Below are 144179 nucleotides of genomic sequence, written 5' to 3'. Positions count from 1 at the left end.
AGTTATTTTGTTGATTCGTATAGCGCTAAACAAAATTTCAAATCTCCAGGCGTTATCAAAAAATTTATGTAATCTCACCAACACTTGTCTAGTAAAACAGTGATCCATATTTGATTCTTTCATTTTAGCATTCGTAGTCCAAAAGCTATAAACTTATTTCTGTAACAATTTTCATGGAAAGCTTTTGAAGAAAGACGCCGTTTGGAAAGATTTTCTGTTCGAGAATACTCATTATCTCTTGTCTCTTTATGATTTAAGACCTTTCAAAATTCAGGACATTGTGCACGAAATGGTCGGTTCGGAAAACGAATGAATGTTGAATTTTCTCCCAAATCTACATTTCCCAACCCCATTCGACGAATTTTCTAATATACTACTAGCCGATACGAAAACCCATCTCTTTCAAGATGCGATCAAACCCTTTTCGAGAGCAAGACTCGATCCGAATCCTTCACCAATAATTTTAATAGAAACCTCTGCTCACTAACGCGAAGCATCTCGAAGCACTCAAGCGGATGAGTTCGTTCTTCTGCTTCATTAGTTTTTCAACTCTTGCATCTTTGTGACTCGAAACCAACAGCACTGTATCGAGTAAGATATCGAGGAATTATACGGCAGTGGAACATGAACTCTGCTGCCATATTCACCAGGAGGAAGCAGGTGAAAGATAGAAGTGCATCTGAGTATCCGATAGGAGGAGAATGGATTGATATCTTAATGTGCTTACGGCTGTGCTCTGTTAAACCCGGCGACTTGCTTTCTATTCCTATATTCCAAACTAGGAAAACAGAAAAATAAACCTTTCGATTGAATACTAAATTTGGGACATTATAGTAAGTCAGCCGATCTACTTGGGTTATGTTATAGATTCACATAGGTATAATAAGGGATTCCGGGCTCGGCTTGACTTAATTTCAAGTCAAGCTCAAATCAAGTAATAGGTTTTCATTCTCAAGTCAACTCAAGTATTTATTTATCAAGTACTTCATTCATATCAAGCTGCTCGATTTTTAGCAGTTTTATTGTGTAGTGTCACATCAATAATAAAATGATGGAATGAAAAGGAACTTTGCAAAAACACTTTTATTTATTAAACTTATTGTATAAAAAAATTGTTTGATATCAAGTCAAGCAATAAATATCTAAAATCAAGTCAAGCTCAAGTATGTAATTGTTTAGATTGCCGAAATATATGCCATGCGACGCGTGCATATCAAGCTCAAGTAATATCAAGTAGCTTGATATCAAGTCAAGCTCAAGTATGTAATAATGTAAGTTTCGATGAAACTCTAGGTATAATCCATAGATCAATAAAACTGTAGAGGTCTTATTGAAATGAAAAATAAAGAGAGAAAAAAGAATTTGTCGAAAAATTATTATCATGGTTTTCTTTTGTTTTGTTCTTTAGTTCTGATGGTGAACATAAAAATTACCACAGGAAAAACATTGGTCTAGATATTGCGAAAAATAGAAAAAAAAAATTCATTTCACAAACACAGACCTGATGTTCGTGCCAGTCCTTCCAATCAGGTTTTGAAGTAAATTAGGGAGTTTGCTTGGAAACATCTTGGGAAGTTATGTATTTGTTTCGAAGTTTTATGTTGAATCTGTCAGTTTATTACAAGAGTGGCCTGTTTTCTGGTTGTTTACGGACGCTGTCACCATAAGAAACTTTGTATTTTAATCTTCTAACGTGCTGCTCCAATAACTTCACTGTGTTTGCAATTTTCAGGGTGGTTCCACACAAACACAACATCTTTTATTGTGGCCAAATTTAGTATCAGATAAAATAATGCTTTACGTCGGGTCTGGATGTGATAACATTTAGAACTTTCCTTTTCGTTCGTTCAAGTAGCTTTTGTTTTATTTGTCTGGTAGTGAATGACTCGCAGATTACACAGAAAGGAAAGTTAGTAGCGTTATCAACTCATTTTATGGATTTCCTCGGGAAATGCTGAGTTAAATACACTTGAGACTCAACACTTTATATACCGACAACTAACTAAATCAAATGTGAAATGAAACAATTGTGATTTTTTGTTTTGAAGTATCATTCTTCATTTCAATAACACTACACATCATTGCAGTTGAAGATCATTATCTTTGAACAAACTTCCATTATTTATCTTCATTAAATTCCTCTCTGATGAATATTTCGCAGCAAATAAAAATAAAATGTGAAAAGAAATAAAGTAATAAGTCAAAATCATCATTAGCTGTAGTGATAATCAACCTTGTACTTCTACGTTCGTGTCAAATCTCACTTCAATGTTATATTCATCAACCGAGGCAAATGAGAAACTGTTGGTTTGTGCTAGTGGATTTATAACAACATGTTTATTACTGAAGGTACGATGGGAATTCTTCAAGAAATATTCGTTTATTGTGTTATACAATTGTACGTCATTAGGGATTCTTCAAATGGTGAAAACTTTATTAATTCGATACTGAATGCAGTTGTTTCATTCTCTGCAGCTGATATAAATGATGACATTATGGTTGGAACCATGAATTACAATGTCAGGAGGGTTTTAAAAACGATCATATTCATTAGTGAATTGGTAACTTCAAATAGGTAGTTTGCAGTGATAGCTTTTTAATAGATAGTTGATGTTGGACTCTTGTTTGTTCAAATATAATATGAAAAAAGTGGATGAATAATATTAGTTTCCATCACAAATAATGTTTCAAAATCTATAAATTTTTGGAATGGTGAGAATTTTATATCAATCAGAAATAATTTCGTTAAAATCTTTCGTCATTTTTCTTATTGAATTGCCAATTCATCAGAGTGACATTGGAATATTCAATGTGCTGTTGCATTTTCGTCCAACAATTCATTCGATTTCAGTAGTTTGGTTCCTGGTAAATGTTGTGACAGCTATTGTATACATGACATGTAATATGAAACCAAAAATTACTACTGTGTCGTATACCCTCGGGGTTTCAGGAAATACTTTTCAGAAAAGATAGGTATAACATACTACAACTGTCACTCAATGAAGTGAAGACCAACACGAAGACGATTCATACAATATCTTGTTACATTGTTTGACAAAATAGTGGATGTTGGGTACAATACGCATTTCAATAAAACTCCAGACAGAAAAGAATCGTTTGTGTTGAATAAAGGAGGATGACACGTACTTCGGCGTTCTTTAGGATTGGAATTGAATTTCATATATATAAAAAACATTTCGGACACAAGGTTTAATAATGTCTGATATTTATCACAGCTTGGAACTGTTGAAATTGAAAGTATTTTGTAATCGGTAAAATATTTTTTTTTATTTCGCTCGTTAAAATTAAAGTTAATATGGATTTGAACAAGCGTAAAAAAATCTCCTAACTCTACATTAGTGCTTTCCTAATTTGTTTATATATTTGTATAAGTAAATAATTTCTCCTATCCGCAAATAAACTACTACTACTAAAATAAAGGGAATTATACGCCTAAAAACTACTGGGCGATCGTCCATTCAGGTGCCTATTGCGTCCTCGGAGACCACATTATAACATAGAGGTATATGTGATCACTAAGGGCGCTATTAGTGCATGAATGACGAGCGATCAAAATCTTCAACATTCATGTCAGTACTTTTCCTTTTTTTATTTAATTTCCTAACGAATTCTTCAAAATTTCCTATGTATTGCGAAAAGTTTGGTTCGTCATTAAAATTTGGAAAGATGTCCTGATGAATTTGTCTCTGAGAAGTCTGGATGTCTCATTAACTCTGAAAATTAATTTTGCCGTCGAGGAGAAAATTGTTCTTATCTCCAGAATGATAAACATGCGTTCAACAGATAATTTCACGGATTATTTTCGATGCTCCCGACAAGACAGAAGACTATTTTCATGCTCCCGTCAGAATCCAGAATGAAAGGAAAGGAATTTCAATTAAAATACCATCTTCGAGAAATCCAGAGAATTCGGAATAAGTCAAACACTTCTATTATACAGTTTCAAATAACTAACCTCTGGGCCAATCCGGCAGTTTTTCTGTTTAGCGTCAGAGTTTAAAATAAACAAGGAAGTGAGGAACTTCTGCTTCAGACTCATTTCACCATTTTCAGAATCCATCTGCTGTGTTTCAGTCATTCTGGAAAGATTCAATTCACGTCTGGGTTGCACTGAAATTAGATAAATCTTTTTACTTACTCTTCCCATCCAACACAATCTCGAAAGGATCAGATGAATTATCTCCTGATGATGGCGTTTCATTCAGTTCTATTTACAAGAAGTAGTTTGTATATTTTAACTTCTTTCACCTCAGTTTGATATCGAAAATGTAACAACAATTTTCTCAACAGAAACACACATTTCTTCAAGTTGTTCAATATCTTGTGAATCCATAACAAAAAAAGAATAAAAATAACCAAACACCATAATTTCCAAGTGCTTACGCGACCTCCTTCCATATTTTATTGGTCGATTAAGTTGCACGATAAATTTGAAAAGTCTTAAAATAGATAACTTCGTAGACTACATATAATTGGTTCTTTATTGGTTGAAAATTATCTTGGGTTGAATGTTGAATTATAGACTTAAATTGCGGTTGATTCCGTGAGAATTACTGCAGGTGTCTAGGTGGTGCATCATTTTGGAGGAATTGAGATCGATAAGGTATAATTTAAGTGTTACATTCAAATTTACGGAGAAAGAATAAGAATCGTAATTTAATAACTTAGTTCTTTACCAGACCTGGAAACTGAAATAGAGCAATTTAGAGTGAAATATGAGAGCAGGTTCGGTAAATATTTATGAATGAATTTGCCGCCTTTGTGAATGATTTTATATTCACTTGCTGAAGTGTATTCATATGAGAGTATATTTTTATATGATAACTTAATTAGATTGAATTGCTGTGAGAACTATCTACACCCCATAAAGAAGCATTTAGTGCTGAAAAATCCAGTGAGTCCATCATTAAAGTAATAAATTTTCTCATATTTCAAATTGATGAGTTGATGATACTTTAACGGTCCATTTTGAATTAATGAAGTGATATGTTCCTTCATTCCTTCAAGTATCTAGTTGGTCTTGAGCTTTTTGTTGAGTGGAAAAAATTGCGGAGATGGTATAATTGCATGAATTTGCTAAGAGCAATATTCTAGTTAGCTTCACTGCTATTAGGAACATAATAGTTTCATAAATCAACTAATTTTAATATTCAAGTAATCTAGTTTATGACCAGAAAGATATGAAATTCTGCCCACTATTCGTATTTCCGACTAGATATAAAAATATTGTACAGTTCAGTCACTGAAATTCAAGTAGATTCACAGTTATGCATAATCGATTTATTGTGGTTCAAGGCTTGAGAGAATATTTAACGGCATTTTGGTGCCTGGATGGTTTAAACTGACTATTGACCACAAAATATACTCTATTCTAAGTTCTGTGGATTGATTTCATTTTTTTACTGAAAACATAGAGTAATGAACATAGATAGAGGTAGTATACGCAATTTTTACATGTACCCAACATGGTTAGATTACGTTGTCGGATTGTGATATATTTTCAAATCCACAATTTTACTATATCATTATGAATGTATATTATATTGAATGAAATATATTTATTTGAGTGATTCCCGATTAAATATGCAAATTTGAATATTTCGAATTCGATATTTTCCCTAATGGTCTAATTTATAATAAGCAGAATATTTATTATTTTCTGTATTTACCTGCTGAAATCCAAGGTTTGGCAACTTTTGCTCTCCTAGTGTCATCGGCTTTTTCACGTTGTTTGGCGCGCTTGAAGTTTAATTTCAGAATTTCTGATATGTTTAGGTATTTATTGCAATATATTTTGAGTTAATATGAAACGTTGATTCACTATGGGACATAAGTGCGTTCTTTGTGGATAAACTCATGAATTGAGTGACATATCGTATCACTGATATATTTTCATTTCCGCGCGCTTTATGTCAAATTTGATAATTCATGATGGGGACAAAATTTGCTTACTGAAAATGACATATGCTGCCTTTATCTATGTTTATTTATTCTGAGGATCTAGATGAAAATTGACACTTTCAAGACTTCTTGTTGATCACGTCATCAGAACCATGGAAAATACCAGAAGAATATCGTTAGAAAATCATAACCAACAATTCCTTGACCACAAAATCAATGGAGTATTGATCTGAAATAACAATTTCAAGCTTCGTGCAATTTCGTGTTGATAACATCATCAGAAATATAAAAAATATAAGAATCGAGAAAAAAAAATTATATATAAATATCAAGTTTTATCATCAGAGTAATACAAAATTCAAGCCGAATATCAAATAAAAAATTAAAGAAACACAGAATTGTTGCTTTTATAAGCGCTTGTTCATTCATGCGCCAATTGCACCCTAGAATATTCCTATATACAGTTTTGTGGCCTCCAAGAGCACGATTGTCGTATAAATGAACAAGGGCTTAAAAGCTCCAGTCTCGTTAGTGATTTCCTTATTATTTTTCTAGGTGGAAATCGGTCTGAAATTAGCAAAATCCCAGAAATATTCTCAATATCAATGAGCTGCTATTCAAGCATCTCGGAAATATATAAAGCATTCGATCTCTATAATTGCCTCAAAAGTTCTGATCACCGGTATCTGATGAGATCAATCTAACATGAAAGCCAGATACCTCCACCAGGATTCTTCAAGACCTCTCACATGCAATGGCAGTTGAAAAATATCGCGTACAAAATAATTTACTCAACATTCACGATAATGAATGCCTTCACCTCAATACCAGAGATACCATTCGTAATGGGCCGCCAACTTTTCCGTTTAAAACTTCAGTTTAGTGATTAAAAACCTCGGGATGAGTGTACAGCGTCATGCAATTAATCCAACAAAACAGTTGCATAGTTTGCTAATGAGAGGGGTCAATGATTTCAAGGTATCCTGCCGTAAAATGACACATGACGAGGAAGTGTTCTACGTGAGACTACTTTTTGCCAGACTGCAGCAACGGGCTGTCTTTTCCACCTTTGCACGTTTAATTACGCTGAAGTCCAAACCAGTTTAATTAATAGTTCATTTTAAAATTGTGTATTTCGATCTGACTGGCTGGAATTCAATTAAATTTCTTCTTGGTGCCAAAAAAGCACCCGTTGATTGTTGCTCTCTTCAGCTAATTCTAATTAGTGAGTAAGGTGTAATCAGACTGCTTTGGATATGGATTTAATACGTAATTACAATCGGAGTCAAGATTTGATTTCGTTCTGGATCGAAAGAGCTGCATCTATCTCATGCCTGAATCGGCGGAAATTTGTTTCTCATAAAATACATTGTTGTATGCGAATAATTATAGAATGGGCTTTTATTCCAACACGAATGCGAAATTCGAAAACGAACGACGAAGGAGCGAGTGTTCGAACGCATGAGTGTTGATTGCCTTCTGCAACGGGTATTAGATTATATTTTCTCTACTTCAGTCAAGTTTTGTGAAATATTGTCGAAATTCAATGAAAAATTCGGATTATACATCCTAGTGACTTTTATATTGTATCTTGGCAGTTGTGGCGACTGTTAGAAAAATTGACAAATTACGTAATTTGACTTTGAATCGTACGATTTGAATTTTGAAATAATTTATATTTACTCATTGAATTCGTGAATTATGTCTGACGAAATCAATTTAACACCACCAGAATTAAGAGAAATTGCAAATAATGTTGCAAATCATTCCATCATATCCAAATTATATTATATTGACAATTGACGTGTGTTGGAATTTGATAGGATCGTAAGTCAGTGTAAACAACCTCAAAACGAAAAATATAACTGAACACAATGCTGTAGTGAGTTCATTACAGCACTGTTTTAGTACTGAAATGAACTCATTAAGATACTGAAATAGAGAAAAACTTTTCCAACACGAAGTTGAATTTCCTATAACAATTATGAGTAGAAAGCTTGTTGGTTAATTTTACAACCAAAATGGCATAAAAGAGTAAGGAATACTGAAGTCCAAACCCGTTTAATTAATAGTTCATTTTAAAATTGTGTATTTCGATCTGACTGGCTGGAATTCAATTAAATTTCTTCTTGGTGCCAAAAAAGCACCCGTTGATTGTTGCTCTCTTCAGCTAATTAGTGAGTAAGGTGTAATCAGACTGCTTTGGATATGGATTTAATACGTAATTACAATCGGAGTCAAGATTTGATTTCGTTCTGGATCGAAAGAGCTGCTTCTATCTCATGCCTGAATCGGCGGAAATTTGTTTCTCATAAAATACATTGTTGTATACGAATAATTATAGACTGATGAGGTAGAATTATTCAATATTTACGCTTCGAGGTGGAAGATTACATGCTTGCGACATCTAATCGTATTGTGTACAAGTACGTGTACTTGGAAGGTGAAGTTAATTATGGTTAAAAAATACCGGAAGTAGTCTATAAAAATAAATACCTAAACCTCTTTTTCAATCTGCAATACTTGGTTTTATGGCAGGTTGATATTTTTTTGTTATAATTATTTGATGACTTTACCTAACTAGGTAAATTTGGTTCTTGATGCTACCACTTTCTTCATTGTTTGAAAATGGAAAATTGTTGAAAATATCTTCATTTAATTGGCGCTGAACACTATACAGAATATTTTAATTCAAAAAGAAATTAATAGAAGTGAATTTTGACGATTTCCATTTTGAAAATACAAAAATGTTATAGCTTTTGCCGAGGCCTTTGCAAAACATATAGTACTAAAAGAGATTTCAATTCGTTGATTATATGTCTAGTTTCTGATTAATGATTCTCATCAAATTCGATTCCCTGATCTTCAGTCTTTAAAAATCACTGATAGGGTTCTATTGTCAAACAAAACAAAAGTTTTCTATTGGAAAGTGGTGTTTTTTGCAAGAGTTTGAAATATTGGAAGGAAACTCATACACTATCAGTGATCATCAAGATTCTATTTTTAAAATTCAGAATTAAATTGAATTTAAAATTCAAATTTAATTGAAAAAATTGTCTGCTATGCCGTGATATATTATTATTCATCAAACTTGAACAAAGAATCAAATCAAAAATGGAATATTTTTTCGAAAAACTATAAACAACATCAAATTCAACTTTATGATACAATAACAATTGCGCTGATTCGTCTCAACCCTTATTTTAAAATTTAAATAGTGAATGTGTTCGAATAACTTATTATTATGCTATCACCGTACCACATTGATTCGGTTCCTCAAAGTCTCTCACGATTTGTCACATCTGTTGATATCGAACTCAATCGATAATAATTGAAACATTCTCTCAGGATAAAGCTCAAAGCGAACTCTATCAGAATTTCTTCAACTCAAGACCTTAGTAGCAATATATTCGATTCTTTAATCTAATTAGCTAGGACTTATAGATGAAAGGGAGCTAATTAAGTTAGAGAGAAACTAAGAGCAGAGAGCGGCAAAATCTTTCTGATTCAGCGACTCATAAAGGCTGCCTTTCAGACCCGTGATTTATAAAGGGATCACAAAAAGCTAAAGATGTCAGGAGCTGTTGTTCATTGAGTCTCAAAAGGATTCCGGTCAGATATTTTAATTCGGAAAATAATTTCAGGAAGATGAGTTTTGCTTTCTAATGAACTGACAACACTCATCAGAATAATCGCTTTAATCAATTTATTCAATATTCCTATTGTTTCATTATACCTCTTTCACCTTATATGAATTTTTATAAAACTTAGACCATTACTATCACTTAATTTATAAACCAATAAGAATTTTCTCTGATCAATGATAAAACCAATTGAACTTGACTAAATTTTTAATATTCAACTCCTTCTATTCTATTCTATTCTCTTGTCGACTTAGCTGGAGTTTCTCATTCAGCAAATGCATTCATTGTATCACCATCCATAAAAACGAATGAGCGATGACTCTCTGCAAGTTTCGATACATCATCTGAAATCCAATACCGACAGCAGATCGTTTTTTCATTCAAAGAATTTTCAACCAGTCTCCGCAGTTATATATTCTTCAACCTGTTTTTATCTGGGAGAAACCTTATTCTGCTCTGAAACTCTAGGACGTCCATGTCTTGAGAATCCGACACTTCATACGTTCAGGCAAACAAAAGATAAAAGGCAAACAGCCTGCAAGAGGAAGATGACAATACACTGTTACATATAGATTTACCTTTACTGGCACATATGTGGTTCGTGCAAAATATCACTTCTCAAGTATGCAAGTTCCGCTTCTTTGATAACACAAAACATGACTAGGGTATATAAGATATTGTAAGAATGTGCCTACTTCATCATTCACAATAGCTTACTATTTTCAATTCTCCTAACAATATGATATTCGTTTGTATCTCATTTTAAGTCCCATCAAAATTTAATAATAATAGTTCAGGTGCCAGGTTGTTTGAGGTGGAAAGTAAATGCAAAGTATATATTATATTTATATAGGCGAATGTAGAGTTTTAGAGCTCGTGGCCCTTGGTTTAATTTGGGAAGAGGGTAACAACCAATTTTTTTCGGAAACTCCGCTTCAAACGCAAAAGTATATTCTTAAATAAACAAGTTGCAGAATGGGCTTTTCTACCAACACGAATGCGAAATTCGAAAACGAGCGACGAAGGAGCGAGTGTTCGAACGCATGAGTGTTGATTGCCTTCTGCAACGGGTATTAGATTATATTTTCTCTATTTCAGTCAAGTTTTGTGAAATATTGTCAAAATTCAATGAAAAATTCGGATTATACATCCTAGTGACTTTTATATTGTATCTTGGCAGTTGTTGCGATTGTTGAGAAAATTGACAGATTACGGAATTTGAATCGTACGTTTTGAATTTTGAAATAATTTATATTTACTCATTGAATTCGTGAATTATGTCTGACGAAATCAATTTAACACCACCAGAATTAAGAGAAATTGCAAATAATGTTGCAAATTATTCCATCATATCTAAATTATTATATATTGACAATTGACGTGTATTGGAATTTGATAGGATCGTAAGTCAGTGTAAACAACCTCAAAACGAAAAATATAACTGAAAACAATGCTGTAGTGAGTTCATTACAGCACTGTTTTTAGTACTGAAATGAACTCATTAAGATACTGAAATAGAGAATAGTTATTTATAATACAAGTGCAGAAGGCATTGATATTCTTCCACGAGTTCAAAATTCAAAAACGAGCCACGAAGTGGCGAGTTTTGGAATGAACGAGTGGTAGAATGAGCCTTCTGTACGAGTATTATACATTATTTTTTCTAATTCATTGCATTTTTATTGAAATTAATGAAATATTTCCTTGAATATCATTTAGTGATTTTTGCATTGAAAAATGTTGGTTGGCAGAACTGATTTCTTTAAGGCAAATTGATGAATTGACAGATAAAGCCGTTGCGCAAAGTTCGGAGTACCAACATATAATAATGAAAGATAACCATGAAAACTGTGCGTTTCTGATATATTCTCGCACGATTTTGTTCTACAAGATGTGGAAGAATGAACGGAATAATCATAGAATTAGAGAAAAACTTTTCTAACACGAAGTTGAATTTCCTATAACAATTATGAGTAGAAAGCTTGTCGGTTAATTTTACAACCAAAATGGCATATAAGAGTAAGGAATACAGGAATAAATTATCGCATCATCTCATTAGTGGGATTAGTTTCTTATAAATATTGAATTTAGGGTCTCTTAGAGCTTACAATGCAATTCCATTTAATTTGGGTTCCAATTCAAGTACAAACTTGGAATATCCAGGCCACTTCCGAAAACTTGGAATCAATCCATATGATCTAGAGCTAATAACTAAAGTTTAGTCGTTCTATCATTTAATCTAGTCTGTCGCATCTGCGCGGTACCAATCTCATTAGCAGGCAACAACATGTTCTGCTGGCACTGAATCATGAGTAAATTAATTGCATTTCATTCCTTTATCAAGTTATCCACAAATCACGAACAGCATATCTGGCTTGATTTGATTCTAATTGCTATTGATAAGGCTGAATAGGTATGGAGTCTCCACTCGCAAATTTATTACTGAATGGAATTATTGCAATTATCCAACGTCTACGTCTGATCGTATTAGGCTATGCAAATCACACATCTTGAGATGAATATGTTCGTGAGAGGTGTTTGTTTGTGGCTGAATGATGAATGTATACCACCCGAATTCATTTCATGCAATAGATGGTTCATATTAGGCCAATTGAAAAGTCTCCGGTCTGATGCACAGATGGCGTTGCTAGTATTAAATCCATATGATTTTTAGTTAGTACCAACCTTCAAACTATACGTGTCAAAATTTGACAGCAGTCCTACCATTAGTTAGTGAATTCAGCTACTTTTGTTATTTGAAAAAAGAAGGGAAAACATAATTTCGCGTGCTGATCAAATATTGCTTTTTGAAGGGAAAAAATATAGTTGAAGCAAAATCTTGGCTTGATGAAGAGTTTCCGGGGTCTATACCAGGAAGATCGAGTACCATTGATTGGTATGCTAAGTTTGAACGTGATGAAATGAGCACCAAAGACGACGAAAACAGTTTACGCCTAAAAGAGACAGTCACCGACTAAAAAATCAAAAAAGTTCACAAAATAATTTTGAATGACCGTAAAGTGAAGTTGATCGAGATAGCAGACATTGTGAAGATATCATCTGAACATGTACATTTTATCATTCACGAATATTTGTACATGAGAAAGCTGTGTGCGAAATGGATGCCGCGCGAGCTCACAATCGATCGGAAGCAACAACGTGTTAATGGTTCTGAGCAGTGTTCGAAGCTGTTTAAGTGCAATAAACCTGAATTTTTGCGTCGATATGTGACAATGGATGAAACATGGCTCCATCATTTCACTCCGGAGTCCATAGGACGGTCTGCTGAGTGGATTGCACATGATGAATCCAATCCAAAGCGAGGAAAAACACAACAGTCAGCTGTCAAGGTTATGGCATCAGTATTCTGGGATGCGCAAGATATAGTATTCATTAATTACCTCCAAAAGGGCCAGACCATCAACAGCGATTATTATATAGCGTTATTGGATCGTTTAAAGGATGAAATCGTTAAAAACGGCCTCATTTGAAAAAAAGGGGCTGTTTCAGCAAGACAATGCGTCGTGTCTCAAATCAATGAAAACAATGGCAAAATGACATGAATTGGGCTTCGAATTGCTTCTGCATCCAGTATCCACCGTATTCTACAGATTTGGGCCCCAGCGACTTTTTTCTGTTCTCAGACCTCAAAGAATACTTGCTGGAAAGAAATTCAGAGCCCTAATTTGAAGTGAAAGACAAATCGTACTACAAAAATGTTAACGAAAAGTTGGAATATCGCTATTAATCGAAGGCAACTATGTTGAATAATAAAATCTAATTTTGCCAAAAAAATGTGTATGGTAGACCGTGGACTTTTCAAAGGAGTTTCATTTCGAATATTAAAATCGTTCAATTTCAAAACGCTTTTACAACAAACTCTTCGAACTGCCAAAGGCCACATTCAAAACGAAAATATTCAATTTAATAGCTTGAACAAGCCAGGAAAGGAACGTATACTTCTAATTAATTGTACACGGTGTAACTGGCCTCTTTGGCGGTATAGAACAGTAAGAATTGCGTGAAATGCTCAGCTGTGAAAAGATACCTTATTGCATCCTCATCGTGGTCATTAGGAAGTAATTAGCGATCGAAAAACTCTAGGAGGCGAGTGAAAGGTACGAAAGGACCTACTTAAGTGATGAATGCTCACCAGCAGAGTAGCTTAATTGGCTATTATTCGGCGGTAAGCAAATATGGCAGTCAACAAAAACTGATTCTGGCTTCAATTGCTAGAAAAGGCTCTAATTAGTAGACGATGAAAGTATAGTCTGAAATTCACGATGTCACGATGACTAATACATTTTTGAGATGAAACATACACTTGGGAATAAATATAATTGTTTATGTTTTAAATATATGTATTTATTTTATCTTAATAAATAAATAAACGAAGAGATCCAATGCATTTACATAAAATATTTCGCTTTTTCTCTGACCGTGTAGTTTATAATTGATGATATCGAAATAAATTTCACAAAATAGTATATTTTTCCCCCTATTGATATCTCAAACGACCCCAAATTTTTTTTTAATATATGCTATACAGGGTGAGCCAAAATGTGTACCAAGATTTCTGGGGATGATAGTACTTTGAAAAATAAGTATAGCTTGATGAATGAACTTATGGCCCAAAATGCATATTAAGGGAGATATATCCTTCCGAAGTTGATAAAATTAAAAAAATTCTCCAAATAACTTCTAAACGGTGAATGCCACCAGATTGAAATGTCGTGCATAAATGTATGTTGTTAAAACATTTTTTTTGTTACACTGATTTCTGATATTATTATAAAGGGTGTTTTAAGAGGGTAAGTCGTGAGTTTTTTGGAACAACTTCTATGGTTATCTATGAATCTCGCGATGAATGAATCTGCTGACATCATGTGACTACAAAAACTCAAATATGTACTATCACCCCCAGAAAGCTCGGTACACATTTTTGACTCACCCTGTATATTGTCGAACTGGCATTATTTCTGCTTCTTCATGAGAATAAAAAAGTTAGTGTACAAATTAATTTTCATTATTTCTCAATTTCAAATCCAATTCTAAAGTCAACCGAAGTGATTCACTCGAAAAATACACAAAAAACATTCGCATACTGTATTTAATTTATTTTATACTATCCAGTTTATGCCATGAGTTCCTCAATAAATAATAATATGCTGAAGATTCTACGATCCCAGAATTAAAAGAAATCACCCGCCCCATTTTCTCTGCAGTTTTTCCTTCCCATTTCTACCTCTTTTGACGGTTTCAGAAAGCATGAAACATTCAATTCCACGGAGTTCATGATTTCCCTGCTTAAATACCGTCGTGAAACGGTGAGAAATTCCGTATTTTTGCACCTTCAAGAACGTTGGTTTTAAAGGATTTCCGGACATGGCTTGTTTCTTTTGTCGAAATCCGTGTTGACAATTTTTGTTTGCATTTTATCTTGCTTCTATTCATCAGTCTTGTATACATATTTGTCTACCTGGATCCGGCGTCAGGATCCGAAGTAATCTTTTTTCTTCGTCGTCGGAGAATGATACAATATTACGTACAAGAGATTGAATAGAATGAGATCTTAGTGCATTCGAGTGGACACAACACTATAATATAAATAAGGTATAGGTAACAACTAGTTCCGACTCGAACAATTTCCTCTGATCCTCAGATAATTGAGAAATTATTTCTTTGTAGGAACATATACAGGGGCTTAGGTTAGGTAAGATTAGGTATTTCTTGGTAGGAACTACATACAGGTGGTTACCAAATAATTATGAAAGTTTATTTCATTAGAATCAAATATCGTTGAAACTGAATTCCTCAAAATTTTGCCGCCAAAAAACAATCATTTTGATTTTGACATGAGGCCGAGGTTTAAGAGTTTTGCCACTAGAACGCGAGCCCTTCTTTTTTTCGGCATTATAAAATACTTCAGGGAAGGAGTCGTTGTAAAAGATTATGCATTTTGTATTTTGTCAATGTTAAAATATGTTAGTGATATTGTTGAGATTTTGCGTGTTGGTATCTACATACGAAATTTTACGAATTGAAATTCACATAATTCACGAATTTAATGCGCTATTATAAATTATTCCAAAATTCGAAACGTACGATTCAAATTCAAATACCGTAATCTGTCACACCAACTCTGCCAAGATACAATACAAAAGTCACTAAGATGTATAATCTGAATTTTTCATTGAATTTTCGACAATAATTCACAAAACTTGAGTGAAATAGAGGAAATATCGTCTAATACTCATTACAGAAGGCAATTTCAACACTCATGGAGCCCATTCTTCAACCTTTTTTAAAATACACTATTCAAAGTCGAAAAGTTCTCCGCAAACCCTCATTATCCTCATAAAATCAAAAACAATGATATTCAGCCAATATTCAAATTTTCATAGAAGCAGCCATATGTTACAAGATAACACAATTTCCTTGTTTCTCTCGACTATCTTCCAATAATAAATAATAAGGTTCCTCGACTTTTCGTAGCGATCTTACTGCTGATAAATATACAGCGCGGGCTCAAAAAACTAATGAAATCGAAAAGACCCTGCACACATCTTTGATGTGGCGAGGTTTACTATAGACACATTAAAATTTGTTTGGCGTTTGGATCTGGCTGGGTGGTCCAAGCCGCCTGCATCTTCCACTACTATATCACGACTATAGCGTTTTCTAATAGACATGTTTGTTGTTTCAGCTAATCGACGCAAGTTACCGAAGTAGTCCTTCTTTCCAGACCTCGGCTGTGATAGTGCTGTGCTCTGTACTTCTTGGACTTTTTGTCTTCATCGTCGTCATTGTTGTGTGGAAGTGAGTATCTCTTAATTAACATGTGGTGGAAGAGTGGTTGTTCTGAAAGCTTAGAGTCATGCTGGGCACCGTTATACTCTACGCAATTAGATCTAGTAGCTTCGATGGATCGTCGAAGATCAGATCGAATGAAAGAAACGCTCGAATAATTGAGATATAATCCATTATTTAGAACAACGTGATTTGATCACGTGTGCGTTTCACGGTTAACTGTTACGTGAAAATGTGAAATGTTATAATAACTGGTTTCATACTATGTCAGAAAAAGAATCGGGCATTGGTCAAGTGAACACAAAAGATACATTTATAATTATTTATTGTATCGACTTCAAAATAGGTCTCTCGTAAAGTGTTTCAAAAACATGTTAAGGAATGGACTTCAATACTCCTAAAGAATTTACGACAAAACTAGAATCACGAAGAAATTTAGAACTTTTCTATTGAATGCTATAATAGACAAGAATACATCCCCAGATCAAATAGAAACACATTGCTCGTATAACAACGAAGAAATTTTAAAATCAAATATCAATGAAATTAAATTCCTCAAAATTTCACCGCTGAAAAACGATCATTTTGGTTTTGTCGACATGAGGCAGAGGTGAAGTTTTGCTACTAGAATTCGAGTCGTTCTTATGTTTTTTTGGCATTATAAATTCCTTCTGGAAAGGAGTCGTTGTAAAAAATTATTCATTTTGAATTTTGTCAAAGTTTAATAAGTGACAAAAAGGGCATGTCAAATAAATGAATTACAAATGAAGCTCAAACTACGCGTTACTGTTTAAAGCACAATTATTATGACATCCTAGTCACTATAAGAATCATTCTGAACAGGCTTTTAATATAACATTATAAAGTCGTCATAGTTTCCAATAATCGTTATACCGTGGGTATAAAGGGTGTAAAAGAAAATATTTTCAATTTTTTTTTGCGATGTATTGGTAGTCAGAATTAACAATTATTTTCATATATAAAGGGTGTTCTAAAACAAAAATATAGACCAAAGTTACACTTTTTCCATGTAACACCCTATATATGAATTCAAAAATGGAATGGCAAGCTCAAATAATGATGAGTTTCTTCAGATAACTTCATAGCTTTAATGCAATGGCAGAAGATTCAAAATTAGTTTTTTTTTATTGGTAATTAATGAAGAAACCAATTGCGCCGCCTATTCACTAAATGTTTTTTCGAGCAGGCATATTAGCTACTTCCATACAGAAAAGACAATTTTAATTCTTTATTATACAGAGCAATCATATATCATATTCAAAACTTACAAATATTGGCCAAAAAGTTCCTTAATTCCGTTATTCTTAATTCAAAGCCATACCCAGTATTTGGATATATTGTTGAATGTTAAAATTAATTTGGAAACTTTCTTTATTACGTTTTCCTACATCTAAATTATATATTTTTCAGGGGTTGCGTTTTGAAACAAGAAAGTGTTTGGCCATTATTTGTAGTCAATGTTTGAATATTAATTATGATGACTCTGTATAATATATTTTTTCTGTGTAGGAGAAGGCAATATGTCTTCTCGAAAAACATTGTCCTATCGGCGGCGTAACTGGTTTCTTCCTTAATTACTCTAAGATATAGAGTGATTCGAAGAAACTCATCATTATTGGAGCTTGCCATTCCATTTTTGAATTCATATACAGGGTGTTGCACCAAAAAAAAAATAACTTTGATCTATATCTTTGTTTCTGTATCCGACCCAAAGAAATTTGGATAAGGGTCAAAATCACCTGAAAATCAACTTTGAATGATATTGTATGATATATCGTTGAATTCAGCGTTAAAAGTTATTTGGAAAAGTGTCATAAAATATACAGGTCCGTATTGAAAAAAATTAGGTTGAGGGTGGCCCAGAGAGCACGAAACGTTAGATACGAAATCTGATTACGTCAAATTGAGAACAATTTAATGTCGAATAAAAAATTCCTGTAACATTTTTTGATAATTGGAAATAAAGTGGGAAAAAAAGAAAAATCAAAATGACAGAATTTACTTTTCTTATGATATCTCAATAACCGGCCCTGATAATCTCGATTTGTTTGAAATGCTTGATAATGCTTCTATGCCTGCAACTTTTTCCCCATTTGACCGACCTTCTAACTCTTATGGTTTAAAAGTTACCAATACAATCCCATTGAAAAAGTGGCCAGCCTGTATATGAAAATAATTTCAAATTGTGTTTCTGACTACCGAACAAGATTTTCAATGTATCTCTATTTACACCCTTAAAATGAAATTCGCGTCTGTGGTATACACTCAGGTTTACATATTTTATGACAAAATGACAATTTAAAAATAAGCAACCTTTTTAAAAGTTTTTCAATATTTCAACCTGTGAAGTAGTAAATTACAGTAAATTCCCGATATTGCCTCATATATTGTGTCAACGGTGAGTTTTTCTATCCGAGTACCTTTTTTTGTTGCTTCAATTAATATAGTCCGTGTTAAATATTGCTCCCTCGCGCCAACTCGATATATACGTGTCCTCTAAACCCACACGGGATTCTCGGGTCGAAATTTGACCCCACAACGGCCAAGTTCACCGGAATTCGTCCGGAAAATCGATGACGGAAAAAGAATGGAGGAATCGCTGGATGTAACCGAAGTGGAGGCGGCAACTTTTGCGGAAAACGGAAACAGTGGAAATGACAGCCCACTTAGGAAGCGGAAAACTCCCGAGTAGATATCACAAGAATATAAACGCTGATTGGCCCTGAAGAGTGCAAGCTCGGGTAAGAGACGAATTTATCTCGCATTGAGTAATTTGGGTCAGTAATTTCGTTTCGTGCTACTGCACCGACCATCAGCCTAACTTTCCCAAATCGAGGACACTTCGCGAAAATTTGGCAAGGGACTTTTTCCAGGAAACAAGGTGCTCTAAAGTCGTCGTCTCCGCTATGAAGTTCTTTCCCTATAAACGAACTGCACTGAGTCATGAGCTCTGTCGTTCTCATTACAAGCATTTCATACATAATAACGATTTAGCGAATACGTTTGTTAATGGATAAAACATTTTTGATCTTCACATCACAGAACATCCTTGAGTGAAAATTATTGCATTGTTCAACTTAATTTGGATCGATGACTAAGTCCAATCAGTTTGGCGAATTTTACTTGAAATTTTTGAAATAAATTTAATATTTCTCGATATTGTAAACCGAACAATGCTCTGGAAAGGTATTTTATGGTCAACAGATAATCCGATTATTGAAACAAGATTTATTACATTTAACACATTTCTCAAGAGATGCATCGAAGTAGATAATTTGATATTTGCCCAAAAATATTCAAAATCATATCAGTAGAATACGCATTTTAAAATTTTTTGGGCGTTGCAAAAATTACAAAAATTACAGACTCAATTGATTTGAGAAAATGGTATGAAATTTAAAAAAAGACAGATGATTCGATTAGAGTATAGAAGACAGTTGTTTTAAACTTCTTCTTCAGGAATAAGAAACTTGAGAAATGAAAATACCCTGATTTTGATAAGAATCTGTTTCATTGTTATGAATACTTTATTAGGGTCTATGGTCTATTAGTTTTCATTCATAGTCGTTTTATTCATTATTATCAATAATAGATAAACCTTTGGTTCCTTTGAAAAAAAAATAAATATAACATATCTGAAATGTTCACAGTTTACGTGGAATGTATAGAATTCAAAAATCGAATAAAAGATATACGTACTTCCCTTCACCGATCAGAGCTTTTTTCGGAAACTACGTGAGATATTTGCGTTGAGTTTGGTACAAAAATCTGTTGTGATACCGCATTTATTTTCCAAGCTGAGATTCCAATCCATGAAATCTTAAGGCAAAAAATTAAGCAATCAAATTTCGAAAAATTTATATCTAGATATAGAAATTGACTACTCAAAATTATCTAATTTCGATAGTGCAATGAATATAATCTGTTTCACCAAAATGACCTAGATACATTATTTTCGGAATTATGTTTACAATATTTCCCTACAGCTTCTTCTTCTTCTTCTCGTGCCGTATCCTCATTGGACGTTGGCGATTACTATGGCCCATCTGATCTTATTTGCTGCTTATATCTTTATATTATAATTTCATTCATCGATATCTTTAATTCATGGCGCTGTGCCAGTAATCTCGCCTCCGCAGGTTCGATTACGAAGAGATTGAATGTTTTTTTTTTCTTTCGAAGAAAATAAACCATTCTGTAGAAATTGCCTTACCTATGTTTTTTTTTTGTAGGTATATTAAAAATTTGATAAATTTGTCTGTAAATTTCTGCTAATTTCGATATATACATTCACTTCAATGAACAAAAGATTATCAAAATTCTCGAATTGATATCCTCACAATGTGCTCAAGTTATATCAATGTATATTTGAAAGATTTTTCAAAGTAATTTGAACTCGTAGTCCTCTAGCGGAACCCCACTATCTTCTATGTTTTTTAGGCATAAATGTTCTTGAGAATGGAATATATACCTGTGTATATATAGAGATATTACCAAAATGAGATTTTTTTTCATTTCCTCTCTGTCCACCTAATTAGAATTAAATTTTCAAATAAAAAGTCGGGCCTATTTGATTATGCTCAATTATTTCTCAGCTCCTAATGATGTGAACGAAAATGAATTCATCGCCTCCTTCGGTAATTATTTTGGTCGCATAATTTATTCATCGGAAGTCGCCATTGGTGAGAGTACCACCCTTCTTCGAACGCCATTGGTTGCCCAATGGCCGGAAGTCGAGATAAAGTGGAGTGAAGAACAATAGGCCCGACTCTGAAAAACTCGAATCGAGTGTGGTACAATTTTCAGCTCTGGGAGTTATCGAAATCAGATGAAATCGATAATTCAAGACATTGTCTTGAGCAAAGAGCAAATTGCGTTCAATGACTCACTTTTTGGCAGATGATAGATAATAATAATATTCACACTATTCATGCTTTCAGCTGTTGTATTCACCAATTTTTTTTTCTAGTGTTAAATACTTGCATGTCCTCAATAAAGCAATATAATTCTTGAAAATAAAATTCCTTGCAAAGTAATAAATCTGATAAATATATGTAATTGAAGTTGTCTTATTCGATTCCATAATTATTCTCATTCTTGTATTCTATATTTTCTGTCATTTTTCGATGGAACAATCGTATTTTAGGTGAATGGTCCAAATGAAGACTGTTGTCGTAATTCAAAGATCAATTTGTATTCTCATTGATCAGTTGTAAAATAATTATTTCTCTAATTCTGTGGTTATTCCGTTCATTCTTCCACATCTTGTAGAACAAAACCGTGCGAGAATATATCAGAAACGCACAGTTTTCATGGTTATATTTTATTATTCTATGTTGGTACTCCGAACTTTCCGCCACGGCTTTATCTGTCAATTCATCAATTTGCCTTACAAAAATCAGTTCTGCCAACCAACATTTTTCAATGCAAAAATCACTAAAATATATTTATGGAAATATTTCACTAATTTCAATGGAAATGCAATGAATTAGAGAAAATAATGTATAATACTCGTACAGAAGGCTCATTCTACCACTCGTTCATTCCAAAACTCGCCACTACGTGGCTCGTTTTTGAATTTTGAACTCGTGGAAGAATATCAATGCCTTCTGCACTTGTATTATAAATAACTATTCTCTATTTTAGTATCGTAATAAGTCTGGTGGAGTTAAATCGATTTCGTCGGACATCATTCACGAATTCAATGCGTAATTATAAATTATTTCAAAATTCTAAACGCACGATTCAAATTCAAATTCCGTAATCTGTCAATTTTCGTAACAGTCACACCAAATGCCAAGATACAATACAAAAATCACTAGGATGTGTTATCTGAATTTTTCATTAAATTTCGATAGTATCTCAAAAATCTTGACTAAAATAGAGAAAATATCGCCTAATACTCGTTGCAGAAGGCAATTCCAACACTCAAGCGTTCAAAAACCCGCTCCTTCGTCATTTGTGTTGGAATAGAATCCCATTCTGCAACTTGTTTTAGAATCAATTTTTAAATACAGAAGAAATAACAGAGTCCCTAAAATTGTACCCTGCAGAACCCCACAGCCTTCTTGGTTTTTTTCAATTATAATGTTTTCAGAATGGAATATATATATATATAGAAATTCTACCAAAATAAGGCCACGCTCGATAAGAATAAACCGTATAAGGGCCCGCCATTAACCTTACACCCTGTCTAATGACTTCCTGAAGGAGTAATGGATATCTAGATGTAATGAGTGCCGGCGACCGACGCCGCGTGCTTGATTAATTATTACCATCTTTGCCGACGCCGGGCGTCGCAGCACGCCCTTTCATATCACTTTCTCGCGGCCTCCATCCATTAATGCGCCTCGTCATTTCGCGTGCGCTTGCTGCAGCAGGATATCCTTTATGAAAGCTTCCATTTGGCCCCGTGAATTTTTTCCGGGATTTTTTTTATTGTTTTCTAGGCTCTCGACTGCTTGCAGAACGTCATGCGAGGAAGAATTACGAATATTCTCCCATTAAATGTCGAATTCGCGAGGTCTTTTCGAAAGAAAAAAACAACAAGTATTGGGCGTCAAGTGTGCATGCAATGTATTGCGTACTACACAGTTTTTCATCAGGTTTTTTGATTGTTTATGCATTGTCCAGATTTCGTGATATTCTTTTTCATTTTTATGGCAGTGTTTGAAATAATGTTATCACAAACATTCTTTAAATATATCTGAACCTTTGATTTAATCTCAATATAAATTAATTATATTATATAATTTTCTATATTTCAGTTTTGTAATGTACTAAAGTACTAAAAACAGTGTTGTAATGACCTCATTACAGCATTGTTTTCAGTTATATTTTTCGTTTTGTGGTTGTCTACACTGACTACCGATCTTATCAAATTTCAACACACCTCAATTGTCAATATGATATAATTTAGATATATGTAGTGAAATGATTTGCAACATTATTCACAATTTCTCTTAATTCTGGTGGTGTTAAATCGATTTCGTCAGACATAATTCACGAATTTAATGCGTAATTATAAATTATTTGAAAATTTGAAACGTACGATTCAAACTAAAGGAGAAACTCAATTTTTATTCACCATTTTGCACATTTGTAGGTGTATGTTCTCGAATAGCTTCAAGAATTCCAATTTTAAGGGCTGGAATCGATTTTTCACGTGGCCCCAAAAAAAAGTCTATAGTCGTTAAATCACGAGATCTTGGTGGCTAAATGTAATGACTTTTTTTTGAACTAACATGGCCAAGAAAGTGCTTCATGACGACCCAATAGTCATTTTTATGTAGTTTTGGAAACTGTGACCGCAAAATTTTAACCATTTTTCTAGCAAATTTTAACAATTCCAATGCGTTGTTGAAGAGTGTATCCTTTCATTCTGAGTAATGGCGTAGTTTTTACTTGTTTTAATGTATTATTCGGGAAATTAGTCTCGTCATGCGCCTCTAGTATCTCTGATATTATTGTGAAAAATTGTGAAACGTCAAGTCAAGGGTTTTATTCAATCTTCTTCTATTAATATCTCTGATATTAGTAGAAATAACATTTAATAGTTATTTATGCTACAAGTGCAAAAAGTGAATTTTCAATTTCACGTCGAGTGCAATAAACAATTTTTGCACGAGTTGCATACAACATTTTTTCTACGTTCACGCAAAAAATGATTTATTGAGGTGCGGCACTAGGTGTAGAAAAATGAAAAGCGCAACTTGAATACTTTATTATTGATATCGATTTGCATTGAAACAGGAACTAATACGTTACGAACAATTTAACTCAAACTTCATTTTTACCCTCAATGTTGAAAGTGAATGATTAATTGGTGACAGCACGTTGAAGTAGAATGACAGATGAGTGCAATAAAAACTTTATTGCACTAGTGCAATAAAGAACTTCTTTTTCCACTAAATATAGTTCAATAAAGTTTTGCTTTTTGCATGAATGTAGAAAAAACATTTTATCAACATTTTTCTATAATGATCCATGTTGAGATGTTTTAATTTTTATTTTCATTATGATATAACAGGGATCATTAAAGATAAAATTTGAAAAAATTTTCAGAATGATATTTTTTAATACTCAAAACAGTCGTTGTATTATAAAATCGAAGATACTTCCGATCCTCCCATGCAACAGCCGCCACAATGACTGAAAGACTTGTATTACACCAGAAATGCCACCAAACCGCTATTTTCACCGGAGCAGGGCTCGCATTACCTTGTCGTCTGCGAAACTGATACCCTCCACCTTTTTTTCGTTGTTGTTCTGTCCCTTCCCTGGGAATTTCCGAATATCTCAGCAGGGTGGAATTCAGATACGTAGAGGTTCGACTATATCACTCTTGGGGTGGAGGTGTGATATTAACTGATGGTTGAATATTCAATTTCCCTATTGAAATTGTGTATTCATGGGAGTCTGTCAGCATTCAACATTCGGCGGATGAAAGGATTTAGAACGAAGACGGAGTCATTGAATGAACGTCAAATTCCGGGCCATTTTTCCTGAAGAGGTTAAAATCCAATGTGGCATTGCTGTTTTTCAATTTGGAATAATCCTGCGAAGTCATTTTCAATATTATTGTGGCATTGGAAGTTTGGTATGCTCATTATTACCTATATCAGGAATAAAGAGTAGTAATTTATATTAGTCATTAGTTGCAATGTACCTTTAACGCTTCATCTCGACAAAGTATAATAATATGTGTTTTTCAACGGAAAGTTTTGGAATAGTTTTGATTTGTTTGATTTCATATGTTTTTGGGGTGCTGAATCCGAATCTGAGGTTTGCCACCGAAATTTCTTGACGGAACATCGAGAAAAATGCAAGAAAAGGTAATTTTTTGCATATAATTCGGAAAATATGCATTTTCTCTATTTCAGTATCGTAATAAGTTCATTACAGTACTAAAAACAGTGCTCTAATGAACTCATTACAGAATTGTTTTCAGTTATATTTTTCGTTTTGTGGTTGTCTACACTGACTTCTGATCCTATCAAATTTCAACTCACGTCAATTGTCAATATGATATAATTTGGATATAGTGAAATGATTTGCAACATTATTCGCAATTTCTCTTAATTCTGGTGGTGTTAAATCGATTTCGTCAGACATAATTCACGAATTTAATGCGTAATTATAAATTATTTCAAAATTCGAAACGTACGATTCAAATTCATATTCCGTAATCTGTCGATTTTCGTAACAGTCACACCAACTGCCAAGATACAATACAAAAGTCACCAAGATGTATAATCTGAATTTTTCATCGAATTTCGACAATATTTCACAAAACTTGACTGAAATAGAGAAAATATCGTCTAAGACGCGTTGCAGAAGGCAATTCCAACTCTGATACGTTCGAAAACTCGCTCCTTCGCCACTCGTTTTCGAATTTCGCATTCGTTTTGGAATAGAATCCCATTCTGCAACTTCTTTTAGAATATACTATCAAAATCTGAGTAAGTAGAAAAGATTTCCAGAATATTTCCAATCAATCCAAATTAATATGTGATATTTTCTGTAATTCTAGACAGAAATATCACGAAGGATTTCCGTTGTCACACGAAAAATAAAAGTCTCAAAAGATGATTTTAAATTTTAATCCTATTGGTGTTAGATTTCCTAAAATCCGCATTTTCGTCTAATCTTCTTCGATCTGTCGCCAAGGCGAGTGTCAAAGTGTCAGGTGGAGGTGATTATTAAGTTAAAGCCTTAATAAGATCGGTCAGCTGTGAATCTTTCAGCCAATGTTTTAATTTCTTTCTTCGCATTGGGACGTCGGTCGTTTAGATGCGATAAGATTTAAAATACCCGTGAGAAGCCACGGGAGGCTCGAAATAAATCTCGGCCAGGCTTTTTAATCCAGGCGTACAACGACTCCAGTTAGCGGATCAGAATTATGGCCCGCACTATCCTGGAAGATTCATGCACTCCTTCCAGGCTTAATTGCGGTACGGAATAGCTCAAAACTTTCCCAATTTGAATATTTATACACCTCGCTTACAATTTCGAAGATTAGCGGCTTTGGAAATAATTACATCTGATGGGAATTCCTCTTTTTCGATCCCTATTTATGACACTCTTGATCTACAAATAACGTAGCTGAAATACAAAAAAATTAAAACTAGTTTTTGCGATTAATAAGCCATTTTCGTAATGAGTTCATTACAGTACTAAAAACAGTGCAATTTCTTTTAATTCTGGTGGTGTTAAATCGATTTCGTCAGATATAATTCACGAATTTAATGCGTAATTATAAATTATTTCAAAATTCGAAACGTACGATTCAAATTCATATTCCGTATTCTGTCAATTTTCGTAACAGTCACACCAATGGCCAAGATGCATTACAAAAGTCACTAGGATGTATAATCGGAATTTTTCATTGAATTTTGACAATATTTCACAAAACTTGACTGAAATAGAGAAAATACGTCTAATACTCGTTGTAGAAGGTAATTCCAAAACTTATGCTTTCGCATTCGTTTTGGATTAGAAGCACATCCTGCAACTTAGAATATACTATTAAAATCTGAGTAAGTAGTAAAGAATTCCAGAATATTCCAGAATCTGTCAATTTTCGTAACAATCACACCAACTGCCAAGATACAATACAAAAGTCACCAGGACGTTATAATCTGAAATTTTTATTGAAACAAAGAACTCATTCAGAAAAAATCGAATTTTCATTGATTCTCTCTCAAACCCAAATCACGATACAATCTTATCCCGGAAATTTTTTAACGAAGTAATCTATCCCAGTATCTTCATTTGAATCGTGAATTATGAACGCTGTCATACGTGGGTGGTTTGGACACATGGGAATATATCTATCCGCTATGTTATATTCTTTGTTAGGAATCATTTCATAATGTATATCGCCTTCGGCTATTAAGGCACGAAAATTCTACGTGAAGGCCAGAGGCAATACCGAAAAATATAAATCTTTCAGTCAAATGTCTTAATAAGAAAAATTGTGCCTTCGGATTTGATTATTGTTGACTTAGACTCGAGAATATATCTTGAGGAAATGTTGTAATAGTCTCGGTTTTGTTTGGCGTGATGTACCGATTCGAAGGAAAGAAGGGAAGACTTTTATCCTTGAAATCTCATAAAGACAAAATTGTAAAAGAAAAGCAACATTTATTCAACACAGATATAGATAAATAGTTACTGCAAATTATAAAAAATTCATAAATTCCTCTCAACCTGAGAGTAAGATCAAAAACTCCTTCTGTAAAATCGAATTCAAAATATTCTCCACTCGATTACTTACATTTTCTAAAGCTCCTACTACGAGTACTTGTTCCATAGTTTCCTTGCAACCAGCTTACATCATCAGAAATCCAACAACCTGTTCAATCCTCGATGGGATAGAGATATCATGACTGAATTTATCTGATCGAATTTCTACTGCTAATTCATTTCCTTCCACCTTCACACAATAGCATTTCCTGCCTAGCCAGTCTGACTTCCAAACGCCATCATTAGAGTATATCAGATTGGAAACAATCAGCCGCAATAGTTTGTTCTATTCTATTTCGTCGAATTACTTGCTCTATAGCGGAAGTCACGAATGCATCGAACAAAAGATGAATTGGAAAGAAATCAGGGAAAGTTCAAGCACTACTTAATAACTGGGTTTTGGAATCGTTCTCTGATTTAGAATCGTGACGAATCAATAAATTTTTGCAGGGTCATCAAAATAAACAGTACTTCCGATTCTTTTTTATCCAAAGAAGTGAAAAATGCAAATGATTTGATGGAAGCTCATCTTCTGGTTTCAATCGAGCTTCAAAGAAGACTGCTCATTACATTCTTTTGCCTGCATTCTCACATTCTAAAGTAAAAACATAATCAAATATGACAAAAATTACCCTTGAGCGATATATTTCATTTGTTGTCCAGTACAGAGAACTCTTATTTTCATTAATTATCCTGTTACATAGTGCCAAAAAATCATTTCGTATCATATTCCCAAAATTCTCAGATTTGTAATGTTTTTCGGAATCGTCATCGTCATAAGTATGATCATAGGAAAGCAGGATAAATAAGTTTTGATAGTAAAACAGTTGTTTGTAATCCTATAACTTCAGAGCTTACAACTATGAGAAACTCTGTTGCTCAAATACTTCTCTCTAAGAAGCGATAAATAACAAATCACTCTAGTATCAAGGCAATTTAGCAAGCCACAAATATTTGAAAACAATGATATAATCAGTCCTATTCTGTAACTTCAAATCGAATAGAGATGGTATAGATCGAATAGAAATGCATCGGAATCGTTTCGAATTGGTATTCTGTAACTCAAGTATAATTACTATGGATACCAATTGCAAATAACATGACGTGATATAGAAATATTGAAGAAGAATTAGATACAGAATACCAAATTTGAATGCAATAGAAGTCAAACATTCCGATTTTTCGATTACGATCCAATTCGTTCGTTTCTATTCGATTTACAGAATAAGGCTGAATACCTCTCAAAACTCATTGAATATTAAACTGCATCTAGTACGACATACCAAAGCTCACCTTAGAGATTCAACAGTAATCATTAGTAGGACTAATAAGGATGAAGTTATGCATGCAGACGACTCAGAGACCAGGTTTCTGAATTCCTGTTATGATTTATTCACGTTCGTTTCGACTTATACCATTCACGGGATTGTGAGGCAATCAGAAACACCTCATCATTCTCAGTTATTCAATTACATCTTCCAACCTCATTCCAATTGCTCTCATTATATCAATGCAATAATTCATTCATTATATCAACATGAAAGAAGTTGAGATTTATTTCGCTTTCCGCTTTTTGCTTTCTCAGTCGAATCCAAGTATGCACGCAAAAGAAAAATACATCCAACTCAAAAGAAAAACCGGCATAAATAACTAACGAGCCTAAGAAATTATCAAAGGCACCAGCTGAAAAAGGCCCTTCGCGTTAAAGGTACATCGTTTCAGCGGCTTCCCATTGAATGCGTTGGGCGAAATTTCAATACTAACGATCAAATAAAAACTCTTCGAAAACAGCTCCACTTCAAACGACCACCAGGTCTTTTTATCTCAACTAGAAAGCCGATTAATACAAGATTACTTCCTTTGCGGGCCGCTTCCAAGGCGCAGCCTCGAGTGACACAATAAATAATGTCTCGTTAATTTCTCATTTGGAATTGCCTCATTTTTACGACAATCATTAGGAGGAGGCATCTGGTATCGGGTCTTCTAAGAAGATGTTCCTACTTCCATTTCGTCAGCGATAGCTCACGATAAACAATCGACTGTTGGCGCTGTTCGAGGTGGTCTTTTACGGCCCGGGACACTAAAATCAGCCCTCAAGTGGCATACTAGAGATAACGACGAGGATTGTATGTGTGCTCACTGTCAATTCACTAAATAGTTAGCACTGTTTGAAATATCTTCTTCAGGTTATCCTGAAATTCTATTTGGTTGTTCGGGGTTAAAAATACATTAGGATAGGGGACATAAAATAGGTGGAATTGGGTAAATACCATTCTTGGCACCAGTCTAGCATTTGATAAAGTTAACGCTAATGTCCTTTCGATTTCTTTATCTCACGGGAAGCCATAAATCTGAGGAAATGGTTCCACGAATTTATCGTTGGAGAACAATAGTTTTTCATTTGGAAGGAGGATATTTAGTATTTCAGGACGTCTGACTTTGATAAATACTACATCTACTAATAACCAAATCCCTCAGGGTTAACTGCTGCTCCGATGGCATGTTCGTACCGTGGAATTGAATAGAAGTCTAAGATGAAATATTTTCGCAGAATTCACTGTTTTTATAGAAAAGTATAATTATCGTTGTTTTACGAATATATAAATAGAAGGAAGTATAATTTATCAACTAAAGAAAGGAGATGATTAATGGAATCAACAACAATATGATATAAAATAAAATGTTCTAAAAGAATGAGTCATTTGAAGGAGTCGCTTAGGTACGTATCATAGAATAATAAACATAGATACTCGATATTTACATGTCCCCAACAAGGTTGGATTACGTTGTCGGATCGGATTGTAATATATTTTCTCTAATTCTGTGGTTATTCCGTTCATTCTTCCACATCTTGTATAACAAAATCGTGCGAGAATATATCAGAAACGCACAGTTTTCATGGTTATATTTTATTATTCTATGTTGGCAATCCGAACTTTCCGCTACGGCTTTATCTGTCAATTCATCAAATTGCCTTAAAGAAATCAGTTCTGCCAACCAACATTTTTCAATGCAATAATCACTAAATTATATTTATGGAAATATTTCATTAATTTCAATGAAAATGCAATGAATTAGAGAAAATAATGTATAATACTCATACAGAAGGCTCATTCTACCACTCGTTCATTCCAAAACTCGCCACTTCGTGGCTCGTTTTTGAATTTTGAACTCGTGGAAGAATATCAATGCCTTCTGCACTTGTATTATAAATAACTATTCAAATCCACAATTTTACTATATCGTTATGAATGTATATTATATTGAATGAAATATATTTTTTGAGTCATTCCCGATAAAAATTTGAAAATTTGGAAGCTTATATTTTTCCTAATTGTCGAATTTATAATAAGCATAATATTTATTATTTTCTGTATCTACCTGCTGAAATCCAAGGTTTGGCAACTTTTGCTCTCCTAGTGTCATCGGTTGTTTCACGTTTTTTGGTGCGCTTGAAGTTTGTTTTCTGAATCTCTGATATATTTAGATATTTATTTCAATCTATTTCGAGTAAATATGAAACGTTGATTCACTATGGGACCTAAGAAGTGCATTCTCTGTAGAGAAACTCGCGAATTGAGTGAAATATCGTATCACTGATACGTTTTCATTTCCGCGCGCTTCATGTCAAATTTGATAGTTGATGTTGGGAACAAAATTTGCTTACTAAAAATAACATAAGCTCCGTCTATCTATGTTTATTACACTGAGGTACGTACTCAAAATAAAATAAGCAAAACACTGACGTGAACAGTTTCTGAACGTTCATTGGCAACTTCGGAGGTTATGCATCATAACACACGCTTCTAAGCCACAATGATCTAATTTCTTTAGTGACCATTCCTACTTGACACTATTATTTTCCTAATTTTGCAATGTGTATGTCTTCATATATTCAAAATTGATTTGAAAGCATCTTGCTCTAAAACAAAGAGAATCGAGTCAGATCAAGACCTGACCATTACTCATGCAATCGATGCTTGTTCCTCATCCATGAAAATTCTGGAAAACTATTATCGCGGTTGCATCCTCGAAATCAATCTTTGAAAACCCTTTCCCCAGAGTCTATCCGTCTAGACTGCTGTATGTCACAATATACAGTTTAAGATAATGATCGGACGATGTAGTCGGTCTTCAGAACAAACTTCCCGACTTCCAACAAAGATCAGCGTAGGTAGACCCTTGACCTCTCACATCATCCTCCGTCATCGGTTTTCCTAGGGATCGTATTGTTTCCCAAGCTTTATGTGAGACCGTCTTATGACCAAATAAAAAAAATCGTCGATCGAACACAATGTTCACTTCATTTAACTTTATGCAAAGGGTATACTGTTTCAGCCTATGGATGTTATACAAGCCGCGAGCCGAACTGAACTTCTAATCGAATCAAACTATATCAACGAACTGGGAGATGGCGAAGTCATCTTGATTTATGTGAAAGACTAAACTTCGAGAGCAGTGGCGTGGTGGTTTAATTAATGAAGGATTCGCAGGATATCACGTTCTATACAAACGTTATTCATAAGAATATTTTGCTAATGACGTTCCGCTCTTGGTAACGGCTTGTGTGTAATGGTACAGATGGTTGATTGTAATTAGTTCTGTAAACTGTATTTATATCATGTTAATCTTCTACAGGAACACCGTCGAGGCAGCGGCCAACTTATCAATGAAATTATGTATCTACTCCGAACGACATCATCATTAAAACTGCTCAAATTATTGACATCGTATTCAGCTCAACTCATTTCATAATTTTTCAAATATGCTTCACCTACTAATTTATTTAAATACAAGCACAAGGAAGTCCTCGATTTGTTATAAATCGATAATGACAACCTGGTATGAGATTAACTCTCACATTTTATTAGGTGTACAATTTTTCTTCCGCCGTTTTGCAAGAGATGTTTGTAGCGGTAAGTGGTAGTCGAAATAAATAGATCGAAGATGTCATACAATAAGCTTAGGTATTTGTAAACATTACGCCATCGAAATATTAGTCGATTTATGTCTGCATCATAAAGTTATTTTCGATTAAACATGTCAGTTTACCAACCAAATTCTCGTCATTTGTGGGAGGTTTTGATTTTCTGCTTCAATATCTACGGCTGAGGCCCATCCAATGCTCTCAAATACCTATGGTGAGGCCGCTATTAGTGAAAAAAACGTGCCGAGAGTTGTTTCAACGCTTCAGTAACGGTGATTTTGAAATCGTAGACTAGCATGGCGATGGAAGAGCGAAGGTTTTCAAAGATGAAGAATTTGAGGCATTACTTGATCAAGACTCATTTCAAATGCAACAATAATTGGCAGGATCATTGGGAGTGACGCAACATGTCATTTCAAAACGCCTGAAAGTCATGGGAATGATTCAGAAACTAGGAAATTGGGTGCCGTACGAGTTGAAGCCGAGAAATGTTGAACGGCGTTTGTTTGCTTGTAAACAGCTGCTTGCAAGGCATAGACGGAAGGGATTTCTGCCTCGCATTGAGACTGGAGACGAAAAATGGATTCATTACGATAATCTCAAGCGCAGGAAATCTTGGGGATATCCCGGCCATGCTTCCACGTCGACAGCCCAACCGAATATTCACGATTCCAAGGTCATTCTCAGTATTTGATGGGACCAACTTGGCGTAGTGTGTTATGGGTTATTAAAACCGACAATCGTTATCGAACGCAATTAATGCGTTTAAGCCGAACATTGAAAAACAAGCGGCCGCAATACAACGAGAGACATGATAAAGTGATTTGCGAAAGTGGTCAAGAAAGACACACTTGGAAACGTTGAAATGGGAAGTGCTACCCCACCCCGTATTTTTCAGACGTTGCTCCCGCGGACTATCACTTGTTTCGATTAATGGCACATGGCCTGGCTGACCAGCATTTTCGGTGTTATGAAGAAGTAAAAAATTGGATCGATTCGTGGATCGCTTCGAAAGATGACCAGTTTTTTCAACGCGGGATTCGTACGCTGCCCGAAAGTTGGGAGAAAGTAGTGGCCAGCGATGGAGAATACTTTGAATCATAAATGTTTTTAAAATAAAGCCTCGAATTTCGGAAAAAACGGAGGTATCAAAGTTGTATACCTATGTAGTATAGTTTCAATCTCCTCGTGCAAAAGCAACAACTAAGCTTCTTCAATTCGTCAAAGAGTATTTCTTCAAAGTCCTTCAATCATGTAGATATCAGTTCTTTCATTATGATTTTACACAGTTCATAGCTAAACTTGAATCTTAATTTACAATCCGATTAATTGAACATAAAATTTATTCAATTAGAGCATTGTTTCAATCAACAATAGGTGAACAAACGTTTGGTTTATCACTTTTATTGAACAGTGATTCGGAAACAATATGAACCATCATTTTAAAGTAAATTGTATGTTCTTATTGGGTTTTTATTTATCAATCAGCATCTGTGAGGTATGTCTATACTAATTTACTTATTTCACTAATTGAAAGTTTATGATTGTTGAACTCAAATAGTGTTTGAAGAAAAAGGACCCTACATAATTCTAGAGTCAGTCAGACTAAAACACAAATATTTTCATTTCGGCTTTATCTAGAGAGTAAAATCCCAGAAGGAAACCTGATGATGAGCTCGGTGATCTGGAAAAGTGTTTGGAAACCATAAATATTCCTTTCAAAGGTTACACGATGAGGAGTATCGAATTATCAACCAGTTTCGGAATCTTTCTCACACCGATATTCCGATCCCATCAGCTGGGAACTTTGTTTATACCACAGATTTCCTGTTTCTCTATGAAATATTCCTGGATTCCGGGTGCCTTAAGTTTGTGTTCCGGCACGAAGCGAGGGAGTTCTCTCTGATTCATCTTAGGCGGCTAATGGCACTGTTTACTTTTTGCCTCGCTGTCGCCATAATTTGTTCACGTCGTCGTGGGGATTAAATTGAATAAGCATGTTTTAATGCAAAGGCGGAAATAATACATTCACAATCTCTTCATATGTGGTAAATAAACAGGAAATGGAATCAGTGGGCTGGGGAATTCGTCCATTCTTCCATTGGCCCTAACATTTCCAGCAACCGCAAAGGCAGACCGCAGAAAAATGGCCGACGATTATTGTTCCAATTATATTGTAATTGAGTGGGTTCGGATTTGAACCACTTCTTTTCGGTTATGTGTGCTATTAGTATAAATATCATATTTTTCTTTGTGTGGAACAACGCGAGATTTAAATTATAATACAAACTTTTTGATTTCATGTTTTCATATAATTCGTGATAACATAGAATTTCTGAATTATATTTCATGCCTTTATAGCTTCTATTTTTAAGAACAATTAAACTCAAATGCAAGAAAACGCAATAAATGATTACATATTTGGTAAAATTTAAGTTCTCATATTTTTTTTATGTTCAAGTTCGATTATGGAGTTTTACTCGATAAACTGCAAATAAAATTATTAATTTCAACTTGCATACTCTGTCTTTTGTTGAATGCTAATTTATTAGTCATTATACAGTTTGTATTGAAAGTTTGTTGTTGAATTATAATTTCAAAATATCCTGTAGAAGAATTTATCAGTTAAATTCTTTAAAAACTCAATTTTTTTCTCAAACCTTTCCTTTCCAAAATTTTGTTTTTTGGTTTATATCTTTCAATCAATCAATTAAATTGATTCACCAAATTTAGTACAGTAATTTTATGGAAATACTGTTAACTAAGTTTGGTCAGGTTTGTGCCTGACATTAACAAATTTTATATCTAAACAATAGTTCCAAAATTTAAGTGTATTATTTCATTTTAAGAAAAAAAAAATGAACTTCATCAATCAACAGTTTACCCAATTTTGAGAAATTTTATTTTTGGACGACATGACATAAAGTCAGTTCGACAGCTCAGTTTATGAGCAATGATAAGACAACAATATGTTTTTCAGTTGTAATGATCAGCAATTATTTCAAAATTTATTTATGCAAACTTATTGAATTCAAATTAAAAATCAAAATCAAAACAACTAATTCAACTGAAACCTAAATATCCTGAAGAATCGTATATTTTTGAACAAATTCAGCTTAATATTTTGTATTACCACCACCAGCTTTCATTACTGCCTGCATACGTCGATGATAACTATCAATTAGTTAACGACTACCATTTTTAGGGCAATATTTTGCCACTCCTTCTGAACTAAAAAACAAAATGTTGAAAAGGCATTGTTCTTAATAAAAATTGGTGAGAATTGAAAGAATTGAAACACAAAGGTATTGGTAAGAATTGAAAGAATTTGACCACGAAATTATTCCTCACGATGTTTCAAAATTAAACAACTAACTTCTGCTCAACCCAGAATAATGACTAAAAAGCCAGCATTCAACAAAATATTGAATATGCGAGTTGAATTTTATGATTTTATCTATATTTTACTTGAATTTCACCAAATATCATCTTGCTGCCTTTTTTGGCATATAAGTGTATTTTAACTTCTCACTATTTTTAAAATTCACAAAATACAAAATTGAGTGAATAGTTTCACCGAATAATGTTCGAGGTTCATTAAAAATCAAATTTCTAAGAGTTTATCAGAGCATGAAAAAAATCAACCCCCCTAACATGACGATCAAACCAGGGACACAACAAATCTATTTCATAACATGGTACAATGCCATCCCAACAATGGAGATGAAAAAAATTCGGTACAAGGGAACCTACTCACAATGTAGCGATTAATTTTTAACGATTCCCTTTTTCACAAGTTCACTAACACGTGTCCCCATTTCATATCATGAAAAATGGAGTTTATTACGAAACCGAGCATCGAACGTGATAAAATATTTACAGTCTCACTGAACGCTGGGGGTGTTTCAGGAAATGACAACGTCAAATTACTCTTACAAGAAAATTCGTCATTGAAATCCCAGAGTGATGGGTCGATATACATGGTGCAACCTTCCCCATAGAAATATGGTCGCTCAATAATTCATGGAGTCTAACTTCGTTTATGGTAGCTTGGAGCTATCGAGGTGCATGGATTGTGTCAGCTGTCGAAGTTCGAGAAGTATTCAGTTTCTTCGTCTGGCTGCATTGTTTTCAATAATTTTTTTCATATTCAGAAAAAAAAGGAATTCTATACTGATATTTGATTGATTCGGTCTTTACTTGATGGAAATTCATTTTAAATAAATAATAATAAACTGCTAATTTCCACAAAATTTTTTGGAAATTAGCAGTTTATTATTATTTATTTAATTCTATACTGATTTTTTTTCTTTTTCAATGTGAATTATTGGAATGCACTTAATCATTCAACTTAAATCTTTGTTCCGACCAAGTGAATATTACCTTATGAATTTAATTATACCTTCTTTTTGAGATGTTCGTTTTCAATGAATTTGATGCAAAAAAAATGCTCATCAACACATCTTAACCTTTTGACACAACTGCAGTATTTGATAAATTCCAAATGAAAATCTTAAATATTCAGAAACAAATCAAGCATTATTTTTAAGGCCCAAACTATCCGGTACAAAAGTAAATATTTTCGTATCTAAACAAATTTTTAATTTAATTTTCATTTTGAGATTTTAGGTATCTATACATATTGTCTAATTTACGGAAAATACGAATGCTTACGAGATTTTCAGACTAAAAAATCCTTTAATTGAATTTAAGTTGTAAGATCATTATAAAACATCAACAATTTTCAAAAGAATTTTTTGACATTACCTCTGAAAGTTTCGGATAAAATCTTCAAACATTACATGATTGGGGGCGCGCACAATCGATTGAAAATCAAAAGATAAAGATCAAATGCTAAAGAGAGATTTAAAAAAAAGATTCAGTGAAATTTCATTTGACAATCACAAAGGAAGATTAAGGACTAACTAATGGCTAACATGAGCTTGTTTTAAGGCGCACAATTTTTCTAAATTTGGTTTTAAGTTAGAGATGGCCACTATGAGTTCATTTTTCACTTGAAGTTTATTTCTGTATTTGGATTTGAAGGTAGCAAGTGCAGAAAATCCAATTTCACAAAGATAAGACTCAGTCCAGAAGTTTGTCAAAGATTTATTGACAAAGTTCGACTTTGTAAGGTACTTGATGAAACATCAGTTGTCCTTCTTATAGTGATAGTCCAAGAGGTCTATTCTCAAATGGAGTGTACTTGTGTAATTTGAATTCATACGTCTACGGAAAGGTGGAGCAAAAACTATAAACATTCGAGGTAAAGGGTTTTTTTACAACTATGTCAGAATTTTAATTTTCAAAGAAATGAATCGTGACTAGAAACCAAAAACAAGACGCAATAATATGAATTTCTCTTCCCAACAAACTCCTCATCTGAAGTGTCGACAAAAACACAATTTCCAACAATCAACAGCATGAAATAAAATTATTTTCAACCAACATCATGTTCTGAAAGATATATCTAAAGAATAACAAACTTAACAGAGATAATCCCTAAAATCAAACCAAGGAATAACAAATACGGTTCACCATAAAATACCTCCCCTACCTTTGTTACTGTTAGTGGTGGTTTTAGACATTATACAAGGCGATCATCGTTCAAGCACGAATCCCAAGAGTGTTAGAGTATTAAAATAATCCGCCAAAAGAAACTACAACAAAAGTTGCTTCCGAAACCTGTAACCAACCGACATGTATAAGATGTGAAGGTAAAAGAAGCCGACAAAGAAATTAGAAATTGTGGTCAATTGTAACCTGAACTTATTCATTCATTCAGTCCGAGAACTTCAATGGCAGCACGTAAACTAGCACCGTACAAAACAAGATATATCATCGGTTTACACGACTGACGGCCTTTACACAATAGTTAATTCGTTTTGCTCCGGATTTCTCTGCAAGCGAAACGCCGAAAAGACTTCAGGAGGGAACTTCGCCATTGCAGAAAGACTCCGAAGATATTCACCGTCCCTAATTAGGAATTACCATAGTAACTGGTCCAGTTTAGTAAATAAGCGTCGGGATGAACAATAAGCCACTTTGTGTGACATCGCCGACAATTATTATCACGGCATACGAGATCTTCCTGAAAGACCAGCATCCCGGAGAACACCCTGCCTCTTTCTTCTTTATTGTTCGTGTCAGAGAGAACTTACGTCTATAACTAACTGAGATTCTGGGAAATTATAATTTTGGGTGATTAATTCTTGTTTATATTGTGCATGAAGACAAGTATATATTTTAGAAATTTTCTCTTTGATGTAGTCGTTCTTTTTTTCTTTTGAGTAATTATTTCAAATGAGAATCCTTTGTGATCGTCAAGACAAAATATAATCCTGAATTGGAGGTACAAACAAAAACGACAGATTCCTGGGAGCATTTCAAAAAAAAAATCCTATGAACATGACCCCAAAAAACGCTTTATTTTCGAGATACAAAGTGTTGAAGTTTGATTTTATTTTCTCATAGCGTCTTCCCTTCACAAGATATCAACTCAAATTTGGCATAGATATACCAATTTAAAGATTTTCTCAAGTCATATGCTAATTTGAAAGGCAAATCTACAGGTTGATATTCTTTCTGGAACAGTGCCTGCTTCTTTCCTCCAGAACTTTTTTCTGGTGGGTCACTGGTAGTTTAGAAAAATGCAAAAAAAATCGGTCCAATTCTACCCTTTTTTATAGATTTGTCGTTTCTGCCGCCGACTTCGAGAAAAAATTCAGACAAGTCTGTAGTTATCGTAATGAAATATTGCATATAAATTCGGAATAACACTTTCAAAATTTCATGCAGAATTTCATGTTGAGTACGTCACCAGAATCAAAATGAAGGAGCATGTCCAAAACAATTCACCCAAATTGACAGAATTCAAATTTTACATGCAGATATAAAATAACAAATTCAAGCAATAACAAAGAAAATATAAGTAAAATATGAAAAGAGAATTAACCGATCTCATCGATATTTAATGGATTCGGTTCTTACTTGATGGAAATTCATAGATAAAATAAAATGAAGAACCTATTTTCTACTACCTTCAGATACTGGAAATTTTTATTTACAACCATTGTTTTATTTTAAACCCAATCGGGTTGAGGTTAGAATATCAATTTCAAGCTTTGTGCGAAATTTTGTATAGCTTCATCAAATTCAAGCAGAAATCGAAGAAAATTCGAGTATATCAAGCACTAAATATAGGTATTATAAATATGTAAAGAGAAACTGATAATTAGACAAATATCTTCAATGATTATTTTTGAATAATTCGTATATGAATCTCGAAAAGATATTATTACGATAAAGCTGATGAAAGAGCAGAAATGGAGGGGATGAATCTTCCGCTAATACTTCGTCCTGCTCCTGTCAGAGGGAACTCTCGTCAATTGCGCGTGGTTGTGAGCACAATGAAAAGGCCACTCAGGATCCCCCCAAGCAACACCGGGAGAAAACTTTCGTTAACAAATAACTTTTCGATATTTCTCTCGAACGCAATAAATGTAAAATGAAGCAGGGGTGGGACTTCGGCTTCAGTTTTTATTTCAACCGTTATCCTTCGAGCCGTAGGCGGTTGAAAAATTTTAGACTTGAAGTTGATGAACTTCGTGGAACTGAATACATACCAGGGTATTTCGCGGATATAATTCTCCAGAAATACTCTGATTCAATATTTAAAAGCTAATAAATGAATTCAACACTGCAAATTTTGAATTATGCTTTATTATTTCCTTGTAAAATATATCATATCATTAAAATGCGTGGTTAACGAAATGATTAAAAGTATACGTTTATGGTGAATAAAGTAATAGTAAATTCTAAAACAAGTTGCAGAATGGGCTCTTATTCCAATACGAATGCGAAATTCAAAAACGAGCTACAAAGGAGCGAGTTTTCGAACGCAAGAGTTTTGGAATTGCTTTCTGCAACGAATATTAGGCGATATTGTCTCTATTTCAGTAAAATTTTGCGAAATATTGTCGAAATTCAATGAAAAATTCAGATTATACATCCTAGTAACTTTTGTATTTTGCATCTTGGCAGTTGGTGTAACTGTTACCAAAATTGACAGATTACGGAATTTGAATCGTACGTTTCGAATTTTGGAATAATTTATAATTAAGCATTGAATTAGTGGATTATGTCTGACTAAATCGATTTAGCACCACCAGAATTAAGAGAAATTGCGAATAATGTTGCAAATCATTTCATCATATCACAATTTTATTATATTGACAATTGACGTGTGATGAAATTTGATAGGATTGGAAGTCAGTATAGACAACCACAAAACGAAAAATATATCTGAAAACGATGCTGTAACGAGTTCATTACAGCACTGTTTTTAGAACTGTAATGAACTCATTATACTGAAATAGAGAAAAGAATATTGAACACAAACAATGATGAAAAGTAGCTATAACAAATCCTAGTTGCCAGCATGTTTTCAGCATAGAAAATGACCACAAAATGTGTTTCGAGGAATTTATACTTTGTGCTTCGGTATTTTTTTTTTGCTCTTTATTGTTGCTTCAGTAATTAATTATATCATATATGAGCAAAGGCTTAGCATCTTTTGAACGTTCACTGTGTTATAAAGAAGATTTTTACTCTTAATATCCATTCACGACTCTCGTGAGATATATGAATCCTGAATGAATCAAATTTTTCGAATTTTGTCCATTTTCAAAAATGCATATATTCGACAACTTTGGGTAATACCATAGAGTAATGAACATAGATAGAGGAAGTATACGAAATCTCTACATGTTACGTTTTCGGATTGTGATATATTTTCAAATCCTCAATTTTATAATTGTATATTATATTGAATGAAATATATTTATTTGAGTGATTCCCGATCAAATATGCAAATTTCAATATTTGGAATCCGGTATTCTTCCTAATTGTCGAATTGATAATAAGCAGAATATTTATTATTTTCTTATTCTATCGGAAGTCAGTGTAAACAACCACAAAACGAAAAATAAAACTGAAAACAATGCTGTAATGAGTTCATAACAGTACGGATTTTAGTACTGTAATGAACTCATTACGATACTGAAATAGAGAAAATACGATTATCTCATTGAATAGTAATATTTTTTCAATTCAGTTGAATCAAAAAAAATAACGTAAAAATGAGGGTTTCACAAATTGATTGAATTAGAAAACATTGCATCCTGTTCTCCTTTATGAAAAATCTTGAATCAGTCTGTATATGTTTCCATCTGAAAACCTAGCGCGTTGTTACGATATGCCTCGTATAAACCTGGGGATTTCCTTTCATCTTGTCTCTTCTCCCGGAAAATCGTTCCCACCTCATAAATCTCCTGCATTTGTACCGTAGTGCGGATTGAAAACGTCCTCATGTCGAACTTTTCTCTACATCCTGCTATCAATTCACGTTTATCGCCCACCCTCAAGCCGGAGTCGCTCCTATGGAAAATGTTTACCTACTCACAATAAACAACATTTACGCCTTTTGCACTACCAGCATCCATAAATATGTCGATATCAAAAGGAAGATTTTTTTTATTCATGCCGGTGCTATAAAATCGAGCTCCACATCCGACACAGCTGATCCTACACCATGTCGGAGGATAAATATAATGCTACGGCCATTTTCTAACACGCAGATATAAAATTGAGCTCGCTCTGACTAGAAGCTACGGCTACAAAAACTATTTTCCTGTTTTTACAAGTGGGTGGCTTGTGAAGTCAATGTGGGCTGAAAATGAATACTTCGGATTTAAATACACGTTTTGATACTTTCCTTGTGACAGATCAATAATAATAAAGGGTATTCTCGATGAACATCGAAACGTCATTGTTGTATACTATTACTTCAACTTTTTACCATTAAACGCATTGAACCACACTTTTCACTACAAATATTTTTAATTTCACTGTTCTTCATTGACATCGAAAAACGGAATTCAAAATGTTGTTAGATTACATCATTACTGGGTAATAGAATCACTACGACGAAGATAGATAAACTGCATCTAATATAATTTATCAGAATTGTATGAGTAAGAAAATTCTCCTTGATTTGTGACAATGAATTCCTTCTAAAAACAGTCTCAATAAGTAAAAAAGCATCACAAGACAATGTCCCATCAAAACATACAAATTATAGGTATGACAACAACGAATATTTATTTCACAAAGAAAAGAAATATACATAGCCGTACAACTTTGCTTCCGCCGTTTTTTCCGAAATTCGAGGCTTTATTGTAAAAAACTGGTTATACATTTATATGATTGTCCTTCGCTGACCACTACTCCATTCCATCTTTCGGGCAGCGTACGAATCCCGCGTTGAAAAACTCATCATCTTTTGAAGTGATCCACGAATCGATCCAATTTTTTACTTCTTCATAAGATCAACCAAGCCGTGTGTGCCGTTGGTCTTTCAATTCTCGGCTCAAACGCATTCATTGCGTTCGAAAATGATCGCCTGTGATTGTTTCAGTCGGTTTTAACATCTCATAATACACCACGCTGATCTGGTCCCACCACTGAGCATGACTTTTGAACCGTGAATATTCGGTTTGGTGGTAGACGTGATTTTTTGCGCGTGGTATTATCGTAATGAATCCATTTTTCGTCTCCAGTCACAATGCGATGAAGAAATCCCATCCGTCTTTGCCTTGCAAGCAGCTGTTCACAAGCAAACAAACGCCGTTCAACATCTCTCGACTTCAACTCGTACGGCACCCAATTTCCTTGTTTCTGAATCATTCCCATGACTTTTAAGCGTTTTGAAATGGCTTGTTGCTTCACTCCCAATGATCCTGCCAATTCTTGATGTGTTTGACACGAGTCTTGATCAAGTAATGCCTACAATTCTGCATCTTCGAAAACTTTCTCTCTTCCACTGGTCTTCGACGTCAAAAGCACCGTTCTTTATGCGTTAAAACCACTCTCGGCACGTTCTTTCACTAATAGCGGCCTCACCATAGGTATTTGAGAGTATCCGACGAGCCTCAGTCGCAGGTTTCTTAATTTTAAAGAAGAACATTGAACGATTGAACGCAATTGACGATAATTTGGCTCGTGAGCTGACATGTTTAATCAAGAATAACTTTATGATGCAAACACAAATCGACTAAATTTCGATGGCGTTATGTTTAGAGATACCTAGGCTTATTGTATGACATCTACGATCTATTTATTTCGACTACCACTTACCGCTACAGCCATATATTGCAAAACGGCGGAAGCAAAATTGTACACCTAATATTTTCCACAGATCAGACTTTTATTAACGAATTGCGAAAAATCTTCAGCGCCCCTTACAAAAAAGAGCACTAAAAACAAATTTAATAACAGGTGATTATGAAACAACACTTGATTTCAAAGCAGAGTTGTGCTAATATAAATTCTCCAAATCCCTGTTTTTAATTAAAACAGCATAAGTAATTGGTGCAAATCGGGATTATACCTGCAGCTTCATGATGTCGATAAAAATTGTATATCGAAAGGATTAACACTGAAAACGTGAAAATGGAAGATTGGTATCTGTATCCGTCGCTACCGGATCTATCCATCAAAAAACTGTCCATTTTCATACAACAACCCATTGAAATGAAAATGACATGCAGATCACTACGGAGTACGGACTTTGTTTCAACTCGACGATCGGCGCGATAGATAATACCGCTGATATCCGAGCTACACGGCTATTTTTGCCAGATGAAATGTCAGATTCGTTGATGACGCAGAAACGTGCGCTTGTGTCGGATCGCCATAGCTCCATTCTGATTCTGCAGGAAGATGAGACTAGTTTCCACAATTCTGAACAGGAATCGTGTACACGCATCGAAATCGGAAACGATCGGATATAATTCTTCGTCGGACAATGCAGAGGAATGGTGCGTCAATGACATTCCATACCGCTGTTAATTTGATCCATCTATTGGAGGTTATTGTTTGAAGGATGTGGCAAAACCGATAGCAGCGAAGTTGTTTATTATTTATTACGCTTTGTAGAGGGCAGTAGTTTCGATATTTGATTGAAGCATTTTATTGTTATAATGAAAACTGATGCATCAAAAGCTGTTTCGGGTTAACCACCTCAATAGATACATAAAGGGGAAAACAGATCCTTTGATCTTTTCCTTTTGTTTCCAATCAACTTTACTTCCGGAATGCAACTTACGAGCTGGAAAGTTTACAGTATTACTTTTTTATTTCTCTTCTTATTCTTCCTCATATTATTTTAACAGCATTTATTTTCATGAACAAACACCTGCACAAACTAAATGGTGTTTTAGTTCAATGCGATATCTAGAATCATGACTAATAGAATAGTTTTTTCCAATAACAAATCAAGAATAAATTAAAGACTTTCTCTATTTCAGTATCGTAATGAGTTCATTACAGTTCTAAAAACAGTGTTGTAATGAACCCATTACAAGATGCAATACAAAAGTAACTAGGATGTATCATCTGAATTTTTCATTGAATTTTGACAATATTTCACAAAACTTGACTGAAATAGAGAAAATATCGTCTAATACTCGTTGCAGAAGGCAATTCCAACACTCATTCGAATTCGTGTTGGAATAGGAGCCCATTCTGCAACTTGTTTTAGAATATATTATTGAAAAATTAATTAGGTACTACTTATTTCTCCATTTTGCATCAAATCAAAACTATAACTCATAAATTCCTTTTTGTATCAAACTGTATAAACTAAACAAATTTATTCTGTTTCAGACACAAAAGAAAAGTACAAAACTTCCTCCCCTGCAAAAACTCCCCCCAGAATAACTGTGATGGTCCCACCGCCCCTGGTGTAATCTACGAGGATTTACACGATGTGTTGCCTAGAACCACCCCCACACATCATCACCACCACCACCACCAATACAATCACCCTGCTGGAGGACGGATAGCTCCAACGATAGAGGTGAGTTTTACTAGAAAAAAAGGCGCACTTTCAACTTACATATTTGAATTTTCTGAAATTTATGAGGGGGTAAAGTAAAATTGCAATTTATAAAAGGGAATTCTGGAGAAACATGAAGTTTGGAGCTTTGGTGCATTTGTTTATACAGATGCGGATACCGCCTCAAGGCATTCTTTAACAAATTGACGTGATATTTATTCTCAGATGAAATCTCTAGCTTATATTCAATTCTGACGCATTCGCTTGCGAATTTTCAACTCATTTCAAAATCTTTTTGGTCCAATTCGATTTCAACGCATACTACATAATATAATCGGCAGACAACATGTCTGTGAAACTAACGTCAACCTATATTCTGCAATGCGAAATCAACTCCCATAACCTTTGAAACACTAGGTATACTGAAGTCTACTTTCTAATAAAATCAAATAAAATGAATTACATTAATTAATTGTTATACAAGTAGTCTTAAAAGAAAGTGTATATTTGTTTCTCTATTTCAGTATCGTAAGGAGTTCATTGCAGTTCTGAAAACAGTGCTGTAATGAACTCATTACAGCATTGTTTTCAGTTATATTTTCGTTTTGTGGTTTTCTACACTGACGTCCGATACTATCAAATTTCAACACACGTCAATTGTCAATATAATATAATTTAGATATAGTCAAATGATTTGCAACATTGTTCGCAATTTCTTTTAATTCTGGTGGTGTTAAATCGACTTCGTCAGACATAATTCACGAATCCAGTTCGCAATTATAAATTTTTTCAAAATTCGAAACGAACGATTCAAATTCAAATTACGTAATCGGTCAATTTTCGTAACAGTCACACCAACTGCCAAGATACAATGCGAAATTCACTAGGATGAATAATCTGAATTTTTCATTGAATTTCGACAATAATTCACAAAACTTGACTGAAATAGAAAAATATCGTCTAAGGCAGAAGGCAATTCCAACACTCATGCGTTCGAAAACTCGCTCCTTCGTCGCTCGTTATCGAATTACGCATTCGTGTTGGAATAGGAGTCCATTCTGCAACTTGTTTTAGAATATACTATTATGTATATCACTGCTATGATTTGGAGGGTAGCGGGGAATCGTTAGCCTGGCTTTATAAGATTTAGTCGCCATGGAGCGTATCTCGGGAGAGGATCGCGGGTTGTGCGGATGCTAATTTTACAAATATGTCAATTCTGCTACTATAGCGCGCAGGAAATATGTCTCCAATATTCGAGGTTTCCATTTTTTCATCTTAATTAATCTCTAGGAGAGTTGAAATTCATTAGCCTCTCCGCAGACCTGATGGGATTTCCTTAAATTTAAAATTTACGTTGTAAACTAATTTTCTTGGCTCAGTTAAAATTAAATGTTCTTTCATGAAAGCAATCACTGCACATATTTGGCAAGCCATCACCGGGAATTTTAGTTTTAGATTGAATTAGTGTTTTTAACGCGAATGTAGACATTTTGACGAATTAATTTTCAAGGAGTTTTTCATAATTATTGACGATTTTTTCGAGAAACGGCTTTTTAAATCATTTTCAAAATTGTCTGAAAATGTCGTAACTTCTCTCTAGTTTATAGCCTCCTTTACCCAACCCTTCGGTTAATTCTGCCCTAAAATAAACTCAACCGGCTGATATTTCGTTTCTAGATTCTTTCGAAACTGAATTTGAAATGATTTAACTTGGTTATTCATATTCAAGTGAGCATTTGCACAAATCCCGAAGTCGTATTGCACACTATTGAAACGTTATAAACCGCCTGAGGAATGTTACCATGTGCGAAAATACTACTATATCTGCCAAGCGATAATAATTGTCGAGTACAAACGCAGCTTCCTTATGTTAAATCAATGTGTGCATCTCTTCTTTGCCCGTATTTACACAGATCCCAGCAACGGTAATATTCCGGTATCGTTTGAGTTTCACTCGGCTTTGTAAATAAAGTTAATTGATGAAAGGAATGACGTATACATGAACTCGAAATTAACTCATGAACAGCTGCGTTAAAGATATATATTCCCGTTTTATAAATTCCCTCGGCGGCATTACCACACCGTATCCTTTTGCCGAATCTGTCTCCCAATTATTCGGGGCTGCTTAAGGGAGGAATGACAACGCGCCGAGCACAAACAAGTTCATTGTTACGTCGGCGGTTTTGATAATTTTCACAAACTATTCGTGTTACGTGAGCGGGCAATTCCTCCGACACGTTCGCCTGCTCCGGCCACAAAAATGTTCATGGAAGTATGTTCAGTTGAAAATGCGGACTATTTCGATGTGATTTTGTTCCATTATTCGCATCCATACAGAGTGTTTCCAAATTTGAGTCAACATTCACAAGATATTTGAGTTCTTTTGATTTTTAAAATATTTTTCGCCTTACTTAATTTTTCATCAATTTTTTTTACGGTTGCCAAAATTTGATTATAATTTTGGATTATTTTCGTGGCCAGCGGGAAGTCCGGATCTAACACCGTTAGAATAGACGAAGCAGCGAGAAAATTTGAGAGTAAATTTCAGGTGGAAAGTAACAGCTAAAGGAATAAGAAAGAGAGCATGTGCTTTTATAAGGAATTCCAAACATTATTTATATAGGAATATATTTTCTACTTAACTTTTGAGTATACTTGCAATAAAAAAATATTTAATTCATTATTATCCTTTCTTTATTATTTCCTTTTTCAAATCAAAATCTGCTGAAACAAAACTAGTGCCTGCATTCTATGAAAACTTTTTTAGGAATAGAAGAAGGTGTTTGGCAAGTTTTTAAAATAATTTTGTCATACATAAATTGTAGAATTCGAAAGTTACAGGCAAAATTGTATTAGAAATTTACTATTCTTTTCTTCATATACCAACTTTCAAATCATACTGATTCTTATTCAACATCTAATACAGCATAGTTTTGCTTTTTCCATACATATTATAGCCTTTTCTGATGACAATAATCCAGAATTTAAATCAAACTTAGCCAATTTAAAAAAAATTGACGAAAAACAAAGTAAGGTGGGAAATTTTTTTTTTTAAAACACAAGTACTCAAAAATCTCGGAAACTGTTTATTTTCGGTTATCAATAAATATGGCTCAATCGACAACAAATGAGTGATACTAACACCTCCTTCAAGGTTCACGTCTAATTTTGAAACATCCCGTACAGCCTCGCAAAGAGTTGTTCAACTATCTTTGTAATCAAGCTCTTGTCTGGTCCTTGAGATATATTTCAGAAACGCGACAAAAAATCTTATCCATCAACTTGCCTAATAAAGAGTTCATTCGCATTGAAGAATCAAAAAATTCATTTCATCTCGGTCAGAACATGTCTCACTTTATTACAAGCTTTCATTGAGAGACATATACTGTCGCGCCACAACCTATTATAGGATTAGATTAATTAGAAAATAAAGATTGCTATTGTGTGGGGATAAGAAAGAAACTTCTGAATACCTAGTGAAAAAACTCCGGACTTTTATGAGCCGCCTGCTTGGACATTGGAAATGTTAGGGTTGAACGCATAAACTTTTATAAACCGTCTAGACTACCGTTGTACATAAGATTTGTCCAATTCAGCAATATCAAGAACGAGAATTCAAGTAAACATTAGAATTATCTCTTTCAAACAATCTCGTTAATGTGAAAAAAAATTAATTGGAATTGGTGGCATTTAAAATTATATTCGAGTCTACCCATATTAAATGTTGTGTTTTTTAATTTCATTCATCATCATCATCATGATACAATTACATATATGCAATTTTCAATTAAATTTTAATGATCCAATGGCCTGAGCTAAATCTTGTATGTCACAAATGATGTTTACCTCTCATGAATAGAATACAATATTGCAAATAAAATATCAAAATATTTTCTGCGACAGAATACATTTGAAACCAAAAAAGTTGAAATCATTTTCAAAAGAATTATCGTAGGTAATTGCACAAGTGCATCAAAATTACCGATAATTTTGCATGACAGCGTGTTGTCATAAAAACTGCATGAGTTCATTTTCATTTTTGGAGAAAGAGCCCGACACCGAAGGTGGAGGGCTCTTTCTCCAAAAATGAAAATGACCGAATGCAGTTTTTCAAAGAAAACACGCTGGAATGCGAAATTATCCGGTAATTTTGATGCACGAGTGTAATTCGGGGGAATATTTCCCGAATAAACTGTTACATTACCTGTCAAACTGATTTAGAATGGAATTGCCATAGATTCGAACTGTGTTAGATGCATAGAAACTAAGCATCTATGAACAGAACAATTATCGCAGTGCAGTTTCGCTTCCTACAATGCAATTATCGCTGTAATTTTCGATAATTGTTCTCCAGATACATAGAATTTTTGACAGGAGGGAAATATTCGTTAATAGTTGCCTCAACATTCTCAAACATTCCCATTGAATAAATTTCTAAAGACAAAGTTTATTAACAATGATTTATTTTCCAGATGATAGACGTGAAGAACAATATCCACTACCCAAGCGGCTACCCAATCTCACCTCATCCTCCAGTCTTCCTGTGTTCATCGCCAGGACCAGATCCTTACTGCTCCCAGGACCTCTACAATCCGGTGTACGAAGAACTGAGCGACGCAGAAAGCGACATGGTGCCTGCTACTCACAGCGAAGACGAGTTTGCTGAAGACGAATTAAGTCTGGGCGGTGACATGGACAGAAGACGTCTGGACATGGCTCCGCCACCATATAGAAGTGAAGTGCAATCTATGCGAAGGGACATTCCTCGTTTTAGACGTCCACACGAACCTTTACCTCCGCTGCCCAACAGCAAGCGAAACAGGACTTTGGACAGGCGGAGACAAGAGTTTCATGAAGGAATGCTCCTGGACGCCTTGTTGCAGCTGTATCCTAGAGTAGGTAGCGTTGAACAGCCCCCCAGAAGGCAGATTCCGAGTATAGACGAAAGAATTCAGTGCTTGGCTCAAACGCCAGGACCTTACGAAACAGTGCCGGTTCTTGGACATTTAGCCACGTTCAGGCCTAAGCCGTATTCCCAAGATTCTGCTTTCGGTTCAGATTCGGGCTACAGTAATCACACGAGTGGTACTAGAGGTTCCAACAGAGGTCGACGTGACCCTAGAAGACTTTCTCAACTAAGTGCGGATCTGGCATTGACTTGAAAACGATTCAATTAGAAATGTTTGTGGTTACACCAAAGTAATATTTTTATAGAATTTTTCACACTTGTTCCATTAGTGTTCAGTACTAGCCATTTGTGACTTCAGGGTCTGGCTAGTTTCCCAATGGAGTAAACTGATTGTGCAATAATTATTATGAGATGAATCATTAAGTCCATCAGAAGTATGAAAACTCCTATAGCTAATCCATTCATCAATTGAAAATCGAATTTCGCTATAGCCACTCAAGAATAATTGTGATCCAACTTATACTTTAAATGTCTTTATCTTCTGTGATAAAAGTGTTGATTCGACAGAAGAAACCTCGTCCTTGAAAAGGCAATTGGACTTCTTTATCAATAAAAACTCAAGTATTCTTGAATATCATTCCTCTCAATAAAACAGTCAATTACAATAAAGTTTCTTCGCATCTTCAAAAATGTTCTACATTTTTAACTTTATAATTGAGTTCATTTTTTCTGTCAAATTCACTATTCATTGTTTTGTAAAGAAGTAATAATGATTCATAAATGCGAATGATAGATATTCAAGAGATGTCGCCTCATATCGAAGCTTTAGTCACAAAACTGTAACATTCCAATAATAACAATGAAGGTTACTGGAAAAATATTATCTGGCTTTATGATATTTGTATTTGATGCTGAAGTGTTGAATAAACATTAAGTTGGGAACTTTGTTATTTACACAACTGCAGATAATATTTTGAATTGAATATCATCGATTTTCTATTTGAACAGCCTTTATTTAGTCTTATTGTTAACAGAAGATTATTTGTTTCAAACAAAGTCTGTGGCTATATCACACAATGGTTTCTTGTTGCTCATTCAATTCTAGTGACTAATATTCGTTCAGGAAATATTATTTTATCGATAAAGTTTAGACGCAACAACACTTTCAGTTTTTTATTTGCCAGTTTCTTCTGTTAACAAAAAACTAACTAACTTTTTGCACCGTTTAAGAATTACATATAGACTTCACTGTACATATTGAAACATAGTATAGAGATTGTAAATCGACTTCAACTTCCGGCAACCAAAGTTGTAGAACTCCATTTCGATACTACTGAATTGTATAGAATCTTGTATATTTCTGTTCTATATTATTTATTTATGTACATATCTGTTGTAATTATGTAAATCGAATCAATTTTCAAACACTGTTCGATAGCAACGCCGTACAATCAATTTTTTCAAATTTTTCGATTTCCCATTAAATCTATCTACTATCTAATTAATAAACATTGAACTCTCGGATGCAAATATACAAATTCGTGTGGTTTAATTCAGAATGAATGGGAAATGGTTTTATATTCTCCCCATTCAATATTCAGGTCCCCTGTTGAATATAAAATACACAATGAATACGGGAAGCTGGCTTTGGAGCTGTATGATTGAATTGAGGAAAACAAATTCTAATTTTATGCATTGGAAAGCAACGTTCACATACCTCATTGCTCCTGAGACTGCATTAAATAAATCACAATCCTTTCCTGTCTCTATTCACTCCCCAACATTTTACCTCCAGAATCCATTTGCTTCAGTTCCCTATTCTTATTCACTTATTTTGGTTTTACCTGTATTGCTTGACCATTTCTGATCGATTCGCGGTAATCCCTGATGAATATTAGCTCTATTACCAGTTTTTTCTTGCAGTTTCAAATATTGGCGTTGCTCGACAGTGTTTGTAATATCCTAGTCCAATTAATAATGAATTGTTCAATTGAATTTTATTTGATTTATTATCAATTATTCAATTGGTAGTTATTAATTAATTTTGTTATTGTTTTTATCAAGAAATATTGATATCGAATCTTTTATAAATAAAATCGAATTACTTTATATGGTTTTTTATTCAACTCAGATATATAATCGTCCGATCAATCCAGGAATTTGTGAACCAACTAAAAATTTATTTCCCTAGTTCTGTGGCAAATCCCTTCATTCTGCCTTGTAGAACAAAATCGTACGAGAATATCTTAAACAGATGTCATGGTTATATTTCATTATTAAATGCTGGCACAATGGATTTATCCATTATCTCTTAAATTTGTGATACAGAAAACAGTTCTGCCAACAAATATTTTTCGATGCAAAAATCACTAAACAATAATTATGGAAATATTCCATTAATTTCAATAAAATTCAGTGAATTAAAGAAAATAATGAATAAGTAATACACGTACAGAAGACTCATTCAAAACTTCTGGAAGAATATCAATACCTTCTGGATCTATATTGAAATAACCATTTGCACCTCTCATCAAGTGTGTTATCATTATTGAAAGTTAAACAAGACATGTTATGAAGTATAAAAATAAGTTGGAAAACAGGAAATACGAAAAATTTAATCAAGGTTGAATCTATGATTTCAATTCTAACGATGAAAAAAAAACCTTATGACTACCTCGAATCCTGGCTAGGTCATGGATGTTGTGCATGTCTGGTGGAGGTTGATGAGTTTGATAGAGTCTTATAGATAATGAAATACAAGGGTGGACCCAACTCCACCCACCAATATGATCCTGACCACATGGCTAAGCTGCCGGGTCAATAAAGAAAAAAAAAATGAAAAATCTTCAAGCATTATTCAAAAACTGCATATGTTACACCTCTTATCCCACATGCATTTAGCTTCTTTAGGAGCAATTCATGGGAAATACCGTCAAATAGTGACCTTCATGTTCTGATATTCTGAATTAAATGAGGCATCTTCCGTAAAACGATTTTCTCTAAACCTAAACACCATTTGGTGTTGAAATAAAATAATATTCTTCCAGAAGTATTCATTAGCAAATACACTTTTAAGACATTTTAGCTAGGATCGAAGGTCTAAAGTTTTTGGGTCAATTTTCATCTCCTTTATGTATCGGAGGAAAGGATAGCGCACTTAAGGGCATTTGGGAACTGATCTATTGTGAACGATAGGTCTCGCGATAGGTTTATCGAATAATGAGCTAGTATCTTAATGATGCTATAGTCTTCAGTGTTTCTGTATACTTATATTATAATGGCAGCTCCAGTGAATGATTTGTTTGTCATTCCCTTCATGGATTGGGTGAGATCGAGGTAACTTAACTCAAAAGTATTGATTCCAACAAGCAATTATTGTCTGGATGGTAGTCTGCAAAATCTAAATGTTGATCATTATTTATGGCCTCTGTCATCTTCTCTAGTAGTTGAATATGTTGGCTACTGCGTTTAGTTTCGATATTTTGGTGGATTCATCGAAAAAGCAACAACAATTGTCACAAACAATGAAAGATTAGTGGAAATTATTTTATTTTTAATGAATTTTGACCAAAGAAGGACCGAAACTATTACAAACAAAATAATACTACTATAATATATACATCCGTTTTCAATCAGATAAGAGATCCATTGTTTTGATTTCAATATTTATCTTGTTTATGAAGGCTAATATTTTCCTTGAAGGCTCCATAGATTTACCGATCCATATTTTTCTGAAGCTCTCTTCATTCTGAAGTGAATTTTCATGCCCATGAGTTTCTTTCGGTTTTTGCTTGAATACTTTGAATACAGTTTGGAAAATTTTTTGGATACAGCACATCCACTTTTCGAAACAATTGGCGAATATTGGCAAGACCAATAAGAAATCATCACTATGATTATACAGACCAACGAAATAAGTTTGGTGACGGAAATCCAACAACTTGATTTGAATGTTTTCAATATGCTGATTTCAAAAGAATTTTCCATCTTTTTGAAAGGTGGATCAAGTTTTCTAGTTCGCGAGGTTTTAATACTTATAGGGAGATAGAATTTTCATTTCTCCAACTTAAAACTTTCTTCAAACTTTCAAGATCTTCAATGTTTCGTCGAAGCCTTTGTTTCTTCTTTTTTAAATATTATTAAGATTGTTTTAAAAATTTTTCACATAATCCCGAACTTGTTCGTTATAAATTCGTTCAATGGGTAGAGAATAATTTAAATCTACTTTAATAATTTGCAAGGGAGTCATCAAGGAGTCATTTATAAAATAAAGTGCTTCAAATAATTATAACTTGAATTAAATCTTATTTTCTAGCTAAATTTATTTTTGATTATTTTGGATTAAGTTCATTAACACTTATCCTTCAAATATTTGGGCTAAACTTGTTTATATCTCATTAAGCATTAAATAAAGAAATATTCGATATAAGGCTTCTGCATTGCTAATAACAAATCCTCTCACCACGCATAAACTTGTCAATATCTCGGATTGAAAGTTTACCTGATCATAAAAAATGAAGAAGCGAATATTTACTATCGGCATAGGCTTGAATATTATATTCGGTCGGAGTGAGACATTTGCGAAGGATAGGATGTGGAATAAATCCCGTATTTCCAGAACACATTTTATGTGTTTACGCGTGCACGAACACTTCTTCGTTTCCGCTTTTTAGTAATGTTTCAAATCAATAATGGAAAGAGCATTGATATTTCAAGCTATAAGATGTAGCTAAGAATCGGGAAACATACCTACGTGGGTACTACTTTATAAATGGGGAAGATACCGAATATAGTTTAAGTATGAAAAAAATTCTTTGCTTATCCACACATGTCACAGCTATTTATCCAAAAACCTTGGGCATACTATAGAAGAAATTTTGAGAATACCTACCCCAAATTTTTCTGAAATACTGTAGAATGTTCAATTCAACAATAGAGCATCGCCAGTCCCCCACAAGATACGGAATACAAGAAATTATATATACTTTTTGACAAAGAAAACACCCAGAAGGAGCTGTTTAAATTTTAAATTTTTTTTTTTGTTAAAAAATAGATAGTATAGCAAGGAGTAAATTATTGAAAAATTGGAGAAAAAAATCGTGAAAGTTTTTTCATACAATTTTGTATTTTGAATATTGTACTCGTTTATTGCAATTTTTTAAAATTTACAACAAAACAGCTGTTCGAGGATATCCAAAGTCGATGTTTAGTTGTTGTTACAATGCCTATAGCACGTGTACGCGGAATTTATCGCCAGCTAAGTGAATTTAAAAGAGGTCGAATTATTGGTCTACGGCAGACAGGGTTGTCATTTCGAGAAATCGCTAATCGTACGAACAGAAATCCAACTACTGTTATGAGATGTTGTCAAGCGTGGTTTGATAATGCCCACAATCGAAGAAGTAAGAAGAGTAGGCACCGGACTTCGAAGGGACACAAATGGAGTTCAAGATCGACGTCTAAGACTTATGACCATTAGAGACCGACAACTCGATCTTTGATGAGTGGTTAGGAGAACAAGACCATCCTGTAACAGTGAGAACGGTTTACCGCCGAATAAGGTCTTTTGGACTGCAGCATTATCGACCCCATCTTGTGTTACCTCTGACGGTTGAGCATCGCCGGCAACGATTACAGTGGTGCAGAGAACGTCAACATTGGAATGGCATCAGGTCGTCTTTTCTGATAAATCTGGATTCTCCTTGGGTGTACATGATGGCCGAAAAGAGTAAGACGACGTTGTGGAGAAAGAGTATACTGTGAACGAATAGTGGATTACGATTTTTGGAAATGTTATAATCATAAAAATGTGTACACAGTATTTTAGCCTGGCTTTGGCTTTTTTCATATAAACCACGATTAGTGCTTTTTTTGACTGCGGACAAGTTACATAAGAAGCATCACTTAGAAAGGCTGTATTGGTAGGCAGAATGACATAATATCATCTTCAGCGACGAATTTCGATTCTATCTAGCTATACCAGTAAAAATGTATACCAATCACGAAGATCAAGAAAAAGTAAAACTCTTCGCAGAACACTATGAGAAGGCATTTGATTATGATAATAATGATGATTACGATAAAACCCATGAGAATGAGGTGAACAGATGGTATGATCAATTTTTCTCCATGACGCAAGAGGAAAACCCAATAGATGACGAAGAAATGAAAATTGAGGAAGATTTATACTTTTCAATTATAAATGGCGCCAAAAATAGTGCTCCGGGAAACGACCATATATCTTGGAAGATCGTTAAACAACTTAGCATAAAAACACACGAACACCTCATAAAAATGTACCAATACTGCCTGGATCAGAAAGTTTTCCCCTCTATTTGAAAGGATGCTTGTATTATTACAATTCCCAAAACTAACTTGGACCATTCAAGAACCATAAATTACAGACCAATAACTCTTCTCCCACTTTTTGGGTAAAATATATGAAAAGATCATTAGAGAAATATTAAATAAAGATACTGAAAACAAAATACCAATTACTCAGTTCGGATTTCAAAGCGAAAAATCGACCATTCATCCACTCAGCATCATGGTATCGAACACCCAGAATGCCATGATGAAAAAATATAGAACAGCAGCAACTAGCCTAGACATTAACAAAGCCTTTGATAGTGTATGGCACAAGGGTCTTTTATTCAAACTACACCTGCTTAAGATACCTAGAGCCCTTTTGATCATAATTAAAAACTTCCTCAGAAAACAGGAGATTACGTGTCAGAATAAACAATTCAACATCATACGCATTCACCCCAAAACAGGGCACACCACAAGGATCACCTCTGTCGCCTATCCTTTACAACATTTACTGTGGAGATATATTTGAGCCGGGAACAATTATGAACAAGCAGTATGTCCTTCAATATGCAGATGATACTTTGATCATGTCGCATGACGAAAATTAAAAAAAAAGCGTCAATAATTTACAAGAGTTAATGGATAAGACCGAGTACTGGTTCCGCATCTGGCGACTAAAGCCCAACCCAAAAAAGTCGCAGTTCATAATATTTAGCCATAAATCTTCACCAAGTTCCCCAACAGTTGAAGTATGCAAACAACACAAGACTACTCAACAATCAATTAAATACTTAGGCGTACACATAGATCAAAAACTAAACTTCAATCAACATACCAACCTAATGAAGAAGAAAGCAATATTACGTGCGAAGTATTTCTCTAAACCGGTGATAAAAAACCAAGGTCCAACACTGAAAAATGCAAAGAAAATCTACACGTCTATTTGCCGACCATTACTTGAATATGCACATCCAATTCTGATCAACTGTAGAAACCCAGCTATTAAAAACTTGGAAGTAGCAGAGAGGACAGCTCTCAGAATAAGTATCAGTCGTTTGAGACACCCCAGGAATAGACTATATAACCCACCCAACCATTTGCTGTACACTTTAACGAACATCGAACCCATATCAAGCAGATTGCAAAAATTAAACAAGAGATTCTACAGCAGACTACTAAACATGGTAGATACATTGCGTCTTTATCATGATGAGGAGCACGTCAGAAAGAAAAGGAAATTCCCACAGCAACACTTATCCAAAGTATGAAAAGAGTTCATAATATGACCATTTGAATGCTATTATTATTGTTGTTATATATAGATTTTTTCTTATGAATAGAATATGGTATATGTTAATTGTACTGAGCTGAAGGACCTAAGGTCGATGGCTCCTGGCTTTGAGTCAATAAAGACATTTTCTCTTCTCTCTCTCTCTGTATACCGTAGAGAGCGATATGATATAACGTCTTTCTAGCATCTCCAAAGGACTGTTGGAGTCATCGTTTGAGGCCTTTATCATTGATGTATCATACACAGACCACTTCAATACCTTATCGAAAAAGTCTTCGTCATGTCTTTTTCCAACAAGATAACGTACGTCTCGTCGGCTCCCTATTGCTCATCAGACTTCGGATTTCCTAAAGAATTTTGGCGTTAAAATTATTCTGTCACCATTCCATTAACCGCATTTGAATTAGATACATCAAAAAATATGTACCATATACCACGCTTACATATGATGCACTCATTCAAAGAAATACGGACAAGGATCCAGATCCTGCAGAGCTTGTTCTAACAGGTATATTTTATCATCAAATACGGATTGAACATGTGCCGACAGTGCTTTAGAGAGTACACCAATGTTATTGGATTCAAGAAGTAGGATTAATTATTATTAGTGGAAAAATTTATTTATTTCAACTGTACAACCATTTTACATGATAACGAAAACAAACAAACAGTAATAAAACAAAGGAAATAATACAGCTCAGCTGAAGGCCCAGAAAATATATAAAAAAAAAGATGAACATGAAACAGTTCATTCAAGAATTATTATTATTGAAATATCTTTTGATCGCGAATAGGGACTCATTCAACAAATCCAAACCCGATTCATTAGATGCTCTCATCGCCCTATCCACTGGGTTGTTATAGGAATAGTTCCTGGTATGAAACTCAGGTACAAGAAAATCTCTGTGACGCAAATTAACATGCACTGCATTGAAATTCAATCTTGCCAGTAGATAGAGACAATCAATGAGGTCATTAAGGAGCTTATAAGCAAACATTATCCCGAAATTGTTCCTTCGTTCCTGAAGAGTTTTCAAGGATAAGCCGGACATCAATAAACTATAGTCAATTTCACTAGACTTATAACCTATCCATCTCAAAAACTTTTTCTGTAATTTCTCAATATTACCGATGTGAACCTGATAGTATGGTGACCAAACAGTAGAACAGTACTCCAAAATGCTTCTGACGTTAGTTACATATATACTGATCAACAATTGCTAGGGATCACTTATGGACTTCTCTTCATTTGTATTTTTTTCAAGTTATTTCGTGAATATCTGTACATTATGTAATATGTTCTCTAAGGAAAAAGTAAGATGTTTTGAGTTGATTATATCAAAGTCTTCCTCACTTCATCGGCTCTTGTTCACAAAATCGATTATTATCTGTAGGCTGTTACAGGTGGAGTGAAAAGCAATGTGGTATTTGTTATCAAATCTGTTTTTTTCTCTCGTTCAAACACATAAGGTGACAATAATTGAAGAAATGAGAACAATATCAGCTTATCAGTCATGCCGAGAAGACGTTTGGATCCTGTGCAACTGGACCAAATCATACGGTGGATACAGGAAGGTTTGTCCCAGCGAGAAGTGTCCCGGCGGTTGAATGTTTCGCAAAGTGTCGTGAGTCGGGCTTGGAATAGGTTCATCCAAAACGACTCAGTAGCTTATGTTCATGGGGGAGGTCGGCAGCGCAGTACAACAGCTGTCCAAGATCGTCTTTTGATCCTCAATGCTAGGAGAAATCCCACTTACCCGGCGTCGCGGCTCAATAGATCACTGAGAGTTGCAACAGGAGTTCTAATTTCGAACCAGACTGTAAGACGACGACTACATGTTCGTGGTTTGAGAGCACGTAGGAGGGTACAACATCCCCGTTTGAATAGGGAACACTGGGTTCATCGACGGCAATGGGCTGAGGAGCACCGCAATTGGACACTTGAAGATTGGAGCCGATGTTTATTTACGGATGAGTCTAGATTTCGTTTGGTCAACTCCGATGGACGTATTCTTGCTTGGAGGGAAAGAGGTCGAAGGTATGCAGAACAGTTTATGGTACCCACAACAGCTTTTGGCGGAGGTTCTATATGTGTATTGGGAGGCATTTGTTTGAACCAACGCACAGAGTTGGTTGTTCTGCTGAACACAACCACGACCAGCCAGAGATATCACGATATGATTATTGAACCCATAATTTTTCCGTTTGCGGCTGCCGTGGGCGAGAATTTCATTTTAATTGACGATAATGCCCGTCCACACCGTAGTTGTCTGGTTAATGAAGCGCTAGAAACTCATGCTATTGATAGGATGGACTGGCCAGCTCGCTCTCCAGACATGAATTGCATCGAACATGTCTGGTCTGAGATGTCTAGACAATTGTCAACCTTAGAACAACCGATCAATAACCTGGACGACCTTTCTAACACTTTACGGGATATTTGGACGAATTTGCCCCAAAATTTTATAAATCGTTTGATCGAAAGTATGCCTCGTAGGGTAGAATGCTTGAGACGAGCTCGTGGGGGATCAACTAGGTACTAGCTTAACCGAAACTTCAGCCTTCTTGTGGTTTCATCATAAAATTTTTATGTTATTCAAACACAGAATTTTGAGTGTTCCTAATAAAGTCTTTTTTTCTCTCCAACTTGCCATTTTTTCATTCTTTTCTCAAGTGAACCATATTATCAACTGAAAATACTCTGATATCTGACTAAATTTATAATATTGGAGCGAATATTTCAGAAATAAATTCAGAACAAGTGATCCCTATCAATTGTTGAGCAGTGTATTCATACCAGTCATCATCTCAGATTTAGAAAGACAACAAAAGTTGTTTAGCTATAAGAATTCCATCTGGCAAAGTTAATCCACAAACTTCAAGTAACATGTAACAAGTAACATGTAACGAAGTCTTTAAAATGATTAACCTTAATAGCCTACTCATAAACCATAACCTCCCAATATGTATTCAAATATTATATCTTATTCTGAAACAGAACCGGCAATAAAACCTTCCTCTCAAATGGACTTTCCTGACACATCCATATTCCACATCCTCGATTATAATATCCAAATGTCGCATAGTCCGATTTTCTATTCAATTCAGAGACACTAAACCTGATTGCGTCGATCTGGATCGTCACGTATAAAACGGTAGGAAGTTGCATGCTGGCCAGCATATGGCGGATGGTCATTTTCAGTTCAGTGGCCATTACAGCAACCAAATGGAACTTTTCAATATTCGAACGGTGTCGTCGGTGGACTCTCTGAGGTCCCTTCCATTTCCACCTCTTATCCGGGACACGTTCGGGATGAATGGAGACAAAAGAGTGCCCTTTTGCCTCTTTTCCTTTTTTACTATTCAATATCGATTTCGTCTAATGCGAGTTGGGAGATCATTACGTGAAAATATTTTTTAGGATTTTGACTATTATGGACTTATACTCAGTGTAATAACGCCCATCATAAGAAAAAATGTCTTCTAGTCAAGATTTCAGCAACAGATTGGCTATCTTGGAAGCAATAAGCTTAGATAATGGACTAGTTTAGTGATGTTGATAATACTATATTTGACACGATAGAATTAAAATATAGAGCAAAACTGATAAATCAGTAAAAAAAATTTGGAAATCCATCAATAAATGACTGAGAAATAGATTATTTAAATTCACGTATTTTAGCGCGGAAAGTCTTTGCTCTGTGACGTCACGGCTCTTGTCTGTGATCGCTACACCATAAATTACGTTTAAATACTTAGCCGCGCCAAGGGTCTCGCGCCGTTTGTGTTGTACAGTGTAGTTTTAACTCGAGTTTTGTTTTTATGTCACCATAATGGAAGAAGGCTTCGTGAAAGGACAAAGTGACAATTTGCCTAAAATAGATATATTCGCAGTGATGGAGTTTTTTTCTTCAAATCCATCTTATGTCAGTGCAGAAATAAAAAGAGTTAAACTTCTCAAGTAAGTATCTACTTTTGAGTTTGCTTCATCATGGTTCAACTTATAACGATGATTTATTCAAAAAACGTTTCATAAACAGTTTGTAGTTGAGTACTGGTTGTTGAAGTCTATCAATGGCAAAACATATTTATGTGAGGAGTAAAAAGTAAAAAGAGAAAAAAGTAATTTATATGTATGTATATAGTAAGTTATTTCAGCCATCGTGTAACGAACAAAACACGACACGAACGGCACAAGTGATTGTACACCAATGAATTCGTAAGCACTCTGCGAATACCAGTCGGCTCGTGTAAGTGGCGTGACGTCACACACTAGACTATGAAATTATTCTTCCAAGCGCAACTTCAAAGTCCCATAACTTTTTCATTTCTAGCGATATTTCAATGATTCTTCCACATTTTTGTTTCATTTTACTTTAATTTTTAGAATTAAGCCTTAACAAAAAAATGAAAACTAGTCCATTTGTTGAGAAAACACGATTTGGATTTTTGTGAAGAAACCAGATTATGAAAGGTTATTTGTGCAGATATTTTTAGTTATGGTACCTCTGTGTACGAGTTTTAAGATAAAAAATCTCGATGACGTAGGTACCTGATTATAACTTAATTAGGCTACATGTTAATTGTTCCGTAATTACAATGGGTGCCAGAGGCGTCGCTAGGCGGGAAGCAAGATAGGCGGTTGCCTAGGTCGCCAAAATTCAAGGAAAGCATTTCAAGCTTGATCAACATAAAACGCATGTGTAGAAATTCAAAGTACGGTAGAGCGGTGTGACTTTGCCAACGGAGGTGACTTTGCCGAACTGCCTAATATTTTAAGTATCACTTTGTTTTCGTAAAGTTGGCAACATCTTACAGAAATCACGAATCGGAACCTTTAACCACACTATATACCCACATGTTGCAACCGTCGCAGTCGTCTGGCGTACTTTAAATGGTGTGCTACGGTAGGTATGTTATGTGAGCGGGTAATTTTTTAACGTGGGTACATATGCGAAATACTAGGAGTTGTGCAGAAAATATGGCGAAAGGTACATCGAAATAAATTTGGCAGGGAAATTCGGGAAATTTTTCTATTTGGACTCTTTGGCGGGAGACATTGCCACATACCAAATTTGTTTCACCTGTTTTATTTTGAGGCACTATCATGGGTCGTCGATACAAAAATAAGTTGGATGCAAGGAAATTTAGTAATTATACGGAAAAAAACACTAATTTGAGCAATCAATGCAGTTCGAAATGAAAACATTTCAATACGGACAGCTTCCGAAATGTACAACATTCTCAGAAGAACTCTTTGGAATAAAATTAACAAAAGATATAGGGCGAACCCGGACGTATTAGTGCACTATCATATATCGCCAGCACTTCATTAAATTGCCAAAAAACGCATTTTTAAGGCATTGGCAAAGTCGCACCGATTTAGGTCACTTTGCCAAATTTTCAAAAATAAAAGAAAGTGTGCACCTTTTCATGTGATTCTAACCACAGCAGTTGACAACTAAAATGTTCAAATTAAACATACTTTGCACAGGACTCATTTCACAAAAAAACGAAAGAGTTACACCAAGAAAACTAGAAAAAGTGGTGCAAAGTCCACCGCTCTACAGTACCGAATGAGATTTAATTAACATCAAAAACCATGGAAGGTGGCGTATTTCGCATTATACTCATAAATATCCAGATGTTACGTAATCCCCTCATAGTTCTATTTACAAGTTATTGACCGTAAAAAAAACACTTGTCAGCGTTCGCTTTGCTGAACGTTGCCGAATTTTATTGCCACTTGGGGCGGCTTCTGGATTATTTTTCTTTTCAATTTTCTGCTGGATCACTGCTGATCACTTTTGACGACTTTCCCAATTGATGATAGGAGAGGAATGAAACTCGCAGTGGCTCTCTTCCATCTATTTGGAAAATATCTGAATTTTAGTACCTCTATGATTACACATACCTAAAAGGGCTTCGACAGCGTTATCTGGTAATCGTTTCAAAGTCTTATTACCATCGGGTCTGGGGGATTTTCTTCAACTTCCTCCGTGATGGTTGGGTCTGTGGTGTCTTCTTGGTTGGCCATTTTCCAGATCATCTTCACGTATTGTTTCACTTTATAGATGTCATGTTTTTTATCCCGACTCTCCTAGGCCTCTGTGATACCTCTTAGAGAGCGAACCAGTTGTGTTCTGTGCAAGCGACCCTACTCACTGGACCAACTATCCATGTGGTCTAGGACTGCATCAGCTATATCTTCGGTCTACATTGCAATTGTAGGCTTTCAGTTAATGCTTCTTATTTGTTTTCATCTGTATATACAATTCTGCCAGTTGATCAGTGGATTGGTAGGAGGGGCTTATATTCTCATTTCAAAACGTTTGCCATGTTCCAGATTATCCATGGTCGTCCGAGATTGTAGGTTTTCCTTCCATTGCTCATCTGAACCCTCTCAATGCCTTTCTAACATCTCATTGGAGTATGTATTGGCCGTTGTTTTACCGGTTGGTTCTCTGGAGCTGGGTGTCATTCTTCTTGCAATTTCCAATATGCACAGGATTGTGATCCGACCTCAGTGAGTTCATGGTTGTGATCTCGATTTCCCTGTCATAATTTTTTACTATGAAAATATCTAGGATGTCTAGTTGTCCTGACCTTTCTAGATAGAGATGGGTAGTCTTCTTCTTCGTAGTAGTTCGTTCATTGCTTTGGGAGTGGGCATAGTCTTGGTCTTCTAGACTGCTGGTTTCGAAGCTGTGTTCTTCTTACCCGCTATTGAGAATTTGGGTCATCCTCTGCAATTGGCAGGGTGGGCACCGCTGCATTTCGCTGATAAGTTCACCGCTTTGTTGCATTTTCTTGAAGAATGTTTACCACCGCACTGTTTCCGTTGGTTTGTGTGGTTTTTCGACTATCGCCACTGACCCACACAGACATGTCAACTTGGAGATTATTTTTTTAAAGGATATCGATTAAACAAGCATCACGAGCAGCACAGGGTTCTCGTTATTGCTTTCCTCTCAATGGTTTTGTCCATGCAGATGTGCTCGGAGAACATATCGACAGTGACAATTGATTATGATTCATATTTTTAAAGATAGCTTTCATCATCAAAACAATTGTGGTTTTCTGTAGATAACTCGCAATAACAATTTCTATATTGTTTACTCTATAAATAACAAGCTATTTATATAAATAATGAACAAAATTTGTCCTTATATAGGGCTCCCATGTGGTATTCCATATTCGACAGATCATTTTTCACTGTAGCATAATTATCTATTTCATAGATTGTACACTATCAGTAAAGTATTTTCTTGATTAACCATGAATGTATAAAGAATATTTTTTTTTATAGAATGATATAAGATTCTTTTTAATTATAGATATCATCCGTCCAGAAGTGACTCCAGATCAATTTGATTTTTATATATTTTTTTTTTGGGTATAATGATTTAGTAAATCAATGAGCAACTATGTGAATATATCTAAAGTTTGGTCGTTTATTAAATTATCCCAATTAATCCTCTCCAGAGCACTTTCCAATGGAATGAAATTTAATAATTCTTATGCTCAACCTTATTGAGCTTGGGTATTTTCTCTAAATCAAGTCAAGACACAATTCGATTATAAAATAATCAGTAACATCGGTGCATACATTAAATGATCTATTTTGATTTACCATTGGATTGGGACATCGACAACCAAGGAAGAAGATAAGACTTGAATATGTAGTTAGATCATTTATGAGTTGATCCGAAAGAACTAAGTAATTCTTTTATTCATCCAGAATCTGATGATTGATTGAAGTTCATGGCCCCCACCACAATCTACACTTGGCCCATATTGGCATTTTAACAATATAGCTTGCCTAATCCTTGGTAAACTTCCTTGTAAATACTTATGGTAAATATCTGTTATTTATACAGGGTGAGTCTTTGACTTGTATATATATTTCAACTGAAGGAAATACTTTTTCCTTTACCATTTTTCCCACTCAGCTAGGTTGAAAAGATGCAGACTGTTGATATACAAAAAAAAAATGTAATTTTCAGTTATATCTCGCAAATGGCATAGAATCGAAGGTAATGATTTTTGGACTATAGTTTAGAATTGATATAGTGAATCTTTTCCAAACATAACATTCCATCATCAAAGTCCAGTTAATTCCAGAACAACCGATATACTAAGTGAGAAAAAAAATCGAATCAGAAAAAACACTAAAGGAATAAAGTGTTTCTTTCGACCTGAAGAATGTTCAGTTGAAATATATGTACAAGTCAAATACTCACCCTGTATATAGTAATTTGCGCAAATGGGTTTGAGCGTTTAAACCTGCTTCTATTCATGTCATATATTATGTATGATTAATTATTATTCACGCAATTTTGTCATGAGGCCTTGTCCAGAAACCTTTTTGAATGGAACTTAAACTGCAAAAATACAAAGATATTTTTATTACTTCACAGTTTCATTTAAACAAATGCCTAGATTGAAAATTCACAATAATTATTTTCATTTGTGAGTTTATTTCATTGAGCTAATCTACTGTTAACGAAAGAGGCGTTATATATAAATATAGTGATTTCATTGACTAGTGATAAAAAATCTGGAACTAGAAGTCTAACATCAATCAGACAATTGCACACAACCTATTGAAAATGTTACAGTTCAGGAAATTACAGAAAAGGTACGCAATTTTTCCTCTACATTCAGTGAACATCACAAATAAAACTACAAATGATTTCAATTTTCCAATTATTTGTGATGAATATCCTAAGAGAACACATTCAAAATGAAAAAAATTCTTATAAATAGTTGTGCAAAAACCGATACCCAATGTCAACAATATCTTTGCTTTATAATATATTCTTTGGAAAGAATGTTAGAAATAAATATTATCTTACAAATTTATTGTACAAGATATCATTAGGACTCAACATTTCTTATTTGGGAAAAATAACATTGTCATGTATTACAGAACTGTTGAAATCAATTCTTGAATCAAAAATTTCAACATGCACCGTAGTGCAGTTTCATTTTCAGTATATATCAATGGATTTGAAAATTATAAATACTAATGATTTCGAACGAAAGGTAACTTAATGGAGAAGATTTTGAACTATAACCTGAAAATATAATTCGATAGTTAAATTTATGTAGTAAATTTATATTTCTCCAAGTAAAAATATCTACCTACTATTTATATGTACACAATATTTAATATAGATATACTTTCTGGCATTTCTTATTTATATTCCAGGATACTTTCAGCTCAAGAAGAATTTCAACTAGTCACTGAAGAATTACCATAAAAATTCTAGTATATAATGAATGAATATAATTTTGTCCAATTGAAAGGTATTAGAATTAATTGATGAGATCAAGATATTCCGAAATTTTGGGAGAGCCATTGTAAAACATCGAAACATTAAATCTAATTAAAATATTAATTGAAAATGAATATCAATAATTTTATTTTCCAAGTATATTTCGTCCAAAACATAAAAAGAAGTTATCATCGATATCAAGAAATTGGCACTAGTTTAGACGTATCCTCTTGACAAGAGCTGATAAATGAGGGATGTAGTGAAAGAATTCATCCTCCCAGAGTTCATTTAGAGTCCATCTTGAAAAAGAAAATTATATTTCAGTTTCAAACAGGCGAGGATATAATAACTAAATTATATAATAACAATTAATGAACAATTTCTATTATACATTATTATATTAGTATATTACTTTTGGGGATTTGATGAATTAAAGATAACTTGAACTTATCAAATTCTAAATTAAATTTCACTTTTTGAATTTTGACAGAAAAGGAGTTCTGGACAATCTGGCAAATTTTGGAAAACCTCAGAACTAGTTTAGTTGCAATATGAACCAAATCAATTTTGGAAGAGTTGAAGGGATCCAATAGCCCATATTAAATCTACAGGGTGTTTAATATATGTGCAGGACCAGGATCCAAAAATATGAAAAAAAGGATCTATTAACTTAACCTCTAAAATGCACCATTCTCCAGATACAGGTTGTTGAAATTTTAAAAAAATGGTTGCATTTTAGATGGTAAGTTATTAGATCCTTTTTTTCATATTTTTGGACGATCTATCACATTCTGAAGTTCTGCGCATATATTATGAAACACCCTATATAAATTGAATGAAATATATGATGTACTATTTCATGCAACTAAAAATATAAAATGTAATGCCCTTTCTACATACTGTTATCTCTCTAAAGTTTCCTAGAAATGAGGGCAAATTAATGGTAGAGTGTTATAGTTGCATTCCATATAATATTTCGTGATGGAAGACTGGATTGAGAATTTATTCTTCGAACAAATTTTAAAACCTATATTCCAAAATTTTTATGTAACATCTGTAGATGTATTAATGTGATTAATCTAAGTAATTAAAATGATTCTAATAATGAAGGGATCTAGAAATAATGTTATTCTAAACTATCGAGTGTGGGCCAATTAAAACCCGGACTGACCTTGGTAAAGAAATGAAATTATGTTTAAGAAGATGTATCAAAAATAAACAAAACCACACCAGTGTGTTGATGACAAATAGATTAAAGAATTTAAATATTTCCGAAAATTTACAAAAATACAGATTTTAAAAATATTTTTTTTTTTTTTCGAAAATGTTGGTTGAACACAACTTTCAAAGAATGGAAAAATTACTATATAAAATTTGGATTTTGGATAGGAATTTATTGGTGCAAATCACCCTTTCATAGGATTTATTTTCAAAAAAATTCAATACATCAGTAATAAAAAATTTATTAGAACTTATTCAATGAATAAGTTCAATTCTAGGGAACTTTACCATTTTTCAAGACAATTCATTGAGAAAATACTAACAATTTATCAGTAATCTAAATATTACATTAAATACACATCTTCATTATAAATATAAAATTCTGTATAAAGCGAACTGACAGAATGGATTCATTAAAAGTTTATTTTTTCTACCTCCATAGATATGTAATGAGATGGATCTGATTTGTGTGTGGTTTAAAATTCTCTAGGAATCTAGAAACCGTAGGAAAATAACTTAAGTTATTATCAATTAATAAGATGTTTGATCTATATTACCGATTATTATAACAGAGTCGGCCTGCTTAGGACAAAGTTCACTATAGATTTTTGTCATCAATGTTCCCCTGAAAAAATTAAAATAAGATTAAAAATTAATGAGAACATATTCAAAACATTAGATTTATATATATATTGACACATAATAATGAGAGAACCAAAAGTTGGATGGATATCATACTATTCAAAGTCAAATGATTACAATACGAATCAAAAGATAATATTTTCAGACTACTTCGCAATGAAAAGGTTAAAATTGTTCTTTAAATGAGGAATAAAAGACAATTTTGCTGATTTAAATTTTGGATCAGGAAACTGTTACTTTTTGCATTCGTACAAGAATGTTTTCATTCTTTGATAACTTTTTTTTCGAATATATCTGCTCAGCATTATTAACTTTGGACATTGAAGGATTCCGGATCTACGAAAATCAATAATGCTAGAATAACAAAATACATTCATAAGCTTTTAGTTTTGGATACATTTTTTGCACAATAATTAATCGTACATTTTTACATTTTACAATTTCAAAAGATTTTGGATGTCTTTTTAAAACATTTATAAAGGGTACTTCAAAGTTATGAAACAGAACTGGAAACAATATTAATATCTCTTTTCAATTCACAACAAAGTGATAAAAGAGAGCAACAGAGCACTATCAGCTGACTTCACAGTACAGCTGCTAGCTTCGCATGACTGGAATAAGCTTCTGATTGTCAATTACTACTCCAAATCACTGTAACCTATCCAGAGGGCTAAGCGTAAGCTTTATTTCTCGTTACATGTACCCCCAGCAGCACATCGAACCACATGGTGCTGATATCGATACATATTTGACAAAGTATAGTGACAGCATACGTTTTTTACAAGAACAACCTGTTTTTTGTTAGGACAGGAAGCATTTATGTAAGGTAGTCCCAAAAATTTTTCATAATCAATTAGGGGACATATTATGCCACCTAATGGACTAAAAATATTTGAGACTTGCTTTCCGCCGTAAAAAAAAAGGTTGTTCCTGTAAAAAATGTATGCTGACACAATATGTATGTATCGATATAGTCTTTATCAAGTGATTTAAATGCAAACAAATTTAAAAAAAGTGATTCAAAGAAATAAAATGTCTTTCTCAAATATAATTATTGTAATTCAGAACATTTTGTAAAATGTCTTTCCTCATCTAAATCTTCAAGATTAGTTGGAGTTGTTTCAATGTTGAGATATGATATTTTAAAATGATACTTACTTCGAAGCCAACCCTCCTCCAGGTGGCAATCCATCGAAACCAAGGGCTCTGAGCTTTACAAGTAATTTTCCCCATTCAATGTCGTTTTCCTGCTGAACGATCTCTGCAAAGAAAAAAGATTTCAATGAAACACAAAATTAGATCGAACAGTCGTTTATTGAAACAAACCGTTAATAACAAGTAAATTGGAATTCAAGTAATATTAGTATTAACGACAATTACGAAGTTAGCGACGAAAAGAATATTGCTAATCATGCCACATCAATTTAATTCCTCTGTATTATTGTCGTTCGTACATAATTTCACTGAATTTCCAAGAAACAACACAGAAGGTGGAACAACACCTATGAAACAAACTTTACTATTTAAAACCTGGGTTTTAAATTAATTGTACTAATATTTTGACCATAGTAATATTAAGGACTCGAAAGAAAAGAGGAATAAGATTTTATGGGGTCTATTATTGATTGATTGGTTAATCCATGCATCTTAATAATTTACGATACTGGAATTTATTTTTCTACATTCTCTGAATATGCGAAAAATTCTTTTAAAATCTGGTCACAGAACTTTAGAGTCTATTATTTGAAAATATCATATTTTTGACTTGAATTCTGATTTTCTGTTAATATTTTGTAGGAAACCGAATAAACAGAATTTTATCAAAATCAAAAATACCAAATATTCAATTCATACTTATCAGTTATTATGGCCCATAAATGTACATATACTCTAGGTATTAGTTAAAAATATTTTGACTAGATAGAAGTAGGAGAACACTGTCTGGTGAAAAGAAGGAACATCAAATAAATAATTGACACAATAATGCTACCACAAATGCTTGATTACCTTTTGAAATTTTCAAATGTTGTGAAAACAGAAATAAGAAACAGTAAAGTATTCGCTAAAAGTTTTTCCCAAAATAACAAACCTGATCTGTCACATTTACCAAGAGGATCTGTTGTGCAATTGAGAATATGTCTGCAGTATTCATTTTTCACATATGAAACTAAAAAGTTAAGGTTTATTAATTTGAAATATCCAACAATCATTTTTCAAGAAGAAACAAAACATAACATAACAAAAGTTCGGAATTATATGTAATTTTTCACAACCCGTTTTTTCACTGCAGCAGGCATGTTATATGACTGAAGATTCAAAACGAGTTAGACCAACAGATCAAAATCGAATGGTTTTGTCTTTTTTTGTATCCACACATTGAATACTGAATGCCGGTACAGTCAAAGCTGAACAATGTATGTATGCCATATACCATACAGAAGAACATAACTTGATAGACTGTTTCTATCCCTCTTACGTTTTGATGAATTGTAAAAATATTTGAGACTTCATGAAACAAAGAAGTACATTCGAGAATTTTGATTTCTTCACTTCAATTTCACATCAGAAACTTCAAGACATGAATGTTTCCATCCTTATCCAACAGATAAAAACCATTGTGGTAGATTATTGCATCAGTGGAAACGTCTAAGATTAAAGTATTTATCACAGGGAAAGTTACCACTACTAATGCACAGGAACGATAAAACACCAAAGAAAGCACCTTGAAATATTGGAGGTACCCATGAATTCTAAATAAACTCGATAATATCAATATACAGGCTGCCCAACAAACTAGAATAACATTAATATACAAGGTTTGAATTAATAAGTGCGCAAAAAATCAAGGAACGATTCTTATCGAAATTTATTTATAGCCCCTTAAAACAAAAAAGGAATTATTTTATTCTGTTGAAAATATCTACAGAATAAAATGAAGTTGAGGTAAAAGTGTAAGAATAGCTTTAACTAAACTTTCGCCTAATATTATTATTATTATTATATATTCTGCGAACAAGAGGGCACTCAACAAATATTTTGTTGATGTTGCTCCATGGTTGCAGGATAGAAAAAGCCCCACCTCCCTAAAAATGGTTTCCTTTCAAATTTTTTTTTCTCATTAATATTGTATCAATAAAAAATTCATTCTAGATAGTTATATTCATTCTGAACAAATAAGGACCCTTGTAATTCTTTTGTGAAAATAAAGATTTCTGAGAAAAAATTATTTGTTATCAAAGTGGATGATATGATTCGCACGAGATGGAGTATTAATCGATCTTGAACTCTTAAATACCTGAATTTATCTAGTTGATGAGGTTTTTCTACCCCTCACAAGAATAGGGGAACACTACAAAGATATTTGTTTTTGAAAAAAGTTGATTATTCAAATAATTTTTTTCATTACCCTTTAGCAACATTCATTAATTTTTTGCACCTATTTATTTACACCTTGTATAGACGATAATAACCCATTTGAAAAACAACCTGAAAATATCAATTTCGAATTGTAGGGTATATAATTTGGCCTTATTCCAATCATCACTGCTTTAACCCTTGATAAACCTCATGGTACTTGCAAAGTTTTTACACAATAATCTAGTAGCATCTACTAGAAGAATGATACTATATAATAAGTCCAAATAGTATTAAAACATCAACAAGAGGCATATAAAAACTTAACAAAAATTCCTTGTCAGCAATAGTTCTTTAAAAACGAAATATGTACTACATATTACTCTTCACGAATTGAAATAATTCTCCATTCCCTATTCAAATTATAAAGACTATGCAGCCACATGTTAAAGTTGAAGGGTTTAAGTGGTGACAATGTATATTGGTTAAAACATTCAACCCCTACAAATCTAATTCAGCCTGACCAAGAATTTTTATTCCTTCTGTTATAACAACACCACGTTTTTAGGATTTTTTTGAGCCATTGTATTTATTAAATAACCAATATTCATTCTTTTTTGATGAAGAAGATGCTTTCTTTTTACTTTCAAATACGCAACTAACAATTCTCAACAGCATAAGAATTAAATTATTCTGAAAAATAAATAACAAATAACAACAATAAACTTTGTAAATAAACAATTCTCTAGAAGGATAGTAACGTTATTAATACTGTAAAGATAACTGAAAAATTGGGGAATAGTGTAAATACCACTTTTAAGATTGCAGGGAAATAACATGTATGATAACTCTTCAATAATATTTACAAGGATTCATTTTTAAAATATCAAGCAATATATTTGTACTTTTTACTAATAGGTTTACCTCAACTAACCCCTCCCTCAAGGGCAACTGACCTAAGACCCGGAAATCATATTTCCTCAGTCCTAACTTGAGGTGAACCCATGCTAGCATCGCATACTTAATTTTTGGCGCTATAAATTGTAAGATGGGATTTTTGACAGAATTGCATTACTTTAGCAGATTAATATCTTGGCTAATAAGGGCTATTTCTGCATCAGGTATTGATAACGTGATAGTTTTAATGATTTACAATTTTTTGTTTGGTTTGAAATTTTTCAATGTAAATTGCTAATGAAAAGTATTATTTTCAACCATAATGATTTTTTGCAATTAAAGCGTTCCTTCAAGGATGATAGTTCTGATGATCCAGCCTTGAATGAGGATTTAGAATGAAGAATCAAAAAAACTCCGCAAACACAGAGTATGAGCATCCAAGCAAAACTGAGACCATGATTTCACAACTAACACCTACACTAGAGAAGAAACTAACAAAAGACAACTTCTAAATTATGTTAGCAGGCGACTTCAATATAAATATGATGGAGAACACTAGATGGAAACAAAATTGGGTAAATTTCCCAAAAACATATAATATCATCCAAACTATCTACGAGCCAACTAGGATAACACCCAATACTTCCACATGTATTGATGGCATTAATGTAAAGATAGACTATCACTTTATTAAACAGGTTATACAAACTCATATCTCCGATAATTGTGCTCAGAAGATTTCTTTCACAATCACCCAAAAATACACCTACGAAAGAATAATCTCTGAAGAAAAAAATAAACAACCTAAAACAGTCCTTATCCTAACAAAACTGGTAATCAATATATGAAATTGAAAATGTGGATGAACGGTTTAATGAATTCCAAAATGTCTTTTTCGAAAACTCCAACAAGAACTGTCCTATACTGAAAACATCAGTAAAAACCAATCAAAAGAGCTTTAAATCAAATCATTCAGCACTACAGCAGGTAAAGAAAAAATTAGACATCTTGCTCCTCCTAAGTCAAGAAGATGAAAGATACAGAGCTGAATACAACACCGTTAAAAAAGAGTATGAAAACCTCCTTACAGAACACAAAGTGAAACATTATGAAAAATTGATTAGTAATTCAGATAATAAGAGCAAAACCATGTTGTCGATAGTCAACTCTCTAAACAACAGGGACACCAAGGAAATGGCTAACTTCTCAACAGAACCAGAGGAAAAGAACTATAATAATGACCCCATCACCAGAAAATTTCATAATTGACCAAGTATCTCAGGAATAACTAAAAAATAAAAGTTCAAGTGGTATAGATGGAGTATCTAATCAAATCATAAAACAGACTATAGATGAAATAATTTATATAATAATTCACTGAAATCGGAAGTGTTTCTCATGAAACTAAAGGTAGCAGAGGTTATACCAATATACAAGACTGGAGACCCTGATATTATGGAAACATATAAGCCTGTTGCCCTCCTTTTCAAAATTATTTGAGCTTGCATATTGTAAACAAATAATGGAGTTTTTTATGGGTAATCAGTTTTTCAGTACAAGTGTCAACATGACTGTCTAAAAGGGAGATCTGTCCAGACAGCGATTTAACAGTTTTTAAAGAGGATTGTAGATGCATTTTAGAATGGGGCCTATGATTGTCTATATCCTGAAAGTTTATGTGGAAAACTAGAGTGAAATTGAGAATAGCTACTATACCTACTATAGCCTGATCTAAAAAAATTGATAAATACAATAATGATACACACTGAGGAATGGTCGGAAGATAACAACCTAATTCTAAATAAAAACAAAACAAAAATAACCCTATTCAATCCTATGAACTCTGGTATAGAAAGCCAAGAAAAAATACTTATTGATAGTGGAGAGTCAAAATTAACACCATTCTCAAAATTCTTAGGAGTCTACATTGATGAAGAACTGGAAATATCACAAAGCAAACCTGGAGGGAAAGCTAGGATCATCAGTATATGTCTTCAGAATAACGCCAAGACAAGAAGTAGAAGTGCATTAAAAACAGTGTACCATTCAACTATAGAATCTAAACTGTGACTTGGCTTATGTTTCTATGGTTCTGGGAATATTTCATCTTTATTCATTCCACAAAATAAAGCAGTGAGGATATTATATAATATAAGTTCAATGAAACGTGCAGGGAATTTTCCGAAAAAACAAGATACTAACAATTACATCATCTATATCCAAGAATGTATTTTATTTTTTCATAATAATAATAATTTTTGCATGGAACTAATTTAAGAATTTATATTGTATTTCATATCACATACAGGTAATAATGTTTTATACCTAAGTGATGTATTTTGTTTATTTACCGAAATAAACTCTATTATTATTATTATAAAAACAGAACTATTCAGAGAATACAAGTACAGTAAGTCAAGATATGAGACTAGAACACAAAAATATAAACATCCAAAATGTAGATTGACAATCTCACAGAAACAATTGGAATATAGATGCATAAAACTCTTCAATAATTTACCACCCAATATATAGACAATAGAAAATCACAAATTAGTCAAAAAGGAACTTCACAAAATCTTTGTCAATATGGAACCATATTCGCTAAAGGATTATGGTGTAAATAACTAAGACCATGTATTTTTGACACTATTTCATTTCTCTTTATATTTTTAATGTAGAGTGCTTTGAAATAAAGATTATTATTATTATTAATACCCATACAGAATTTCTTAAGAGTCGAACCCAAGATATGGACATTATGAGAATTTTATGTTTGCAGATGGTCTACATTAGGGATAAAAGAGCGCTGTTCATAAATGACAAGTATGGTACCGTATTTAGAAAACTCAGGCAAATATCTGGAACTTCTGGGAAAACAGTCAATGCCTACAAATGGCCAAGAAGATACATTTGTACTTCATAGCAAATCAACATTACGAAATGAAATTAAGGGTTTGACTGACAGGCTGCAAATAGAGATGTCTCAAGAAGACAAAACACAATCCCAAACCGATGTCCATTTCACTTATGCTGATGAAGATAAAGTACCTTTATCCAATTTAGCAACGAGTGAACCATCGCCTTTGAATTCAGAAGAGGAATCCAATCATAGTATTCGTACTGGGTGAGTACCAGAATCAAAGGCTTCTTCTATGGCCGTATGAGCAAGAGTACGAACAACACTTGACCAGTTATTAAAACATGAAATGACCCCTTTTTTCAATGAGGTCAGAATAGGAGTACGGATACATACTTGGAAACTCCGACCCTCGACTTCATTTCCATCAATCACAAACGTTCAATTTTGAATAACAAATGGTTTCTAGTTGGAAAAATTGCGAGACAGCAGTTGTCGCTAGATTTTTCTAGTTTACCCACAGCAAAACTTGACAGCTGTTGCCATGAAATAATTACTTTTATACTATAGTGTGTTTTTAATAGCATAAGACCTTTTTATGAGCATTGTTAACAATCCCGCATTCTTGTCGATCCGCGGGATTGATATTTTGGCGCGGGATTGGATTCCTTAGTCCACATGTGTCGCATAATCATAAAAGCTGAAATTCTTATAGAATCATCAACCACCCAAACACGATACCCACACCAAATTAAAATTTGATAAGATAGATGGATACAAAATCAAAGTTGTCCAGAAAGATCTGAAAACCATTTTGAAAGTGGAAATTCTGAAATTGAGCGCCAAACATTTATTCTTCCTGAAATTTAAGTTCTGATTTATAAGAAATAACATAAAAACTTTGACTAAACCAAGATAATAATAGAAAATAATTTTGAGATTTGCCCAAAAAATATTTTAGGCCCTCGCAGCAATTGTGAGAGAAATTATTCATCTCGAAAGTAACACAACTTTAAGCAAAATTGAATGACATTTTGATATGCAAAAATTCGTTTTTAAAAATTCTAATACAAGCTGTATACTTCCCCCGTTCATTTTTTGACTTCTCTTTAAAAATGTTTGTTGAATTTTACACTTTCAAAACAACCTTCTAATAATGCATCTTTTGATGCAATTATGATATGAATTTCCAAATTATTATTATTTTTTTTTTTTGAGAAATACTAATCTCCACTTTTTATGAATATCCATCTCAATATTGCTTGATATTTATTTTTGGTGTTTTGAGCTTCATATCATCTCTAAAAATAGGGACTATTTAGAACTTTTCTCAATTTTCTAACTAGGGCTTATTTGAAATCACTATCAATGACCTAATCTTCAAAAATGAATCCAAGCGATTATGAAACAATCCAAATGTGTTTGAAACCTAGTGAATTTCTGCTAATATGATTTTCGAATGAGCAAAAGATGAGGCATCAAATAAATTAATTTCTTTTCCCTCAATCTTTTACGATCCCTCGAAAATTTTATGTAAAATCATCAGCAAAATCGTAATTTCGGCAAGGTAAAAATTTAAGACAACCTCTGATTCTCCTTTCAATGGTAGCATCTAGTTCCTTCTCAGCCTCGATTGCTTCAGGGGTTGGAGTAGGCGCTCCGGGAAATACAATTAATACAATACTCATATTGTCTCGACTTCCCTGCAAATAAAGACCATGATTAAAATTTCACTACAACATATTATGAATAAACAGATGTTATTGCCTGTATTACGAGCCATTCTAAGTGCAAATAAAAGCAGTTCTGACACTGAATAAAAACTTAATGTCTTTCTCAAAAAGCAACAAAAATAATTAACACAAAAAAATACGTACTTTGTACAAACATGTATCTATGACTTGACTGGTAACTTCACTCAAATTTTCAGTAACTAAAAGACGATTATGTATATACTGGCATAAGTCTTCATTACTCATAACATCCCAAACACCATCACAGGCTAAAACTAAAAATTCGTCTTGTGTATCATCACGATCCCTAACGAATATATCTGGTTCGGGGGATACCAATTGTTCACAAGGTCCTCTACCTTCAACATTCTGAAAAAAAAAAGATTAATGATATATTTTGCTAATCACTTCCATCTGTGTAAGTAGACAATATACTGACACTACTACAAACATTACTAGAAACATTTTTATATAATAATAACCAAAACGGTAACTCTAATTCTCAGCCAATGTCAATATGCTTTATTATCTTCCACTCCTAAAAAGTCAGCACTCCATGCTAAGTTATTTTCGGTCTTACAACATTATTCTCTCCCAAAAAGATTTGTTCATTTATTGTATCCGGAGATTTTAACATTGACATTCTTTCAAATAATAATGTGGCTGAGAGGTTCATCTCACTTGTTGAGGGTTTCAATGCAAAATTTATGATTAGGGAACCTACAAGAATAACACTAACATCTTCATGTATCGATAATATAATAACCAATATCGAAGATGACACATTAGCTAGTGTTATTGAAGAACACATATCGGATCACAAGGGACAAATATTCACTTTTTCAGCTGTCACAGCTATACAGCACAAGAGAAAAATTCGCTTAATAAATGGATCTACCACTGAGATATTTTTGACATCTTTGTCCCAAGTGGACTGGAACATACTTTCAATCGAATTTTCTACTGGTGTGGACTCCTTATGGAATAAGTTTCACACAACCTTTAAACGAATATTTGATGATTCATTTCCACATATTTCAATTAAAAATAACAACAAAATTAAAATTCCTATCACGCCTAAGGTTCAACAGCTCCGTAATTATTTGAACACTTTATTTGTTATTTCTCAACAAAATTCGAATTATAATAGTCATTATAAAAAGTTCAAATTTCGATATGACAAGGAGTTACAGAAAATGAACCAGGACTATTTCAGAAAACTGATTTGGGAGAGTAAAAATAAGTGTAAAACATCTTGGAGTATACTACATAGGCTAACTGGTAAAGATGTGACCAAAAGAGATGTCCTGAAACATGTTGGCAACCCAGAGGTCCTTGCGAATAACTTTAATCTCTATTTCGCCAGCGGGCATTCGGAATATTCACATAATTTGAATAATATATCAGATGGTACATATGGTAAATATCGCAATAATAAATCCTTTTATTATTTTCCCGTAAGTAAATGAAAGTGAGGTAATTAGTGTGGTCAATAAAATGAAGAGTAAAACCGCTTGTGGCTATGATGATATACCTATAACTGTTATCAAAAACTCGATTCATATAATTGCCACACCTCTATCACATATTATCAATCGAGCTTTTACGGAGGGTTTATTTCCATCGGCCCTCAAATCAGCTATAATCAAACCTCTATATAAAAACGGAAATTCGAATGATATTCACAATTATCGTCCTATCAGCTTATTGACTGCATTTTCAAAAATTTTAGTGAACCGGTTATTGAACTTCTTTCATAAATTCGGGATATTTTCGAAAAATCAACATGGTTACTTGCGCGGTAAAGGCACCACCACGGCTCTCTATGAACTAACATCGGGTATTATTGAGGCAATTGAACAAGGTGAGATGCCCATCGGACTTTTTATAGATCTCTCTAAGGCTTTTGATTGTGTGAATCACCAGAGACTTCTGAATAAATTGGAATTTTATGGTGTTCGTGACAACCAACTTGATCTGCTGCGTAGTTACCTAACTAATAGAACGCAAAGAGTTTCTGTTGGCACGGGCGACAAAGTTCACATGTCCAAAGAAGAAGTGGTTAATGTAGGTGTACCGCAAGGGAGTGTTTTGGGACCCCTTCTTTTTCTTCTTTATAATAATGATCTACCTTCATCTATATCATCTTTACAATCAATTATCAATATACTTTTATTTGTTGACGATGCAAATGCACTCATTAAAAATAAAGACCTCAAAACTTGCATCGAACAGACGAAAACAGCTTTTGATCTAATGAATATTTGGTGTAGTCAGAACGGGCTCCATCTAAATGTTGATAAAACTGAATGCGTCATGTTCAGGACTAATAGATCTAAAGAGAATTTCCCGAAAACAATAATGTTCGGCAATACCGCAGTAGAAATATCACAAACCACTAACTTTTGGGAGTTTATGTGGACAATCAATTGAATTGGTGCGAACATATTCATCATCTATGCAAAAGACTCAATCGGGCTATTTATATGATAAGGGTGTTATCTCGACGGGTAGATAAGCAACTTTAAAGATCCATTTATTTTGCGAATTTTGATTCTATACTCAGGTATGGAATCGTAATTTGGGGTAGTGGTTCCGATTGTAGTAAACTGTTTGTACTTCAAAAGTCTGCTTTAAGATCTATGATTGGTCTAAAATATAGAGAATCATGCAGAGGGCACTTCAGACACAATATAATTCTCACTTTCTTTGGGATGTTTGTTTTATAGTGCGTTCTTTTTGTGGAAACAAGTCCTCATTATTTCGAGGATCTCAAAAATATTAATAACACAAGACGTACCATTCCCTTTCACTTTCCGATACATAAAATGTCATTAACTGAAAAAGGTACCAAGGATATGTGTGTTAAATTTTATAATAATCTACCCAAAAATGTACTAGACATAGTTGATATTAGGAAATTCAAGAAAAATCTCACAGACTTGATTATCAATGTGGAACCTTATTCTATTTCGGAATTTTTGAATTATTGTGGTGTAGATTCTAGGATATAGTTTGATTTTTTTTCTGTTATTGACGGTTTTCCATTTCTTTATATATTTGTGTACAGAATTCAGGAAATAAAGCTATTGTTATTGATTTTTATTCATACCCAATGCACACTTTATAATTAAAAGAGCTTATAATCTTATGGAATATTCAATGTGCCAACCTTCAGAAACATAGATAGGGGAGCATTTGCCATTTTCAGTAAGCCAATTTTGTCCCCAACATGAACTAACAAATTTGACATGAAGCGCGCGGAAATGAAAACATATCAGTGATACGATATTCCACTCAATTCGCGAGTTTCTGCACAAAGAACGCACTTCTTATGTCCCATAGTGAATCAACTTTTCATACTAACTCAAAATATATTGAAATAAATAACCTAAATATGTCAGAAATTCAGGAAACAAACTTCAAGCGCGCCAAACGACGTGAAATAACCGATGGCACTAGGAGAGCAAAAGTTGCCAAACTTTTGATTTCAGCAGGTAGATACAGAAAATAATAAATATTTCGCTTATTATAAATTCGACAATTAGGAAAAATATCGGATTCCAAATATTCAAATTTGAATATTTAATCGGGAATCACTCAAATAAATATATTTCATTCAATGTATTAATATACATTCATAATGATATAGTAAAATTGTGGATTTGAAAATATATCACAATCCGACAACGTAATCTAACCATATTGGGGATATGTGAAAATTGCATTTACTTCATCTATCTATGTTTATTACTCTATGTGCCAACCTGAATATTAATATTTCCTCAAATTATGTCAAAATCGAATGAGTACAGTGCGAAATATTGGGAACCCGGGTATTTAACGATTACGCGTGAAGAAAACACATCCAAAAGAGCAGAAATTTTGACGGAACTACTCACTATCTGATCTGAAAATCCATACCAATTTTCAACAAACACAGAAACAGAACGTGAAAAAAACAAATGCACGTGCTCAATTCAGATAGAAATTTCATTCAAATTGATAAGAATTGTAGAACTGTTACTTGTTACTAAGGACCGATGGACAGACGGGCAAACAGACACGAAACCAAAGTTAGATGGTCTCAAATAATGCATTTTAAAAAGAGGAAATTTTGAAATCGGACTTTTTTCTTCCCAAAAGTGATCACATACCTTCTGTAGATTCAGAATCAAGTCCATTTAACTGAAAGAAAACTTTTTACTACAATAATGAATTCAAAAGAGGATAATTCTTTGAAATTATGCAATTATCTTGTTATGAAGAATACCTCTTGAAGAAAATTTTCAAACCAAGTGTAGATCGGCATAGGCAAAAAATGCTTAAAACTATGATATTCAAAATATTATATTTCCCTTTTTGTAAAACAGACTAAGGTACAAATAAAGACTCAAATAATCATTTGCAGATTAGGGAATTTATAATGTCTTTGGAGAATCCGCGATAGATAATCAAGTATTCAACTAATGAAGTAAACTTGATTTGTTCCTCTATGATGAAACGTATGAGAAAAAAAGTATGAAAAGGGTATACATACAGTATATATCTGGTTTATTAGTAAAAAGACTTTCCATTTCATGTGGAAAATTTGTTGCAATAAATGCAACGAATAATTTCTCTTCAGAATATGTTTATTTTTATCATAGCGTTTTTTTTTAATGAAATGCATTCTAAAAATCAAAACCATAACCTTGAAAGACATTGAAATTTTTTTAAAGAGACTCATAAATATTATGTTACTTTCGGAAAAATTAAGTATATTTCGAATCTGTTATGTTGAATGTTCAAATGGACCCCTATAAAACTCACTAGCCAAATGAGTTCAGAGATAATCACACATCTCTGAGTAGATTTGACATAAAATTGCCACAAAGTTGAATAATTTTTAATATTAATTCATCAAGAATTCATATATCCTCGGATATTTGGCAGCATTCAGGTTGCCTCCGATAACGAAATAACGATAATGAGATAAGTATCCATAAATCACTGTCCAAACATTAAGTTTTTGCGGGTTAAAAACATTTTGATATATCATCCAAGTGAAAGAGAAGAGATAATATAACTTGATTATTTTCAGTTGTTAAAAGTCTCTACAAATTGAATGCAAATTTGTAGATCTACCAAAAAATTGATAGGAATAGCAATGGTGGTTCAGACTTTGAACCTGCTTCTATATCAGACGGATGGAAAACAATTAAAAGGAGTCTAATTAAACTCTTGATTATCCACATATTATAACTTATGTTATATCTTATGGTCCTATCAAAAAGATGCCAGTCCTTGATGAAATTACAAGAATTTTATGGAAAGCCCCTACCCAAGAGGCTCTTGGATTATCTTTAGCTTTATGTTTTTCACAAAGTTACAGGAAAACTTCAAAAAGAAAGCCTTTTATTTCTCTAATATTCTATTGAGGGTCATTGAGGTACAAAACCAATTATTTAAATATATTTTATGCAACTAGTTCCGAAGAAAAATTTAAGAATCTAGGAAATGTTCAACAGACGATTTTTTCAATTCAAATTTCAGATTCTACATACTAATTTGAAACTCCAACAAATTTCCAATGCTCCTACCTTAAGGAACTGCTTGAAGAAATTAATTATTAGAATAATAACCCCTACCTTATAATCATAGTCTCCCAGAGCTCGACTCACAGCAAGACTACCATTCACTCTAGAAATCATAACCGATCCTCCAGCTTTGACAATGCGATCCAATTCAGAAGGCAAGCCTGGTTTATGGTCTTGAGTAGAAAACACCGGCTCTCCTTGACGGCACAACACTGCTCTGGAGTCGCCACAGTTTGCTATGTAGATGAGACGGGGAGAAATAAAAGCACACACTGCAGTAGTGCCACTCCTATCTTCTCCCGATGATAGTTCAGGTAACGAGCGCATTTGGCTATCTAATTCTGAAAGTAACATAAAGAAAACTTTTTTATTGTAAACAGACAATTGATTTATACTTATCAAAGAATATTTATTGATTTTGTGAATTGAATATTACAATATAGGATTAGTCAATAACAACGAAATGATAATTGGGAAAAAGAACTAATACATAATTATACAAATATGTAAGTTTAGTGTATCTTTTCATCATTAAGAAATTGAGCATAATAGTAACACTTCCCTATTAAGGTATTTCGTATAATAAGTTTAAAAACTATTATGCAAATGCTGTAATATCTAATTTCAACCTGCACACGAAGAATGTTACATTTTGTAATTCTGGTCTTTCACAATTTGCAGATTTTCATTGCAGTTTTATTTGATACCTTGCTTTTGGTAGAAGATCTATAAGACAAATTGCTACTCATTATAAGAGTATGCCCATCCAATATATACAAATTGTGAAAGACCAGAATTAAGAAATTTAGAAATAACAGAAAAAACAGCACTTAGGACCATCACAAGAATGAGACACCAAAATAATATACTCCCAGCACTGTACTTGAGCACCAACAATAAGAATGAGACTGAAATCCCTACTTGCTTCTTTTATTCAAAAGTAATTGATTCAGAGTAGCTGATAGGTTTATCTCATTGTTTTCTAACTACCGTGCGAAACTTCAAACGGTGATTCATTAGATCGTTTAAAAAAAATTCCTATGAATATGTATTCGTTATTTATCATAAATATTCTTAAACTCATTCAGTTGTAATCTGATACATTTATTTGAAATGATAAGATCGGAATTGTTTATTTTTCCTTTTGGTTTTCATTTTATGTTTTCTATGGATAGTTTTTGGAATAAGTTGAATGAAATTATTTTTTTTTATTGAAAACTGAGCTTGATATAAAGAAAATACAAGACCAAAGAGTTGAATTTTCAGTTGCTCAATCTAAAAAAATACGAAAAAAGAGTCTCAGATTTTCCTCAATATTGCTGGCTGTAATGCCCGCTGTTACACCACTAGACCTAATAATTTCAATTCAGATAGATATAAATAAGCACCTTAATACTTCAAATGAGTGTACCAAATTTCAATAAAATCAGTTGAAGAATATTTATGATATGCTATAAATAAGGTTTTTTAACTTCAATTAACTAGATTAGGCATCTGCGAAACAAAGCAACTCTGGATATGTGTTCATGGGAACTTTTTTAAACAACCTTACAAATCACTCTGAGGTTTCGTAGTCCAGAAACATCCTATAAATATCTATATAATAATAATATGGTTTATTCTGTAAGCTACAGGTTATAAACATATAATCACAAGCGTGAGCCTGTACGTGACTTCTTAATAAATGAAATATAATACAGTAGCCGGTACTCAAATAATTTCACAAATCAAGATCAATTTCTATCAACATATCTCAATAAAAAATATAAAAATGAACAAAAACTTAAGAGCACACCATCCACAGTAATGATGAGTGCAATATAGATACTTCTACTATCTTATTTTTAAACACACCAGTTTTTGTAAAACCGATTGTTCAATCAATTCAAACTGATAATGCACTGCACTTAAAAAGTTTTGCATAGTAATACAGAGTATTTAATGATTGTCAAAAAAATTATTTTAAATCAATGAGAATTGAATTATTTTTTGTAATGTTGCACTCAAGATCATCACTTGATGAATATATGATTAACATGTTACTTATAAAATCTTGAACATGAAATCATTTCAAGCATTTTAAATCGAAGTATAATTTACTCTTTTCATCTATTCTCTATAAGTAATATTCTTATTTACGAATATGTTCATTACCTAAAAATCCAGTATGAATTCCTTTCTTTGTATCTTCCTGGAACTCATCTGTTGCCATAATTGCTTCTAGTAAGTGTGAAGCACAATGTTTGGAGACTCCAGCCCCAGCATGCCCATCGAATACAGCAAAATATGACCAGTCTTTAAGTTCACCTTCACCTAATTGGGTTTTGGCCATATGAGCATCCTCCATCTCCAATCTCCATCCCTGCATACTTGCAACCCCATATTTGAGACCGTTACCTTCGCCGCTTTCCAGAAGCTTTTCCGTCAGTGGTTTGTCAAGAAATGCTCCCATTTTATTAAGTTTTCCAACACTTTCTTGCACAGAACGTTATATACAGCACAAATCCCACATTGCTGAAAAAATGTTATGTAAATATTGGTCAGCAATCAAGGACTTGCAACTGATTCACACTACTTTCTATCAAAATGCAATAACTGTCTTAAAATGTAACGTTGCGAACTGTCATCCATAACTTACCGTTATTCATACCAGATTATTCCCAAATCATTTTCTTTTTTACTTAGAGCAATCTATATTTTTTTTAAATAATAAACTAATAAACATACAATAAATTATACTAATGGCGGTTATGACAAAATACGCTTGCGTAAAGCTAAAAATAGATGCTCAAATGACGTAATTTTTGTCCAATAAGCACATTACCTGTTCGATGCTCCAAATTTGTACATTGAAATTCAAATTAAAAGTCAATTCTAATATGAATAAAAAAGGTCCAATCTTACCTCACTAGGAATCAAAAAGATTATCCCGAAACAAATAAGCTTATCGACTTGAAAGCTTGTGTTGGATAATAAAACAGTTTATAAATGAATGAGATATTTAGGAGTCGGCTGAATCAGCTGATTTCAAATTCGGTAGTTTCTCACATATTCTGCAGATGGCAGAAATAATGTGTTCATTCATATTCTGCGATTCATTCACGGTATCAATAAAGAGTAGGTTCATTTTATTGATTATTTTGTAGGAATAATGAAGAGAAAACTTCTTAATCTAATCAGAAAAATAAAACTGCACAGAATATAAACAAGATTGTTTTAATTCAGCCTTTTATAATAATTGCTACTTGGGTAACTGATCATAAATTGAATATCAATATGTGTCTACGTCTACGGTGGCAAATAATAGCATTGTCACTTCTTAATAATCACAGGAATTGGAATATAACATAATTAATACAATATAAATAATAATAATAATAAAATAACTCTTTATTTAGTGAAAAACACTAGTTACAACAGAAAAAAGAAATAAAATTAATTCAAATCAGTAATATTTCTGTATATGTGCAATTAACATTCTCCTGAAAGTCCAATAATTAGTTGAAATGGTGAATATATAACGAATATTTAAAAGCTTGATTCCAACTCGGGGTCATTCGTTCTCATAGAATATTCAAAACTATACCTACGAACTAGAACTTTGCAGTGAAAATTATTGGAATCAGTATTATCCTAACAAGATCTTTTCTGATTTCATGATTATATAAAACTTTGTTCCTGGGTACCTCTCTAATGTCTTTTTAAATTTGATTCTTCCATTTTTTTTGCTTTCAAAATTCATGAATCGATTTCTCAAGTCATAAGGATCAATAATGCAATATGCAAGCAATTATTATTATCTAATAGTCCTTTAGAATCGTTGATGTTTCGAAATATGTAGAATTCAAGATTTTTCAGATTTGATACAAAATTTGGATGTTATAAGCTATAAACAATTCATGGATCCATAGTTAAAGAACATGATCCATAAATTTTGAAGGCAAAAAATCAATAAATCACAGAAAAAATCATTTATCGTGAATTTGGTGACATAATTATAGAAGAGTGTAACTTTTCAAGGAAAGGCTTAACAGCTTTTGTTTACATGAAAAACTCCAACAACAAATATTTAGCCCCTATAATAACTATATCACACTAATTTGGTACCACCATTTAGATTTTCCATCATGCAAATGCACCAGATGATTGCTTTATTGGTAGGCTTTTTTAGAATGAGGGATATTCTTAAGGCGGCTTCTTTGATATTTCAAAAATGCAAAATAATTATCCATTCCCCAATCACGATATTGTTTTCCGAGAAGGGGGTTGATATTGCAGACTCTTTTCAGTTTATTTCCTATTCTAGAGAAACAAATACGCGAACCTAAGTTGAGAGTGTATTAAGAGTTGAATATTATTCAATATTTTTTGTGTCTTTGGATTTCAGGGATTCAAATTGAAGGTAAGTTCTCTCGTGTAACCAAATGTATTGTTTTATTTCCTATTGTTGGTTTTGGATACAATATTCAAAACGGCCGGATCAACTTACATTATTTACTCATCTATAAAAATAAGCATTCTATAGTTATGTACGAGTACGTTAATAACAAATAGGGAACTGATCGGACGTCTAGTGAATGCGTGATACGTGTTAGTTTTCTCATCTTTGGTCATTCAAAACCAAACCTACAATATTCTAACAATATCTATAAAGAAGGGCGCCGAAATTTTATTTTGCCGTGGCGCCAAAATGTCTGCCGGCAGCCCTGCCTGCATCGTTTAAAAGTACGACGCTCTATAAGTTTATAGTAAAAAGATGACATAGTTCTTAAAGGTGCATTTTAGTACTTATTTGCACTTTCATAACTATAGTTGAGAGCGCTTATTCGATTTAAAAAAATAATTGGATATTAGTAATTTTATTATTTTACTACAAAGAGTGGTATTTTCACTGAGAAAACATGTTTTTGTCAGAAAATATGTGTTGATTTATTAACCGACTGTGCTCCTAAAATTTGACGCCCCGACAAAATGTCCGGTTTGCCGGTGGCCATGCTCCCAACTATTATCAATATATTATATATATTGATTTTTCAATTAATTTTTTTCTTATTGTTGTTTTTTTTTGATAATTTGGAAAGAATTATTTGTTATGTCATATTATGAATACTATATTTACTAGGCATTATTTAAGTCAAAGATTAGTTCCGATTTTTTTTTATTATATAAAGATAAAGGGTGTTTTTTTAGAGCTAAAGAACTTTAAATTGCAATAAAACAACGATGGATTATTCGATTGACATGAATTTTATTTATCCGCAAGATAATCTTGTGGCATAACATTTTAAATATGATTTCTGGCATATGACCACCACGGCTGGCTCGGATGTAGTCCAATCTGGACGTCCAATTTTCGATGACTTTTTTCAACATTTGCGGCCGTATATCGGCAATAACACGGCGAATGTTGTCTTCCAAATGGTCAAGGGTTTGTGGCTTATCCGCAAAGACCAATGACTTTACAAAGCCTCACAGAAAGTAGTATAGCGGTGTTAAATCACAAGATCATGGAGGCCAATTCACAGATCGAAAACGTGAAATTAGGCGGTCACCAAAAATGTGTTTCAATAAATCGATTGTGGCACGAGCTGTGTGACATGTTGCGCCGTCTTGTTGGAACCACAGCTCCTGGACATCATGGTTGTTTAATTCAGGAATGAAAAAGTTAGTAATCATGGCTCTATACCGATCACCATTGACTGTAACGTTCTGGCCATCATCGTTTTTGAAGTAGTACGGACCAATGATTCCACCAGCCCATAAAGCGCACCAAACAGTCAGTTTTTCTGGTGTAACGGTGTTTCGACATACACTTGAGGATTAGCTTCACTCCAAATGCGGCAGTTTTGTTTGTTGACGTAGCCAATCAACCAGAAGTGCGCTTCATCGCTAAACAAAATTCGCGATACGTATTCCCCACAGAACCATTATTTTCGAAATGAAATTGCACTATTTGCGAGCGTTGTTCAGGCGTGAGTCTATTCATGATGAATTGCCAAACCAAACTGAGAATAAATCACTTGACAGCTGTTAAATCGGTCGCCATCTTGAACAGTAATGCCAACTTAAAGTTGTATACCTTGAAAGAAAACACCCTTTATATTGAATTCATTCCGATATTTTTCTTTTTAAACCTTTATCTCATCCTTTATAGAGAAAAACGAAACACCAGAAGACCTGTTGCGAGTGCGACGGGCCGATTCCCACAATCTTCCTCATTCTAAAGGAATATTATACAAAATATAATAACATCATTATTTTATGTCGTCAGTGGAAAGACGCTCTTCCATTGACACCATACTCCCAAAAAGAAGGGGTTCATTACAATATTTTCTATATTCACACAATGTTTGGGTCATTGATGTCAAAGTAAGACAAACTCAAATCAAATCATATTGTCTGATCCAAATCTGTTGCTATGAAATGCTAAGCGCATCAACGTTTTCTCTTTTCAACGTTGCGGATTCAACTCATGACGTCACGATTCATTGCTCCTTTTTATCGCACTCGTCGTCGGTTAGCGTCGAGGCGGCCTGTGAGAGATCGACGTCACTCTGCCGCATGGTATTCAAATCGCTCCGACCGGCGACAGTGCATGTTAGGTTTCGGGAAAATATTGAAGGGAAACAAAAGTTGCGCCAGAGCGAAAAATTAAAAGTCAGAAGAAGTCTTCTTCGCGCGATTTGAATTCATACAGAGCTCCGATTAACTTTCTTTCTATAGTTTATTGAGTAATAAGGACTACTAAGTGGTCGCGAACATTGAACAGTCGAGGATTTCGTGTCTTCTTTATATCTTTTGATGCGATAAAAAATAGATGGAAGAACCTGTGAAAAGTGTTTATAATAATTCACTTCTGATGTTGGAATAGAGCCACAGATATTCTCAATAACATGAAATAGCATATTTTGTTTGATTTTGCGTGGACATAATGGATCAACAAAGTGCAAATATTACTAATCGCACAATCACACCCATAATCACTCCTATTAGTAGCAACCGAGGAGTCTTAGTGATACAAGGTGAGTACTACACTGAGTTTTTGCTTATTAACAATCAATATAATTTATAAACACGCAAGAATACCCCCCTATATTTCACTTGATTATTTTTATATTACGTAAAAAATAGAATTGAAGGGGTTGGTCTGTATCTTTTTTAGTTCTAGATCTTTCTGAATCTCCACATTTGACTATCATAGTTAAGAGGATCAAATTATGTTTTGATAGATCAAAATTTTTCACACCAAAGTTGTTCAACTTTGATAAAAATGAACCAAGTTCATATTATGATGTGTTGGCGTAGGAGATAGTACATTAGCTAGTAACTTCTTCCCTGGAAATTTCTCGTTGTACTGGTTGGTACCCTTCAACCACATGAATTTTATTTGAATATTCTATTCTGTTTGGTGAAAGATGATATACATTATCTCATAACAACCAATTTTCATAACTCATACAAGTTTTAGCATTCTATGTGTTCTCATAGAATCATAGAAAAACCTGATAAAAATAATAAAGTGGATTAATAGAAGAATTCAAAATAAGCTACCACTTTTCCTGAATTTCTAAAATACAGAATAATAAATTTAATCCTAAAATATTTGACAGAGAGCAGTAGCCGTATACCACTATCACTGCATTATAGAACCCAGTACAATCATTCTCGGAACATCAACTGATTAAGTGTTTCATTATTAGAAATGATGAATAGAATGAATGTAGGAAGAACCTGGGGATTACTATATGGTAATTAAAAAATAAAGCCATCATACTTTATTGATATACCATATAAAATAATATCCTAAATACCCATCTAAATATTGAGAATTTGTAAATAATTGCACTTCTTACATTATTAGCACCTGAATATTGTAATTATAATTATAATTTAGCTTTCCCATTATTTGAAACCAACTGATTTAGAGTTTGATGAGCTTCCGAATAAATGGGATCGAATTCTTTTCTAACATTATCTAACCATTCCTCCAATTTTGGTCTACCAGCTACTGGATTCAAATCAGCAATACCTAGAATGTGAAATAAGAAAAAAGTTGTCCTCAAAGAATTATATGCTTACGTGGTTGTTCAATTTCACAAGCAGCAAATAAATCAGCCACGGATATTGTATTGCCGCATAAAAATTTATTTTTTCCCAACCATATATTCTCAATAGTGTCCATTGTTCTTCGAATTCCTTTTTCATGTTTTGCTACTAGATTGAGATCAGGGTCTCTTCCAGTCATCATAGGCACTATTGCCTAAGGTAAAATATTTTGATTTGAAACTTCTAAGACGAAAACATTTGCTTTGCTTACTTTGTAATAGGCATATTGAGCACAAAACAGTCTTGTATTGGTATGTTGCCATTCTAAGTATTCATCAACAAGAGCCTGTTCTCTACTATCACTTGGATACAAATCTCCAAGTCCATATTCTCTGGATATGTATCTAACAATAGCAACACTAAAATACAAAACAAATGTCATTGCATTCTAATTTGAGATAATGTATTTTTACCTCTCACTTAGTTTTAAGTCTTTATCATGTATGAAAGGAACTTGCCGAAATCTGTTAAATTTTTCTCTGAATTCTTCCGAAAGATGTTCTCCTGGAATTCGTCTGATTACTTGTTAAAATTACGTGCAAAAATAGCACTTACCACCTCTCAAATTAACAGGACAAGATTCAAATGGGACTTTACTTACTTTCAACAATATATACATAGCCCTAGATGGCTGCGACAACAAATCATAAAATAGTTTTAAGCTCATTTTTTCAATCTATGCTTTTCAATTACTGAAAATGAATTGTTTTGTTATTGTCCAAGGGAAAGGTTAGGTCAGAGGTTAGAAACTTATGACGTTGCGCCGTGTTGTCAACATCGACCAAGATGCATAGAAATAGATGTATGTATTTTACTTTTGACATCCATATGTGAAGGATTTTCAAACTTCTCTGTTCCATCGAAATATTATGCATTTTTTCTACACCAAAATGCAAATATTTCGAAATTACTTTTTTGGTTGAATTGACGTTAGACATGCACATACAGTGGCGAGTCAACCGGTACGCTTAGTACTCTGAAGTGTAGGCCCCGAGTATCACAGATTCTTCAGAATGAAAATTTGTCCTGCAAGTGAAAATGAAAAGTAATGAAACATGGAAGAGAATAACGTAAAAATTGCGACAATCACACGAAACGTAACCAGACCCATGGCAAAAATTCAGTTGCCAGTATAAAATCAAAAAGGTTACGCCTCTGCATGTTCTCCAATTATTTTTATCTGTCTCATGTATTAAATAATAGTTAGTAATTTTAAAATAACAAGGAAATCGTTTGTTTCAATAATTTATTTCCAAAAGTGACTTATAACCACTTTTTAATATCCAATTTCTCGAAAACTTTACTTTCAACTTGAAAATTGAGCAGCAAAATTATCTGCGTGGAAATTTCAACTGCGCGACTTTGTTCAGTTTATTTTGCTCTCTTGAAATCTAAAAACGGATTTACAAAATTTCGATATACAGAATGTTGTTTCAAGGATACAATAGATTCATAATTTTTCGTTTATCTGAACCTGGATTTTTCTTGTGATCATAAGGTGATATATTTAAGATTTAAATAAGAAGTATTGGAAAACCTGGACGTGAATCTGAAGCTTTTGGGCGCTCGTTCAAGGGTTTCTTCTATTTTTATTTCGATTTGTCACAGGACACACTGATTCCTATCATTTTAGTGAATTTTTTTGAGAGAACAAGCGCCGAAGGAACATTTGTCTCAGAATAGTCAGGAATTCGAGCTGTGGGAGCAGTACTTATCTCCATCTTGCTGGGACCAAAGATCACCCACGTGGGTGAAGAAGAGGATGTCCTCTTCTTCGGCTAGAGCATCCAATCTAGGCTGCAAAAATATTTTCAACATTGTCACATATCAGTCACAACCGACAAAGTCACCGTGAGATACTATATGACGAAGGTGAATGTGTAGGTACTATATATGATATAAAACACTAGGTGCCATAATGTTGGGTCACTGTATGAGACATTGCAATCCTCTGAGAGAGGGCATGTTTTCAAAATCGGTTGAAAACGTTTCGCCAAACTCTTTTTCATTTTTCGACAACCACTTGTCATTTGGAGCTTTTCGGAAAAAATATAGGATTTATGAAAATCAGTCAGTTTCACGAAATTTGATCTCATTATTTGAAAAGCTGATTTACTAAATTTGAAGCTTAAACATCCAGGAATAAAATTTGAAAAATATTAATGAAAATAAAGGGGAAAATAAATATTGCTAGAGAAATAGCAGAAAGAAATAACATTAATTTGGAATTATTTTCAAGTACCTACAGATAATTATGAGATACGAAATTTGGGATGTTTCGATGAAATTATAAAGCATAAGTTTGATATAAATTTTGTAGGCATTTTATATTTATCCCCGCATATGTATTTTACCCAAAATAAAGTGCTTCTGATTATTTTGAGATTCTAACTGTAGATATGCATTAAATCAAAAATTCAATTCCTGTGAAATAGCCAATAAAAAACCAATTCGATATCCATTCGGTATGTAACAACAATATTTATCTTTTCGAACCTATTGATTGATGGCTACTAACAAGCCAGTGGAACTGTTGTAAAAATATTGTAAGAGGTTATCCAGTTGAGAAATTTAAAAATAAGTCGGATTCAGGTAATGAATGCAGGAACTATTTGGCAGTCATGACATCGTTATTTCTGAATGTTTTAACTCAGGATTGAACTGGCACCTCCAGCGCTTATTATTCAGAGACGAATAAATTGGACTTGCAAAGATGAAGAGACCTAGGTGGTAAAGGAAGAAGTCAGTGGCCGCTCTAGTGTTTTTGCCGCCCCGTTTATTTTATATGAAAAATCATCTGGTTAAATGCCGGTTTGCGACCTCTAGATCGGACCTTGGACGAAGTAAAAAGGTACTTTTGAGTTTTCATTCCCCGGATGCCTACCCGATAACTTTTGACGACAAAACATTTTGGCTTCCTCCAAGTGACTTCGAATATACTGTACATATAGTAAAGGGTGTTATTTTTAGAGCTAAAGAACTTTAAATTGCAATAAAACAACGATGGATTATTCGATTGACATGAATTTTATTTATCCGCAAGATAATCTTGTGGCATTACATTTTAAATATTATGATTTCTGGCATATGACCGCCACGGCTGGCTCGGATGTAGTCCAATCTGGACGTCCAATTTTCGATGACTTTTTCCAACGTTTGTGGCCGTATATCGGCAATAACACGGCGAATGTTGTCTTCCAAATGGTCAAGGGTTTGTGGGTTTGTGTTCAATTCAGGAATGAAAAATTTAGTAATAATGGCTCTATACCGATCAGCATTGACTGTAACGTTTTGGCCATCAGCGTTTTTGAAGTAGTACGGACCAATGATTCCACCAGCCCATAAAGCGCACCAAACAGTCAGTTTTTCTGGATGTAACGGTGTTTCGACATACACTTGAGGATTAGCTTCACCCCCAATACGGCAGTTTTGTTTGTTGACGTAGCTATTCAACTAGAAGTGCGCTTCATCGCTAAACAAAATTCGCTTATGATAATCGGGAACAACGGCAATCTCATTTTGGGCCCATTCAACGAATCTTCGCCTTACTTGATGATCGTTTGGCTTCAATTCTTGCACGAGTTGGATTTTGTAAGCACACAAACCAAGATCCTTCCGCAAAATCTTCCATAAAGTGGATGGACACAGATCCAATTCCTGTGCTCGATGGAGGATAGACTCATTCGGGTCTTCCTCAATGCTCTACAGCAGCAATAGCTTCTTCTGTACGCACCGTACGGCGTCTCTAGGGATGCGAGTTATCAATAACAGTAAACGTGGTGCGAAAACGTTCCATGGTTAATCGAATTAACTGCTCTGATGGACGATTTTGTCGACGATAAAATGGACGTAGTGCGCGATACGTATTCCGCACAGAACCATTATTTTCGAAATAAAATTTCACTATTTGCAAGCATTGTTCAAGCGTGAGTCTATTCATGATGAATTGCCAAACCAAACTGAGAATTTCTGAGAATAAATCAATTGACAGCTGTTAAATCGGTCGCCATCTTGAACAGTAATGCCAACTTAGTTATAACCTAAGTTATATACCTCGAAAAAAACACCCGTTACATCCGAAGTCACTTGGAGGAAGCCTAAATGTTCCTAGTTGATAATGTTCCTTGCTAGTATAGGTCGCTATTATAGGTCGAGAATATAGAATAATCTTCTTTTTCTTCCTTTAGCTAGGGAATTCTCCCTATTTGCTAGGCCTTGGCTCCTATTCAGTAAATGAGAAAAACCAGTAGGTCCCCATCTCTTTAGTTGGAGTCCAGGTTTTCTTTTTCTATTGAGTTGTTCATGTTTGCAGATATATGCAATTCTATCTGATATGCCATCCTATAATCATGATCTCTCCATTCCCTCTTTTTTTGCCTACTCCACATGACAACACCCTATATTCCTAACCTTTCTCTTATTGATTATCTCTAGTCTATCTCTCAATGTTACCCCCAAAATTCTCCTCAAGATCTTCGTTTCTACCGTTTTGAGCTTCTGTTTGGTTCTCTCTGTTTCCGCACAGGTTTCTATGGCGTAGGTCATAATTGGGCGTACTATTAATTTATAAATTTTGACCTTGCTTTCTTTGAGCATGAATTTGTTTTGTCAAAGCATTGTGCTCAGGTATACAGTTATTTGTGCTGCCTTAATAGCTTGTTGCTGGACTTCTGCATAGAGATCTCTGTAGCTGGTGATTTTCACTCCGAGATATTTGAAGCTCATTGTCTGTTGAATGATGGTGCATTCCAGTTCTAGTTTCATGGAACCGGTTCTTTACTTATCACCATGCATTTAGTTTTATCACTAGATATCTTCATGTTGTGTTGTTTGCTGACAATATTGAACAGGTGTAATAGCCTCTGCTGAAAATCCTCAAAATCCGCCAAAAGGATCACACCGTCGGCAAAGCAAACAATGTTTATATTGTGGCTTCCAATCAAATTATAATACTCTAGAATAAAACAGAAGCAAAATGTGAACGTGCGAATTATCTGAAAGAATCGACATCAGGATTTAATACAATCGCATAAATATTATTTTCCACTCTAGGGAAAGCGTGCGCCATGATATCAAATGAAAATCTGGACAAGCTTTTTTATAGAGTCGTTCAATTAAGATTGGAAGAACTGTACTATTCGTTAATGCCCTCGTTTCTGCCTATCCCAATGAAAACTATCTTGGTGTCCTGATAATTTTGCAGCTCATGTGTACCGGGCCAAAGAATGACGAAAAAAGAAAAATTTGGTTCTAGTTTGCACGAGAGATGGCAAATATGTTTTCGATTTCACTAATGTATTTTTTTATACACAGAATGTCAATTTTTTGTCGGACTCGCCGAAAAATGTTTTATTGGGAAGACAAGCAATTCAGAGTTCATTGTTGGAATTCATTTTGAAGGGAACTTAATCTATTTTCGGTGTTAATTTATTTTTTTGAGGTCTTTGTCGAGGATTGATAATTATAATAGTTTGAAATTTTGGATATGCGCTTAATTGATTTGAAAATAATAAAACCGTACTTCAGTGAATTATTTTCACTCATATTCTGTTGAAAACAATTGGGAAGAAAAATTTAACCTTCAACGTTTCGGAATGTGTAGAATTTAATTTATTCAAATGTGCATTTACAATGGATGAGAATCCGGAAATTCATAGATAACTGGCTGCGACCCAAAAATATTGACAAGGCCAATGTATAACGAAAACAGAACGAGATTTCATTAACTTAGGACTTACTGAAATTTCAATACTTAACATATTTATAGCACTGTTTTCCATTACCTACTTACAAGAATACCTACTACAAGTTTTATTTCTTGTCTAATTGAAAAATTCTAATAATAAATAGTAGGTACATTGCAGAATTCGATTATTATTTGGTCTACACTAACCAAGAGTAAAACTTAATACTCTGAGGTAAAGAACATAATATGAAATATTTCATATTGTTGAAAATAACCGAAAAATTAAATAAAATGTCTATGACCATCCTTATGAAGAATTTGTTTTCAAATTCGATTCTGATCACACGGCTGTAAACACGGTAATTCCGTAACTAAAAGATCTAGAAGCTTGAAATTTGGAAGGCAAATATGTAAAGATAAAATAAAGACGCAGGCGTCGCTGCAATACCAATTTTTTTTCCCTAAAACATATCTTCTCTATTATGCCATTCAAAAGATTCCCAATATAATATAAATTATATAATATGGTTGTGGTTTTCACCAAATTAATTCTAAGTCGAGCCCAAAAGTGTGTATTCAATTTTTTAGCTCAAAGGAATTCTGAGATACTATAGCAAGACAACGAATTTGGGACAGCCTATACATTGAACAGTTTTTGAAAGTTGGTTACCTACTTCGGTTATTTTTTTTCGTATCAGAAGTTTCGTGATGCATCATCAGACTCAAAATTTATTATTAGTTTATTTCAGATTTAGACTTCACTGATGTCAACATACTTTTCCATTTGGACCGTGTTCATTCCAACCTTGCTATCATACCAAATCAGCTGTGTGAAACTGGAACCCCAAAATGCGAATTTTTGGATGAAAATTTCAGTGTGTCCATCGTAGGTCCACATTTGTCCACCCTTTTCTTTCATTTGTCCAGGCACCATTCGAGAGATATAAGAAAATACATCTTTTCCGTTCATTTTTTGAGCAGCACCCCCAAATTGCCAAAAAGTGTTTAAAATGCCATAGATCGTTTGTCCATCGTAGGTCCACGTTTGTCCACCCAATAATCTCTTTTGTCCACCCCCAGAAACAAAAATTCGACCATTCAAAATTACGCGAAGTGTGAATGTGAATGCGAATTTTGAGCTCAAAATTTCAACACCTCGGGAGGTAGTTAAGAAGCGACAATATGGAAGTTGGTTCAAGTGCATATCTATTAAGATGGTGGTGCTCTAGTAGGGGAATTTATTCAGTTCTTTATCTGATCTTTTGTATAAAAAAATTTTATGAAGAATAACATTAACATATTATACCTACTTATATTTGAAAAATCATGAATACGAGAAGAAGTATTTATGTATTTCTTTCAAAATGAATTGCATATTATTCCATGCATTCGCATTAATTCTATTCTTTCTCCAATAAAATAATTCAAAAATATTTTCCATAATCAAGATACGAATAAAAGCATGTCGTTACATTAATTTCAGGCCAGTGAATTGATAAAATAGATATAAGTGAACAATTCATTTTATATTTTCACAAAAACAAATCATTTATACTTTATAAATATTGGGTTATCGATAAAAACATGTAAATAGTTCCTGCGGCTAAATACCGAACTAAAGAAACAAGTACCTAAGTTTACAACGCTCTCAATATTCTCTTCGAAGTATACTCTATTTTGAAATGACTTCAGGGACTTGATGGACAGGTTTATCATACCAGTTGTATCGAATCAAATTTCTATACTTGATGAGCAAAAAATAGACTTTTTCTTTGAGAGGTATCGGTCACCCTCTGGATTCAACGCGATGAGCATGAAATTTTGCAGGATCTAGAAATTGTTTATGCATTTTTAATGCAATATTTCATTATAATAAAATCTATTTTCCAAATTGTCAGGAAAACAAAATTTCCTCTAGTCGGATTTTTCATTAACGTCATTTCGTCTTTTGATATTCGACTCCATTTTTCTCCATTTGAGAGTTATCGGATGAATCAAACTTTAACACTCTGTACCTCGAAAACAAAGCGTTCGGGAGCCCATGTTTATAGGACTTTTTTCCTCAAAATTATCCGAGGAAACTCTCATTTTCGTTTGTTCATCCATTTTGGTAGTGTAAAATGCGTGTAATAATAATAATATAGCGCCCTGTTCAAATAATGAGTGTTAAAAAGCAATTCCTTCCATAAAAGAAATGAAAATCTGTTTTCGCATTCGAATCATCAAATTACTTGCAATTATTTCGAATTCGATGTTAGCCCTCTTGATAAAAAAAAACAAACTAATGATTTCAATAATGAAGGCATTTCAACATTTCCCAGGTAATTGTTGCTAGTCTGATCCTGAACCCGTTCGTTAAGATACAATACAGGGCGTCTAAAAATAGTCGCCCACGTTCCTGGCAAAAGAAATCTGAGCTTTTATTAGGTGATAGAACAATAAACTCGTACATGCGGCCAATGTAAACGAACGGCCTGAACACAAATATTTGGTTGTTGAGTTTTGTTTTGTTCTGGAAAATTCAAAATGGGTTATCGATCAATCTTATTGACGATTTTATTCTCGATAGTTGCGAAAATTGATTCAACACAGATGTTTATATGTTCTTAGATACTTTGTTGTTGAGGATTATATATTTCATTTCTCCTAAACTTTGATGCAGATATATACTGAAAATTCCCCGTTTTCTTCAAGTGACCTCTATCTTCTAATCGCCCTTGGAGGTACACGAATGAAGAAAAAATTCATATATGTTTGTTTATCGTTATAAAAGCACTCAGCCAATCAATACAAATATTTATACAAAACCGAGCGCTGCATAACTTACTATACAACAGGATCATAACACGACTTAATTGTATTATTGGCAATGATTCTCGGGCGATACAAATGGTGTCCAATCAATCATTCCTCCAGAAGACAATTCACACCGAGGTGAAAGAGCTTATGGAACGTTAAGAATCTTATATGGATCGTATTTACCTATCTATACTAAAAAACTTGTGAGAGTCTGGTATTATCGAAATTCAATTACTGCTTCCCTGTGTATAGCTTTTGCTTGGATCAGGACTCTCTTGGTCGAATTCAACGGGTACAGAACAACTATATCAGATTTATCTTCGGGATTAGAAAATTTGAACATCTCATCTCATAAGCTGGTAGAGTTGAGTTGACTTTCTATGAGACTTCGTTTCAACTATCATGCTCTCTGTACTTTCCATAAAATAGTTGTGAAGAGAAGACCACCTTATCTCTTCAATAAGTTGCAATACAGAGCTGATGTCCAGAATGCTAATATCAGACATAGAAATTTGCTTACATGATCTCATCATAGAACCTCAAAATTTGAAAGAAGTTTCAGATACAACATCTGTAAATGTAAGGGTTTTTTCAGAAAAAAATCAATTGTTTTAAAACTATTAGAGTGTGAGAATTCAATTAATGCTTTTTTTTGAAGCTTTTAGTTTGATGGAATAACCACAAGCTATATTCAACGATAATGTTCAATAATTGTTTAATTTCACTAATTTATGCAGGTTGAGTCCATTTGATTTATGGACTCGCCTCAAACACCAATTCAAACACAGTTTTATTGAAAAAAAATCTCAAAAAACCAAATATAAGCAGGCTTATTCAATCTACGTTTTACATCTGAATGAAACCAACAACAACAATGAGTATATACTTGATATGCCGAATGTTTCAGTTGCACTACCACCCTTGTATTTTGTATTTATTTGAAAAGGTCTCTTTCCTTTTTCAAAAATTTCGGAATAGAGTATTATTATAACAGAATTGGAGTCGTTGGGGCTCTGTTAGTCTTCCGGGAATTGCTACAAATTTGGTTTTTCGCTCTTAAGTACAGAATAGAGTAATACATATAGGAAGTTTTTTTATTGAAATTTACCTAATCCAATTATTAGGAGTGATGCGAAAATACAAAAAACAAATTTCGGTTGTTGCATGAACGGTACTCGAATTTCGAAATACACCAGCTGAATCTTATAGTATATCTTGATAATATTGCAGGATGACCTTTGATTTAATTTTGTTCCGATTTCGCTGTTTACAATACATATATTTAGCATACATGTTTGATTTCGATGAGTGAAAAGGAACAGACTTCCTTTTAGCCATTGAACAATTTTGAAAATAAATATAAAACTTGATTGGAGTCCAACTTAGCTTCCAGCAGCGTTTTAACGATCTAAGTATAAACGAACAATTGGATCGACGTACTAATTAGTGAAGTATTTTGGGTTTCATTAATCTCTCGGAACTTCCGATTGGATAGTGGTGAAAGACGTGTGCGGATTGCAAAATATTGTTACAAAGTACATTTTTTGATTTTCGAAAGGAACATCTCAGAACTGCACTAATTAATACTAATTGTGAAACTAGGCGTTCAGCATCATCTACTCAAACCCAACATATGGCATTTGCTACATTATATTCAAGCTGTTCTTTTTCCTGGTAACATTTCGGAGTGTTCCATTTTGCAATTTGTTTTGTACAACCGGTATTCTTATATTACTCAATTTCCACTTGAGGACTTCTGCCATATTAGTGTTCTAGTATTGCATTAAAGCCATTAATACGGTGGTTCATCATTACCTTTCGTATTCTTATACGGTTGAGATTAACTCCTTATCCACCTTCATCTTCATGCCAATTTCTCAACTCCAGGACAAAAGCAACCTTCATTTCAGCTATCGTCAGGTTGTTAGAGCTTAGTCAGTTTCTAGCAGGGTGCACCGGATAACAATAGTTAACGCACTTTCAGATGAGGTTGATACATGGGTTTCGACCCATCCTGGCTAAAGAATTTGAGAACGTGATCCAGAAAAACCTCAGCGGAATTATTAGGTGTACAACTTTGCTTCCACCGTTTTGCAATACATGGCTGTAGCAGTAAGTGGTAGTCGAAATAAATAGATTATATATGTCATACAATAAACTTAGGTATTTGTAAACATAACGCCATCGAAATATTAGTCGATTTTTGTCTGCATCATAATGTTATTCTCGAATAAACATGTCAGCTTTCGAGCCAAATTCTCATCATTTGCGAGAGGTTTTAATTTTCCTGCTTTAATATGAAGAAATCTGCGGCCGGGGTTCATCGAATGCCCTCAAATACTTCTGGTGGGGCCGCAATTGGCGAGAGAATGTGCCGAGAATGGTTTCAACACATCAAGCCAATACCTCCTACCTACGTTCTAGGAGGTATTGATCAAGCACGGTGATTTTGACGTCGAAGACCAGCAAGCGGTGAATAAGAGAAGGTTTTCGACGATGCAGAATTGGGGGCATTACTTGATCAAGACTCGTGACAAACGCAACAAGAATTGGCAGGATCATTGGGAGTGACGCATTTCAAAACGTCTGAATGTTATGGAACAAGGAAATTGGTTTCTGTACGAGTTGAAGCCGAGAAATGTTGAACGGCGTTAGTTTGTTTGTGAACAGCTGCTTGCAAGGCGAAGACGGAAGGGATTTCTGCATCGCATTGTGACTGGAGAAGAAAAATGGGGTACTTACGATAATCCCAAGTGCAGATTGTCATGGGGATATCCCGGCCATGCTTCCACGTCAACGGTCAAACCGAATATTCACGGTGCTCAGTATTTAGTGTAACCAGCTCCGCGTAGTGAGTTATGAGTTGTTAAAACCGACTGAAAAAATTACAGGCGAACGTTATCGAATACAATTAATGCGTTTCGGACTAGCATTGAAATACATAAGGCCGCAATACAACGAGAGACATGATAAAGCATGACATTATACAGCATGACAATGCTCGACCTCATGTTGCGATGGGGTCGAGACATACTTGTCCCCACCTGCCGTAATCTCCAGACGTTGCTCCCTTGCATTATTTTGACGCATATTGTTGTTATTTGATATTGTGTACGTCGATGATGTTTGTCGACTAGTATTATATCGGGTCTGTTGTGAGGGACTGTTTTGTCAGTCAAAACCGTACGATCCCAGTACAGTTTATAGCGTTCGTTTTCCTGGATAGTCTCCGGTCGTAACTTGTAATATAGCACTTCCTCAGAACGAATACGTTCGAATATGGTGTCTCACTTTATATTAATTTCCTGCATCGATCGTCAGTAATAGTTCGATATGATATGCCTGCAGTAATTTCTTGTTGATGTTGGATGGCTAAAAGAAAACCTTCCGTTCGAGGCTTCAATGTCGAAATGATCCTGATTTACCTCGTTGAAATGTCTTCCAGCTAGGAGCTACCAGACCATACAAGAAAAATTGCAGATGGATCTCTCCATATTTGCAGTTTTTCTCCAATGACGAAGAGATCCATCTTTGCAAGTGTATTGTAGTTATTAGATGAGAACATCCATACATAAATTGGACTGTTAGGTGCTGGGTTGTTGAAGTTCGAAGGACCATGAAATTTTCCACACTATTTATTGAAGTAGGTTTATATATACAATTACACAATGTACACTTTACAAGATTCGCTTAACTAGTTATCGAAAACTATGAATCAGTTCCACGCACTTATCCAATAACAATTTACCGACTTGGGTAACGATGACCGACTGAAGGATCTTTTTTAACCACGTGGCGACTAGGCCAATATTTCACTGACTTGAAATGTGCAAGCTGAACACTGTGTCTCAAGGGGAGAGAGCAACGACGAACTATACTAAACTGTACTTGACTTGTACTTACTAGACTGTGTGTAGATATTACTGAACTGACTTGAACTCGAAGTGATTGAAGTGACGTTCGATGTCTTACCCCCACCTCGACCTTTTTGTCGAACCATCGAAAAGGGTTAAGAACATAGAAGTGCTACAGATAAAACGGCCATAGTTAAATTATCATTATAGCCAGCCGTCATTAAAGGACGACTGCGCGTAGCACACAAATAAAGTGCGCGGAATTATCTATAACTAACTTCAGCGGTGAATCTTTGAACAATGGCGGCGCTGAGTTCTACGAACCTTGATCAAAACTTAACATACTCCCCGGGCTGAACCGTCCAGGTTAAGGATAAAAGTGCAAAGGAAAAAAAAAAAAAATTTGATGTAATGATAAAGAAAATAATTTCTTGGAACAAATAAAATAAACGAAAAATAAATAAAAAATAAAGGAAGTAAAGAAAGAGTCATATTGATAATCATACTTGATTGTCAATGTTTTCCGTGCAGAATGGAAGTGGACATATCTTGGTGATTGTTCTAGTGAATGTTCCTCCTTCAGTTTTAACACGAACAATGCGAACGCGTGAATCTTTTCCGGGAATCAATTCTACTACACGGGCTAAAGGCCATTTAAGCGGCGGTGTTAGATCTAGATTTGATTGAAGAAGAAAATCGGGACCCTGCCACCATAAATCTGAGACAAGTAATTGTGATGGCAATGATCCTCTCGAAAGTATATCTGCAGGATTCAGGTGCGATCGAATATGTCGCCAAGTAGCATCTTTGGAATTGTCCTGAATTTGCACAATTCGATTTGACACAAATACAGACCAACGTGATGGATGTGATCGAATCCATGCTATTTTCGAATCAGACCATAGATTTAGAGAATTTATATTTCGTAAGTCAATTGGTACTAAAGTTGAAATTTTTGAAACAAGGGTAGACAGAAGTACTGCACTTATTAGTTCGTGCTTGGGTATAGTAAAAATTTTCAAAGGTGCAACACGACTTTTAGCTGTAATTAGATTTGAAGTGACTGAATTATCAGCAATCATGACATATTGGAACGTACGAAACCGAATTAAATCGAACAAGTCGGGTTGTACTGTATAACCTTTGATAGAAAAGCCAGATGAAGATTTCATTGAACCGTCGAAAACTACTCGAAGTTGAGTTGTGAGGCTTTGCTCACGCATTATACAATGATGAGGGAAGAAATATTTTGCATGCCCTAGGGATATATAATTTTTTATAAATCCCGAATATTGATGTTTCAGTTCCTGATTATTTTGTAGTCTTCTTTCGAGATTCAAGAATCTTTTCTTCGCTTGCGAATACGAATCACCTAATTTGAATGTTTCGTTTGGAGTTTTGAATGGTAGGTCAACTTGAAACCTACCCGATGGAAACCGAATGGTTTTGTTTTTTACTATCCGTTCAGCATTCTCTTCTGCTGAAGATAAAATGTGTTCAGATTGATTAGATATCTCCTCAATTTCACAGAACTCAGTCAGAATATTATTTAGTGAATCTTCTTGATTAACAATCGACTTTGAAGATTCAATTGAATTTTGGGAAAATTGTGCCAATGCTAAGTGAGTAGCGCGAGACATGTGAGCTGACTGTGGGACTTTTCCTGCAATTAGATATCCTAAGTGAGAATTTTGAAGAACAGGTCGACCAGGACCTAATTTGATAATGCCATTCATAATAATTTCAAAATAGATATCTGCACCTAAGAGAATATCAATATTGGAAGGAATATTGAATCTGATATCCGCTAATTTAATGCCATAAGGAATGGGGATAGAACACGAGTTGATATATGACTGTGGTTGTTGGCACGTTATATTTTTAAGAATAGCACAGGAAACCTTAAACTTTCGATGAGGGTATACTAACGAATGAATTGTTAGATCAATCATTCTATTTGACATAGAACAACTTTGTGAGATGCCAGAAATTTGAATCGTTTGATTATAAGGCTCGAGATGAAGTCTGTTGACCAGATCTTCAGTTATGAAAGATGTTTGACTTGCGGAGTCAGTCAAACAACGAGCAATAACTTGCTTGTTGTGTGAATCATATAATTTTACACAGGCAGTAGCTAAAAGGACTTGATTGTTAGAAGATAAAGATGAAAGACTAGACACGTTTCTACCTGGACTAATATTTTCATTACGAGTTGTAATGGTTGGTTGAGCACAAGTGGACAAATGAGAAACTGCTTGAGATTCATTCTGAATTTGTGATCGATTATTTGATCTGGATACTTCGTTGTTGGATCTTGGACTAGGAACTTCATTAGAATAATGGCGAGTTGAAGTCCTATTGAAATGGAGCAAACTATGATGCTTTCTATGGCAATGGAAACATGTGTGTTGACTAGAACACGATTGTACACTATGACCCAACGTAAGACAATTCAGACAAGCATTCTTTTCTTTCACTAGACTGTGACGATCGTTAGGAGACAAATTCATGAATTTCCTACACGAATATATCTTATGTTCATCCGTATTACACATAAGACATTTGAAAAATTTATTTTTGTTAGTTCTGTTCGACGTGTTAGCATGATAAGAATTAGTATGGGCATATTTAGGGGGAGTTTTGAATTTTGAATGACCTGTTTGTTCGGTTGAACCTAAATTTTCGAGTACCTTATATTTCTTTTCTAAGAAACCAATAAATTCTGGGAGCGTTGGAAAATCTGAAGTATTCTTTTCTTCTTCAAATTCTTTTTTCAGAGTGAAATCCAATTTCTGGGTGAAAATTTGTATGAGAATCAAATCCGTTAATTTCTCCGATAAATTATAAGTTTTCAAGGCAGCGATATTTGTCTTGATTTGCGTAATAAAATCTCTTAACGCGTGTTCATTACTTTTCGTCAAGGAGGGAACATTCAATAGTTTACGAATATAAGAGTTGACAATAAGATATGGATTATCATATCTGTCTTTCAAAGTGTTAATGGCTATGTTGAAATTCAAACCTACAACTTCCAAGTTTTCAATAAGTTGTAACGGTTCTTTTGATAATGCTGATTTTAAGTACATCAACCGTTGGATGTCAGACAAATTTTCGTTGTCTGTAATGAGGGCGTTGAATAGTTCGAAGAAACTCGGCCATTGTTTAATATCACCCGAGAAGTTAGGAATCGAAATTTCCGGTAACTTTATGCTAGAATGAGTAGTGGGCTTATTAGGTTTTTCACTTGGCGAGTTTTTGAACTGATTCATAGTTCTCGTTGCCATAGATATAACTTTAAAATACTTATTTTCTACAATATCTCTGTCCTCTTCATATGAGGCAGAGTCAATTAACTCCAACTGAGTTTGAACATGTTCATAGTCTTTGAAGATTTGCTCTAACTGACATTTACGAGCACTACATTCTTCTCTATCTTTATTATTATCTTGGCCGAACCAATTGGCCATTCTAGTTAGTTTACTCTTAAGTATGGTTCTTTGTTTAATCAGATTATCGATATTAGACATTTTGAACAAAAGAAATAATTAAGGAAATATATAAAATAAATAAGAATTATATATAAAATGAATAAAAATTCTAAAATTAACTTATCACTCTCCAAAACTGCTTGCACTGGAACCAAAATGGATTTTGGACAGGAACGATACGTCGTAGACAGCGACCTCTTGTTGCGAAAGAATTCACCACACTTTGCGCATGCGTTGATTAAGTTAACCTCTAAGTCTGCTTCAGGCACGTGGGTGATACTTCAATTGTGGAAGTTGATAATTTCTTCAGGGATATCTCCAATTTATATACGGCTCCAAGGATCAAATTTATATCCGGCTCGAAGGACCAAATTATGTAGTTATTAGATGAGAACATCCATACATAAATTGGACTGTTAGGTGCTGGGTTGTTGAAGTTCGAAGGACCATGAAATTTTCCACACTATTTATTGAAGTAGGTTTATATATACAATTACACAATGTACACTTTACAAGATTCGCTTAACTAGTTATCGAAAACTATGAATCAGTTCCACGCACTTATCCAATAACAATTTACCGACTTGGGTAACGATGACCGACTGAAGGATCTTTTTTAACCACGTGGCGACTAGGCCAATATTTCACTGACTTGAAATGTGCAAGCTGAACACTGTGTCTCAAGGGGAGAGAGCAACGACGAACTATACTAAACTGTACTTGACTTGTACTTACTAGACTGTGTGTAGATATTACTGAACTGACTTGAACTCGAAGTGATTGAAGTGACGTTCGATGTCTTACCCCCACCTCGACCTTTTTGTCGAACCATCGAAAAGGGTTAAGAACATAGAAGTGCTACAGATAAAACGGCCATAGTTAAATTATCATTATAGCCAGCCGTCATTAAAGGACGACTGCGCGTAGCACACAAATAAAGTGCGCGGAATTATCTATAACTAACTTCAGCGGTGAATCTTTGAACAATGGCGGCGCTGAGTTCTACGAACCTTGATCAAAACTTAACATGTATCGTCTGGTAGTTATATGAAATTGTTCCTTGTGCAGTTGTAAAGGAGTTGATTCGGATTCCTCTGCTTCACACATGTTTCTGTAGAACTTTGATGTACTTGCTTGATCTCTGAAGTATATTCTCGTAGGCTTTCTATCTGTCCACGAGCAAGTTCCATGAAGTCCTTCAAGGCCCTTCCCTCTTTATTTCTCGGAAGTGTTGTTCTTTCGACGCTGCTTTTCAGGTGGTGCTTGTTTGCTTTTGACATCAGCGATCTCACTTTGTGTTGTCTGTTTTGCTCTATGGAACTATACCGAATGAGTATCTAAGAAATGAACATTCATATTTATTGATGGCTCTCCTCGTGTTCTCGCTGTTTTGGTTCGTTCAGTATTATTATTATTCTTATTCAATAACCTCGTGTTTCGAGAAAAAAGCAAGTGTTTGTTTGACCGGTAAAAATCCGGTCACTGTGAAAGCACCTACCGATAAAATATCGGCCGATTTTATAGCGGTCGTCCAAAATCGGTTTGTGTGCGTGTGTAAAACTACACTAAGGCTTTCTCCTGCTCTTATTCATGTCGCATTTGCTATTACTATCGATGAATTGAATATGAGGATCAAAACCACAACCAATAACCACAATCATCTCAATGTGAAACTATTAAAACATAATTTTGTTTAATCACCTGATGTAAATATTGACATGTTTTATGTCTTCACGGATTAAAATTAAAAATATAGTTCCTCTGAATAAGATATTTACGATCACCAAAACACGAGCTGCCAGAATCATTCTCATTCCATGTTGTTATTCATGAGTCTCCTGAAGACATTTATCTCTTTATAGAACGATAATATACGAATGTCTTTTAAATTTCAGCAGATTCGCAAGATCAGAGAGATTTTTCAACGCTAACACCAGAGTTACTTTGCGATTATTTTCAGTAAAAAATATTGGAATTGTTCGGAGAACTTAAAATTGAAAAAAAGTATTTTGATAGTATTTGAAATTCATGTTTTGCTATTTGGGATAGCATGAAAAATTTTGATGTTAATGACATTTTCACGAATTGTTTATGATTCCTATAAGATTTAAATCCTAGTTTTCGACTTGGTGTTGAATTGGAATGTTGAAATTTGTCATAAATTTTCAACCTTTGTCTGGCTTTTCGCTCATAATTAATGATAATTATATTTTTTCGGAAATAGTTCACCAAAAAGTTAAATGATGCTCTATCCCCGCTCTCTCCGCCCTGTATCTCGAAACTCGAAAAAGAAAATTGAGACAATAATTGTCAGGAATTTAATCCTCTCAATAACACAATAATAATGTTAACAAATAGCAAAAAACGAAGATATTGAAAAAAAAAACGATTTTTGTGACCTTCAACCTTAGACTCGACCTTAGATGAACCCAATCATATATTGTTTTTGAGACAATTTATAGGATGTCAAAATATAGGTTCATATGAGTTTACAGCTGGGTATCTCAAATTCTTAATTTCTTAATCTTAATTTCGACTAAGATGACTGGACAATTAGTTGTTTCAATGGCTCGAATTCAAAACATCAAGTTTAAGCAAATTCGTAAATGTAAATTTATGGAAAATTGTTTTACTACTATTCATATTATCATTTTATATTTATTTTATTCATTCAATAGAAGGTACAAAACCTTTTCACAAGAAGAAAGAACACTTATTATTAAATTATCAATAGTGCAAGATTATCTTCTACCATACAAAAAATTACAGTGTTATAAGACGCCTCAAATCTACCCTCAACCCCGAGACAGAGCGATGAAACATTTTGACACCCAAGGAGTCAACGACATTGGTACTCCGCATCATTCTCGAAACCGGAGAATAAAAACAGTAATTCGTTCTCGATAAAGCAGGCCTGAAGAGATCGAATCTCCTGAAAAATTTTGGGGGAGCAGATAAATTGAACTGGGACAACAGTTCAGGGGAAAACAAAAGTCCTCGAAACAGTCTAGAGACAAACATGAAATCCGCATGAAATATTTTTGCTCTCAAAGGGAGTAGTCCAAGTTGGACCCGAAACCGATTCACAGAGCAAGACTCGAAATAAAATGAGCCACTTCTAATTGAAACATCTCAGAGGAGCCTGTTTTGTACTCTCTCTAAAAGAAGAAGGACGTCCACAGATGTGTAGGTTGATTAAACGACAGATGAGAACTCCAACATTGGTCTCACAAAAACGACATGGACATAGAGTTACTGTAAATCCCTAGTGCTTCTCAGGACAAATCTCAAAGTTCCAGAGTCCTTCAGAGATGCCGCAGAACTGGCCTGGACCCGAGGTCTGAAAGATAACTCACTTTCATATGAAATAGCCAAGTCCTTGACAACAAATGCTCTCTCAATGGTTCTACCTTCAATGGAATAGAGAACTGTTATACGAAATTTTAAATGGGAAATAGTCTTGAACTGACATTTATTGATGTTAATTGTTATGAAATTGGTTGCACACCACTCTTCAACAGCCCGCAGTTCCGATTCCAGCGCCGCAATTTCAGGCAACGACTTAACTGAAGTGCAAAGCTTCTGATCATCCGCAATTAGTAAAAATCGGACAAAGCCGACAACTAGTCTTATATCATTAATGAAAATCAAGAACAACAATGGCCCCAGGAGACTTCCCTGAGGAACGCCTGACGTCACGGAAACTGGAAACGAAAGCGTGATACCTATCTTCACGAACTGGAACCTGCCCGAGAGATAAGAATTCAACCATAAATAAATTCCGTGAAAATTGAACTTCCCAAATTTTCTCCCATAATCACACGTGCGGTATTCCATATTGATCGCGTCACTAGAACCAGAGAAAATTCAAAAAGAATATCGGAAACAAGACAATGTAGATCCAATAGAGTTCATATTTTGCGTGTAGAAGAACAAAACCAAGGTATAATAATACCAAATTTTGGGTTGATTCTGTAGTCTGAACCTTAGAAAAGTCGAGCAGAATTTAAAAAAACAACATTTCAGTCATTTCAGATATTTAAAATGCAGATCCGACTATTTCTCGAAGTTATTAATATGATTTCAAAATAAGAAGTTCTGTTCTCAGATCATCTGCGAAAACATCACAATGAAATTGATAATAGACAGAAGGCAATAGTCGTAAGAATAGGGAAGCATAACTCTGAGAGAAATTTATGAAAGTATAAACAATTTTTTGTAATCTTAGTGTCAGTAGTTTATACGTGTTAGTCGATTCTCAGCCCTTCTCAATGCTGTACCCTGATAAAGTTCCCACATAATTTAAAATGAAGATATAAATAATTTCATGAAACATGAAAGTTTCATGATCATTTGATATAGTTTTGTATAAGTTATGGAACTTGACATTTTTCCGAAAATGTCTGAAGGATTTTCATTCCGTCATCGGTTCAACTTTCCAATTCTGGGTCAAGGATCGATTGGGCTGAAAGGGGTTGCCATAAGGAACTTCTCATCAGGTTCGCGTGACTCAATTCAGCGAAGTTTATAATGATGACTTTCCTCTATAATTGGACACGAAAGTTCCAGAATTCATGTGCCTCAAATAGCCTAGATCGATACGATAACAGCACTGATAAAGCATACGGGCTATGCAAATTCAAAGGGATATTTGAAGAGTTCCTTATCAAAAAACACATTTTCCTAATTACTGTAATGAATTTTCGGCCATGGGAAATGATGTTAAGCTTCACCTTTAATAATTTTTTTTCGCCAAATTGCTGGGTTTGTTCGAGGGCGTTGGTAATCTATACTGATAAAATGTATCTGGTTATGTGTTTGTTCGTTAACTTTTCACATCCAGAAAGGCTCATTCAATAAACATGAAATATTGCACACAATTGGTGATCAAATTTCAATTTTTTATTTATTACAACCAATAGTCTGAACAAAATTTTATAATTATAATAAACTAAATTACATTAAAATTTCCATGGACAGGCGAGAATCACCTAGCCAATGTCTGTTTTGTGTCCTCTCACCCGTCTGTGATGGAGTGAAATTAATAGTATAGACCTGTGTAAACTGACTTATAGTACCCTTTAGTGCACCCAAAAACATAGGAAACAAGATCATGAATAGCGATGAGAAGGAGACAAACAATAATAATAATAAAAAAAAACAAAAATTCAAATGGGAAGGTGAGGATAACATGTTCAACGGCAAATGCATACACACCACACCTTCATCTAGTAGATATCAAAATCAGTACCATACTCGCTTATAAAGGGTGTTTTTTTAAGAGCTATAGAACTTTAAATTGCAATAAAACAACGATGGATTATTCGATTGACATGAATTTTATTTGTCCGCAAGATAATCTTGTGGCATTACATTTTAAATATGATTTCTGGCATATGACCTTATGGTTGGCTCGGATGTAATCCAATCTGGACGTCCAATTTTCGATGACTTTTTCCAACGTTTGTGGCCGTATATCGGCAATAACACGGCGAATGTTGTCTTCCAAATAGTCAAGGGTTTGTGGCTTATCCGCATAGACCAATGACTTTACAAGGCCCCACAGAAAGTAGTCTAGAGGTGTTAAATCACAAGATCTTGGAGGCCAATTCACAGGTCCAAAATGTGAAATTAGGCGGTCACCAAACGTGTCTTTCTATAAATCGATTGTGGCACGAGCTGTGTGACATGTTGCGCCGTCTTGTTGGAACCACAGCTCCTGGACATCATGGTTGTCCAATTCAGAAATGAAAAAGTTAGTAATCATGGCTCTATACCGATCACCATTGACTGTAACGTTCTGGCCATCATCCACCAGCCAGAAAATGGATGTAGTGCGTGATACGTATTCCGCACAGAAGCATTATTTTCGAAATAAAATTGCACTATTTGCAAGCGCTGTTCAGGCGTTCAGGCGTCTATTCATAATGAATTGCCAAACCAAACTGAGAATAAATCACTTCACAGCTGTTAAATCGGTCGCCATCTTGAACAGTAATGCCAACTTAAAGTTATATACTCGAAAAAAAACACCCGATATATTTCTCTCTTGAATTTTTCGATCCTACTGATATTTTTCAATCGAATTAGGAGTAGATCATATAATTTTGGACTATGGAAAAACACAAACCTTTGCGTATGGCTTTTATGAAAAAGTGGTAATGATCGACTCAGGAAAGGAGGAGTTTTAAATTTAACGCTAAAAATTTTCATGAGGGAAGAGGGAGGATGGTTAATCATCCAAAAATATTTTGCTCTCCGAGAATTGAGGTAGCTGCACCATTCGTACCCAGAAATATTCCTCATTTTCCATTTTAAAGGATCCGAAAGCTTGTACGTTATCTACCTCATTGTTGACGATATTTTTGTCGTATTCAAATTTTTACTCCAGAAAATCGAATGAATGGCACTGCTGAAAGTGAAAAAAGTATTTGTGCATCGAAATTTATTTCAAATACCTAAATGAACTCTCATTATATAATACCTATATAGCTCGGCAACCAGTTAGATAGCAGAGTATCATGTTTATTCATCATTATTTTTTTCGGTTTTAAGTTATTTTAGATTTCATTAGTTGTCATTAGTTCAATATGAATATTTTTTCGGGAATACTTAGTCTTCATGGAATCTTAACTGTCGTCATTTCCAGAAACAAGAAATTACTAAAAAGTGGCATAAACATAATTCTTAGGTTGTGATTTATAAGTTGTGATTTATATCATTTTGGTAACTTTCATCAATTTCTAATCTTAGTTTCCCAACAGAATAAAGAACTCTAAGACTCCGATTGGTTTTGAATTGACGTTTCACCTACAATTTCAGAGGTTCCTCAACACTGCATTTAAGTTCGGAGAAACCTTTCAAAGTTAACGGTGAGCTGATAATGTGTTCTAATTTCAGTTTCTTGGAGCCTATAGACCCCGTAGAGATTTAAATTTTATTGAGGAGTTTACGTTTTACTGGGACCTAATGGTCTATTGTGCCCCCCCATCATAGCTATTCTCTCCATAACGTGATCTACAGCTCGCCTTCCAGTTCCAGAGTTCTGATGAACTCCAATATCTGGGATGGCTTCAAGGAGACTGATTCCTCAGTATACTCGTCAGTTCGTTTGAAAAGCACTCGTCAGCTTCTACTTCCTTCTTATCTTCTTGGTATAGGCTGTCAAGCAGATCGTTGAAGTCGTCGTCATAAGTATCGTCAAAGTTGAATTTGGGCTTCTCCTACCAAAGGGTGAAAAAGTAGTGTCACCTTCGTATTTAGACCAACAATAACCTATGCACCATAATTGAAAGAATGGTAGAAATATAGAAGTGGGGCTGGTTATTTGAAATATAAGTTCCTGGATTTCTCTTCTGAAACTTATGCTCATAAAATTTTGTTTATTTTAACATTTATTATAGTTGTAAGAAATCATAAATGATTTTCGGTTTTCTACTTCCATGGGCACCCGCAGAAATTTTTCTCAGGGGGGGCCAAATGAAAATTATTGAAAAACGATAAGGCGTCCATGATTGTCATTGAAAACCGGAAAATTGTTGAGAATTCTTTACTTTCCTTTTTTCCATGCACTTTGGATTGAGAAAGTAATATTGAGGGTGTTGTGCTGAAAAATGAGGCAATCGAAATCTCAAGGGGGCCATGGCCCCCCCTGGTCCCCCCCTGCGGGCGCCCATGCCTACTCCTGAATAAACTTCTTTCTTTCTCGTGGAACTTCAAAATTCGGTGAAAAGAACTAGGTGATCTATGTCTTCTCCAGTTATAGCGATGCTGTCGAAATTTTTCACTTCTCCTAAGGTTGTCTGACAATCATGACAATCCCATCTTCTTCTGCCTGCAAAACGCGAATATCAATAGCCTAGCCTATTTCAGTCGTCAATAGGGTTATGAAGCTCATTTTGTTGAAGCCATTCGAAGCTTATTAAATAATTAGTTTGTATGGTACATGGATATAATACATAGATATGTTGAATTAGCAATATTTTATGATGAATCTATTTTATGAGCTCAAAGTTGTTCGCTAAAATCCTGTTCAGGATATGGTTCAAAAACTTGTCGAACCAGTGATTTTTATAAGAAATTTTAGACTTTGTAGTGAAACAGTTTGAGACTTCGTCTTCAAATCGCAAAAAAAATTGGAAATATTATGATTTTTTCTCCTCCTCAAGTTAGAATGAGGGCTACTCGAAAGAAAACTCTAAATTGAGTCATCTCAGAGGAACTTTGAAACCCCGTGCAATCATTTTTCAATTATGATTCCTACAGAGTTAATCTTTCAATTGTTATATGATAAACGTATATGCCAAAATTTGATAAATCTGTTCTCATTCAAATGTATATGTGCTTAATTTTTTGTTTAGTGAAGCTCGTTCATTTCTGTTTCAGCTACAGGAAAGCCAAAACTTTCACCTGGACCTCAGCATGGAATATCAAATCAAGGAGTGGCCACCCTTATTGTTATGTGTTGTGTGTTGACTATCATCATGATGTTCTGTTGCTTTGCCGCACCTGGTATTAGAGATCTTTGTAAAAGATACGTCTTCCGTCAATGTGTAATAGATGATCCTGAAGTTAATAATGGTAAGAATATTCCAAAATTAAGAGCAGATCCTCATAGAATGATTAAGAAAATGAATAAAACTTATTTTCAGTTTGTAAATTATGGTTAAAAACGCCAAGAAAGTACAAAATTATCATTAACCTTGTGGATTGATATAGGAATGAATTGTTATAATCTACGTTTTGGAATGAGTGTAATACAGAAATCGATTGAAAAATCCGACGTGACAGCTTTTCTCCGAAACCATCGGCGCTGTTTATATGAAATTTGACACAAAATATCCACACCTACATCTTCAAGTTTTCTAGAATGATTTTTTCAAATGTGATTCGAACATGAAAGAACGAATTGATATAAAGCATCGATCCAAACTTTTTATAAAATTTTAGACGTGTAATGGCACAATTATTACCTAGATGTATAACTTTGCTCCCGCCGTTTTGTAATAGGTGGCTGTAGAGGTAATTGCGAGGGTAATTGGTGGTCGAAATAAAAAGATCGTAGATGTCATACATGAAATTAACTTAGGTATTTGTGAACATAACGCCATCGAAATATTAGTCGATTAAATATGAAGAAATCTGCGGCTGAGGCCCATCGAATGCTCAAAAATACGTAGGGTGAGTCTGCAATTAGTGAAAGAACGTGCTGAGAGTGGTTTCAACGCTTCAAGAACAGCGATTTTGACGTCGAAAACCAGCATAGCGGTAGAAGAGAGAAGGTTTTCGAAGATACAGAATTGGAGGCATTACTTGATCAAGACTCGAGTCAAACGCAACAAGAATTGGCAGGACCATGGGAATGATTCAGAAACAAGGAAATTGGTTACCGTACGAGTTGAAGCCGACAGATGTAGAACGGCGTTTGTTTGCTTGTGGACAGCTGCTTGCAAGGCGAAGACCGAAGGGATTTCTGCATCGCATTGTGGCTGGACAAGAAAATGGTTCCATTACGATAATCCCAAGCACAGAAAATCACTTCAACGTCGACGGCCAAACCCCATATTCACGGTTTCATGGTCATGCTCAGTATTTGGTGGTACCAGCTCGGCGTCTTGTATTATGGGTTGTTAAAACCAACAGAAGCAATAACAAGCGATCATTATCGAACGCAATTAATGCGTTTCGGCAGAGCATTGAAAGACAAACGGCCGCAATAAAAAGAGATACATGATAAAATGATTTTAGAGCATGACAATGCTCGACCCCATGTTCCGAAAGTGGTTAAGACAAACTTGAAAACGTTGGAATGGGAAGTTCTACCCCACCCGCTGTATTCTCCAGACGTTGCTCCCTAGAACTATCACTTGTTTCGATCAATGACACACGGCCTGGCTGACCAACACATCCGGTCTTATGAAGAAGTAAAAAATTGGATCGAATAGAAGATTGCCTCGAAAGATGACCAGTTTTTTCAACGCGGGATTCGTACGCTGCTCGTAAGATGGGAGAATGTAGTGGCCAGCTATGGACAATACTTTGAATCATAAATGTGTAACCAGTTTTTTACAATAAAGCATCGAATTTCGGAAAAAAACGGCGGAAGCAAAGTTGTACGTTTTGAAAACGAAAATATATTTCAACACACGAGCTCTATTCCTTCAATTTTTGTAATCTTGACAATTGAAAGAGTTAGGGAATGATGGGATAATAATTTCATATTGGGAAAAAGTAATTTCTTATTCAGCGCCTTTTTTTTTCAATTAAGTATATCTTGTTCGTTATTGGTCACATCGGATCATACGATACGGTGTTGTAAAGATGTGAGTGTATCTAGTGCACTAACGATTCTTTGGCAATATTGCAGTTGATCGGCTCAGTCATGGACTATCGTCTTCTGGTTCATATATTGCACAACAGTGGTTCGAGCGATTTCGTTATAGTGCACCAAGCTCTGTTCGACTAGTTGTCAAAAATGTCGATAAAAACTTGGTAAATATCAAGGTAGATCGACATTTCAGCAGTTGTGGCATCGCCAACTAAACATCGATCATAAAACCACTTTGAGTTATTTGCCAAAGGATGGTTACAAAAAAATCGACGTTTGGGTGCTACATCATTCTGACCCAAAAACACTCATGTACTGAATTGCCATGTGCGAATCGCTGCTGAATCTCAACAAAATTGACCCGCTTTGTAAACGGATGGTGACAGGAGATGAGAAGTGGATCACTGACGACAACGTCAAGCAAAAACGGTCGTGGTCGAAACTCGGTGAGCCGAAAATCTCGACCATCCGAAGCTAATGATCGAACAAAAGCGAAAAGCGGCTGGCATTGGTGAATAGAAACGGAATAATGTTTTATGAGCACAACGCCATACCGCACACATCTACCCTATATTCGAGAACAGGCACTGTGGCCTGTTTCTGTCTAAGCCAACGAGCTTGGAGGTACAAATTTTGCCTAAATAGAGGTCCGTCTGACTGTCTGAGTTTTTTGGCGATATGGACGAGCGGCTATTGCGAAGTTGGATTCTCCTTGGCAACAAATTATCGAACAGAACGCTGCATATTTGACTTAAATTGATTAAAACAAAAAATACGAAATTATTTTCCCCAACTTGTTAATTGTGTAGAAAATGTTTCATTTCATTTTGAGTATTTAGTGTTATTTACACTTCATGACTGTCTAATGAGGGAGTATTGAATTACAAAGTAGAAAGGTGCAATATCATTTTGTAGTTTTGGAGATGGTCCAAATCCTATTAAGAAATGTAATCAATAACTTGCCACTGAACTAGAACTTCAAATATGTGTCAATACGCGTTGGATACATTCTATTGAGTGAGAAATCAATTTCGCGTACAGTTTATGAACTGATAGAATGATCAAATGGTCCTGATGTTGGTTAAAAGACCGTAACTGTATCGAAATGTTGAACAATAAAATTCTTGGCACCAAAATTTTTTATGGCATTCAAACAAGAATTAATACGTTGGCAGAATTAAGTTGTAGACCGGTAAATATGTGATTTGGCAAACTAATTATATTGATTAACTATATTTTCTGACTTCAAACTAGTTGCAATGATTATACAAATCATTATTTGAAGCTGAAAACTACCTCATGAAAGATCGAATAGTGTGCGACCTATCCACTAAATCAAACCTGTAGTTTGGAAAGTATGAGTTATAAACTCTTTCATCTCAATATGACAGAGGTTAAATGGCGATAAATGGGATTGCCTGTCTCCTTTCCCCGGCTTTTGAAAAGGATAAATTGGCTGAGCGGTTCTTTTGAGGGAATATTGAATAGTAGAGTACACCATTCACTAAATGGTCATCGAATGATTTGGTTTGGAGTACAAGTTTTGGACGCTTGTATCAGCTAGAAGATTCTTCGTATTCGAGGAATTCTCTGACTTGTTTTGAGAGCTATTTCATGAGGAAATTTCTTGGTAGGTTAGCCTACCAGGGCATTGCTAACAAACCAGGGTGGTCCTGAGAATGTATTTTGAATGACCTGTAACTTGTTGAAGTTCGTTATGTAGGGCGCGAAAGCCCAACAAGTTGAATCATAAGTTACGGAGAGACGGATAAGAAATTTGTTCAATTCTTGACGGACATGTTGACGATAGAACAGCGAAGACAATTTCGCAATCATCTCGGTCAATCTCTTGGACTCTAAACAGCCCAAAATAAGAAAGTCTATTGTGCTACATCATTTATGAGCTTAAAATGAATATTTTTACAATGAGAAAAGGTAGAGCTTGCATGGATGAAAGTAATCGAGTTTATTTCAATGAAAATTGAAACATAGATCATTCATAAATTCATTTCTTGTTGATGTACCGGGTTTTTCACCATAATTTGACCCCCCTTTAACTTTGTTACTAAAAGAGGTACAAAAAAATGTTTTCAACAAAAGTTTCATCAAATCGACTAGTGTTTTCTAAAATGTTTTCAAAAAATTAAATATATACAGAGTGGGCAACATATTGATTGCAACTTCATATTTTCAAATGGAACACCCTGTATATTTTTCTATATTTAACTAGCTCTTTTCCCCCTGATTTCGAATATATTTCTTATGTTTGGTCTATCTCTCTTATTCTGAGTACTACAGAGTTTCAAATTTTAAGAACCACCTAGCATGCTCAGTAATCAGTTTTCAAGTGGTAGGCTGCGATAACTCAAAATGCCCTTTTTAGAGTTCCAATTTATAGTGAAAAACGTATAGTCTAAGATCCCGATATAGAACGACCTTCACCGAGATGCTTATTTGATAAAACGTATTTTATATTTAATTTAACATGTTAATGAATATATCACATATGGGTTGCCTAACAAATTTTAGTCCAGAGTAGGTTTAATTAATAATTAAAAAAAATTTTTTTTCGAACATTTCACCGGTTTGCTTATTAGATAAATTCTATACCAAACGAAAGTATGAAGCCCATAGAATGTGCAAACGTTAGGTTGCCTATTTTTTTCCGGTCACAACTCTCGGTTGCCAGGTATAAACAGGTCAATCTATACTAGCATTTTGCAACGGTCTGACTATTTAATCAAAATCAATATGATTAAAGATTATTTTATTATGAACACGGTGGTATAGGGTTGCCTGCGAAAAATCAGTCCAGAATCCCGGTTGTCGAATTTTAAAAAGTTAAATATTGCTGCGAGTGAGGACACAGCATAGCAGCTGTTTGAAGTCCGTCCAGTGAAAGAAAGAGAGTGCGCATGCTATTTGTTCTTGGAAATGAAAAGGATAGCGATAGACTCGTATACAGTGTGACCAGATTTAGTAGAAATCTACTTTTTTAGTAGATTTTTCGCATTTTCATGGAGTTTTTAGTAGGAAGAAATCCTTTGGTAGATTTTAGTAGATTTTGGTAGTTTTAAAAATATAACCGAGGCGATTGGGAATATGGAAATTCGGATGTCTAGACTGTTTCTATGAATCAATTCATTGTTCATTCTCATTGAGGTTCTACGTTCTACGTGTTTCTAGAAGAACGTACCTACTTAAACATAATAAAATCATAAAACTTCTGTCGGCTGAGAATAAATACGAAGAATGATGGAATATCCGAAGGGTGCCTCATTGAAAACAGGTGGTGTGTAAACTTCCGTTGAAAATATACCATTATCTCACATTTGGTATTCTATTCAGTGGAAAAAAATATTTCTAACTGGAATTTCATCGACAAATTTGGGTGGCTGCATATTTCAGATTTCGAATGCCAAATGCAAGAGAATATTTTCGGCTATTAACCGCATCAAAACAAAAAATAGAAACAGATTTCTAAATAAAAATATAGCATTATTATAACATGCTAAAGAAGGACTTAAAGAGATAGGTGATTGTCGTCGTTTTCAAACTACAAAAAATATGCTCGATTCGATGGATAGTGCAAATTTATGTATGGATGTTAAAGACGATGATTTGACTGCAGATTGATACTGATTTTTCAATAATTTTTTTTATGTTCAACTGTAGTAATTCATTTCTTTATTTAATGTTATTTTTATCTGAAAGATTTTAGTTTTTATTTCTATTTATATCCTTTTGTTTATTCAAATATATAAAATTGTTTCTTTATATTTGCTATTTTGATCCTATTTGTTTCTGTTCGGTTTTTTTTCTCCTTTTTTTTTTGTCGTTCAAATTTTGAAATATAATCTTGTTTTATTTTCGCATGAGATATCGCATTTTTATGAAAAATTATTCTGCCAAAGAAGACAGTAAGCACTTCTTAGAAAAATTAAAACGCTTCGACTCCAACTCCATACCACCATGCTGGATATCATTAATTCAAAAAATTTCACGAACTATTTTTGTAAATTCCATGTGGCTTAATGCAACGGATCCAATATGCGTGAAACTTCAGCCTGAGAACTGCGGTTGGTTCTTAGATGAATATTTTAAACCAGTAGGATTCATTGGGGATCATACACCTTTGAAGATAGAAGACATTGTCGAAAGAACTGAAACGGAGAGTGATGATGACGAAGAAGATTCAGAAGTTGGAGATCATAGTTATATGTCCGATGACTCGGAACCTGAATAATTTAAAAAAATTTTTGTATTTATAATTTTTCATGAAAAACAGAAGTATTTTTTTAATTGTTGTTTTTCATTTTGTCGTCTAATAATAAAGATGACATTTGCAAGATTAGTATTATATATGTATTACTATAACCTTCTTTTTTAGTAAAGATTCTTTAGTGTCACATAAAAAATATACACACATAAATAATTAATTGACTATTCCTCTATTTCAAAAATTATCTACTCCAAAATGATGCACGCATACACGAGTCTATCGCTATCCTTTTCATTTAGTGTCACATAAAAAATGTACACACATAAATAATTAATTGATTAAAAAAAAATTAAATAACTATTCATCTATTTTGATAATTATCTGCTCCAAAATAATGCACGCATATATCCTTTTCATTTCCAAGAACAAATAGCATGCGCACTCTCTTTCTTTCACTGGACGGACTTCAAACAGCTGCTATGCTGTGTCCTCACTCGCAGCAATATTTAACTTTTTAAAATTCGACAACCGGGATTCTGGACTGATTTTTCGCAGGCAACCCTATACCACCGTGTTCATAATAAAATAATCTTTAATCATATTGATTTTGATTAAATAGTTAGACCGTTGCAAAATGCTAGTATAGATTGACCTGTTTATACCTGGCAACCGAGAGTTGTGACCGGAAAAAAATAGGCAACCTAACGTTTGCACATTCTATGGGCTTCATACTTTCGTTTGGTATAGAATTTATCTAATAAGCAAACCGGTGAAATGTTCGAAAAAAAAATTTTTTTTAATTATTAATTAAACCTACTCTGGACTAAAATTTGTTAGGCAACCCATATGTGATATATTCATTGACATGTTAAATTAAATATAAAATACGTTTTATCAAATAAGCATCTCGGTGAAGGTCGTTCTATATCGGGATCTAATACTAGTATGTCATATATAGTTAACAACGAGATAACTCAGAAAAGGGCATTTTGAGTTATCGCAGCCTACCACGTGAAAACTGATTACTGGAGCATGCTAGGCGATTCTTAAAATTTGAAACTCGGTGGTACTCAGAATAAGAGAGATAGATCAAACAAATTTTATATATTCGAAATCAGGGGAAAAAGAGCTAGTCAAATATGGAAAAATATACAGGGTGTTTTATTTAAAAAATGAAGTTGCATTCAATATGTTGCCCACTCTGTATATATTTAATTTTTTGAAATCATTTTAGAAAACACTAGTCGATTTCGTGAAACTTTTGTTGAAAACATTTTTCTGTACCTCTTTTAGTAACAAAGTTAAAGGGGGGTCAAATTATGGTGAAAAACCCGGTACATATAAGAATACTTCTATAAAATTTCTCAACCTCTTTCCACATATGTTGGAGTGTCTCTACTTTCGGCAGTAGTTTCGCAGGCCTCTGTAAGCTCGAGTTGAAATTCAGGTAACTCGAATTGAAATCGAATGTGACACTATTTTAATCCTAGTTATGACAAAATTTAATTTTGAGGAAAACTTGTGTAGGTAGTACCTACACTCTAGAGTCTAGAGTATGGGTTGTTTACATTGAAAATTTTTATATTTATAGTTCCCGACAACAACGAATATTTCTATGATTACAACAATTATTTCTCCAACACTATGGCTTCTTCCTTCGACTTATTTTGATAGAAATTTCAAATATTATTCTATGATGTGTACGGTTGAGAAGTGACCTTCTCCTATCAATAGGAAAGGGCTTCGTCTGGTCTCTAGTCTGTATCAGAGTCAAGATATAAAGTTATTGACGTCTTCAACAGAATGAGAATTGGAAAATGAACTTTCGAAAAATAGATGGTCGATTTTATCGTCATTTAAACATTGCACTCATCTCATTGCAGTATGTTGTTGCTTCTTGATTGAAAGTCAACAAGCAAAAGGCAGTTAAATGAGATTGAATTGAGACGGCACGCCATGTGAGCTGACCTAGTGATACATTGCCTATATCATGATAAATCGGTAGTTGACATATGGAAGTTGGTAAACATGGACTGTTAAACGACTATACACCGTCACCACAACGAATAGTACACGGAATTTTGACTAGAGAATTATTTTCACTTCTTTTTCGCCTCGATGTTTTCGTTAACAGTGAACTGCCGAATTTGTGGTTCAGTGAACCTGAAAGCGGCATGCGTTTGGTCTGGATTGTAGACTGCAAGAAAACTTGTGTTTTTTTTCTTTGAACGCTAGCCAGGTTTTGCAGTAGTAGATAATGGCGAAGATTAATGACTTATTATGAACCAGATTTTTGTGAATATTGCTTGTGAAATATTGCTCCCACGAAAAGTAGTTTTACCTTGAAGACTTCGTATATTATACTTTCGTATAAAAATTGACGATTTTGCTTGATCGTGATTCTGATCGTGCGATCTCTTGGTCTTATCGATTGACATCTTTGGACTCTTGACTGGTTTAATTTTTAGAATGTAATTCTTATGAGAGCCTATTTCGACTCAAAATTACATTAACACTTTTACTGAGTTTAAGGCTCATGTTCAAGGTGATAGTAACTATCACAATAGTAATTTCGTGATAGTTACTTTCACCATGAAAATGAGCCTTCTTAAAAATGATTATAACATGTTTCCATTTGTAGCAGCAAGAGTGCTGTGGAGAAATTAGAGTTGATTTTCTGTGATCAGTAGGGCTCAGCTTGTACCTACCATATACTTCCTTGATTCGAAGTATGTGAACAAATGTTGGTGACAGAATCTCCAGTTCAATTTTCGAATTTCTCGAGCTGATAACCACTCGATTCACAAAAATGGTTTCCTCCAGCTTGCAAATTTCATTAGCAAGTTTGCATGAATTGATAATATATGAGGATTCTGACAACTTTCGGTCAAGGAATCTAAAAAATCAGCTGAAAATTCTCATTTGGATTGAAAAAAGTTGAGAATTTATTCGAAAAATAAAAGTAAGGAACATGAGACTCCCATTTGAATCTTAACCATACCAAAACATAATTTGAATTAAAAGAGCTACTTCAAATGACCACCTCTCTGCTCTAAATATTTTGCACATCTTTTTGTTATGGCATCGAATTGTTAATTTCTCCAGCCCCTCCGATAATTCGATCCTTCAGTTGGACTTAATCAGGTATAGGTACTTGAAAAATACTATTTTTCAAATGAGGCCACAAAAAATTAAAAACATTTTTATTGCATTTGACGAATCTTGACTGTCAATAAAAAAAATAAAAAATAAAAATCACAAAGTGTGAAGTCGCATGACCTTGGAGGAAATTCATGCTCAGTGTTCAAACTGATAAGCCTATCCTGAAAAACATTCCTCAAAAAGGCTATAGTTTCTGTAGCCGTGTTGCTCCTGCACTATCTTGTTGGAAGATGCTCAGTGAATTCCCCAGAATTCAATTCACCAATAAATGTTACAAGAATTCTTTCCCTATAGCGGTCTGCTGTTAATGATTCGACTCATAGCGCACCAAACTCCAACTTTTTGAGAATGAACAAGTGTCTAAATAAAAAAAATTTCTGGTTTTTTACTTCACCCTATTCTCATGTTTTGTGAGTTGATATACCCAGATAGGTGAAACAAGCATTAAGTATGTAGGAGTTACCTGGTATAATACGAAAGACAATAATAAAGACGAGTTCCAAAGTACACTATATACAGTACTAAATACAGTATTTAATACTAAAATCAGAACAACTGTTGGCGCCTCATGGTATATAAGCAACCAACAAATCAGAGAAGAATTGAAAATTGAAACTATTGAGGAAATAGTTAACAAATAAAGAAAGAAGACATTGGAGACGCTGAAAGAGCATGAGAATAAGGAATTAAGAAAGATACTACAGATTGAAATAAGAATGACAGAAAAGAGGAAATACCTCCTTCAAAAAATCAAATAGAAGAAAAGAGTGATATGCAGTAGGGAGAAAAGTCTCCCATATAGACAAAAGTAGGAAATCCGAGAAATGAATTTTAGTAGAGGCCTAGGGAATAAAAGTCCAGTCCTTATACAAAAAAAAGACCTGATTTTGTAAGTCGGAAAAACCCATTTATTATTATTTACTAATTCTTTTTCCACAGTTTCAAGGAAAAAGGAAATGATAATGATATGGTTCAAGCTAAGTGCTACTTGTGTTGTCATCACAGAAAATCGACTCTAATTTCTGTACAGCACTCTTGATCACGAATTTGAATGAACGTTCATTATATTATTGTTCTGTTGCCTTCCTTAGATTTTCGGAAATTGTTGACTTCTCAAAAATGTCATAAATGAGTTTTTATGTTTTCTAAATATCACATTACATTATTTTAATTGTTTTTGGCATTCAAATGAAAACTGTTGTATATTTATTTATTCAAACCTGGATTCGGAGAGAATACAAATTACTATGATTTGACATAGAATGTCTCTGAAATAAATAATGTTTGATAAATTAATGTTATTTATCTGCTTCTACGAAATGATCGTGAATGCTTTTGATGCCAAGAGCACCACGATAGCAAAATTGGGATCAAAATAAGCTTGATTTTTTACTAGCAGCTTTCGTCAAAACATTTAGGTCACAATATTCAGTTGAATATTGAGGTAAAAAAATAGAAAATATCAGTCAAAAGCCACCACGGCTACGGTTACACTACCATAATTTTTGATCATCAATTCAGACATTTGGCGCTCTATGTCCTCTATAACTTCATTAATTCTATCTTTAAGGCCTTGAATCGTTTGTGGAGCATTGACATAGGCTCTATCTTTTACGTGGCCACAAAGAAAAAGGTGCTTAATCACAATATCTCCGTGGCCGGACAAGTTTAGTGATGTTGATAATACTATATTTGACACGATAGAATCAAAATATAGAGCAAAACTGATAAATCAGTGAAAAAATATACATCAATAAATGACTGAGAAATAGATAATTTAAATTAACGTATTTTAGCGCGGAACGTCTTTGGTCTCCGACACGTCTGTGACGTCACGCCACTTGCCTGTGATCGCTACACCATAAATTACGTTTAAATACTTAGCCGCGCCAAGGCTCTTGCGCCGTTTTTAGTTGTACAGGGTGGGCAAATAAGCGAGGTAAGCGGCTATATCTCAGGATCCACACATCGTAGAGACTTGCGGTAAAAAATTTTACCACTAAAGCAAACAAAAGAAAACACTGGAAATTATTTTGAAGTTCAAACCTCTACCGCTAGGGGGCGTAATAGCTATCGTCGAGTAGAAAAATGCATTTTACTCGAAAAATTTTCATATTAAGTTGGAAAAAAAATATCATCACTGTAAACCTTGGAAAATTCTCTATCTGTTTGAATTGTCACTTTCGATTTTGCGACATCGAATAAGGGTGGGGGAAAGATAGAAATCTGACTGATTGAAATGTCTGTAACTTCAGTTTGGCTCAAAATTTTTGAGCAAATTAGATCTTATTTGAGAGACAACATCTTGTTGATTAAGGAAAAAATATACTCATGATGAATTTGATTCAGCTGCTTCCGATAGGGAGCGCTAAGTCAGAAGTTCATTGTTTTGTTCATTTTTCTCTGAAATTTCAAATGTAATGATAGGATTTTCTTAACAAAAACAAAAATTTCATTGGATTTGCATGAAAAAACCTACAGGTCGCAAAGCGATAATTTCAGGCGTTCTGAAGTTATGGCCGAAAGAAGATATTCTTCAACTGATGCACTGCGAAAAACCAAATTGAGTCTTCAAGTTCTAACAGAAACAGAAATCCCATCAAATTTGTATGAAAAAACCAAAAGGTCGCAAAGCGATAGCTTCAGAGGTTCTGGAGTTATGGACGAAAAAAGATATTCTTCAACTGATGCACTGAAAAACTGAATTGTGTCTTCTTTCGGCCATAACTCCAGAACGCCTGAAGCTATCGCTTTGCGACCTTTTGGTTTTTTCATACAAATTTGATGGGATTTCTGTTTCTGTTAGAACTTGAAGACTCAATTTGGTTTTTCGCAGTGCATCAGTTGAAGAATATCTTCTTTCGGCCATAACTTCAGAACGCCTGAAATGATCGCTTTGCGACCTTCAGGTTTTCTCATGCAAATTCAATGAAATTTTTGTTTCTGTTAAGAAAATCCTATCATTACATTTGAAATTTCAGAGATAAATGAACAAAACAATGAACTTCTGACTTAGCGCTCCCTATCGAAAGCAGCTGAATCAAATTCATCATGAGTATATTTTTTCCTTAATCAACAAGATGTTGTCTCTCAAATAAGATCTAATTTGCTCAAAAATTACGAGCCAAACTGAAGTTACAGGCGTTTCAATCAGTTAGATTTCTTCCTTTCACCTACCCTTATTTGATGTCGTAAAATCGAAAGTGACAATTTAAAAAGATAGAGAATTTTCCAAGGATTACAGTGATGATATTTTTTCTTCAACTTCATATGAAAATTTTTCGAGTAAAATGCATTTTTCTACTCGACGATAGCTATTACGCCCCCTTGCGGTGGAGGTATGAACTTCAAAACAATTTCCAATGTTTTTTTTGTTTGCTTTAGTGGTAAAATTTTTTACCGCAAGTCTCTACGATGAGTGGATCCTGAGATATAGCCGCTTACCTCGCTTATTTGCCCACCCTGTACAGTGTAGTTTTAACTCGAGTTTTGTTTTTATGTCACCATAATGGAAGAAGGCTTCGTGAAAGGACAAAGTTATTTTTACTCAATAACTTATTTCAAACCAACTTACACCTTAGTATTTTTATTATCAGAAATAGACAGCTAGTACTGATAGGTACTTACATCAAAATGATCTTCACACACATATGAAGTTGTTTTAGGTCCAATGTCACGCCTCATTAATTTGCACCACTTCTTCCTTTGATTCATGTCATTTGGTACATGAAAAAACATTTTATTGGGGTTTTTAATTGTCGTGCTTGCACACATAGGCACAATACAATATTTGTAGGATTTTTTTTTTATTTCAGCCATCGTGTAACGAACAAAACACGACACGAACGGCACAAGTGATTGTACACCAATGAATTCGTAAGCACTCTGCGAATACCAGTCGCCTCGTGTAAGTGGCGTGACGTCACACACTAGACTATGAAATTATTCTTCCAAGCGCAACTTCAAAGTCCCATAACTTTTTCATTTCTAGAGATATTTCAATGATTTTTCCACATTTTTGTTTCATTTTACTTAAATTTTTAGAATTAATCCTTAACAAAAAAATGAAATCTAGTCCATTGAGATCACCTCTTCTAGAAGTAACACGGTAAGGAAATTTTTCTTGCAAAATTACGATTGTTTCGTTGTGTAGCATGTAGCGCCGTCTGGTTGCAAATACACGTCGTCCACAATGTCCACATCAATATCTTCCAATTCCGGCCTTAAAAAATCATTAACATAGCTCGGTAGTGCAATCCATTTATCGTAACAGTTGCACCATCCTTATTTTCCAATAAGTAAGGTCCAATCACTCAACCAGCTCAAAAACCACACCAAACAGTGACCCGTTGAGGATGGAGAGGCTTTTCAACAATCACTATTGGATTTTCCGAGCCACAAATGCGACAATTCTGTTTATTAACGTATAGCCTCCGAGTTGAAAATGACACTGAAAATGATTTTTCGATGAGAATCCGGATCATTTTGATGCATTTCAAGGACCCAATCCACGAAGATGAGACGTTGCTGATAATCAACAGGCTTGAGTTCTTGTGTTAACTGAACTTGAAGATTCATTATGCAAAATACGGTGTAATGTCGTTTGTGGAATGATATTTTCCCAAGATCGACGAGGAATCGAGTTTTTGTCAACACTATGTGCTAAAGCAGCAATATTCTGAGTTGTTCTTAAGCAACGCACACGGTTTCGATTGCTCACATCACTAACTTGTCTCAACAGCTCAAATGTTTCCATCAGTTTCACTATTATCGACCGAAGGTGCTTCACGACTACCCAAAAGTGCTTTTCAGCCATTATTGTAGTTAATTTTAACAAGTTCAATGCGTTGTTTAAGCGTGTAGAGCTGACCTGCTAGAGAGCTATTCAAAATCAAACCTATAATTCTTTAGTTAGAATTGTGAGTGCTTCAATAGAATAATTCTCTTATCACTTCAGAATAGAACGATGGTTACCCATGGTTTTTCATTGACAATAATCAGCCTGAGGGAATAAACAAGGAAAACTTTTCTAATCCACATAAGATTTTTCAAGTTTGATATTTGTAGTATCCAAAATTCCAATAAAAAAAACAACTGTTCTTGTTTCTCGAAAACCATGAGATCTATTCACAGAAAACTTTGTTAGCATAAACGTTTGCTTTTTCGAATGGATACCGCTATTTCGAAATATAATCTCAATAACTTCGGAGTAGTGAATTTTGGAAATTGCAGATAATTTTTTCTATTATAGGGCAGTTAGTGGTTGGTATTATGTACTCCTGATCTGAAAGTGTTTTTGCCCGTTAAAGCATTCGCTGTTGGCTAAAAATTAACAGTGTTAAGATTATCCGACATCTTGACCTAAATATCTATTGTGCATCCCTGCGCTCTTTACCAGTCCGCCAATGAACTTTATCACCTTTCTGGGGGATATATTCATCACTTGTTCCAGCTTTTAAAACCAAGAGCCAAGGTATTATAACCTTTTTTGGTGAACTGCTTCACATTCGCACAGCAAGTGTTTGTCTGTCTCAGTGGTTTCTTGACAGGAGCGACATGTGTCCTAACTCCTACAAGCTCTAAACTTCTGAGAGTTCTCACAGAGGCCTGTTAGAATCGGAATAGAAAACATATGGATATTTGTTTTTATACTGGCTGAAATATTCTGTAATAATATAATAATAGTTTGTAACGTTTAGTGATATTGCAGGAAATAATCCGTCAAGTAACATCTTTCATTTAGTAGCTGCAGAAATAGCCTGTTATACTATTGTACTGTTATCAATAAGATTTAATGGGTAGAAATCAATTCATTTCATGAAACTTCCAATGTGTTACTATTTTCAATCGTTGGATTTTTTTTTATTGAGCGTTTCAACGAAATTAAACCGGTGAAGGTTATTGTAATAGTCAATACGAATCATGGATAGTTAAACCTACTTTTGATATTTTTTCAGACTTGTGTAGGAGTCGAAACCAAACTAAGCGCAGGTACTTAACCTAATTACTCAGTAAGACGCATTTCACCGAATGTTGGCGGACCAAATGGAGCGTTCTCATCTCAAGAATAATTAAACAAGTAGAACACATCCCAGCGGAAGCTAATTATAAATGTCAACATTACACTTTAACTATTATTTCCCGAATTCTATAGATATGAACTTTTGGATCAGATCCATAAAAACAAATCCGACGTTCGTGGTTAGAATTCCTGACACAATGAATGTACCTTATAAACTTCCACTCAGCAAGTTCCATGTGATAATAATACTTTGGAGCAGTGCCGTAACAAGTATATAATACCTACTGAAAGGACCTAATATAATGGACTAGTTTTCATTTTTTTGTTATGGATCAATTCTGAAAATTTAAGTAAAATGAAACGAAAATGTGGAAGAATCATTGAAATATCTCTAGAAATGAAAAAGTTATGGGACTTTGAAGTTGCGCTTGGAAGAATAATTTTATAGTACGTGTAAGTGTTGTGACGTCACACACTAGACGACTGGTATTCGCAGAGTGCTTACGAATTCATTGGTGTACAATCACTTGTGCCGTTCGTGTCGTGTTTTGTTCGTTACACGATGGCTGAAATAACTTACTATATACATACAAATAAATTACTCTTTTCTCTTTTTACTTTTTACTCCTCACATAAATATGTTTTGCCATTGATAGACTTCAACAACCAGTACTCAACTACAAACTGTTTATGAAACGTTTTTTAAATAAATCATCTTTATGAGTTGAACATGAAGCAAACTCAAAAGTAGATACTTACTTGGAAAGTTTAACTCCTTTTATTTCTGCACTGACATAAGATGGATTTGAAGGAAAAAACTCCATCACTGCGAATATATCTATTTTGGGCAAATTGTCACTTTGTCCTTTCACGAAGCCTTCTTCCATTATGGTGACATAAAAACAAAACTCGAGTTAAAACTACACTGTACAACTACAAACGGCGCGAGAGCCTTGGCGCGGCTAAGTATTTAAACGTAATTTATGGTGTAGCGATCACAGGCAAGAGCCGTGACGTCACAGACCAAAGACGTTCCGCGCTAAAATATGTAAATTTAAATAATCTATTTCTCAGTCATTTATTGATGGATTTTCAAAAATTTTTCACTGATTTATCAGTTTTGCTCTATATTTTAATTCTATCGTGTCAAATATAGTATTATCAACATCACTAAACTTGTCCATTCCTAGATGCACTTTTTTTCTAATCTATAGAGGAGACTGGGGAGGGTTGATACATTTTTTACAAAATTGTTAATAAAAAATTTGTGTTTAACATTTACCTAACCATTTATGTCAGAGTGAAATTTAAGGACTTCGCTTAAACGTTTAGAAATATTCAATAACTGAAAATGGAAATTTCAACATTGATTATGAGCTCTTGAATTTGTAGGTGCAAAGTATCTCAAACCTCCCTATACATGGGAGGCTTGATACACTAAAAGGGATGTTTGATACAATAAGAAATAACGTACACGCAATAAGAAGAGATCAATCTTTTATGATCATAATACTACCTATTTCCTACATAATTCGCAAGTAAAATAGTATATTATTCAACGAGCGGTAATGTAGGTCTTAACTCACGTAGATGAAGTTTGCAGCACGAGCCGCAGGCGAGTGCTGTAATTCATCAAGTGAGTTATGACCATTACCGCAAGTTGAATACTATACTTCATCTACGACTATATCAATAAATACTAAGAAAAAAATACAGACTAAGAATATAGACAGAAGGAACGGGAAATAAACATATTTGCTCGATCCCGACTACAAGAGAGATGGAAACTTAGTGTCACCATTCACAATCGAACTAGCTTCGGCCAGCTCGAATCCAGTACAGAGTACAGACATGGAACTATATTGAAAATCCTTAATAGTTGACTATAAAAATGCATTAAAATATACCAAAAAACATTCCCTGTAAACGACGACTTAATGACCTTACTGCTACAAACTTCTTTATATTTTTTCGGGCAAGTAATTCTGTATGGTAACATTAGCTGTTTGTCTTTTGGAAATGTATACCCATATAATATTTCATCTTCACTATCTGAATTAATCGTTTTCAGCAAAACATTCACAATAATTAGATATCAACTTGATTTGATAACGTCAAAATTATTAAAGTGACATTCCCTCGGACATTCCTCCCCTCAATAACAATAATGGAATGTTCCCTTTCGGCCAATCGAATAGAAGCACAGAAGTATAGAAGCACAGATCCATATTTTCCGATTTATTATAGTGAGTTATAGTAGTGAGTTATTATAACTCATGATGTTTGTTAATAGATACTATTAATTGCTCAAAAGCAGTTGAATAATGAATATCTAATTCAATAGGAGTAGATAAACATTTTTATTTTACTACAGAAACTTGCACAGGCTGAATGGCACTCCATTTTCTGATGAAGATGATGAACCAGCTTGCATCTACGGCAATTTATTATTTTCGGCGTTCATCGGAAAATTGATCTTTTTCATTTTCATCCTCAGTTATCAAACAGACTTTTTTTTATTTCTGCATTTCTATTTAAGACTTTTCTTTTGAGGTGAGATTTACTGTATCAAACCTCCCTAGAAGACAAATTCAGAAAATTTAGGACGTGAACATATTATGATATTCGATTGAATATCTGTAGGTACTACAGGTGTCTATGTTCTAAATGAAATCCGCATCAAGAATAAAGTAATAAATTTTATTAGTTTTTGTTGATAAAGAGATAAAGCCTCACGTTTGTTATGCAAATTTTTACATCGTATTTGTAAAAAACACACTTCGAGCTTAAAAACTCTTGTTCATGACGCGATCGTTGCTAGATTTCAACAGACACTATTTACACACTCATAGAGGCACTGCACGTGATTACGCCTTCTTTGAAGAACCGCGGCGGGAAATTTGAACGTGAATCAAACCTTCCCTTGTATCAACTCTCCCCAGTCTCCTCTACAGCGTATTTTCAAATTAGACGTGACCCTTGTCGGATGTGTTAGTACCTATGACTCATTTGCTTTTGTTTGAGCCATATTGAGTGATAACCAAAATCACGATATTTGAGTTATTGTGATTGAGATTTCCCATCTTACTTCATTTTTCATAAATTTTTTATACGTTGACCAAATGTGATTATAATTCTGTACCTATTATTTTCGTGGCCAGCGAGAAGTCCGGATCCAACACCGTTAGAATATATGAAGCAGCGAGAATATTTAGAGTAAATTTCAGGTGGAAAGTAACAATGGAAGAAATGAGAAAGAGGTCACGTGCTTGTATGAGGAATGGTGGATCAAAATCTGCTGAAAATAACTAGTGCCTGCATTGTAACAAAAACTTTTTTAGGAATAAAAGAAGGAATTTGGCGAACAATGAATTGTGGAATTCGAAAGTTGCAGGCAAATTTAACATAATATTTTAGAAATTTACTATTCTTTTCTTCATATACCAGCTTTCAGATCATACTGATTCTCATCCATTATCTAAGACTTTTCATAAACTTTTCTGAAAAAATAATCCAAAATTTAATTCAAACTTGGCCAATGTAAAAAAAAATTGACGAAAAATGAAGTAAGGTGAGAAATTTTTCAAAAAACACAAGAACTCAAATATATCGAAAACTGTTCACATCTTATTTGGAAACACCCTGCATAATTTCCATTGTTGTTTATGGAGTTTAGGTACAAATGAATAATGAGTCAAAAAGTTCACTAATTTCTGGCACATAATTTTGAGCTGTCATTGATGAATGCCTTGGGAATTAGGCATTCCACAAAATTAATTACACTGTATTTTGCATAAAGACTTAGGTCTAATGGCTTTTAAAGTTCAGTTAACACAAGAACTCAAACCGATGATGACCAGCAACGTTTTTTCTTCGCTGATGAAAATGATACAGATTTTCATAGAAAAATTATCTTCATCGGTGAGGCTCATTTTCACCTCGGAGGTTACGTTAAAAAGTAGAATTGTCGCTTTTGGAGCTCGAAAAATCCAAGAATGATTGTTGAAAGGCCTCTCCATCCTTCACGTGCCACTGTTTGGTGTGGTTGGTAGTTGTGGTTTGGTGTGGTTGGCTGGTGGTGTGATTGGTCCTTACTTATTCGAAAATAAGGCTATTGTTAATGATTTTTTATGGCCAGAATTGGAGGTCATTGTTGTGGACGATGTATATTTTGAACAAGACGGCGCTACGTGCCACACAAGCAACGAATAAATCGCAATTTTCCAAGAAAAAGTTTTCTGCTACTGTTATTCCTTGAAGATTTGATCACAATTGTCCGAGATTCAAGACCTTTAGGCTTTTTTCTTTGGGGCCACGTGAAAGATGAGGTCTATGCGAATGCTCCACACATTTGATTCAACACTTCAAGTATGAAGTTATCAAGGACATACAACCGCAAATGTGCGAATTTGTCATGGAAAATTTCATGAATAGGATATGGTGCTCCATCCAAAGATAACCGTGGCGGCCATTTGGCTGATTTCGTCTTCCATCGTTTATGGCAGCCATACTCAACCTTTTTTCACCTTTACAAAGTAGCCTTAGTCCTTTCCTAAGCTCTACTAGTTCCTGTCTGTCAACCAAATTTTATCAAAAACGTGAGATAAGGCAATCTCGCTAAGAAGATTAGGTATAGTATGTATACATAAAGAATCCATTGTTTATATTATGGATATAGTGTTCTGTGTGTACGCAATAAGGGAGAAAACAAAGTAAAAGAGTAAATATTGATACCGTTATTTTTGCGTAATTTCGAAACTTTATTTGTGATACTATTGTTATTGAAAATTGTAATACTGGACTAGGCCGTTGCTCGGGCCGCATAAAAAGGGGCAAAGGGCCGCACGTTGAGTATGGCTGGTTTATGGCATGCCTTCCTCCAGCAGTCCAGCCAGCAAGAAAATGTAAAAAGAAATTGACTGAGTTATTATAGACTAAAACAAAAGTATTTGAGTTTTCTTACCAATCAATTCGAGATAAAAACTACACAATCGACTAATCGAGTAAACACTTTTAGTTTCGTTGTCCAAATACTTCGATTGATAAAATTGATCCTTGATGAGTTGATTTAAAGAGTAATTTCTTACTAGTAGTTTGTACTTTGAGGTAGTATTAAGGGGATGAAGTTTAGTATTTATATGTATATGTACTTATCTACATTGCATCAAATGAAATTAACTAATTTTGTATTGCTGTGAATTTCACTTGTATTCCACTATTACGGTCCTGCATTCGAGAATATGGTTTGTATTATTTGAGTAAACTTTATGGAAAAGAAATTAAAAGAATAATGATTCATCTTGTTTTTAAGAATGTTTTAGTCATTAATCAGGTTGCAGTCTAGTTGTTATGTGTCTGTACGCATATATTTTTGGAGTAATGGCAAAACATTATGTCAACATGGAATTTTCTGACTTGTATAATTTAATAAAATCAAGTGCTAGGGAGTTCTCATTGATATTTCACTTAACACAGCATTTTTCTTAAGAGTAAGTTGCTGTTTCAAATTCTGAAACTATATATGCTGCAGAGTGAAGATGCTTCAGGGAAATGATTAGGTATTGATGAATAATTTTGATATGAAACTTTATAACCATTTTTTTCATTTCCAAGTGAAACCTTACAATTCGCAAATATCGCCTCCAAAACAAACATATGAATTGTTTTCGTTGCACCCTTAGGTAACATTCACATTAGATTGAATCCAGCGTCGAAGCTTTTCTTAGAGAGGCCCTGTATCAAAATGTGTTTGGAGGACAAAAGGAAGGGTAAAGTTTTTCACGAAAGACACAAATAATGCTCAAACTTAATTAATATTTTAATATACAGGGCGATTTTATAGCTCACCGACGAACTCATGTAATTTTGACAAAAAAAAATCGGAACAAATTATGTCCGATTTTATATACGTTATATATTTAAATATTAAAACAAAAGTCTTATATCTATTGATATAATTCAGAAACAAGCAGTGAATACACTTGTCAGTAGGTACATATTCAAATTGTCGGGTTCTGTTACATTATAATTATAATAGAAAAACTTAAGACTTGGTATTAAGTTAAGTTGAGTTTCACCTTAAAATGTACCCTTGCCGATATTCATATTCATTTATGGTTAGGTTAGAATACCTACTGACAATGAACTGTCAAGTGTATTTACGCTTGTTTTTAAGAATAATTTTTTTTGTTTATAAATTATATCGATAGATATTAGAACTTTTTGAAGCCAATTATTCTCTTGAATAATTGAAACTGGATATATGTTCCCTCAATGTCTTTTTTGTTGAAATTACATGAACTTTCATATATTTTGTTTGTCGGTGAGCTAATAAATAACCCTGTATATACAAGTTGCCCCGGGAGTTTCGCACGTTTATAATGAAAAATCAATCTGTTCATAAATGTTATGTTTTCGGGTTGATGATTTACACAGTCCCCCACAATGATGAAATATATTTCATTAAAAAAATTTTTTATGAATAAATATAGTTATATATTGATATCACATAAAATACAAAATTTTTGGGTACTCGTCGAATACTTCACATCAATTGATGTAAAAAGTATACCACTTTTTATTTGAAAAAAGTTCAAAATTCACATTCGGACTATAAGAAAAACTTATGATTATTACAGTATGGACTAGAAGACGTGAACTAGCCGCTCAACACAAAATCATTAATGAAAAACAGCAACAGAGGCGACTTAGTAGAAGCAGCGAACACCGTCAGGTAATCTAGAATGCGTGTGAAAAACAGTTTGTTGGCATCATAAATTTTGATTTGAATCTAATTGCTTTTGATGATTTTTAGCATATTAACCTAACATTGCTTTGATTTTTGAACGTTTAACAGTATAGAAAAGATACGAATGGTACAAAGAGATCCATTAGTGATCGAAAAAATTAGAAAATTTTCCGAAAGATATAATATACAACCAATTTACACACCAAAACAAAAACTGGAATGTTTTAGGAAGTGCTAAAGATACAATTTAACCGCTTTCTGAAGCTCGCACTCGCCGAACATCCATTCATCAAAAAACACAACTAGTTATATGCTCTAAGACAGAAATTCTCTCAAATATAAAGAGCTATTATCGAATTAAACAAACATTCGAATAACATTAACAGAAGAGAAGAAACAACAATAGGTCATAGCGCCTGGTTACCAACAATAGATACTATCAAATCTATCGTAAAAGAGAAAATGGGAAAAATATAAGCAAAGACCTAGAATTTGAACGAGAGGAGAAATGCAAAACCGAGTCTGTATCACTGAATTGAAAAGCGATAAATAAATATAGAAAAGTCCAAAGGAAACCAAACAAGACGATAGTAGCTAGAGAAGAAATTCTAGTCTAAAAATGCAACTACTAACTAACTATCGGAAATCAGTTCGCAGAAATTTTGCATCGATTTACATTCTACGATCTAATGAAACTGCCATTGAACAAACAATTACCAAGTTTATGACGCTGCTAAGGGAAAGTGAATAATTATATTATGAATATTCATTTGCGAATACTCAAGTGAATACCATAATATTACTATTTACTAGTATCTACTCACGTAACAGCGACCTGTCGATTTGCAGATCTGTACTTCTAACACAGCTGCGATCGTCAGGTCGAGTCTTTTAGTCCGGATCGAAAGTTCGTTGAACACACGTGATCGAATTCTGAAGATTTGAACTGAATGTGTGTAGTGAAATTCACATTTCCCGTCAGGTCTGCGATCAGTGGCAACGCCAACTTCGAAAACAGGGATGGCCAAGAGGGGGCCGAATTTTTTTTAGGGGGCCGAAGTAAAGCGAAATTATGGTTCTGCCAATCTTTTAGCCTTAGTAGTCGAATTATCAGACGAAATCATGAGTTTTAATCTACTGTACGTGTGGAGATATTTTTAATCAGTTTTCAACTTTCCTTCAGAATGAATGAAGTAATATTTATTAATTTAATTCCAATTTTTGTGCCTATTTAGAGTAATATTTGTTGACCCTTTTACGCTTTCTATGTTCTTTTTTGCTTGATTTCTCTAAACATAATCCTCCAAATTCATCGTCATAAGAAAGAATTGCCGAAGAATTTTTTAATCGAAAAACATTTCTTGAAGGAATTTTTCACTCATATCTTATGTGAGAAAAAGAGGTTTGATAACGAAGTTTGAACGAAATTACGTACTCGAAACAATTTCGATTGTTCTTATCTAATACTGGGTGTTGCTGAATTGGAGTTACAAAGGAAAATGAGTGATTCCTTAGATAATTTTAAAAATAAAATGGCCGCAATCGCTTTGTTTTCGAGATACATGGCGTTTCTTGTAGTCCTTTTTGTGATGCTCAACCAGTTTATCAAATCTTTATTAATCTTCGCTACAGAGTTGGTAAATAAGTACCAAAACTTATAATTAATTTATTTATCACAACTACCTATTAACTGGATCTTTATAATAATTTGGATTTTCCTGAGAATTAATATAGAGAGCTGTTTGAATTTTTTCTCGAAATCGAGTGCATATACGTAAAAACTACACCTAAGAAAAAAGTGTAGTACTGAACCAGAGTTTCTTTTTAAATTTTTTCAACTACCAGTGATTCACAAAAAAATAAATTAAATAAAATTTTGAAGGAAAAAAGCGGGCACCCTTCCAGAAAAAATCCACCCTATGGATTTGCATTCAAAATTAGGATATCACATGATGAAAACTTTAAATTGGAATATCTATGCCAATTCAAGTTAAATATCTTGTGAAGGGAAGGTGCTATGAGAGAAAAACTTTAGAGAATTTTAGAATTTAGAATTTTAACACCTGTATCTCAGAAACAGAGCGTTTGGGAACTCATTTTTTACGACTTTTTCTCTTGAAATGATCCGAGAAATCTGTCATTTTCCTTTGTACCTCCAATTTAGGAAAATCCTGTAGATATAGTCCATTCAAAACCGGTGTCTTCACAAATAAATTATAATTTGATTTCGAATGAAACACAATAAATTATACGAGACAGCCCAGACAATTTTTCGATGCGGATTGCTCAGTTCAATTCTTTGATAACTACAGTATTGATATTTTGCAACGAGAATGATACAAAAACCGAAAACAACGGGTAAGTGTATACCGATGACGAATGCAAAAATCACAGATGGCAAATAAAGGGCGATGCCGAGAAATCGGATAGATAAAGGAAAATAATCAACTTCGGACAAAGACGAGCTCGTTGTTCAATAAAAGTACCTACTCATCTTGAAAGCGATAATAAACTCATAAACCGTAAAGAGATCCGATTTTTTACAGACGTGTCGATTTCAAAGGAAAGTAAAATGATTATTATTGGTTCATTTTATGAAGAAATTTTCATTCTTCGTCATTGCGAGATTTCTGAAATTTTATATTTTGAGAATCTTGGGGGGGTACTTGCCCCCGGAACCCCCCCATTTCTACGCCCTTGCTTCTAACCCAACTCAACTTCTGCTACACACTCTCATGCAAGTCCCTCAATTTAGTCTGTTCAAGTTGGCCGACTTGCAGGCTTTTGACTACAATGAAAAGGAATGGATTATGTTGCCCGCCACTCACGAAGCGTTTTTTCGAGCGTTCGGTAGCAAGCGACCAAGTAGCTTGCGTCGAAATGGTAGCTAGTCTGCCGTCGAAACCTGCCACTCGAGAGGTTGTTTTATTGAGTACCCGGGTCGGATTTCAGATGATCACAGACAGCTGGCAATTTATCAGGTACCGTCGGAACTTCGTAGCGTACCAAATTCTTGTGCAAAATGAAAGAATTTTTGATAGGTTTCATCGAAATATTTAGGCAGACAACCGTCGATAGAAAATGAAAAGTTCAGCATACGCAAACAGGAATATCAAAAATAAAGCCTATGGGGAACTAGTAGAATATTCCAAAGGAAAATTACAGAATGAAAGAGTAGATCTATATTTCTATTTGGTCGATATCGTTTTCCATCGTTATTGACAAATCTTTCTCTACATTGAAATAAACATTCATTAAGTTCTATTAAAATATACTCGTTTTCTTTGATATCAAAATGACAGCTCTTTTTGGAAAACCCCTTCATTATAACAACTGATATTTTAGCTAATTTCATTTCAAATTAGCTGATAACATTTATAGTTTCCGACATATTTTTTGATACAACTTTCGGATTTTTCATTCGATACGTAAACAGAAATTTACAGGCTAGGACAATCGAATTGGTAATAACAAAATTTATTTCGAGTAATTTGGTTCGAACTTACATGTTTCATTTCCTCAAATTACAGATATGAGTACACATTGTTGCAAAAAAAAATTTCTTCGATTAGGCTTTCACATCAGTAAAAATACTGACTAGAAACACTACCATCAAATGGGACATTTCATGGAAGAAAGATCTCTTCATAAAAAGAAACAAATTTTGGACATATGCCAGACAAAGTCTGAAAGTAAATATCCAAACCCTCTAATTGGTATCGGTTACAATTTTTTATTACTAATTCGATTGTCCTAGCCTGTAAATTTCTGTTTACGTATCGAATGTAAAATCCGAAAGTCGTTTCAAGAAATATGTCGGAAACTATAAATGTTATTAGCTAATTTGAAATGAAATAACGATGGAAAACGATATCGACCAAATAGAAATTTACATCTACTCTTTCATCCTGTAATTTTCCTTTGGAATATTCTACTAGTTCCCCATAGGCTTAATTTTTGATATTCCTGTTTGCGTATGCTGAACTTTTCATTTTCTATCGACAGGTTGTCTGCCTAAATATTTCGATGAAACCTATCAAAAATTCTTTCATTTTGCACAAAAATTTGGTACGCTACGAAGTTCCGACGGTACCTGATAAATTGCCAGCTGTCTGTGATCATCTGAAATCCGACCCGGATACTCAATAAAACAACCTCTCGAGTGGCAGGTTTCGACGGCAGCAAGGGATGGCAGACTAGCTACCATTTCGACGTAAGCTACTTGGTAGCTTGCTACCAAACGCTTCGTGAGTGGCGGGCATTAAGCAAATAAACTAATGTTTATTTAATTGTTACAGTCCAGGCGTCACAGCAGCACCCGACGCCCACTCTAATACTCCTACCCTTTGGGCGGATGCTTGTGGTCGACAGATCCATGTTCCAAGCCTTCCAGTCTGAGCCAACTGGTCTGGATTTCCTGGAACTCGGTAGGCACATCATGAGAAACCACAGTATGATCTCGGAGAGTACCCCCAGCATCTTGGACTGCGACAGCACGAGCAAGGGTCTCACTCCAGATTCCTTGGATTTACAGCCCCCTTCTTACGATGAGATCTTGAGAAAGGATCTGCCACCTGCCTACAGTGAATTGAGTTTGATGTTTCGAACACAGTGCTATCCGTCTTCGCCATATTGCCCTTCGCTGCAAAGTATCGAAATGGACCAATTGCGCGAGAGACATCTTGAAAGTGAGAACGAATTTTCAGAAATGGAGTTGGTGTCGAAATAACCCTAATTTTTGTTAATTATGTTGATACCGAGTGTTTTCAAAAGTCTTATTGTTTAGGACTCAGGATACTCATAATTATAGTTGAATAAAATTTCACAACACCATGGACAATTTTATTTTATTTACTTTTTTTGGATCATATGAAGATGGGCACATAAAACAAATGATTCAAAATGTTTAAGTTGTTATAAAAATTTTTTTTATTGTTATTGAAATATATTTTCACTGATGAATGAATGAATGAATGAATGTTAATAATAGCGAAATAGTTTGTAACAGAGCCTTCTTGATTTTAAAGAAGAAAATCATATCTATGTATGTGTCCAAATCGAGGCATAGTGTCAGGGTAGAAAAAAATGAATGGAATAAAATTGGTATATTAATAACAGTTCAAAATGGAAAAAAAATTTATTTGGAGAAGAAAATTAGAATGAAATTACCTGTCGAATGGCATAATAAGAAAGATATATTCGTGGTAAAAAAAATTATCCTTATTTTTTCGCCGACTTTTACGCGCCAAGTCATCATCGACTTGTACAAAACGGGGTTACCAAGATAAGTAAATCACCCTGTACATTCTCACTAGGTTCTTCAGTACAGATTCATTTCGATTCTGAGCGGAAATGGCTTGATCAATTCTTTCAATTGAAAGAAACCTTTGTTTTTTGTTAGAGCAGAAAATTATTCTTAGTAAGCTCGACACTACTACTGTGGAGAACATAAATTACTGTCTATAGTCTCAGATATAAATTATTGATTGTCAACGTTAATTCTCCCATTTAGGTATTTGTTATTAAAAATGCGTTCATCATTATCTGTTTGTTTGGTATCAATTCATTCAGCCAAACAACCTTAGTAGGTATTGCAGTTTAGAATAAACTCACTAATTTTTTTCACGAAAAATTTATAGTTATTGTTTTATATCACTGTGAAATATGAAAGGTTCATTAATCGTATCTCAATTATTTCAATGATGTATGAAATTCAAAATTTGTTGAATTTTAACATTCTGATGGAAAAATAGTTCAATAAGTATTCTAAAATGGTATAACACTCACTACTTTATTTCTTATATTGACCAAAAAGAGGTTTTTCTTGAAGAAATTCAGTTTCGTTTTATAGTAGGATTTAAGAAATTTACAAAATATGTTCAAACTGACTTCCTTAAGCCACAATACATGCACAATATTCACCCAGAAGAATGGGATATCAGACAGGCGAATATTTCGTTATTGACGAATTCAACTGCTTACATAATTCTCTGCTACTCAGGAAAAATATCTAAGACATTTGAATCAGGCGAGCGGGATGGTCACGAGATGTATCAAATTGCCATATCCATCTGCCCGGATATTTTTCATTTAGATACTCTCTAATTGAGAGGGTATAGAGCAGTCTCGTTGAAAGAACATTTCTCTGAAAATACTCTAGATGGGATTCTTCAAGTAAATTTGGTTTATGGTTTTGTAAAAAATCTGAATAATT

General features: G+C 34.1%; 4 protein-coding genes across 10 annotated transcripts in view; 2 read left to right on the top strand and 2 right to left on the bottom strand.

Moving 5' to 3' along the window:
- LOC123670557 overlaps positions 1-52490 on the top strand; it is a 77479-nt gene extending 24989 nt beyond the window's left edge. The window contains exons 3-5 of the mRNA XM_045604052.1: positions 16273-16385; positions 45298-45490; positions 49945-52490. Of these exons, the coding sequence (XP_045460008.1) occupies positions 16273-16385; positions 45298-45490; positions 49945-50634 (996 nt within the window). The 3' untranslated portion in view covers positions 50635-52490. The remainder of the gene's footprint in view (positions 1-16272; positions 16386-45297; positions 45491-49944) is intronic.
- A 13887-nt stretch (positions 52491-66377) lies between these two features.
- Positions 66378-86611, bottom strand: LOC123670554 (protein phosphatase 1B-like). Of its 6 annotated transcripts, none has more exons than XM_045604046.1 (8): positions 86456-86610; positions 85706-86065; positions 83603-83892; positions 78117-78341; positions 77825-77942; positions 70287-70389; positions 69044-69111; positions 66378-67564 (listed from the first exon to the last, which is right to left on the bottom strand). In XM_045604046.1, the coding sequence occupies exons 2-8, from the start codon at positions 86001-86003 to the stop codon at positions 67554-67556; spliced, it is 1113 nt and encodes a 370-aa protein (XP_045460002.1). In that variant the 5' UTR covers positions 86004-86065; positions 86456-86610; the 3' UTR covers positions 66378-67553. The 6 variants fall into 6 exon arrangements, with proteins under 6 accessions (XP_045460002.1, XP_045460001.1, XP_045460004.1 ...); XM_045604045.1 differs by lacking the exon at positions 86456-86610 and adding an exon at positions 86190-86350; XM_045604048.1 differs by lacking the exon at positions 66378-67564 and adding an exon at positions 68713-68980.
- Positions 86612-90066: 3455 nt separating this feature from the next.
- Positions 90067-142798, top strand: LOC123670555. Of its 2 annotated transcripts, XM_045604050.1 has the most exons (4): positions 90074-90573; positions 115870-116064; positions 137856-137950; positions 142264-142798. In XM_045604050.1, exons 1-4 carry the CDS (start codon positions 90483-90485, stop codon positions 142297-142299), a joined length of 417 nt encoding a protein of 138 aa, XP_045460006.1. In that variant the 5' UTR covers positions 90074-90482; the 3' UTR covers positions 142300-142798. The 2 variants fall into 2 exon arrangements, with proteins under 2 accessions (XP_045460005.1, XP_045460006.1); XM_045604049.1 differs by lacking the exon at positions 137856-137950 and having other exon boundaries at positions 90067-90573.
- LOC123670556 (glutathione S-transferase theta-1) lies at positions 91312-92425 on the bottom strand. The gene is made up of 5 exons (XM_045604051.1): positions 92213-92425; positions 92071-92161; positions 91869-92016; positions 91631-91811; positions 91312-91580 (listed from the first exon to the last, which is right to left on the bottom strand). Exons 1-5 carry the CDS (start codon positions 92322-92324, stop codon positions 91435-91437), a joined length of 678 nt encoding a protein of 225 aa, XP_045460007.1. The 5' UTR covers positions 92325-92425; the 3' UTR covers positions 91312-91434.
- Positions 142799-144179: the final 1381 nt, after the last annotated feature.

This window comes from Harmonia axyridis, chromosome 1, assembly GCF_914767665.1.
Source record: "Harmonia axyridis chromosome 1, icHarAxyr1.1, whole genome shotgun sequence".
Taxonomy (NCBI): domain Eukaryota; kingdom Metazoa; phylum Arthropoda; class Insecta; order Coleoptera; family Coccinellidae; genus Harmonia; species Harmonia axyridis.
The sequence above is the reverse complement of the archived record's forward strand: the minus strand, read 5'-3'. Positions and strand labels throughout refer to the sequence as shown.

Coding starts and splice junctions, on each gene's coding strand:
- LOC123670554 (XM_045604044.1), bottom strand. CDS start 86,003: ATGGGAGCATTTCTTGACAAACCACTGACGGAAAAGCTTCTGGAAAGC. Junction 83,893..85,705: donor AATTCATACTGGATTTTTAG/GTAATGAACATA, acceptor TGTTACTTTCAG/AATTAGATAGCCAAATGCGC. Junction 77,943..78,116: donor TAGATACATGTTTGTACAAA/GTACGTATTTTT, acceptor CTTTATTTGCAG/GGAAGTCGAGACAATATGAG.
- LOC123670555 (XM_045604049.1), top strand. CDS start 90,483: ATGGATCAACAAAGTGCAAATATTACTAATCGCACAATCACACCCATA. Junction 90,574..115,869: donor AGGAGTCTTAGTGATACAAG/GTGAGTACTACA, acceptor TTTCTGTTTCAG/CTACAGGAAAGCCAAAACTT. Junction 116,065..142,263: donor TGATCCTGAAGTTAATAATG/GTAAGAATATTC, acceptor TAATTGTTACAG/TCCAGGCGTCACAGCAGCAC.
- LOC123670556 (XM_045604051.1), bottom strand. CDS start 92,324: ATGAGCTTAAAACTATTTTATGATTTGTTGTCGCAGCCATCTAGGGCT. Junction 91,812..91,868: donor CTCAATATGCCTATTACAAA/GTAAGCAAAGCA, acceptor ATTTTACCTTAG/GCAATAGTGCCTATGATGAC. Junction 91,581..91,630: donor TTGTGAAATTGAACAACCAC/GTAAGCATATAA, acceptor TTCACATTCTAG/GTATTGCTGATTTGAATCCA.